The sequence below is a fragment of the Eptesicus fuscus genome, chromosome 21 (genome assembly GCF_027574615.1).
Source record: "Eptesicus fuscus isolate TK198812 chromosome 21, DD_ASM_mEF_20220401, whole genome shotgun sequence".
NCBI lineage: Eukaryota > Metazoa > Chordata > Mammalia > Chiroptera > Vespertilionidae > Eptesicus > Eptesicus fuscus.
In genome coordinates, this window is record NC_072493.1 from 19,162,362 (window position 1) to 19,284,274 (window position 121,913).

General features: G+C 45.8%; 3 protein-coding genes and 2 non-coding genes across 15 annotated transcripts; 3 read left to right on the plus strand and 2 right to left on the minus strand.

Moving 5' to 3' along the window:
- The first annotated feature begins 8,955 nt into the window (after positions 1 to 8,955).
- CNOT1 (CCR4-NOT transcription complex subunit 1) lies at positions 8,956 to 83,701 on the plus strand. 6 transcript variants are annotated; one of them, XM_054710191.1, is made up of 49 exons: positions 8,956 to 9,105; positions 20,495 to 20,769; positions 26,297 to 26,404; positions 26,994 to 27,092; positions 27,444 to 27,512; positions 27,600 to 27,654; positions 28,128 to 28,331; positions 29,202 to 29,370; positions 31,119 to 31,245; positions 31,401 to 31,511; positions 32,537 to 32,707; positions 33,832 to 33,959; positions 34,731 to 34,971; positions 35,101 to 35,220; positions 36,192 to 36,314; positions 36,517 to 36,668; positions 40,131 to 40,281; positions 41,721 to 41,922; positions 43,651 to 43,797; positions 45,083 to 45,207; positions 45,447 to 45,733; positions 46,592 to 46,670; positions 48,605 to 48,835; positions 49,367 to 49,507; positions 50,460 to 50,639; positions 53,329 to 53,445; positions 53,785 to 53,895; positions 54,235 to 54,312; positions 54,489 to 54,666; positions 55,461 to 55,591; positions 60,589 to 60,885; positions 61,533 to 61,673; positions 61,770 to 61,874; positions 62,700 to 62,819; positions 63,595 to 63,786; positions 64,350 to 64,492; positions 65,506 to 65,614; positions 65,718 to 65,887; positions 66,574 to 66,826; positions 69,066 to 69,314; positions 70,337 to 70,500; positions 70,685 to 70,802; positions 72,605 to 72,706; positions 77,516 to 77,689; positions 78,306 to 78,455; positions 79,250 to 79,430; positions 80,564 to 80,696; positions 81,816 to 81,950; positions 82,286 to 83,701. In XM_054710191.1, exons 2-49 carry the CDS (start codon positions 20,668 to 20,670, stop codon positions 82,362 to 82,364), a joined length of 7,152 nt encoding a protein of 2,383 aa, XP_054566166.1. In that variant the 5' UTR covers positions 8,956 to 9,105; positions 20,495 to 20,667; the 3' UTR covers positions 82,365 to 83,701. The 6 variants fall into 6 exon arrangements, with proteins under 6 accessions (XP_054566166.1, XP_054566169.1, XP_054566168.1 ...); XM_054710194.1 differs by having other exon boundaries at positions 66,574 to 66,805; XM_054710193.1 differs by having other exon boundaries at positions 43,651 to 43,782.
- LOC114230989 (small nucleolar RNA SNORA50) lies at positions 40,581 to 40,716 on the plus strand. The gene has a single exon (XR_003616980.1). It is a non-coding gene; the product is annotated as a small nucleolar RNA SNORA50 (small nucleolar RNA).
- On the plus strand, positions 51,260 to 51,396 carry LOC114230988 (small nucleolar RNA SNORA46). Its single transcript, XR_003616979.1, has one exon. It is a non-coding gene; the product is annotated as a small nucleolar RNA SNORA46 (small nucleolar RNA).
- A 211-nt stretch (positions 83,702 to 83,912) lies between the features above and the next one.
- Positions 83,913 to 87,200, minus strand: SETD6 (SET domain containing 6, protein lysine methyltransferase). Of its 2 annotated transcripts, none has more exons than XM_008139867.3 (9): positions 87,129 to 87,200; positions 86,788 to 86,886; positions 86,573 to 86,717; positions 86,355 to 86,496; positions 86,072 to 86,266; positions 85,838 to 85,958; positions 85,191 to 85,371; positions 84,894 to 85,036; positions 83,913 to 84,502 (listed from the first exon to the last, which is right to left on the minus strand). In XM_008139867.3, the coding sequence occupies exons 1-9, from the start codon at positions 87,153 to 87,155 to the stop codon at positions 84,200 to 84,202; spliced, it is 1,356 nt and encodes a 451-aa protein (XP_008138089.2). In that variant the 5' UTR covers positions 87,156 to 87,200; the 3' UTR covers positions 83,913 to 84,199. The 2 variants fall into 2 exon arrangements, with proteins under 2 accessions (XP_008138089.2, XP_054566172.1); XM_054710197.1 differs by having other exon boundaries at positions 84,232 to 84,401.
- A 1,031-nt stretch (positions 87,201 to 88,231) lies between these two features.
- On the minus strand, positions 88,232 to 114,720 carry NDRG4 (NDRG family member 4). 5 transcript variants are annotated; one of them, XM_054710201.1, is made up of 17 exons: positions 114,007 to 114,259; positions 106,000 to 106,094; positions 104,432 to 104,476; positions 97,520 to 97,625; positions 97,158 to 97,278; positions 97,008 to 97,070; positions 96,612 to 96,672; positions 94,869 to 94,955; positions 94,732 to 94,788; positions 94,276 to 94,379; positions 93,504 to 93,560; positions 93,359 to 93,410; positions 92,806 to 92,853; positions 92,610 to 92,645; positions 92,452 to 92,503; positions 91,042 to 91,080; positions 88,232 to 90,281 (listed from the first exon to the last, which is right to left on the minus strand). In XM_054710201.1, exons 1-17 carry the CDS (start codon positions 114,041 to 114,043, stop codon positions 90,127 to 90,129), a joined length of 1,215 nt encoding a protein of 404 aa, XP_054566176.1. In that variant the 5' UTR covers positions 114,044 to 114,259; the 3' UTR covers positions 88,232 to 90,126. The 5 variants fall into 5 exon arrangements, with proteins under 5 accessions (XP_054566176.1, XP_054566175.1, XP_054566173.1 ...); XM_054710200.1 differs by lacking the exons at positions 91,042 to 91,080; positions 114,007 to 114,259 and adding an exon at positions 114,596 to 114,720; XM_054710198.1 differs by lacking the exon at positions 91,042 to 91,080.
- Between the last annotated feature and the right edge of the window lie 7,193 nt (positions 114,721 to 121,913).

Consider the following 121,913-nt stretch of genomic DNA (forward strand, 5'->3'; position numbering starts at 1 on the left):
TGCCCTTGACTGGAATCGAACCCGGGACCCTTGAGTCCGCAGGCCGACGCTCTATCCACTGAGCTAAACCGGTTTCGGCTTTTTTTTTTTTTTTTTTGCAGTTTCTAACTTCTCCAGGAATGTACTCCTAATGTAAGGTCTTTCCAAAAATAGGGACTTTTTTAAAACGCCGTGGGACGCGGGACAAATTGTTAAAAATCGGGACTGTCCCGCCAAAAGCGGGACGATCTGGTCACCTTATCCTAATGGGTCAGCCTGGAGTTTTCTGGTCAGCATGAGGAGGTAATGTGTCAGTGGGTCCTCTCCCTCCCGGCTCCCTCTCTCCGGGAAGCTGAGGTGTAAGGGAAGGTAACCTTGCCTGAAACAATCCTTCCTTTTCTTCCTTTGAAGTTGATTTTAGAGAGAGGAAGGGAGAAGGAGAGAGGGAGAGAGAAACACTGATGGACTGCCTCCTGCACACCCCCTACTGGGGATCAAGCCTGCAACCTGGGGATGTGCCCTGACAGGGAACTGAACTGGTGACCTCTGGGGCACGGGAGGACGCTCAACCAACTGAGCCACACCTGCCAGAGCAATCCTTTCTTTTCTTTTGCTAATAACTTTCTTGTCCCACCCAGTTTCTGCCCATAATAGCCTTCCATCCTGTCCCATTGAACAGCTTCTCCAGGGCTCCTCTGTACTTGCAGGATTAGATGCTGCCCGATTCATGAATTGCTCAATGAAGCCAGTAACATCTTCCAATTTACTGGATTGATTTTTTGTTCTTTAACATCAGTATGTACAGGCAATGCTTCTTGCCACCTTTTTAAAAAATATATCTGTATTGATTTCAGAGAGGAAGGGAGAGGGAGAAGGAGATAGAAACATCAATGATGAGAAAGAATCATTGATAGGCTGCCTCCTGCACGCCCCCTCCTGAGGATCGAGCCAGCAACCCAGACATGTGCCCTTGACCGAAATTGAACTCGGGACCGTTCAGTCCGCAGGCTAACACTCTGTCCACTGAGCCAAACCAGCTATAGGGCTTCTCTCCACCTTTGCAACTAGTCCAACCCACATCATCTCTGGCCTGGACTATTACAACATCCTTCTAATGGGGAGATTCCTGCTGCCACCCTCACTCTCCTAGAGTCTCTCCTTGCAGCCTTCTTTCAAAACTAGGTCAGCTCATATCCTCAGCTCAAAATCCTTTGTGGCTGCTCTTTTTACCAGGATGAAAGACTCAGTCCTCACCACAGGGCCCCACAATTCTGGCTCCTCTGACCTCATATTCTACCCCTCTCTTCCTCTACCACTCTCTGCTTCAGACTCTTCTGCAGGCTCCCCAAACTTCAGCCTCAGGGCCTTTGCATAACCCTCTGCCACCAGATCTCTGCCTGGCTTCCTCCCTCCCTTCATTTAGGTCTCTGCTCGGGTCCTCTACCAGAGAGGTCTCCCCAAACACAGCTGCCCAACCCTCCAGCAGAGCTGCTTCTGCTTCATTACCTTTCACAGCACCTTTACTACCTAGCATTATTTATTTATTATTGATAATCCCCCCTTTAAATTCAAGATCAATTTTGAGAGAAACAGCGATTTGTTGTTCCACTTATTTATGCACTCATTGGTTCATTCTTTTTTTTTTTTTTTTTAATCCTCACCCAAGGATATTTTTTCCATTGATTTCTAGAGAGAGTGGGAGGGAGTGAGGGAAGGATATGGGAGGAGAGGGAGAGAGAGAGAGAAACATCAATGTGACAGAGACACACCAATCAGTTGGCTCCTACACATAGTCCTACCCAGGGCTGGAGAACCTGCAATAAAGGTACGTGCCCTTGACTGGAACTCGAACCTGAGACCCTTCAGTCCCTGGGCCGACATTTCAGCCATGGAGCCAAACCGGCCAGGGCTATTAATTCATTCTTTTTTTTTTTAATTTAAATTCTTTATTGTTTAAAGTATTGCATATGTCTCCTTTTGCCCCATTGACCTCTTCCTGGCCACTCCCACCCCCTTACTGTCTGTGTCCATTGGTTATGTTTATGGTTGATTCTTGCATGTGACTTGACTAGAGATCAAACCCGCAACTTTAGTGTATGTGGATGATGCTCTAACAGACTGAGTTATCCCACCAGGGCCTCAAATATTTGTTGAACAAAGAAATGGACGAGAGAGAGGCATCTATTGCAATTGGAAGCAGAGACCGGTGAGTGAGCCGGTCTCTGCTTCCAATTGCAGTACATGTGTCGGCTCACGTCTAGTAGCAACTTCTTGCTGGTTGGAAGGCAGGGTTGAAAAGGGGCCTCGGGAATTCCAGATCCCAGTGTCTCAGAACAGACCCGCCTGCCTGGACAGCCTCAGCGGCTTCTCCCTGCAGGTCCCAGGTTAGTTCTCAGGACCAGGGCCCCTTTCTACCTGGAAATGCTGCGGAACCACCCCTGTGCCCTTGTCCACAATGGGACACTGACCTGGCTTGCAAATTCCTGGGTGGAGGTGTGTGGAGGCCCTGAAGCAGCCAGTGAAGATATGTCCCCCCCACCCCCCGCCGCCCCCCCGCCCCGCCCCCGGGGAAGGGAGAACCCTGAGGAGGCCTGGGTGGGGGGGTGGGGGGTAGGAATGAGCAGCCTGGGGAAGAGTGGGTCCCAGTGCCCCTCCACGGGGGCTGGCACTGGACAGATTCTGCTTGGGAGTAGAACAGTCCAGTCCGGAGGAGGAGGGCTGGAGAGAAGATCAAAGCCCAAGTATTTCTTGAGGAAAACAAAAAAGGAGACTTTGTCCCTCCAGCTATCTAAAGCTGAGCTCCACCCAGATCACATCAAAAGAACTTTATTAGCATTTAAAAGTGATCCAATCTCTCCACCTTGAAAAAGGAGGGAAAAACCCTCCCCTCCCCTCCAGCTACTGCTTCCCTCTCTCAACTGGGAAGCCCACTCCAATCTGGCTTCTACCCCCTCCCTCCTCAAAAATGGTTCTGTCCAAAGTCACACAGCCCTATCACACAGCCCAAGGCCCTATCAATCCCCTCCTTGCTCAACTGCTCAAAAGGGCCCTGGGTTCGATTCCAGTCGAGGGCACTTACCTTGGTTGCAGGCTCATCCCCCCAGCCCTGGTTGGGGTGAGTGTGGGAGGCAACCAGTGCCTCTCTCACATGGATGTTTCTCTGTCTCTCCCCCTCCTTCCCTCCCTCCCATTCGCTCTAAAAATCAATGGGGTGAGGATTAACAAACACACTGAGCCCCTCAGTCCTCCCGGCCTCTGGTCCCCCCTACCCAGCATCCAGCAGTCCCCAGGCCTCAGGAGCTGGATGGGCTCCCAGTGAGCTGGAGACCCTTTCTTCCTTAACCAGGGGCATAGCACAGCTGTGCTCAGGGCCCAGAACTTCTGCTCTCTGAAGGCGCCCCCAGGGCCACCCGCCCACAGGGACTGCATTCTCCACCAGCAGAGCTTTGGCCTATGGAGCCAAAGGGCTAGGGTGGAGGGTGGAGGGTGGTACTCAACTTTTCCACAGGCACCTTCAACTCAAAACTGAACTCACCATCTCTGCCCCCAAACCTGCTCCTCTAGTCTCCCTGCTTCATGGTGGGGAGGCACCCAGTGGCAGACAATCTCCTTTTTCTCCATCTTTCATATTCCATCAATTGGCCAAAGCCCTACACTTTTACCTCCCGCATCTCGGGGCTCCACTCTCCTCTATTCTCAAGGCCACCACCTCTCCCAACCTCCCGACTTCCTGGTTAGTCCCCCAGCGATTTCTTCCGCTGGGCACCCAACCCTCCAAAGGCTTCCCAGAGCCCTTAGGATCAAGGGTTGACCTTGAAGGCGGGTGGGGGTGGGGAGGGGGTGGGCAGGCCGCTGGATACCTCTGGGCTCCAGCCTTCCTGGTCTTTCAATTCCTCGAAGACGCCTAAAGATACGGGGATCATAGGCTTAGCTCTATGCTGGAATGTACCACTCTCTGCCACTCTGTCAGGTTCCCGGCTGCTGCTGCTGGTCAGGGGACTGCTCTACAGAAACATAGGCCAGCAAGACAACTAGTCCGACTTTGCCTATCCCTCCTGTGCACAAGACTCAGGACCCATGGTGCGCCACACTGACCTGCTCAGGCTCCTTCTTGGGAGCTTCCTCAGCGGCTGCTAGGGTTTCCCAGAGGCTGGAGTCTCCCATTCCCCACCCCAATCTGCTCCCCTCACTTTCCTTTTCCAGGAGAGAATGTAAGAACTCAAATGTAAACTCAACTGGAAAACACCCAACCCACAGCAGTGTTTTCAGAACCTGTCTCACTAACATATAACACCCTGCTACACTGTGCAGCACATTGCGTGCTTGGAAACTATCTGGTTACTGACAAATGGGCCCTTGAACGTTACCGCTGGGAGGTCACCTGGGGGGGGGGGCGGGGGGGGCTTTCCAAAGCACAGCTTAGAGTGTGGTGTGGTGGCTGAGAACGTGAGGTGGCAAGTCAGACACTTCGCTCTGCCATTGACTGAGTATGTTGCCTAGGTCCGTGGTCGGCAAACGGCGGCTCGCGAGCCACATGCGGCTCTTTGGCCCCTTGAGTGTGGCTCTTCCACAAAATACCAGGCTCTAGCCTAGCCGGTTTGGCTCAGTGGATAGAGGATCTGCCAGCGCATTGAAGAGTCCCAGGTTCGATTCCGGTCAAGGGCACATGCCCGGGTTGCAGGCTCGATCCTAGAAGAAATACCTAGAAGAAAAAGGACATTGAGATCTGTGCAAGTTACCTTATAAAATGTAACTTTTTAAAGTGGGGGGCGTGCAGGAGGCAGCCGTAAATGATTCTCATCATTGAAGTTTCTTTCTCTCTCTTCCACTCTGAAAGATATAAATATATTTAATAATAACGATAATAATAATAATAAAAAGAGATTCAGGGAGGGGATGTGACTTTTCCAAGGTTACTCAGAGACTTAGGCCACAGCCCAGTTTAGGACTTGGGTTTCGGGATTTCTCAGCAGGCTTTTTGCAATATGCATGCCTAGATGTCCTCTCCTCAACACAGAGACATCAAAGTCATACAGAAGCCTTGGGCCCAGGGAGCCAGAAGGCTTGGCAGCAGCAATGCGCTGGGAAGAGATCAGAATTTAGATTTAGGCTGTCCATGCGTGGCTTTGGCTAGGACAGAGATCAGATGGTTGTCAAAACTACTGTAAATTGTAGTTACTGACTCATCTGATAAATGGGACTGAAAAACAGGAACACAGAATAATAAGGCCTTGTATTTCTGCTCACCCTTCTCCCCAGCACCTCCAAGCATTTTATAAGGTAACTTGCACAGATCTCAACGACTCCAAGTCCTTTTTCTTCTAGGTATTTTTACCTCCACCCCAACCCAGTTCCCTAACGCTTTTGTTTCTTAGCACCTGCGTTTCCCTCTCCAGGCTATTTAAGGAAACACTGAAAAGAGTTTATCAAGTTCTTCCAGAATCTTGGATGCACAATTAATTGAGGACTGGAAGCAGGTGAGTAATTAACAGCTGTTTCTAAATATGTTTGACCCTCAGGGCACATAACTGCTGAGTTAAAAGGTGATTCCGTGAATCCTTCGTGAAGGTCTGGCTGAGATTCCCAACTACGTCATTCAGTAAAATGACAAAAGTGCACCAGGTGATTTCCATATCCTTTCCAGTTTGTAAGCTGTCTCTTTGCTTTCCAGCAAGCGGCCATGAATTCTCTCTCTCTCTCTCTCTCTCTCTCTCTCTCCCCTCCCTCCTCCCACCCACCCCGCCATTCCTCTCTCTAAAATCAATTTGAAAAAAAATATAACCTCCGGTGAGGGGAGAGAGAGAGAGAGAGAGAGAGAGAGAGAGAGAGAGAGAGAGAGAGAACATTGATGTGACAGAAATATCAATCGTTGCCTCCAGGGGGATCAAACACACAACCTAAGTATGTGCCCTGACCAGGAATCAAACCTGCAGCCTTTTGATGTACGGGAGGAGCTCCAACCAACTGAGCCACCTGGCCAGGGCATGCCGCCATGAATTCTAAACATACAGTTGAAGGACTTTGATCTTCAGGCTACTGTGGAATCCTGCAAGTATTTGGTTAAGGCCCCAAGGCAGGTGAAATCCTGGAGTGTTGTTGGGCAGCTCTGGGGGAGGGGCTGGCAGTGGGCTCCAAGGTCTCTCAGAGCAACTTCAGTATAAAGTAGCAAAGCTCGTTCTTGGCCACGACAGGCTGAAGTGGGAAAAGGCAACTCAGCTTTATGTCGACATACCTTGTCTTAGGAGATCTACATTTGAGACCTGAACTAGTTGTAGCATGACAGAGTTGACCTTAGATAGTTGACCTTTATGGGTATCACATTCTGTGTGTTTTTAAAAAAATTTTTTTTAAATTACACAAATAAAATATGAATAGATCCTCTTTGTAAAAAGTTCAAATAGGACAATAATATGTGGAATAAAAAGCAAAAGTTCCCTTTCCCCTTCCTCATTCCACTTCCCTCCCCGGGGATAACCATTGGTGTCAATTATGGTGAGAGTGTGTGTGTGTGTGTGTGTGTGTCTTTCCAAATCTTTTTTATGCATTTAGTTATATTTAAATTTAGTTATTTTCTCCTACACAAATAATTATGCTATCTTTTTAAATCTTGGCATCATTTCATATCAGTACATATAGATTTATCTCTTCCTTTGAAAAAACTTCATAGCATTCCACTGTATGACAGTACCATACATTTATTTAACCTGTTCCCTATTGTTTCCAATCTTGTGGGGCTCCATAAACTAATGCATCAGTGAATGTCTTGATACATTCATCTCTGTACAAATTTGCAATATTCATCTGTGGAGTAAATTTCTAAGCATGGAATTACTGAGTCAGTGGGTCTGTGCATTTTCAGTTTTGATAAACTTGACCAAAATCCTGCTATCTTTAGAGGATTTATTTATTTATTTATTTATTTATTATTAATTTCAGAGAGAAAGGAGAGGGGGTGAGAGATAGAAACATCAATGATGAGAGAGAATCATTGATTGGCCGTTTCCTGCATGCCCCCTACTGGGGATCCAGCCAGTACCTGGGCATGTGCCCCCTTAATCAGAATCAAAACCCGGGCCCCTTCAGTCCACAGCTCGATAGTCTATCCACTGAGCCAAATCACTAGGGCTATCTATAGAGGTTTTAGCAATTTCACATAGCAACAATGAGTAGATGGGCTTTATTCCTCATCCTTGATCTGTTTGAGGGGCCTTTTATCAGTAACCTTATAATGTTGTAAGTCCATTTCTCCTGATTTCTCAACATTTCTTTGCTCACATGTCTACCATGTGCCAGGCACAGTGCGAGGTGCTGGGAATACAGCTAGGAATGAGATTGAAGCAATCTTTGCCCTCCCTATATGTGGGGTTCCTGGGTCTCATTCAGTTGCTGAAAACACAAGACACTCAGTAAATATTTGCTGAAAGAGTTGGCCTCTAACCAAGGAAAGACAGGTATAAAAAAAGTATATTTTGGTGAGATAAGCTAGTCACAAAAGGACAACTAGTGCACGATTCCAAAGTATCTGAAGGACTCAAACTCTATTAGAAATAGAAAGTAGAACAGGAACTGGAGGAAGGAAACAAATTTGTTTTTTTTAAACTTCTTTTTATTTATTTTTGGAGAGAGAGAAAAGAAGAGAAAGAAACATTGATTCGTTATTCCACTGATTTATGCAATTCATTGGATAAGTCCCGTATGTGCCCTGACTGGAACCAAACCCGAAACCTTGGGGTACCTGGAGGATGATCTAACTAATTGAGCTACCCAGCCAGGGATAGAGTTTTAGTTTTCCAACACGGACAAGTTCAGTTGCACACAAATATGCATGTAGTTAACACTAATGTATGGTATACTTGAAAATGGTAAATTTTATGTTTTTACCACAATTAAAGAAAAAAGATATTTTTAGGCACAAAAGGTAGTAGTGCTTCTGAGCCTAGCCTTAGAACGGGAGGTGGTGGTGGTGATGGGAGTGATGAGGAGGATAGGTTTTTTCAAAAGTTAAAAGAGTCAACCGGTCAACACTTCCTCCCCAGTGTCCCCATCCCTCCTCTGGGGATAGATGACATTAAAACCCTACCATCTGCTATATATAATACATTATAGCAAAAAATACGTTTTTGTGCTTTTCTCCTGAGAGTAAAGAGCTTAGGTATCCTTGCTGATACCGCTTACAAGTCGTAAGCCAAAAAGGGAACCTTAGCTTCCTATCACTCTGTAATGCATCCCTTCTTTAACAGGCAAAAGTAGAAGAAAAAGTTGTCTTGATGAAAGTGGCGCCTAGGAGACTACATATCCCAGCATGCAACTGCTCCCCTAGGGCGCCGTAAGTGATGGAAAAAGAGGCATAACTTTTGCGACAGGAGTCAGGCGGGCGGGGGACTGGGGGGGGCATCACTTTGTATCCCGGGATGCAGAGCGTCACCCTTTTTAGTTACAGGTTGGCTTGCTTTTTGATGGCTGGTGTTCCACGCCAAGGGGACCCGAGGGGAGGGGAATGTTTAAGCTTGGGAAGCCCCGCAGTCTACTGGACTTGACACTTCGAAAGAGGTAGGAGAGCGATGGAAGGAGGTTTCGCTCGAACTCAAAGTAGTTCCCGCGCTGAGTGGCGAGGGTTTACGGGCCCCCTCCCTTATTTATTGTTTCTCGGGGCAGGTGGGAAGTCGGAGAAGCCCCAAATCGAAGTTCTCTGCGTCTTCCCATTGGCCCTCGGTCCGGCGCAGGCGCGAAGGCTCCGATTTGGTCCCTAGGGACTGGCGAGCGGCTATTGGCCCGAGCCCGCGAAGTCGGCGTCCGGATTGGTAGTTGCTAGCAGGAGCCTGGTTTCTTCCTTGACTTCGGCCAGGAATAGTGTGCGATTGGTTGAAATCCGCGGGCACCTGACGGTGATTGGGTGGGGGCCCCGGGCGGGCTGCACTCATTGGCCGGTGCCGGGACCTTCCCTCCGCGAGCGGGCAGCAAATGATGAAATGAGAACGGGGAGGGGAAAGGCCGCGACGTGAGCGCGCGACCTCCGGCGCCATTTTGTAGAGAAACAAGCGGAGTTAACCGAAGAGGGGGGTCGAGGAGAGCCGGAGTCGGGGACCCAGGAGTTTCCTGTGTCCAGCGTCGCCGGAGCCGCTTGAGGTGAGCGGGGCTGGGGTCGAGGGCCGGGGCCGGCGGGCGGTGTCAGGTGCGGAGCGCGGGTGCCGGCGGGGGAGGCGCCGGGGGTGGTCCCGACGGGGCCATGGGGAGCGTTTCCCGGAGCCCCGCGGAGTGAGGGGCAGTCGGGACGGGGAAGTGGCGAGTCGGCCGCGGGCGGACTCTCTCCCCACGGCTCGCGGAGCTTTGGGGCCCCCTCGTAAGGCTCGCAGAGGCCGGGGCAGGGGCCCCACGAAGCGGAGGGCAGAGCGCGGGGTGAGCCCGGGTGGCCCCCGGCCCCGGGGCCTGGAGACTCCGAGGGCGGCGGGGGTGCCCATTCCGGCGGCTGGGCCTGGCTGGCTTCGCGCGGACTGCACCCTCCTCTGACTCCACGAGCTTCTCCCAACTGCCCTTTTCTCTCCGGGCTCCCGGGGGAGTGCGGCGGGCAAGTGGCCCCCGAGGCCTAGCTCCTGGGGCGAGGGAGACGTGGTTGGGAGGAGTTGCAGGTTCTCGGTTCTTCTCCCCTCCGGCGCCCCCAGCACGTTGTCAAGCCCGGGTGTTTTCGGGTGCCCGCCGGTGGGAGGGGCGGGCGGGCGGGCGGCAGCGAGCACTTCCTTGTTACTTCTTGCCACAGGTTTTGTTCCACTCGCGGGCCCGGGCGCTCGCACTTGTCCCCGGGGTCCCCCACCCCCTGAGCCCAGCGTCTGTGCTGTAGTGGCGGGTCTGCTCACCCCGTGGGAAGGGTCCCCCGAGTGAGCCGAGCCCTCGGAGGCCTCAGGGCTGGTGAGGGACCGAACTACAGGTCATGGAGGGGGTTCCCGAAGGCCAAACACAACATTGAAATTGCAAACGGAAATAGTCTTTTTTTTTTTTTTTTCCAGGACCGCCCCCCTCTGAAGAGTTCACCCAAGCGGGGTTCCCACTCATAATTACCCCCTCTAGGAGTAAGCTGTGCAGGTTAGAAAGAGAAAATGCTTGATCCTGGGAGTCTGAGACTGTGCTTAAAACAAACTCTGAGAAGTAAACTTTTGCCCTGAAGTCACTCCCATTAATCATCACATTTCTTAGGACGCTACTAAAAAAAGTCAGTTTTCTTCCCGAAGGTTGAGTAACAATACTTAATCTCCCTCCCTCCTTATTTCTCTATAAATCGATTGTCTTGGCGGGGATTTATTTTAACAGTCAAAAATTAGGTGAATGTAATTTGAGTATTTTTTTTTTTTTTTTTTTTTGCGGGGCAAAACATTCTGAACATTGCCTTTATGACAATCCATTTGATAGGAATAAGGATGGAAAAATGGTAGGACAAGTAAAAAATTAGGAAGTAGGTCAAACAGATTAAGAAGAAACTTGTTTTTGTTAGAGATATTTGGGTTTTAATATGTTAGTAATTTGTGGCCCAAGTTGACATTCCTTTCAAAGATTGGCGGCATAGTATTTTAGGTATTAATAAGGTAACAGGTTAAGTAATAATGTCTTAGGACACTGCAAATTGTTACCTTGTGTAAGGAGGAAATGGGCTGCTGGTACATACAGTTTTAGGCATCTCGTTGTGCTCTGACTAAATTGGAATTTGTTGGTAAAAATAGTTTGGAGAGTTTGTCACTTTTCAACAAGTGTGGGTCCCAAGACCTTGAGTGGAAACATAAGTTTAGAATCAAGGCACAAAACTTGACCATTAATAACTGCAAGTATATCCCTTTCTTGCCTAAAGTTTTGGCGGGGGGCGGCAGGGTTTAGCGGCAGGTGGAGCAGAACTGAAATGCTCTTGGTTCTAACTCATTCAAATGGATCCCTGGCTTAGTTTCTAGTCTCTAAATTTCTACCGGGGTTTTAAAAGTGTATCCTGTCAGGCTGTGTACTGTGACATCCTCATAACTTTGGGTTAAGTCATTAAAAAGCAAAACAAAACAAACCTGTGAGAAAAGAAAAGGAAATGCTTGCTTAGTTCTTCAAAACATGCTTAAAGACCAATCTCAAATGATTCTTGTTGCTCTTTTCTGAGTATGTTTTTGGTGAGATGCTAGTCTAGTTATGAAAAGCTTTCTTTTTAACCAGCTTAAATTTATGAATTTGAGTCTTTATTCTACAAGGTAACAAACCTTTGTCACTCAGTGCCATGGAAGGGAGTTTGTCCACAATAATTCTAATTAAATGCTTAAATATTTCAAGGCATTAATTTTGTAAGAAGTTTATGATTCTTGAATTAACAAAAATTGTAGCCTGCCATTTTGAAATGCTATATTTTATGAATGATATATATTCTTTTATTAAAAAAAAGCCCCAAAGCTAAAACTTTCTAGTCATTATAAAAAATATTAGCCAAAGCATTTCTTAAATGGCCCTTTGATCAAACTGAACTTCCTGCTGTGCAGTTTCAAAATGGCATCCCACTGAGTCTTTTTTAAGACCTTATACTGTATATAGAAAAATCCTGCAGTTCCTTTTCTGTTTGCAGTTTTTAAGAACCATGTTTCAAAGCTAACATGGGCTCAAAACCTTTTGTGCCCTATATATACACAATAGTTTATTTCAATGTACTTTTCACTCATACACTTGTAAAAATGTAGCTGAAGCAAATAAAAGACATTGTTCATTGAAAAGCATTGTTTGAGAAGTCAGTAATTAGAGGTGCAGACTTTATCTGAAACCCTGTCTTGAGATTGAAGGAAATGCAGCCTTTGGGAGTGTAGAGTGTAGATTTAAGAAATGCATTTCTGTCTTTAAGACCGGAAAGGTTAGCATAAACCTCCAGGATAACATGTCTTTTTTTTAATATATATATTTTATTGACTTCAGAGTGGAAGGGAGAGGGAGAGAGAGAGAGAGAAGTATCAATGATGAGAGAGAATCATTGATTGGCTGCCTCCTGCACGCCCCACACTGGGGATCAAGCCCACAGCCCAGGCATGTGCCTTTGACTGGAATCAAACCCTGGACCCTTCAGTCCACAAGCCGACACTCTATCCACGGAGCCAAACCGGCTAGGGCCAGGATAACATGCCTTGATTAATTTTGTTATAGCAGTTAGAAGGCAATTCCTGAAATGAATGAGAGGGCTTTTTTGAGATGTTGGACTAATTATGTGAACTATTAAGTGGAATAAAAGCATATTTTGAAACACACCGTGTTACTGTTATTAAGCTTCATGTTAAGAGAGCTCAACAGTTTCCATTTTAGATAATTTGCAAGTTTGTCACCTTGATTTATAGCTCCTAGTTTAGAAATGCAGTTACTTTTTAAATTTTATGTAGACCCATCATAAGAATAGTTACTCCTTTGTTTCAGACCCTTTGTCTTTGTTGCAGTAGCTTCCTAACTAATCTCTAGTATCTTTTCCCCATCATTTGTTTATTGGATTTCTTTATTATGTGAATGCATCCTAATTGTAAATGATTCCAAGAATACAGTTCTTTACTGCCAAATTGCCACCTAAATCATTGGTTTGAAAATAGCCAGCCTCTGCTCAAAAGTCCTTCAAGTACCTTGGCCAGGAGCTGTGTAAGTGCTGATTCCTTCCTACCTGTTGATATTTTATGCTGTATCAAGACTTGTTACAGTGGTTTCCAAGTACATCTTTGCCTCTTAACTGGAATGTCAGTGTTTGTACATACCAAAACATCCATCATAGGAGTTCAAACTTAAGTGTGCTGTCTAAATATTTTCTCTGATGTTCTTAAGCAAAATTGGTTCTTACATTCTTCTTGGCCAGTTCTACTTAGCTGTACTGTATATTGCCTTTTAAGTTCTCTGTCTCATTTTATGGGGGGTAAGGAGTTGTCCTTTCTCCCAAACACATATCCCATTGCCCTGAATGGTAATTGAATGATGCTTCATTTGTACACTCAGTGGCATTCTTGGAAAAGCGTACACCCTGAATTTTGTTCTTTGAGAGCACAGACTTTTTTTCTTGGAGCTACATATTTATAATTGTGTTGACATCTTTAAATGGTTACACTTTGAAAGCTAGTCATACAGAATTATGGTATCATTCTTCAGGCAACTGAGTCCAGGAAAGTGAGGTGGACTTCCTTAGTTTAAGGTTAGATCAGATTTTCTTCTCTAGCTCTAGTGTTCATTCTGTCTCCCACACTGTTGAATTCAATACGAGGAAAAGAAAGATCTATGAATTGGATTATTCACCAAAAAGTGAGAATAAGCAATGTGGTCAACCACTTTTTTTTTTTTTTTTTAAGACAAAGTTCATGCAATTAAAATCTCTGGAGGTCAATTTTGTAGTTCAAGATTCACTTTAATTTAGTGGATTGAATTTTTAAGAACATCATGACTGCTCTGCCAGCGTGGCTCAGTGGTTGAGTGTTGACCTATGAATCAGGAGGTCACAATTCGATTCCTAGTCAGGACACATGCCCGGTTCTCCCTCTCCCTTCCTCTCTGAAATCAATAAAAATATATTTTAAAAAAAGAACATCATGACTATCTTCATGAATAGTTCTACAGAATTAATGTTTACACACTGGCAATTTCTTGAATTACCTAGGGAGATTTTTTTCTTTACTCCTAATCTGGGGTCCCCCCCCCCCTTGTATTATCCTATATAATAAAAGCCTAATATGCAAATTGTCCCCTTGGGCCGTCATTCACTCTGGAGTTCGACCACTTGCTATGATGTGCGCTGACCACCATGGGGTGGCGTGGAACATGGTGGGCATCAGCAACACGCTATGATCTCTTGCCGGCTACCTGCGGGCAGGGGTGATGGGGATGGAAATGCGGTGACAATGCAGGGTGTCCACCGAGCTTGCTCTCACTCCCCCTGCTACCCTCCCCCAGGATGCCAGGGCTCATGCGCCAGGGAAGCCCCTTGTGCTCAGGTGCCAGGCACCCGTGAGGAGCCGCCCTGCACCCACACAGCCTCTCCCCCTGCTCGATCTCTTCTGGTTGAACCAGGCCGGTTGAGCTAGGCTCAGCTGCAGGGGCCGGTTAAGCTCCCATGGATTTGCGCAGGAGCTGGTCTGCAAAGCGGGCTGGGAGAGGGTGCGCTGCCTGCCTGGCTTCGTGCAGTGCTGCTGGGAGGCCCAGAGTCCCATGCTGCGCCCCGGCCTGCGACATCCAGCCATGCTCACCGTATCACTGCATGGGGACCCAGGTGCCGTGACTAAGGCAGAGGGGAGGGTATGGGGGGGCCGGGGCGCAGGGGCCCAGGTGCTGCCCATGGCCCGGAGGTCAGCAGGGACCTGCCTTTCCACGTCCGATGCTTGTGCTTCAATCGTTGGCCAGGCCTAGGGACCACACCTGTGCATGAATTTTGTGCACCAGGCCTCTAGTTAAAATGTAATTAACATACAGCACTGTATAAGTTTTAGATGTACAGCATAATGACTTGACAGACATCTTGTGAAACACTCCCAATGTTTTTGTTGGATAAAATTTTCTTAGTTGTGATAAAAGAAAATGCAGGGTTTTTTCCTGGCAGTTTTTTGGAGGACAAGATACAAGATTTGAGTTTTTCATTCCTGCAGTGTGACAATATAAAACTCTACCCTGACAAAAAGATGGTCTTTTCTTTTTAAAAATTTTTTTTCTATTACCATTTATCCCCTCTGTTCACTCTTTTAACTCCACCCTCACCCCCCCCCCCAAAAAAAAAAAAAAGATGGCCTTTTCTGTTTGAATTATTGTGAGTGGTCATTACTTAACTTCAGTGTAATAAGACTTGTAGCACTTCTGTTGCGAGATGTGCACTGGATGGAGGGACTTGTTTTAAAATGTTCTTCACTATAAATTGAATTTTGGCATAATTTAAGTTTTCTTTTGGCATAGGCATTTAAAAAATATATATATTTTTATTAATTTCAGAGAGGAAGGGAGAGGGGGAGAGAGAAACATAAATGATGAGAATCGTTGATCGGCTGCCTCCTGCGCTCCCCCCACCACGGATCAAGCCTGTGCCCCTGGCCGGAATTGAACCTGGGACCCCTCAGTTGCAGGCCAAGCTCTATCCACTGAGCCAAAACAGCTAGGGCTGCTGTAGTTATTTATTTATTTATTTTAAAATATATTTTATTGATTTTTTTACAGAGAGGAAGAGAGAGGGATAGAGAGTTAGAAACATCGATGAGAGAGAAACATCGATCAGCTGCCTCTTGCACACCCCCTGCTGGGGATGTGCCCGCAACCAAGGTACATGCCCTTGACCGAATCGAACCTGGGACCCTTGAGTCCGCAGGCCGACGCTCTACCCACTGAGCCAAACCGGTTTCGGCTGCCGTAGTTATTTTTAAAGTAGCTTAAGTATACTCCCCATTATTATCTTTTAGTCTTAAGTATATTATATATTGCACAGCTTTATAATTTTGCAAATACTACTGGCACCCTGCTTCTGAATATTCAGATTTCAGATCAAGAACTTGGTAACTTTCTGATTTTGGAGTAAGCATGCTTTCTGGCTCTCTTCATTTTTTTCCCTTCTTAAAAATAAGGGATTTGCCGAAACTGGTTTGGCTCAGTGGATAGAGCAACGGCCGGCGGACTCAAGGGTCCCAGGTTCGATTCCGGTCAGGGGCATGTACCTTGGTTGCGGGCACATCCCCAGTGGGGAGTGTGCAGGAGGAAGTTGATCGATGTTTCTCTCTCATCGATGTTTCTAACTGTCTCCCTCTCTCTTCCTCTCTGTAAAAAATCAATAAAATACATAAAAAAAAATAAGGGACTTATTTGCTAACACTAATAATATGTGTACTATGCTGATGTATGGGTTGGATTAATTTTTGTAAAATTTAGAAGATATCCACACAGGCTATTGCTATTAAATGTTCTTTAAAATATATTTTTATTGATTTTTTTACTGAGAGGAAGGGAGAGGGATAGAGAGTTAGAAACATCGATGAGAGAGAGGCATCTATCAGCTGCCTCCTGCACGCCTCCCACTGGGAATGTGCTTGCAACCAAGGCACATGCCCTTGACCGGAATCGAACCCGGGACCCTTCAGTCCCCAGGCTGACGCTCTATCCGCTGAGCCACACCGGCCAAGTAAATGTTCTTTAAAAGTTAGTATTGCCCATCCAGAGTGGCTCAGTCATTGAGCGTGGACCCATGAATCAAGAATTTGATTCTGGTCAGGGTACATGACCCGGTTGCAGGGTGAATCCCCCAGTAGGGGAGGTGCAGGAGGCAGCTGATCAATGTTTCTCTCTCATCGGTGTTTCTGCCTCTCTATCCCTCTCCCCCTCTCTCTCTCTAATATCAATAAAAACATTAAACATTTTAAAAGTTAGTATAAAGTTTCATTGCATTAAGTAAAATTGCTTGTTTAAAGTGGCATCCTATATAATAAAAGTGTACTATGCAAATCGACCAAATGGCCGAACAGCGGAATGACCATCCGGGACCACACTGTGGTACCCACTGGCGCCAGGCCAGCCAAGGCGGGTGCAATGCGATTGGTTGGGGGCCTGGCCATCACCCAGGGCTCCATGATTGCTCCAAAGAGGGGGAGGCTCAGGTCACCGACTGAGGCTGGGGGAAGGAAGGCCTACTCTTGCACGAATTTCATGCATTGGGTCTCTAGTAGTGACATAATGGATCAACTCTTGATCCATTTTTTATTTTTGGCAAAACTTTCATTTCAGACTGATTGACTACTTGTTGGCCATTTTACCCTTGAGTATTTTCTTACCCCTGGCCAGCTGGATTAAAAAAAACCACACGTTTTTACACTAGGCTTTTCTAAGTCCAGGAATACGTAAGTTTGGGATGCCCATGATTTGGATTATTCACACTTACGCTTTTTTTCTTTTGTTGGATAATGGAGAGGCAAGTGTACTACCATATTTTCCGGCGTATAAGACGACTAGGCGTATAAGATTTTCCTGGGTTAAAAAGTCGTCTTATACGCCGGAAAATACGGTACCTGACACTCTATTCATGAGAGAGACTTGGGCGAAAAGCCTATTTACTATTACCGTATTTTCCGGCACATAAGATGACTTTTTAACCCAGGAAAATCTTATACGTGCAGTTGTCTTATACGCCAGAAAATACGGTATGTATAGATCTACTATTTTTTTTTTAAAAAAATATATTTTATTGATTTTTCACAGAGAGGAAGAGAGAGGGACAGAGAGCCAGAAACATCGATGATAGAGAAACATCGATCAGCTGCCTCTTGCACACCCCCTACTGGGGACGTGCCCGCAACCAAGGTACACGCCCTTGACCGGAATCGAACCTGGGACCTTTCAGTCCACAGGCCGACGCTCTATCCACTGAGCCAAACCGGTTTCGGCTAGATCTACTATTAAGGTATAGATTAAAAAAAACCCACATTTTTATTGATTTTGAGCCAGAGAGAGAGAGATCAATGTGAAGGTGAAACATCGAAACATCAATCAACTGCCTGTTGCATGCCCCCCATCAGAGATCAAGCTCAAAACATGGGTATGTGCCCTGACCAGGCATCTAATTAGCAACCCTTCAGTGCATGGGATGGTGCTCAACTAATTGAGCCAGACAGGCCAGGACAGTGTCATAGATTTTTAAAGGATTTTTCTCTTCCCTTTACATACTGACATATACCAAAGATTACAGAAGTTGAGGTTGTCTGTCTGAAGGCAAAGTGTAAAAATTACTTGTATTTCAATTTGAATTTTTATTCATTCCCAATCAGTAAGTTCTCAAGCATTTTGGCAAGCATGAAACATTGATGTGATGACTTTAACATACTAACCTAGTTTTGGAATATTGTATATAGCTTATAGAGTTCTTTATTCTGTGTTTGGGTTTAAGTGACTAATTTTTATTGATTGATTGATTAAGGCATTACAAATGTATTTCTTTTTTTAAATATATATTTATTGATTTCAGAGAGGAAGAAAGAGGGAGAGAGAGATAGAAACATCAATGATGAGAGAGAATCATTGATCGGCTGCCTCCTGCACGCCCCCTACTGGGGATTGAGCCCGCAACCCGAGCATTTGCCCTTGACCAGAATCAAATCTGGTTCATAGGTTGATGTTCAACCACTGAGCCACGCTGGCTGACCTCTTCCCCATTCTTTTACACAGTTGTCTTAGTTGCATAGCATTATAATAAATTCTGTATTCTGTTAGGCACTTGAGGTGAGTGTTTACACGTGTGTGTGTGTGTGTTTTATAGCATTTAATGTACGTACAGTAGGTCCTCGGGTTATGTCGGAGATTGTTCCTGCGGCGCGGCTTAACGTGATTTTGCCGTAAGTTGGAACCCACCTACCTAAGCACCTCCGTCACTCACATGGAGCACATACACAGCAGTAACAAAGTGAAACAGTAAAAAAAATTTAAAAGAAAGGTAACAATTCCTGACCTTTATTTGTGGTAAATAAATAATAAAAAACATAAAACACATATGTACATACGTTGAAATGATGGAACTTTTTTTATTTTTATAAATAAATGGGAGATGGCGATGTAACCACGAAATGATGTACGTCAAGTCTGATGTAACCAAGCACTGTCTGTATATAGTTAGGTTGGAATGTTTGAACTGATAAGAGGGCTAACTTTAGCAGATGATGTTTATATGGTACACTGGAGTAAACTGGTGGAGGATGATTTGGGACATTTTATATAATCCTGATAAAATGAAGGATGATAATAGTAAAATTTTCCAATTAAAGTATTTTCAGCCCTAGCCAGTTTGGCTCAGTGGATAGAGTGTTGGCCTGTGGATCTAATGGTCCCGAGTTCAATTCTGGTCAAGGGCACATACCTTGGTTACAGGCTCCTCCCCGGCCGGCTCTAGTCGGGGCACCTGCAGGAGGCAACCAATTGATGTATTTCTCTCACATGGATATTTTTCTCTGTCTTTCCCTCTCTCCCACTCTCTGAAAATCAATGGGAAAAAAATTTTTTTCTCCAAAGTTTAATGAACTTGAGCTACGTTCTGTAATTAGGTTTATGTTGGTTTTATGCTTTAAAGGGCTACATACTTTTTAAAAAAAATATGCTCACCTGAGGAGTGAGGAAATTTTTTCTGTTGATTTTTAGAGTGGAAGCAGGGGTGGGGGGTGGGCAGAGAGAGAGAGCGACAGAGAGACAGAGACACATCAATTGGTTGCCTCCTGCTTGGGCACCAACCAGACTAGGGATGGAACCTGGAACTGAGGTACATGCCCAGGAATCAAACCCAAGCCCCTTATGTCCAACGGACAATTCTGTAACCACTGAGCCAAAAAACTGGTCAGGGCTACATTACTTTTTTAAATTTTTATTTTTTAAAATATATTTTATTGATTTTTTTTTTTACAGAAAGGAAGGGAGAGGGATAGAGTTAGAAACATCGATCAGCTGCCTCCTGCACACCTCCCACTGGGGATGCGCCCGCAACCAAGGTACATGCCCTTGACCGGAATCGAACCTGGGACCCTTCAGTCCGCAGGCTGACGCTCTATCCACTGAGCCAAAGCGGTCAGGGCTACATTCATTTTTAAAGAATTGATTTGAGAGGCATAAGGGCATACACACACACACACACACACACCAACTTCTTTACAACTTATTGATTCATTCATTGGTTGATTTTTTTGTTGTTGTTAATCCTCAGTGGAGGATATTTTTTCTGCTGATTTATTTTTTTAGAGGGCGGATGATAAAGGAAAGTGGGAGACAGACACACATGCACATGCACACGCATGTGAGAGGGCTCAGACACAATGACCAGGGTGGGGATTGAACCTGCAACCCAGGTATGTGCCCCTTGACCAGGAATCAGAACCGAGACATCTCTTATTGATAGCCATTCTTACAGGTGTGAGTTGATATCTCATCCTGGTTTAGATTTGCACTTCTCTGATGATTAGTGATGTTTAGTACCTTTCATGTACCTGTTTGCCATTTGGATGACTTTTTTGGAAAAACGTTTAGTTCCTTCACCCATATTTAATCTGAGTTTGCTTTTTTAATTGCATTGTGTGAGTTCTTTATAAATTTTGGATTAACCCCTTACCTGAAACATGGTTTGCAAATATTCTCTTCAATTCCATAGGCTGACTTTGCATTGTCATTGTTTCTTTCATTGTGTAGAACCTTCTACATTTGATCTAGTCCCACTTGTTGATTTTTTTTCTTTTGTTGTGCTTTTGGTGTCATATCCAAAAAATTATGTCCAGGAGTAGTTTCTTCCCTATGTTTTCTTGTAGCAGTTTTTTTTTTTTGGTGGGTGGGGAGGGGTCAAGGTGTATTTTCTTTTTATACTGGCCCCATCTAATTTTAAAACTTGGATTTTAAAATCAGTAGTGGTTGAGGCATCTTAATTCACTTTTTTCTTCTTTAGTGTTACAGGTACTAAGGTGGAGGAGAGGTGAAGGTTATTTAACCATTTCCTCCTCCCACCCCTCCCCAATAAAAATATAACTAAATATAATTAAAAATTTGAATTTTTTTTTTTAAACAGGTGCCATGTTTCAGAACAGAGTAAGACCCCTGGTAAAGAAGAACTGACGACACTGCACGACACCAGATATAGGCTAATTACAAAGAAAGCATTAACCTGCCTCTGAGGTGACTAAAGGGGAATAATGGTGATTTTGCGCCGGGCTCGGCCGCCTGCTTCCGCCCCAACCAGCAATGAATCTTGACTCGCTCTCGCTGGCCTTGTCTCAAATCAGCTACCTGGTGGACAATTTAACCAAGAAAAACTACCGAGCCAGCCAGCAGGAAATACAGCATGTAAGTAAATAGGAGTACCATTAAAGGAATGATTATACAGTAGAAAGTTGGGAATATATGTGGGTATGTTGCATGAAAAATATGTGACTTTTGCCCCTTATTTCACATGACTTCAGCTTAATACATAATCTTATTCCATTTTTTTACGGAATTCACAGATTTATTTCTGGTAAAAATTATTGCATGTGATCTAATTTGTTTTGGTCTATTCCCATTTATTTTCTTTTATATTTAAAAACGAGGTATACCTCACAAACTATAAAACTCAACCTTTTTAAAATAAAAAATTCAGTATTTTCTAGTAGATTCACATAGTTGTTCAACCATCACATCTAACTCTAGAATGTCTTCATCATCCTAAAAGGAAACACCTCAATCCATTAGCAGTTGGCTCTACTTTTCCCCTTCACTCCAGCCCCTGGCAGCCACCTATCTACTTTCTACTTCTGTGGATTTGGACATTTTTATATAAATGGAATCATTCCATATGTGGACTTCTGTGTCTCTTTCACTTTGCTTGCTTTCAAGGGTCATCTTGGAGCCTGAGGCAGTCAGTACCTCGTTCCTTTTAGTCCATTTTGTCGGTATGCCACGTTCTGTTTATCCATTAGTTTTTGTTTTAGTATTCATTTCTTCTCTTGTGGATTGAGGTATATCAATTATTTGGGAATTATCTTTTCTGTAAGATTTTTGCCTTATGTTTCCTAAGTACTGCAAGTTTGCATTCATTTTCTTGCCATCTTGTCTTTGAAACCAGTGTTACACCTTTTTGAGGACTTTACCCTTAAAAAACAGAATAGTTCTATAATTACTTTGAGAGTATGTAATACTATATGTCTGAACTCTTCCTGTTTATTTGAAATGTTGTTCTTTACCTGTCTTATTTGTTTTTCTTTGTTTTAGTTTCTTCAAATAGGTTCCATGCTCAGTGTTTGCTCATCTTTAAACCAGCTCAATTATAAAAATAAAAGTGTAATATGCTAATTAGACCGGACAGCCGAACATCCTTCCGGACAACCTTCCGGACGAAGCTGGGGCTGCGAGGGCCTCTAGTTTACACACACACACACACACACACACACACACACACACACACAGTTTTGAGGATGCTTAAATGTGGGGAAGTGTGTTGGGTTAGTCTGCCATTTCTGTTTTCATATTTGATAATAGGTGCCTCCATTTATTTTTCTTCAGCATTCTCCTTTGGCTTGGCTAGCTGGTTTGCTTATAGACTTTAAAAGAGGCAGCTTAAACCTGGTTGTTCCCTCAGCTCTGTCTCCTGTGCCATTCTGCAATTTCTGTATATTGATCTGTGTCTCTAAATGGACAATCTGTTTTTCAAGGTTCATTTGTGCCCCAGATTCATCTCTTGAACAAAGCATAATTATGTCTCTAAACATTTTTATTTCTGGATTTATTAGCCCCAAGTGGAAGTCTGCATTTGGTCTGTCATTTGAGGTGGTAAAAATGAGCTATCTGTCATACCTCATCTGGACCTCTTCTTAAAATAGAATGCTTTGTTGAAAATGGAATTTTAAAAAAAATTTGAGAGATTAAAATAGAGAGAAGTACTCTTAGTACCATCTTTTATTTACAAGTTGGGCATTTTGTCCTTAAATTAATGCTTTATGTGTTAGAAGTAATCCTTTATATTTGCTGCCAAAATTTGTTTTCATGTTCTTTTCAAAATATTATACTGTTTTGAATAGATGCACTGTTTTTTGTAAAATAGCCCAAAGTATTCATCCATGTAATACAATGAAAATCTGGAATGAATATTTTTAAGAGTTCTAATATATTTAACAAGCTTAAGAAATATGAAAATGTTTCATTATTTGTGTGGAGCACATATATATTTAAACATAGTCTATTCCAATTTCTATAATCATTGTAATGTATGTAGGAAGTTAATGTCTTCAATTTAAACTTTAACAATCTAGTACTGTATAATTATATAGATTCTTGGGACATTTTTGGCACCTTTGACATCATTTGTTAGGCTAGATTTTGTATTTTTCTTGAGCTTATGTGAAAATGCCCATATGTGTTTTGTTTTGTTTTTTAATCTGTCTTTAGGAGCTGAGGTTAAAGGCATGATTTCTCAGATAATTGCTGCTTTATCAATATACTACCTAAATAAGGATTTAAAAAATATTAAGAGGCCCTTACCGGTTTGGCTCAGTGGATAGAGCGTTGGCCTGCGGACTGAAGGGTCCCAGGTTCGATTCCAGTCAAGGGGCATGTACCTTGGTTGCAGGCACATCCCCAGTAGGGGGTGTGCAAGAGGCAGCTGATGGATGTTTCTCTCTCGTTGTTTCTGACTCTCCCTCTCCCTTCCTCTCTGTAAAACATCAATAAAATATATTAAAAAAATATTAAGAGAGCTAGGAATTATTAGAAATTTCTTTATAATGAGCTAAAATATGTGGGTTAAAAATTTTAATATTTCATACAAACACCCTTCACATAATTGTCTTTAATCTTCCCTCGTATGTGTTCTCTAGGCCAAATAGTGCCCCAGTTTCCCAACCATTCCATATGATTTTTCTGACTAGATGCACTATTTGTTATTGTTGTCCCTCTTATAATATGTGATTCCTAGGTGAGAATGTGTTACTCTTATCACAAATCAGATCACTACAGAAGTACTGTAGAATGCTTTTGATATAGTTACTTTATTTTTAATAGGGCTTAAAGATTTACTAATAGACTGTAAGGTAGTTACTTACCTAAAACTTGGAATTATTTCATTGCTTTCCCCTGCCCAATGGGTGGAATGGTGTCATTTTAAGCAAAAATGTCTAGGGCTTAATCATATGAGATCAGTAAAATCATATTTTAACATATTTGCAATTAAAGATCATGTTTTTATAATACCACTTTGGTTTTAGAAGAAAAAAACAGTTGCTCATAGTGAAGGACAATCTGCATGATATCACAGAAGGAATATTGCATTCCCCTAATAGCCATAAAGCACATCCTGTGATCCCTACCATCAGCCAGCAGGATATGTGTGGCATTTCTCTTTAGTCATTGCAACCTTGACTTAAAAACAAACACACCAACTTAATGTTTAATAACCTGGTATTGTTTGTTTATATATGTTAGGGTTGTGGTTAAGATTGAGGGGCCTAGCTGAAACCGGTTTGGCTCAGTGGATAGAGCGTCGGTCTGCGGACCGGAGGGTCCCGGGTTCGATTCCGGTCAAGGGCATGTGCATTGGTTGCGGGCGCATCCCCGGTGGGGGGTGTGCAGGAGGCAGCTGGTCGATGTTTCTCTCTCATCGATGTTTCTGGCTCTCTATCCCTCTCCCTTCCTCTCTGTGAGAAATCAATAAAATATATATTTAAAAAAAAAAAAAAGATTGAGGGGCCTGTAAAAGCTATTGTGAAATTATAAATATTACCAAAATAAATGTAAGGATAAAAAGGGATATTTGTGAAATTTTGCTGATCCTAGTTAAAACAAAAATTTCAATTTTTTTATTGGCAGACTAATGGAATGTTTCTTCCATTTTTTTTGATGATATAACAGTGCCTATAGATAAGTCAGTATACTCGTTAAGTCAGTGGCAAAGATTTTCATGATTGGTCCCCTGATTCCCTTTGGCATTCTTCTCAAATGCTATTCCTTTAGCTCTTCTGTGGTTATCACCTCAGTATTCTAAATCTCACCTTACAAGTTACGACGTCTTTAGGGAAGGTTTCTTCTGAGGTACTGCCCCTCTCCCATCAATATCACATATCCCCATTTTATTTTCTTCATATGACAGTTAATATTATTAGGAATTCTTTGCCTGTGCTTTTTTCCCCCTCGAAAATGTACTTTATTAGAGCTATGGAATCAATTGATCTCCTCTATTGCTGTATTTGCTTCTATCTTGAGTGGTGTCTAGCTTGTACTCAAATATTTGTTAAACCAGATATTTTTGCTCTTTTGAGGGTAAGGTCTGTTTGGTTGGAGCATAGGTAATTCTTTTTAATTAATTTGAATTGGCTCTTTAATGTCTTGAGCATTCCACGAGATAGGAAAAAATCTCTGCCTTTATAGAATTTAAGCAATGATAACCCACAAAACCAACATTGGGAATAGGTTCACAATAATCTTCAGAATTGCAGAGGTTCTCATTATCTGATTAAGTGGATTTAACTTTAAGATTATCTCTGGGGAAATGTAGAAATTGGTTTTACACAACTCCCACATTTTTCTGGATTGGGAAAATTGAAACTGAAATAAGTTAACTTAGCCAGCTGTCACATAATTACCATGATACAGTGGAAAAAGCATAGGCTTTGGAGTTGGACTGTGAATCCAGATTGCCCAATTCATAGACAATTGAATTTTAGGCTCATGGAGTCTGGTATAGGTGCCCACTTCTTCATCTATAAAATGGGAGTCATTGCCCTAGCCGGTTTGGCTCAGTGGATAGAGCGTCGGCTTGCGGACTGAAGGGTCCCAGGTTGGATTCTGGTCAAGGATACATGCCTGGGTTGCGGGCTTGATCCCCAGTAGGGGGCGTGCAGGAGGTAGTCGATCAATGATTCTCTCATCATTGATGTTTCTCCCTCTTCCTTCCTCTCTGAAATCAATAAAATATATATATGGAGTCATTTTTGACAGGGTTGTTGAAGATTGGACTCAGTACCAATTTAGCCCAAAGTAGGTAGTTAAATAGTTATTTATATTGTAGCATTTAATAAACAAATGATTGCTCTGCAGATACAGTGTGCTAAGCTCTTTTCCAGCTTAGATGTGAATAAGCAAACACAACTGCACAAACTCCCTGTTTTCATGCAATTTAAAAGTCTCTAGTTAGGGTCATAGAAAATAATCAGGTGGTGGTAAGGAGTGTATGGAGAAGGGTGAAGCAGGTTAAGGGGTCGTCTTGATATTTTAGGGAGGGTAATTATGAAAAGCCTCACTGAAGGAGGAGAGCAGAAACCAAAGGAAGTGAGAATGAATCCTGAAGCTATTTGGAGCTTTGCAGTTAGAGGGAATAGCAAGTACAAACAGTAAATTCGAGGAACAGCAAGAAACTAATGGAGTACAGGAGCACCATCTACTAGTAAAGTACTAAAATCAGACCAGTTCCTTTAGGCCCTTGCCTTGTAGACCATTGTAAAGAGGCACAGTTGTGTTAGATTTCAGGTTACATTTTCAAGATAAAAGTAATGCATAGAAAAAGTAATGCTCTTGTGAGTCCAGTTAAAAAATTTTGCCTTATAACCTCAAAAGTATTCTTGCTACATGTCATTTATACTACTTGATTTTTTCAGAGTAGATGTTGACCAAAGCAATGATATGGGCTATTTATTGGTAGTTTTTCTTCTGTGCTTCCTGCCAGTGACTGTAGGAAACACTTTAGAAATGTTTAATTTTAAAATATTGATAACGCCATTTCAGTAATTCCTATAACTCTTGCTCCAAAATGAACCATTAATGTAACTTGGGGATTTTTTCCTAAAGCTTGTTTTTGTTTTTAAATCTCTCTTAATGTTGAGTACAAACTCTTTTTTGGTCATTTTAGATTGTGAATCGGCACGGTCCTGAGGCAGACAGGCATTTATTACGCTGCCTATTTTCGCATGTGGATTTCAGTGGCGATGGTAAAAGCAGTGGCAAAGATTTTCATCAGGTATTTGGGACTTACCAAGTTTGTTGACTTAATCAATTGCATTTTGGGCATAGTGTATATAGAAAATCATACAAAGAGCATCCAGAAATAATCTTAGCTGAATGGCTAAAAGTTATTGGGATTCCCCCCACCTCCCCCTCCCACCCCCCCGCCCCTTGGCCTTCCTTCTTCTGCCTGGTTGCAGACCCTTACAGCACCTAGTTCAGGCTTAGAGAGCTGGAGATCAGATCTGCCTGAAGGAAAGCAGGAATGTGGGGAAATCTTGCTTGATAAGTAAATGAGGCAGAGGGGAGATCTCTTGTCCTAGATTGAGTTTCTTTGGCTTTATTTTCAGTCTGCTAACAGTTTGTCAGAACTTCCCCTTATAATTATCCTGTCAGTGTACTCTAATCTGTAGAGGTTTTGGTTTGGTTTAATACTTGTTGCTAATATACTTTTAAGTGGTTTAAAGGGGGATTTTTAAAGAGCTGCTTTTGATAATGTAGAAATAGTATATAATACTGGGTTACACTTTAATGTTTTGAGTACCTCTGCTTCTATTTGCAATATAACTTAATGCTAATGAAAATGTGTTTTTTTATTTTTAAAGACTCAGTTTCTGATTCAGGAGTGTGCTTCACTGATTACAAAGCCAAATTTTATCTCTACATTGTCCTATGCCATTGATAACCCATTGCACTATCAGAAGGTTGGTATTGTTTTTGTCTTTAGTAGTCCTAAGAATGTGATCTCTTAGTAGGCTTTCTAAAAATGCCATAAACCATGATCTCATAATGTCATACTTTAAAAATTTTAAGTTGTTACGTAGGGGTTTTTGTAGCTTTCTAACAAAGTCAAAATAGTTTGCTAGTAAATAGAAAATCTTACTAAAATCAGATCATGTGAAGTCATTCCACAGTTCTGGGGCATGGTGTATTATTTCTAGCAGCACTACAGAATTATGTGACTCCATGTAGTTTTGTAATTGGGTGAATAGGTGCTTTCATAAACTTTGAAAATTGTAAGTTCTTGTTTTAAAATAAAGTTTGGTTTGTTTCAGAGTTTAAAGCCTGCACCCCACTTATTTGCCCAGCTAAGTAAAGTTCTCAAGTTAAGCAAAGTACAAGAGGTAAGTGACTTAAGAAAAGAGATGTAGGCAAAATTAAAATTAAAAACAACTATTTTTGATTAATCTAACTAACCCTTACTGTTTCAGGTAATTTTTGGCCTTGCCCTCTTGAATTCTTCCAGCTCAGATCTCAGAGGTTTTGGTAAGTTCTCTTTTCCCTAAAGAGCCTAGATTCTTTAAAGTCCATGAGTTTTTTGAATCTTAAGGTTGCATAGTTGTAGATTTAGAGAATAAGGATAATGTACGAATTTTTTTGGTCTCGTGTATATATGTATGCATGTATGGCAAAAACTCATAAAATTTACCTTTCATAACCACTTTTAAGTGTGTAGTTCAGTAGTGTTAACAATGGTTACATTGTGGTATAACATGTTGAGAATTTCTTCATTTTGCAAAACTGAAATATAATGAGACAACTCTTCATTTCCCCCTCCCCCAGTCCCTGGCAATTGGTCTCTTATTTTAATACCTACTCTATTAGGTCTATGAAAACATTAGAGGGTGAAGGATGAGTTGGTGAATGATAATGATGTCATCTGTATTTTGATTGTATGTGACCTTTTTCCTGTTACGGTGCAAAAATAACTTGTAGGTTTTTGTTTACCTGACTTCTAGCTGCCCAGTTTATCAAACAGAAGCTCCCAGATCTTCTGCGTTCTTACATTGACGCAGACGTCAGTGGAAATCAAGAAGGTGGCTTCCAAGATATAGCAATAGAGGTCCTACATCTCCTCCTCTCCCATCTCCTCTTTGGGCAGAAGGGAGCCTTTGGAGTTGGACAGGAGCAGATAGACGCTTTTCTTAAGACGCTGCGCAGAGGTAAAGGAGTGCCTGTAGCCTGCAGAAGTTTATTTCTTTGGATGATGAGTTTAGAATATAAGTGAAGGCTGATTTACCTTTCTGTTCTTAAGGTGGTAATCTTTTAAGGAAGTGAGTATTGTATAATTTAAAATATGAAAGTGATAAAAGCCTCATAGGAAAGGTATAAAATGAACCTAACTTTATCAGTAATCTTGTTATATAAATACAGCCTCAGTTTTAAGAAGTGGTATATTTCAATATAGTCTTTTTTGTACTTTGGGGAGACAGAGACTTTATATATTGTTCTTTTTAGTTTGAAAAATTAGTCACTTTTGACATACTTTAATTCCTTGGCTACTGGTATTGTTAGGCTAAGACAACTCCTTCTATCACCATCCTTTCTTCCTCTGATTCTTCTTTTAGAGAGAAAAGTCTTTTTTAAGGCAAATCTTTGATAGTGGACCAGTCTCTATCCATTTTTACTGTTGTTTTTGTTTATATAGTTTAATATTCAAATTTTCCACTTAATTTAAATATATTCTGATATTTGAATTATTTGTTTCTGATGCCTTCCTTATATTGGAATTGATAGCTATATCATGAAAATTTAAAGTACTACTTAGGGTGTGAATTGGTCAATAGATACTGGGTCATAATAAACAAATGGAAAATACACTGATTAATTGCTGTTCTATAAAAACATTCAAATTTTGGAATTGAAGCTGAAGTCATAGCTCGGGCTAGCTGGTGTGTAAAAACTGAACAGATTTTTTATTTGAATATAAATTTGTGGAAGAGTCAGGTTTGAAGGACTAAGAGAGAGAGTGAAAGAGAATAGTTTGTTTTTTAATTAGGATAGCACTTGTAACCTTTTTTTTCCTTCCTTAGATTTTCCCCAAGAACGCTGTCCCGTGGTGCTTGCACCACTTTTATACCCTGAAAAACGGGACATTCTAATGGACAGGATCCTGCCTGATTCTGGAGGGGTAGCTAAAACCATGATGGAGAGCTCTTTGGCTGATTTCATGCAAGAAGTAGGCTATGGCTTTTGTGCAAGGTTGGTAGCAAAACACTAAATTGATTACTCTTGTGTCAGTCACAGTGTAATTCTTTAAAGCAAGCTCTTAAGATTACTTAATGTATTACCAACTTTCCTCTCAAGAATTTGCTTAAAATTTAATCTTCCACACACTAGTTTTGGTGGCAGCAATAAATATCCTGGGGGCCAAATTTCTATCTCTTTGTGCCTCCGCCTTTCCCCGTCAAATGTAGACACCACAGGTGCCTAACCTAGTTGCCAGGAGAGGTGTTTTTATGTTTTGAACGGAAGAGAGCACCGAGGCAAGTGTTTCTCCTCCCTGCCCCCACATGGAATTTCCTTACTGTACCTTCATCTTCCACCTTCTACCTCCTTCCTTTTCTGCCTTTTTTATACCCCGCTATTGCACATTTTTCTCACCTGCCGGGGGCACCAAAGGAAGTGAGTAGAACTTACAACTGTAATATTGTAGATTGCTAATATTTTTGTGAGAGTAAGTTATTAAGGGCATTAATGTACTTTGATTTGACTTTACATGTAATTTTTATAATGTTTTTAAAACTCATATAAACCACATTTCCAGTATATTTTGAAAGTATATTTGTTGTGTGTGTGTATGTGCCTGGCATGAAATTTCTGTTTAATTAAACTTCAAGATGCAAAGTGAAAAGTTAGGATGTATTTTAAGGCTTTATACATACCAGAACAGGGGTCCTCAAACTTTTTAAACAGGGGGGCCAGTTCACTGTCCCTCAGACCGAGGGCCGGACTACAGTTTAAAAAAAACTATGAACAAATTCCTATGCACACTGCACATATCTTATTTTGAAGTAAAAAAACAAAACGGCAAAAACACCCGCATGTGGCCCGCGGGCCGTAGTTTGAGGACGCCTGTACGAGAACAATTAAACTTACCTAGAATATGAGTATTTTCTTTTTTTGCTAATCCTCGCCCAAGGATATTTTTCCATTGATTTTTAGGGAGAGTGGAAGAGAGAGGGAAAGACAGAGAGAAACATCGATGTGAGAGAGAGACATAGATTGGTTGTCTCCTGAACAAGCCCCGACCAGGTAGGAGCCTACAACCAAGGTACGTGCCCTTGGTCCGCAGGCCAACGCTCTATCCACTGAGCCAAACCGGCTAGGGAAGGGGTCGGCAAACTCATTAGTCAACAGAGCCAAATAGCAACAGTACAACGATTGAAATTTCTTTTGAGAGCCAATTTTTTTTAAACTTCTTCTAATGCCACTTCTTCAAAATAGACTCGCCCAGGCCGTGGTATTTTGTGGAAGAGCCACACTCAAGGGGCCAAAGAGCTGCATGTGGCTCGAAAGCCGCAATTTGCCGACCACGGGGCTAGGGTGAATATCAGTATTTTAAAGAGGAACTTATTCAGCCCAGCTGGAGTGGCTCAGTTATTTGTGCACCGAAGGGTTGCTTGTTCAATTACTGGTGATGGCACATACCTGGGTTGTGGGTTTGATCCCGGTCCGTGCACATATGAAAGGCAACCAGTCGATGTTTTGCTCTCAACATAGATGTTTCCCTCTCTCCTCTCCCTCTCTTCCTCTCTCCCCCTCTCCTCCTCCCTTCCTCTCTCTCTCTCCCTCTCACACCTATATTAAAAGTAATAAGAAATGAAATGTTATACTCTGCCTATATCGGTAAAACTAGGGATTTCACTCAAGGGCTCATTTTATGTTAGCATTTCTTAGCCTTGATATTGATGGTGGTAGTGTTTTCTGAAGTTTAATTTCTGTTTCAGTATTGAAGAATGTCGCAATATAATCATGCAGTTTGGTGTTCGGGAGGTTACAGCTGGCCAGGTAGCAAGGGTTTTGGGAATGATGGCTCGAACTCATTCAGGATTAACAGATGGAATTCCATTGCAGGTAAGTGTAGAGATCAGCAATTTTACAACATGAATGAAGTGTACCCTTTCCCTTCCCCATTTATTAAATTACATTATGATTGGTTATTCTGCTAATCAGAGCTGAGCACATTAATAAGTAGTTGGGTTTATTTAATTCAAACTTTACTTCGACAGAGTATCTCTGCTCCTGGCAGTGGGATCTGGAGTGATGGAAAAGATAAAAGTGATGGCGCACAGGCACATACATGGAATGTAGAAGTCTTGATTGATGTTCTCAAAGAGCTGGTAAGTACATGTAATGATTTTACATTCATGCTGTTAGTATGATGTAGCCCACAGAAAGTAAATTTTAATTAATAAAATGCCAAGCTGAATGAATGCAGCAATGTATTTTATAAAACTTAAAAAAAAAAAGGTTTTTATTGATTTTTAGAGAGAGGAAGTTAGAAACATCAAGAGATAGAAACATCAATGAGAAACATTAACATTGATCAGCTGCTTCCTGCACATCCCCTACTGGGGATCAGGGCCGCAACCCCGTCATGTACCCTGATCAGGAATTGAACCCATGACCTCTTGGTGCATGGGATGAAATAAAATAGAAAAAGGAAAAAAGTTTTCATGGCTTAACAGGAATCATTTTAGGGCAAAATTAAATGGACTGTGATGCTTTAATTGGATATTTTAAATACAAAATGTGCATAGCCTTTTTTCTTTCAAGCATAAAATATACTTAGTACTTTGTGCAGAGTGTTTGGTAAATTATGTTCTATACACTTGTTTCCTTTGTGTTTCTTTAAGGAGTCTCAAGCTTTTTTTGAATTCCTTTTCATAGAAAGAACATTTTTAAACTAATTTTATGTCATTTTGATATAAATAATCTAGACTTTTCCTGATGCACACATTGGTAGGCTTTTAGGGGGAAATCCTTAGTTAATGAAGAATGGTAGTAGAATCTTGATATAAAGAGGAGACATTGAGTGAAGGGTTACTTATTTGCCATACTGGGATGGGCGTGTTCATTGGACTTAAGTAGGGAAAGAGAGTTCCATTTGTGTACTCTCATGGTCAGAAGTATGTCATGAACTGAGTGGTTAGAGTACCCTGCTAGTAGAGACAGTTTAGTTTAAATATTAAGAATTTACCTTTCTAATTCTCATTGGAAATGCCAGACAGATTTAGATGATTTTGAGTTTATAATTGCAACATCTTGATTGAACTTCAGATTCAATTTGGCTTTTTGGATAAAGCATTAAATATGCAATATGTACACTTTTGTTCATTCAAATTTGAAATTTTTTTCTATTTAGAACCCGGCTTTGAATTTTAAGGAAGTAACTTATGAACTGGATCATCCTGGATTTCAAATTCGTGACAGTAAAGGACTTCATAATGTGGTTTATGGCATTCAAAGGGGATTGGGTATGGACGTGTTCCCAGTAGACCTCATATATAGACCTTGGAAAAACGCAGAAGGCCAGGTAAATGAATGGTGTTTAGCTCTAGAAGGGGAACAAAGTAATGACGTATTTCTTTTTTTAATTTATTGATTTTTTAGAGCAAGAGGGAGTGAGGAGAGAGACAGAGACATTGATTTGTTCCCCTTATTTATGCATTCATTGGTTGATTCTTCTATATTTACATTTATTTTATTTCAGAGAGGAAAGGAGAAGGAGAGAGATAGAAACATCAATGATGAGAATCATTGATCGGCTGCCTCCTGCATGCCTCCTACTGGGGATTGAGCCTGTACCCCCAACATGTGCTCTGACCAGGAATCCAACCATGACCTTCTGATTTAGGTTGAAAATCACTGAACCACACCGGCTGGGCCATTGGTTGGTTGATTCTTGTATGTTTCTTGACTGGGGATTCTTTTTAAATATTTATTGTTGAAAGTATTACATATTTCTACCTTTTTTCCCCATTGACCCCCTCCAGCCTGACCCAGGTCCTCACTGCCCTGCCCCATTGTCTGTGTCCACAGGCCATGCATATATGCATACAAGGTTCTTGGTTGATTATCTGCCATCCACCCACCCTCCGAGATTCCACACTCTGTTCCATGCTTCCATCTCTCTGGATACACTCCGTCACTCCGTTTATCAGTTTATTTTGTTACTTAGATTCCACATGTGAGTGAGATCATGTGATACTTATCTTTCTCTGAATGACTCATTTTACTTAACATGATACTCTCCAGCTGACCAGGGATTGAACCCTCAACCTTGGTGTACTGGGAAATGACATTTCTTATATAGTGCCATCTATCCATTGGTTAAACTATGTTTTTAAAGTAGAATTTTGCATGGCTCAGAAAAGCAGAGACTCATAAATTTGAAGGAACACTATCATAGTTTAGTATTTTATACTGAGTTGAAGTTTAGCAATCAAAACTGTTAATGATGTTTATCTCCAAGGCCATTTCATCCTGCAGCTTTCATCTGTCTGAATGGTCTGTGATTTTGAAAGAGCAAATAATTTAGATTTTAAAGGGAAATTGTCATTCTAGTAACCTTATGATTAAAGGTAGTCTAATGTTTCAGATTTTTATAAGCATTCACTGTTATTAATGGTGGTTAAGGACGTTTTTCTCTTGTTGCAGCTCTCCTTTATTCAGCATTCCCTTATAAATCCAGAGATCTTCTGTTTTGCTGACTATCCCTGTCATACTGTTGTCATTGATATTCTGAAAGCACCACCGGAGGATGACAATCGAGAAATTGCCACGTGGTAAGTAATCATCTCACTTCTCTTGAAAGGGTTACTTCTACTTTTTTGAAAAATAAAATTAGTAGTGAGCAACTACATAGTTAAAAGGTTTCATTGTAACAGTATTTTTAATGAGCCTAGTTATCTTAAATTTTTATAGAGGGTGATAAATCTACTTTTAGTTTTGTATCAGGAGATAGTTACATCTCTTGTAAGGGCTGCCATTAGATATTTTCTGAAACTATTAAATATTGGAAGGAGATTTGTAAGTCTCCCTTAGTGTTAGATCCCTGTCTTGTCTGTAGATTTGCTTTCTATTAAGAGTAGCTCAAGAAGGCCAACCCATCAAATCTAATATTTTCAGCAAAAGTAGCTGTTTTCTCTGAGTTCCAATTCCAAGTTTCTGAGGGAGAATCTGCCTCTGGCCTAGTAGGTTTCTCATGGAATTCAAATCACTTCTCTTTGGGAATGTGAGGTAAGGATGGTGAAAGTACCTTCATTACTGTTGAGATCCACAAATGGCTGTATGAAGGGAGTAGGTATGGGCTGGATTGGTCCCCAAAGGCATCTACTTCATAATGTGTCATTGTTAATTTGGATTGCCTTTGAAATTAGTCTAATAGCATAACAGCATATATTTTTCAGGTGAATAGCACCAATTTAAACATTTTTAAATATTAAATGATGACAACAACTTGGTTTTATCCTGATAGCTGGTATCACTTATTTGTAAAGTGAATAATATATATATAGATTTTCATTGATGGAGTATTTTACTTCCATTTTTGTTAGGAAGAGCTTGGATTTGATTGAATCTCTACTGAGGCTCGCAGAGGTGGGACAATATGAGCAAGTCAAACAGCTCTTCAGCTTCCCTATCAAACACTGTCCAGACATGCTGGTAATGGCCTTACTACAAATCAACAGCTCCTGGCACACCTTGCGCCATGAACTCATCTCTACTCTGATGCCAATTTTCCTTGGAAACCATCCTAACTCAGCTATTATTTTGCACTATGCATGGCATGGGCAGGTGAGACATGAACATTTCTTCATTGGATGATGTTCAGTGTGAGAAATTGTCAATCTTAGCTGGGCATTTGGAATAGTGCCTGTCAATGTTCTGCAGGATTGCTATTTAACCCTCCTTTTCTTTCCTTAGGGACAGTCTCCCTCTATCCGCCAACTTATCATGCATGCAATGGCAGAATGGTACATGCGAGGAGAGCAGTATGACCAGGCCAAATTGTCTCGAATACTTGATGTGGCCCAGGACTTGAAGGTGAGCTTGGAGGGACAGAATAACACTTTTATTTATTAATTATAAAAATTAATATTTTTATGTAACATATGCCTTATGAAGAATTCATATGTAACTAGCTTTTAGCTAGAGTGAGCTGAGCTGAGATACAAATTTTGTCTTGTAAAGTAGAAAGGGATTGGAAGCCAGAGTGGTTATTTTTGTTTTTTAAATATATTTTAATTGATTTCAGAGAGGAAGGGAGAGAGATAGAAACATCAATGATGAGAGAGAATCATTGATCGGCTGCCTCCTGCACTGGGGATTGAGCCCACAACCAGGGCATGTGCCCTGACTGGGAATTGAACCATGACAATCCTGGTTCATAAGTCGATGCTCAGTTGCTGTACCGTGCCAGCTGGGTAGCAGAGTAGTTGTAATGTGAAACTGCCTAATTTAAGTGGCAAAATTAATTTATATTGGATTGAATTTTGTTTAGTCTTTCAATGATACTTGCAAATCTATTTTATTTTAAAGGAAGTCATAATTGACTTCTTTTCAGATGTAATCTGGGAGATACAATTTTCACTAGCATTGATAGGACCTTTTGAGAAATAGTCTGACTCTTGATGTCTTTTGATAACTAGGGACATAGTATTAGTTGTTATAGTTCTGCTAAGGTTCAAATAAGCCTGAGTTTAGATTTTTTAAACTGGGTTAGGGTTATTTTTCATTCTTTTGGTGGTGGTCTGCTTTAGATTTAGTTATTTAAAAAAGCACAGGGTAAAGCTTATTTTGAAGGTAAAGTCAGGTTGAAATGTTCACCTTATTTTAAGTAGGGACTAATGTTACTATTGTGGGATTAACCTATTTAAAACATTATGGCTAAGAAAATGTTAGCAGTATGTTTTATTTAGATTTGTTTGTGAAAATAAAAGCAGGCAACAGAAAATAGGACAGAGAGGTAGAAAATTAACTGTTTGACTTAAAGTTTCTAATATTCTTTTCTTTAGGCCTTGTCAATGCTGCTAAATGGTACTCCATTTGCCTTTGTTATTGACCTTGCTGCACTTGCTTCACGTCGTGAATACCTCAAACTTGACAAGTGGCTCACAGATAAAATTCGAGAGCATGGAGTAAGGATTTGTCCATTTGTTACTAATTTTAAATATCGATGGCTAAAATAGCTGAAGAAAAATAATTATTTAAATGGCAATTAAGATGTTATTCTGGATTTTAGTTAAAGTGCTTGGTCTTTATTCTGAAATCAATTTATTTTTAATCTGAAAGTAATTGAGTTCACTTTCAAATACACTGAAAGATTTTTCTCTTTCTCAGGAGCCTTTTATCCAGGCATGCATGACTTTTTTAAAGAGGCGGTGTCCTTCTATTTTGGGTGGACTTGCCCCAGAGAAAGATCAGCCCAAAAGTGCTCAACTTCCTCCGGAAACTCTGGCGACAATGTTGGCCTGTTTACAAGCTTGTGCAGGGTAAGAAGAGCGTGCTTGTAAATGACCATTTAATTTTGGGATTGGATTATATGGGTAATTGTTGATTTGGGAAGAAAGGTTGAATGATTAAGAGAAACAGCATTTCAGGTAATCCAATACTTTTAAAATTTAAAGTACTGTACTACATAAAATACATACTCCATTTTTTTTTTCATATATGGTGTGTACTAGGGTTCCAGTTACATTGTTTTACATGTGAATATTTATTTGTCACAATACCATATGTTGAAAAAGCTGGTCTTTCCCTTTTTAAAAAAATATTCTTATTGATTTCAGAGAGGAAGGGTGAGAGGGAGAGAAAGAGAATCATCAGTGATGAGAGAGAATCATTGATTGGCTGCCTCCTGCTTGCCCTTTACTGGGGATCAAGCCTGGAACCCTTCAGTCTGCCTGTCAGCGCTCTATCCACTGAGCCAAACAGGCTAGGGCTGGTCTTTCCCTTTTGAATTGTCTTAAAAAAAAAAAAAAGAAAAGAAAATCAGTTGGCCTGTAATATATATGTTTATTTCTGGATTCTTTTTTTAATTTTTATTTCTGGATTCTCATTTGAATTCCCTTGATCTATATGTCTATCCTTATGCCAATATCACAGTCTTGATTACTATAGCTTTTTAGTAATTTTTGAACTTGGGATGTATGATTCTTCCAACTTCGTTCTTTTTAAAAATTGTTTTGACTATTTTGGGCCCCTTGTTCTTTCATATGCGTTTTAGGATCAGCTTGTCAACTTTTGCAAAGAAATTGGAAAGAAGCCCATTGGTATTTTGATAATGATTGTGTCGACTGAATCTTTTGATCATGTTAAATATGTCATCTTAATATCAAGACTTCTAATTAATGAATCTGAGCTATTTATCCATTTACTTAAGTCTCTAATTTCTTTCAATGATGTTTTGTTACGTTTATTACATAAGTCTTGCACTAGTTTTTTATATGTCACGTCATCTGTGAATGGAGACAGTTTTATTCTCTTCTCATCTGGATGCCTTTTCTTTTTCTTGCCTGATTTCTCTAGCATGAACCTTCAGTCTATTGTTGATTAGAAGTAGAAAGTAGATATCCTTGTCTTTGGATTTTTAGGAGGAAAGTAGCCATTATTTCACCATTAAGTATAAAGTTATCATAGATGTCCTTCAGGTTGAGTTTTCCTTACTCTCTAGTTCTAGTTCTTTGGGTAGTTTATCATGAAAGCATTTTTATCTTATGCTTTTACCTGCATCAGTTAAGGTGATCATGTGGTTTTTGTTTTTTCATTCTATCGATGTGTTATGTTAATTAATTTTGGGATGTAACAAAAACCTTGCATTCCTGGGCTAAATCTCACTTTGTCTTTCCATGGAAATCTTCAGTAAAAGATGAAAGATTTATACACTCTAAAGCAGTGGTTGGTTCTCAACCTTTCTAATGCCGCGACCCTTTAATACAGTTCCTCATGTTGTGGTGACCCCCAACCATAAAGTCATTTTCGTAGCTACTTCATAACTATAATTTTGCTACTGTTAGTGAATCATAATGTAAATATTTGTCGCCTAAGACCATCGGAAAACACAGTTAATTTACATTACAATTCATTAACAGTAGCAAAATTACAGTTATGAAGTAGCAACGAAAATAATTTTATGGTTGGGGGTCACCACAACATGAGGAACTGTATTAAAGGGTCGTGGCATTAGAAAGGTTGAGAACCACTGCTCTAAAGAGACACCAGATCTTTATGTATGCTTTTTATATGTTGCTGAATTCAATTTGCTCTAGTATTTGGTGAGCATTTTTATTCTAGATTCCTGAGGGATATTGTTCTATAGTTTTCTTTCATCTTCTTTGTCTGATTTTGATATCAGGGTAATACTGGTCTTATACAATTACTTCATAAGTGTTCTAAAATTTGTGGGAAAGATTGATGTTCATTCTTGCAGTGTTTCATAGAATTCAGCGGTGAAGCCATCTAGTCCTGTGCTTTTTCTTGGGGTTCATTTTTTTTTTATTACCAATTCAGTATATCTACTTGGTATAGGTCTATTCAGATTTTCTATTTCTTTTGTCAGTTTTGGTAGTTTGTGTCTTTCTAGACGAATTGTCCATTTCATTTAGGTTATCTGATGTATTGGCATAAAATTGTTTTAGATTATATACCCTTATAGTCTCATTTCCGTAAGGTTCATGGTAGTGTCCTCTTAATTTTAATAATTTGTTTGTCTCTTGGTCAATTTTGTTGACTTATAAAAAAAAGCTTTTTTTTTTCCTGTTTTGGGTTAGTTTGAACTTTAAAAATTATTAAAATGGAAAGTTAGGTTCTTAAGGATTTTTTTTAATGTGCTAATTAAAAAAATATTTTTATTGATTCAGAGAGGAAGGGAGAGGGGAGAGAGAGATACAAACATCAGTGATGAAAGAATCATTTACTGGCTGCCTCCTGCATGCCCCCTACTGGGGATCAAGCCCACAACCCAGGCATGTGCCCTTGACTGGAATCAACCTGGGACCCTTCTGTCCACAGGCTCTATGAATTGACCCAAACCGTCTAGGGCAGTGGTCACCAACTGGTGGTCTGTGAGGTTTGAAAGATTGGTGAACACTGGGCTAGGGCTAGTTTTACTTCCTAAGACAGAAGTAAGATTCTGAATTTAGGAGGAAAGATCTAAGACAGTATCAAGTTTGTATAGAGTTTATGATTGCAAAGTGTTCCACAGTTTAATGAGGCAATAACGTCCTAAGACAGAAAGGTGAATTTTTCTGTTAAACATTTTTCCTGGAACTTGATATTTTCTTTTATTTTTTTTTAAAATATATTTTATTGATTTTTTGCAGAGAGGAAGGGAGAGGGATAGAGAGCTAGAAACATCAGTGAGAGAGAAACATAGATCAGCTGCCTCCTGCACACCCCCCACTGGGGATGTGCCCGCAACCAAGGTACATGCCCTTGACCAGAATCGAACCTGGAACCCTTCAGTCCGCAGGCCGACGCTCTATCCACCGAGCCAAACTGGTTTCGTCGGAACTTGATATTTTAGGAGTCAGTCAATTTTTTATGTGCTTGCCAAATGTAGTTACCGATTACGTGTATGGTATTTTTAGCTGTACTTAAATAAATGTCTTATCTTTTGACTATGAGAAACTTGTATAAAAATCATTTGCTTTGGTATTTCCAGGTTTGCGCATAATTTTTGACAGTGGTTGAGAATATGGATTGTTTCTTGGAATATTTTAACATATATTGGTTGTACTGTGTACAAGGTTTAGTTTCAGAGATGTAAAAAAGACTTGCAAGAGAAAGCCAATTGTTAGAAAATCCTAGTGATTAATGACAGGTGGAAAGACATAAGATGTAGTGGAAATTTAACCAAGTGTTCTAGCAAGTTTTTTTCATTAGAAAATCAGATCTGGTTATTTAGGTGTTCTGGGGAATAACAGGTGATCTTTTTTACTTTCTTTTCTCTTTAGGAGTGTTTCTCAGGAATTATCAGAAACCATCCTCACCATGGTAGCCAATTGCAGCAATGTCATGAATAAGGCCAGACAACCGCCACCTGGAGTTATGCCAAAAGGACGCCCTCCCAGTGCTAGCAGCTTAGATGCCATTTCTCCTGTTCAGGTAAAGGAATCTACAATTGGTATATCTGCATTTGTGTTTGTAGACTTGGAATAGAATAAACTTCTACATTGTCATTAACAATCTACTCAAAGGAAAAATTGAATTTTATCACATTTTAGATAACTGCATGTCTAGCATACACTACATTTTAAAGGAGGTCCAGAAATAGGCATTATATTCTGGAATATATTTTGATCATGAAATAGGACGTGACTCTGAGAGGAAAGATACAAAGTAACTTATGTAGGTAAATGATAAGGGCTTCTTTTTAAAATAAGAATAACTTAGACTTGAGAAATAAGCACTGCCTTTGAACCTGATGTGTCTTGTTTGTAGCTTCTCGGGCCAAGCAACAGTGCTAGAGCATAAGGACTTGTTATAACTGGGGCTCTTCAGCTCTCAACTGAACTGCTCTTTTAAAAACAAGGTACATTTAAGTTACTCCCTGACACCAACCACCCCCTTCTCTCTGGGAGCAACACATTCCGCTTCTATTTTCAGCTGCATTGAATGGCAGATTGGGGTTTAAGAAAAGGAAGAACATTTAGTGATTCTTCAGTGGCCATTTTCTGAAAGGCATTTGGTGTATCATTTTCTGTAGTCATGAAGATCTGAAATAATGCCACAAACTAAGAAGCTTGAAGTGCAGCTATAAAATATTTTTTAAAATTTTGGTGAATAGCATACCTTGTTTTTGTTATTTTGTTTGTGTTTTAAAATTAAACTAGAGCTAATCGTTTCCAACCCCCAAGATTTTCAAATTTTGGCTAGATTTGCTTGTTTTGACTGGATGATTTCTGCTTTCTAATGCTTTTATTGTGTTGCAAGTTAAATATGTTAGAGAAATTCTTTTTGTTTTAAAGGGGCTTATTGGAAAGGACTTAATGTAATAACTGTCCTGTGTCACTACTAAATGCTTACTTAGTATTACAACTACAGGGCAGTTCATCTTAAAGGTTTTTGAAGTTTTGTAGCCCTCATATTATGGCTTTGGTATTTTGTTTTTTGTTTTTTAAGAAAATCTCACTATATGTATATATATATTATTGATTTTTTTTTACAGAGAGGAAGAGGGAGGGATAGAGAGTTAGAAACATCGATCAGCTGCCTCTTGCACACCCCCTACTGGGGATGTGCCCGCAACCAAGGTACATGCCCTTGACTGGAATCGAACCTGGGACCCTTGAGTCCGCAGGCTGACGCTCTATCCACTGAGCCAAACCGGTTTCAGCGGCTTTGGTATTTTGACAGGGGCTTACTCTTTTAATGTAATAGTAAGAAAAAAGACGGGCATACTTGATTTGGGATTCAAGTATCATCACAATTGTGTGGGAAGTTTTGTGGTTTACTTATTAAGCATACAAAGAGCTGTTGCTAAAGATTGCTTTACTTGTGTCATATATTTATCATTAATATATTTTTATAATGTTTTTCTTTAGATTGACCCTCTTGCTGGAATGGCATCTCTTAGTATAGGTGGTTCAGCTGCCCCTCACACTCAGAGTATGCAGGGTTTTCCTCCAAATTTGGGTTCTGCATTCAGTACCCCTCAGTCACCAGCAAAAGCATTTCCACCCCTTTCTACTCCAAATCAAACAACTGCATTCAGTGGTATTGGAGGACTTTCATCACAGCTTCCAGGTAAGGGGGTAGGTGAGGACGCAGGGTATCTATAATATTCACTGTGCCTTAGTTTGTGGTAAGGGTTTGGAGTGACTTGTGATAAGGAAAACTGCTTAAATTAAATTATAAAAGTTGGCTTCAACACCCATAGTTGGGAAGAGGAAAAACAGCCTATTTAATAAAGAGGGAATATGCTAATTGACCACCATGCCCTCACAAGATGGTGGTGCCCACAGCCAATAAAGAGGGAATATGCTCATTGACTGCCACACCCTCACAAGATGGTGGCACCCAGTCCCCTCAGCCCCGCCTCATCCAGCCTCAGTCCCCCAGTTCCCTCAGTCCCGCAGGGGAAGGCAGTTGGGGGGGGGGGGTGATCGGGCTGGCAGGGGAGCAGTAAGGCAGCAATCAGGCTGCCAGGGGAGCGGTTAGAAGGCTGGCAGGCAGGCAGGCAGGCAAGTGGTTAGGAACCAGTGTGAGAGGGATGTCTGACTGCTGGTTTAGGCCCAATCCCTGTGGGACATCCTGCGAGGGGTCCCAGATTGGAGAGGGTGCAGGCTGGGCTGATGGACTCCCCCCCCCTCCCCCAAATTCACGAATTTCGTGCACTGGGCCTCTAGTACTATTATAATATTAATTAATTTAAATTACAATTAATATGTTTCAGTTGTAAAGTTAGTTGAATTCAGTGAGGATTCTGTATTACCAAATGATAGTATAAACAGTGACAAATGTGTTAATCACACATTTTAAAGGACTTAGGCTTAGATCAAGAACTCACAGCTCTATGAATTACTCAAGGTTGGCTTAATCAAGGTAGAAAATATTTCACACATCAGATTCAGGTGTATGTTCTGCTTTCTTTTACTTAACCTAACTTGAAAATTATAGTAAACTAGAGGCCTGATGCATGAAATTCGTGCAAGAGTAGGTCTTCCCCCGGCTACCGGCACCAGCTTCCCTCTGGCACCCAGGACCCAGGCTTCCCTTGCAACCCCGGCTTCCTCCGGAAGGTCATGAGAAATGACTTCCAGTCTAATTAACATATTACGCTTTTATTATTATAAGATTCTACAACTTTTTCAAGCTTTTAAAATTCTTTGGCTTATAACTTTATATTGAAGTATAGGTTACATTTTTTTCCCCTTTCTTAGACCCACTTGTTTCTTCTCAGCTGTCTTCACCTTTTATTTTTCAGACTATAAGTTTAGAGTATTATTAAAACCTAAGGACTGAAATGTAATGACTCTGTAACCTAGTTAACACTGCTGCTATATGGTTCTAGCCCTGATTGTTCTTTCATTTAAAGCAAATTTACTCTAGGAAGGCCTTAGCAAAGTCCTAGTTATTAGAATAATTTTGTTTGCTAGAGTTGTGGGAAATAAAGAAGTCCTGACTCATGCTAACTTAGTAGCATGAAAGTCTTCAGTTGTAATCATTGAGGAAAGCAAGTCAGTTCTTCTTATTTTGGCTACCTTATATCTCATATCACATATGAAAACGTATAGTTAAAATTTTGCATTTTAATGTTACCAAGAATATAAAGAAATGAATAATTCTAAATGCTAACTAAATTTTGGCAGTTTGTTTTTGTCTACTTTTAGTAGTTTGGATTTTCTACAAAATTAAATAGACATTGTAAGATAATTAACAAAGACCTTTTTAAATAAGAACTTTAATCTTTGATGTAATTAAAGTCAAGAACATCAGTAATGATAAGACTTCTGGCTGCTTCCTTCTTTCTAGTAGGTGGTCTTGGCACAGGCAGCCTGACTGGTATAGGAACTGGGGCACTTGGACTCCCTGCAGTGAATAACGATCCTTTTGTACAGAGGAAACTGGGCACCTCTGGACTGAACCAGCCTACATTCCAGCAGAGTAAGATGAAACCTTGTAAGTGGTAGTGTTGTCTGTGATTGTGAAGTGTGACTGAAGAACATAAACTTTTATGTCCAATTTGTTGTCTATAGTTCTGTGGACAAAAACATTGACTTAAGATAATTTGGAGCCATATGTTGATGTACTTCTTAGATCAGTAGGAGCAAATTCACAAATTGGAATTACTAAAATGAAAATTTGATGTATCATTCTACCTTTGATCTCGATTGTCAAAACAAAGTGAGGGTTAGCATCCTTAGGGGTATTATCCTTAAAGTGTGACGAATAATAAAGAGAAAATAAAATCTTATGTTTAGATTTGACTAATATACTTATCCTAAGTTTTTTTTTTTTTTTTTTTTTCTGGTTGTTTGTTTTATTGCTTTCACAGAGACGAAGGGAGAGGGAGAGAGAAAGAGAAATATCAAGGATGAAAGAGATTGATTAGCTGCCTCCTGCACAACCCTACTGGAATCGAGCCTGCCACCCAGGCATGTGCCCTGACCAGAAATCGAACCATGACCTCCTAATTCATGGGTTGATGCTCAACCACTTGAGTCATACTGGCCGGGCAAGGTGGTGGTGTTTTTTAACTAATCAAGAGCAGCCAGGAGGGTTTAATATTTCTATTTTAGCTTGGCAGTTTATAAAATAACGAATTTATTTTAAGGTTATCACTTCATGACATGTATATAACCTTAATTATATTTAATAAAATAAATATTGCCATATAATATACATGATGTAAAACCCACTTTTTAAAGTTTCGCCTCCTTATCCAAAAGTCGGAGAAGTCCTCTTTGTAAATATCCTTTTTGTGGTTAGGACTAAGTATTCACTAGGCAGAATTTGACAGTATTAGTGTGAAAGGCTTGTCTGAATGTTAATGTTTTGTAGCATGCTTTGTGTTTATATCAGTATGTCATGCACATGCATTGGAGATTCTTAATATGTTAAATATGATTTTTATTATGAAGTAGTTAAGACTTGTTAACCTCGAGTGAGGTTGTATTAAGGGTAAATTCATTGTGAATTTGAACTTAGTGGCCCTTCATGGTATAATTAAAGTCTGGATGAAGAAAATATTAAGATAGAACCATAGTTGTAAGGCAGTTTTGTTAAAATCCTTTATGTGTATCTAGAACAGCTGAATATTAAAACTTGACCACTTAATACTTTCTTCAGTTTATTTTTCCCCTTAAAATTAAAACTATATTGGTCTCTCTGGCTCTATATGTGTGTTATGGGGGAGTGAAGTAAGAGCCTAAATGCCCACTAGTTGCTTTTCTGTTTCTAACAGCGGACTTGTCTCAGGTGTGGCCAGAGGCAAATCAGCACTTTAGTAAAGAGATAGATGATGAAGCAAACAGCTATTTCCAGAGAATATATAATCACCCACCACATCCAACCATGTCTGTTGATGAGGTGAGTGTCTAGGATGATGAAAATCTTTATGGTCTAGGTAAACCTTAAATGCCCCTTGCAAAGCTTTTAGAAATCCAGCCCAAAGTATGTTGATATGTCTGTGCATCGTTTAAAATCTTAGCATTTATCTTAAGCTCAGTTTATTGTGAAATAATTCTGCTTAATCTATTAAGGGCATTTTAGGGAGGCTCTTAATAATAGTTTCCTTTGTGTGTATTGTTTTGTCTTGCCTTTTCCAGGTATTAGAAATGCTACAGAGGTTTAAAGACTCTACCATAAAGAGGGAACGAGAAGTATTTAATTGTATGCTAAGGAACTTGTTTGAAGAATATCGTTTTTTCCCCCAGTACCCTGATAAAGAGTTACATATAACAGCCTGCCTGTTTGGTGGGATAATTGAAAAAGGACTGGTCACTTACATGGCACTAGGCCTTGCCCTGCGATATGTTCTTGAAGCCTTACGCAAGCCTTTTGGATCCAAAATGTATTATTTTGGGATTGCTGCACTAGATAGATTTAAAAATAGGTAAGTGGATAGGTTTCCTTTGAAACTTACTTTTTTAAATATAAGGATGAATAATAACTGTAATTTATCAACTGATTCTTGCCAAGTCTCATTATTATACATATGTTAACTAATCTTAATGACTGAAGTAGATGAGGAAGAAGTGAAAACAATTAATTACACCTATCAAATAAGTAGTAAGAACAGTATAAAATGAAATCACGGGGGGAGTTTGTTTATTGAGGTATACTTTTTGCACAGTGAAAGTCACCATTTTAGGTGCACGGTTCTTTGAATTTTGACAAATTTTTTTGCAGTTGTGTAACTCACAATCAAGATACTGAATATATCCATCATCCCCAAGAAAGGTCTCTTGTTTCCCCATTGAAGTCCACTAATTTGATTTGGTCTAGTTTTTTTCAGATTGTTATTTGGATTGACCCAAACACAATGTGTATGGGCCTGACTTCTTGCACTTAGCATGGTACTTTTGAAATTCATCCATTTTACTGCATGGTTCAGTAGGGTTTATTTGTTGCTGACTATTATCCTGTTGTGTGGATCAACTACAAATTGTTTTCTGTTCACCTGTTGATGAACATTTGAGGTTGTTTCCAGATAGCAGTTTTAGTGGCTTATTGTAATCAATTTTAAGTAAAATATGACATTTTAAAACATTTTCTGATGTAAAAGGAGGTGAAGTTTGTCAATATTTCCCCCCTTCACTTCTGTATTCTTCCCTTTGGCATTCTCTTCAAGTAAGGTAGTTCACAGGCAGAATGAGAGAAATGGCCTAGATTAGCATTGGGAAGAAAATTTTTGTTAATTGTGCTGCCTCTGTACTTACATGAAATAGTGAATAAATGTTTTTGTTGGCAGATTGAAGGACTATCCTCAGTATTGTCAGCACTTGGCTTCTATCAGTCACTTTATGCAATTTCCACATCATTTACAGGAGGTAAGCATCTTCCATACCTGAAACCTTTCTAGTAGTTGGAGGGTTTGTATATTTTAATTTGATTTTGAATGTTAGAAATGGTATTAAGATTTCTTAATGATTTGCATAATATAGGTACACATATTATTTGTTGCTTATTTTGCAGCTTAATAGTAGATTGTGAAAAAAATGCATTCTTGATCTTTTCTAAGCAATGGTTTTGCTTGATTTAACAAAAGGCTTTTACTAGTCTTTTAGCCTGATTATCAAAGAATAGACAACTTTTACTATATTACTAAGAGAAACTTTGTTGGGTTTTAAAAAGGATTTGGAATTGGAATCTTGGATAAAAATATGTAAAGTTGTTTATCTGATTTAAAGTATGATTCAAAGCTGTTTCATATAGGACTTAGACCAGTATTTCTTCAAAATACAGCCTTCTTACCACCTGCTTTGATTCCTTTGAGGTACTTAAAAAGGAGGCAGTCCCTGAGGAAAAGGACCTAGAGAATATACATTTTAAGCCACCTTATGTGACTTGTTGTTTTAGTGATTGATTTTAGGCTTACTGGTAAACATTCATACCTTTGTCTTGCCTTTCATCACAGTCAGATCATAGAGCACAAGAAGTTGATTCATGTTTATTTTACACAAAGCAGGTGTAAATGACTTTATAAGATTATATTTTAAGGAATCAGAAAGATCAGAATTTGAACCTACTATTATTTCTATACTAGAAGCCTGATGCATGAAATTCGTGCCTGGGTAGGGTCCCTAGGCCTGGCTGGAGATCAGGGCCAATCTGTCGGGCGACCAGCGGGGCGATTGGGAGGACCCTGCTGGCACCCACCTTGGCTGGCCAGGGGCCTGTGGGCTGTTCCTGCATTGAACATCTGTCCCCTGGTGGTCAGTGTGCGTCATAGCGACTGTGTTTTGCCGTTCAGTTGATTTGCATATTAGGCTTTTATTATATAGGAAGGATTATAATTTAATCCAGTAGTCTAGTCCCATCTGCCAAACTCATCCCCATGGGTTGGTTTGTAGGAGGGCAGGATTGTTGTGATGGCTTAACCTAGGAGATTCATGGAGAGCGGAAGGCAGGAGTGTATTTATTCACAGGAGATTGGGTGGGAATGCCAAAACTAGAGTACTGAAAAATGTATAGGACAGCGGTTTTGAAAAGCAAGGATGTGAGATCAGAGGATTACCACAGTCAAATGTGTTTGGAATTAAGAGCCAGGAATATGGATCTTGGAAGACTGGAGCTCAAGAGAGGTGGCATAAAAGTGATCACACAGAAGAGTGGTTTCTGGTACCCACTGTAGCAAGAGAGCCAGAGGAGGGGGAGAGGTCATTGTTCATATTTCTGTACTTTTCAAATATGTAGATAGTAGTTTTTGTTTTGCCAGAAATAGATTGTTGAAAATAGTATCAAGAACCCTATGTCAGTCCTCTAAATGAAGGGGAGCAGGGAACCACCAAACCAGTCCTGGGACGTCCATCCAGTATCATTGCTTACCTTCTAGTCGGCTTGGCAGTATGTAGTGTGTTTTTGTTTTGTAGTTATAGCTTTACAGAATGGTAACTCACAATGCAGTGTGTATTTTAGGCCTTAGGTTTCTCATTAGCATCTAATAAAAAGATCAGTCTATTACATAAATTTAAATAAATGTTATAGGGATTTAAAGAAATTTATATGCAGGTGCCTGTGGATGCTTTTTTGAAAATTATTTTGCTAGGCTAATTCTTTCATAAATACTAATATTTTACCCACAGAGTCTGGTATATACACATAAATATTATATATTTGAGAATATGGTTCAAGGAGTAAGGGGAATAGATGAACCAAAAGAATACTCTAATGACTTCTAGCCTCTCAGAAATAAGGGGAGTGTAATTTAAAAAAAATTTTAAGAACTCTTTCAAAATGTGTTTTTCTCTCCCTACCCCTATAGTATATCGAGTATGGACAGCAATCTAGAGATCCTCCTGTGAAAATGCAGGGCTCTATCACAACCCCTGGAAGTATTGCACTGGCTCAGGCCCAGGCTCAGGCCCAGGTTCCCACAAAAGCACCTCTTGCTGGGCAGGTTAGCACTATGGTAACGACCTCAACAACCACCACTGTTGCAAAAACGGTTACAGTCACCAGGCCTACCGGAGTCAGCTTTAAGAAAGATGTGCCAGTAAGTAGGTCTATCTTTTTTCTCTTCCAAGATTTATATTGTAATATATGCATTAATGAGCATGTATTTTAATATTATATAAACACATGCCTACTAAAAAAGTTGAAAAGACCAGCATTTCTCCCTTTGTATCTCACCCAGATTTCCCAGAGGCAGCCACTATTAATAAATTAACATATATTCTTGCCAACTTCAGTGCACAGTCATATACCATGTGTACTTTTAAAAAAATATTTTTATTGATTTCAGAGAAGAAGAGAGAGAAAGAGAAACATCAATGATGAGAGGGAATTATTATTAATTGGCTGCCTCCCACACACCTCCTACTGGGGACCAAGCCCACAACCTGGGCATGTGCCCTTGACCAGAATCAAACCTGGGACCTCTGAGTCCACAGGCCGACGCTCTATCCTCTGAGCCAAACTGGCTAGGGCCCATGTGTACTTTTTATACTAAAGGAATTTGTGTACATTTTTTCCTGGATATGTCAACTAAGCATTTTAATCTGTTTATGTACTTTTATTTCTTTAGCCTTCTATTAATACTACAAATATAGATACGTTGCTTGTGGCCACAGATCAAACTGAAAGAATTGTAGAGCCCCCCGAAAATATCCAAGAGAAAATTGCTTTTATCTTCAACAATCTCTCACAGTCGAATATGACACAAAAGGTGAGCATGATGTAATATTTTACATATCACTTACAGATGCTCTCTAGTGGTATCCCTAATAGTTTGGGGGGTTTACATTCTACATCCTTTTAAATACTCACTTAACTTTAAAGGTAGAGGTAATAGAATCAAAACAAAGGGGAGGTGGATATATAACTAATGTGTGTGGTTTTGTAGACGTTAAATAGAATTAGTTTCAAATGTATTGTTTTGCAGTGAGTTACAGGCATTTTAAAATAAACTTCATGATCTCATGATGGTGGAAGTTTTTTTGTACTTCTAGTCACAACTCCTGTTCCTCCCAGAGACCATTCAGAGCATTTATTAGGAGTCTAATAACAGGTAGCCCTTGTGAAAAGCATAAGGAATGATGCTTCCCTTGCAAGATTATATGCTAAGATAATACTTAGAAATGCCTCTTTTAGCCAGTAGGATTAGACTAGACAAGTGGGTTTGCGATATATGCAAGTACTATCTTTTAAAATCTCACCATAATTGGGTTGGGGTTGAGGGGTGGGGAGGAACTAAAGCTTTTTTACTATCCTTTTTGGAAAAGAAGTATCAAATTTTACAGATGATTCCTGGAGATGGAAATACAGGAAAACATAGTTCTGGGGTTAGGTCTTTTAATGGCAGGTTGTAGATTAGTAATTTATCCTATTTTGGTCAAATGGTGAGTTGGGTAAGATGTGGATGAGGGACTACATGTTTTATAATTTTAAAGTTGAAAGCTACCATAGATGTTTGTACTAATCACCCACAGTTTATGGAATTGAACACACTATATATCATGGCATCTGTCTGATGTGGGGGAGAGATGTAGTATAGTGATTTGATTTAGCACATAATTTTGCAAGGAGCCATATGCTATAGTACTATTCTCAGAAACAAAACACATAACCGTATTTTATCATCTTTTAATTATATATTTTCTGTGTCATTGGTTGGCTAGGTTGAAGAACTAAAGGAAACAGTGAAGGAAGAATTCATGCCTTGGGTTTCACAATACCTGGTTATGAAGAGAGTCAGTATTGAGCCAAACTTTCACAGCCTGTATTCAAACTTCCTTGACACACTGAAGAATCCTGAATTTAATAAGATGGTTCTAACTGAGACCTACAGAAATATCAAAGTAAGTTAGTTCTTGTACTTCTTTTCTGTTCTGATTATGCAAATAATTGATTGTATAGGCAGAATTTGGAGGGGGGGAGTGTTGCTGTTTTTTGTACATGTCTATAAAACTGCTCTAGCATTTGTTTCAAATATATATCTAAATTTCATGAAGAATTTAGACATACTATGTGTACTTTGGAAGTAACTACTATTCTGAATTGTTTTCTTTATCCTCTGAATGTTTTTAACTTGCTCCCTTGCCCCCCTATATTTGCAATATGCTCTTAGCTGTAGTCCCTTTGTTTTGTTTTTTAATAGTCTTAATAGAAATTCATTGTATGAATATATAGATATTTAGGTTATTAACTTTCACTATTACAGAAAGTGTTGCAGTGAATGTTTTCTTTTATGTCTTAAGTGCCAGATATCTCTCAACTCTAGACCTGTTTGTATACTATCTGCTGTTTAGGATTCTCAGCAGTTTATTTTAAGGTCAAACTCTTCCCGAGTGAATGCTTGTTCCATAAAATTCAAGTATTTCATTTCTTAGGGGGAATAACTTTTCGAGTACACAGCATGAACCAGCATACAGCTATGATCATTCTTTGCTGAATAACTTGGGACATTAGCTGAGGAGTGGGCACTATATTTAAACCTGTGTATGGGAATTCTCCCCATTCTAGGTTACGCTGTAGTGCAAAAGAATTCCTGGCTCTTTTCTGTTGCACAGCTGACATTGCCATTCTGCTGTTGCTGGATGGAGTTAAGGAACATAACTATATTTAGCCTTTATTATCTGACTAGAGGACCGGTGCATGAAATTCACTGGTATCCATCTATGTTAAAAATATCCCCCTAGGGCAGTGATGGGCAACATTTTTTTTTTTTTTAAATATATTTTATTGATTTCTTTACAGAGAGAAAGGAGAGGGATAGAAAGCTAGAAACATCGATGAGAGAGAAACATCGACCAGCTGCCTCCTGCACACCCGCTACCGGGGATGTGCCCGCAACCAATGTACATGCCCCCGACCAGAATCGAACCCGGGACCCCTCAGTCCGCAGACCGACGCTCTATCCACTGAGCCAAACCGGTTTTTTTGGCTGATGGGCAACCTTTTGAGCTTGGTGTGTCAAACTTCGTCAAAAAACTGAGCATAACTCGGGTAGTGTGTCACTTTGAGGAAAAAACATTATTTCGTAAATGTTTCATCCTTAGGAGCAGCAAATGTTTCATCCTCGGCATGCGGCTGCCTCAGCGGCCGCGTGTCATCAGAAATGGCTGCGAGTGTCAGTGCTGACACGTGTGTCATAGGTTCGCCATCACTGCCCTAGGGGGATGTCTGACTGACGGCTTAGGACAGTTCCCTGCGGGAAGCGGGCCTAAGCCGGCAGTCGGACATCCTTAGTGCTGCTGCGGAGGAGGCAAGAGAGACTCACTAGCCATGAGCCTGGCTCAGGGATTCTGGCTGAGCGGCACTCTTCCTGTGGGAGTGCACTGACCACCAGGGGGCAGCTCCTGCATTGAGCGTCTGCCCCCTGGTGGTCAGTGTGTGTCATAGTGACCAATCGTTCCACCCTTCAGTCGATTTGCATATTAGCCTTTTACTACATAGGATTATATAGGATAGTAAGAATGGTTGGGATATATGAAAACTTCCACACACTTGAAAGCAAAATCTCAAGATACTTTCAAACAGAATTTTAAATTATAAATTTTAATTTATGTGATGGTTCTGTTCCCCTTATGAGAGAAAGTACTAGAAAATCAATGGAATGGATTTGAGTTTTCTAGAAATTTGCAAAGAAGTGTTTATGCTATATTATACTGTATTTCAGAGTTATCTTGTTTCCAGAGATATACAGCGATCTGGAAAGTCCTACAATTTGCAGTAGAGATTGTGATCTTGGTTACATTTCTCCATATGTCTGTCATCTTGAAGGACTTAGAAGCATGGATCGACTTTTTTTCTTTTTTTTTTTTAGTGTTTTCATTTGAATTGCAGTTGGGTCTCTGCTTCAAGCTACCTAACATTTTCAGAGTTTTCAGATACTTTTCTGTGGGAGCATACATCACACTTTTAACCTTGTGTATACTTGTATTTTGTGTGATGTAGTTATATTACCTATTGAAAATAAAATGTAAAGAAAGGCATGAATAGGTAAAAAGGTCACTGAACACACAAAATAGTGCTATGATAGTATGAAATAGATCTACTTGGGGGGCATGTTTTCATAATTATTGACTTGGGTTTTTTATTATTGTTTTTTCCCCATCACCATTTATGCCCTCTTTCACCTCCTTCTTACCCTCCTCCCCCATCACCATACTGTTGTCCATGTCCATTATTGATGGCTTGTTTTTAACATAGGATAATGGAATTCTCAAACATTTATTTAAGTTGTTTTTTTCCCCCATAAGCCCATTTTCATATCTTTTTTTTTTAAATATATTTTATTGATTTTTTTACAGAGAGGAAAGGAGAGGGACAGAGAGCTAGAAACATCGATGAGAGAGAAACATGGACCAGCTGCCTCCTGCACACCCCCTACTGGGGATCTGCCCACAACCAATGTACATGCCCTTGACCGGAATCGAACCTGGGACCTTTCAGTCCGAAGACCGACGCTCTATCCACTGAGCCAAACTGGTTTTGGCTATTTTCATATCTTTCTTAATCCTGCTTTTTTTTTTTTTCCCCTCTTAGGTGCTCTTGACCTCTGACAAAGCTGCAGCCAATTTTTCAGATCGTTCTTTGCTGAAGAACTTGGGACACTGGCTAGGAATGATCACACTAGCTAAAAATAAACCCATCCTACATACTGTGAGTTCCAGCTAAAAGTTTATATAAAATTTAAGAATGTTCATATAGCATATTATGTCTAAAAGTCTTTATTTGGGGCTATTTTAAGAAATGGGTATTTGTAAGAGTTTGGTTTATGTTTTGAATCCCTAATTGCCTGCTCATGACCCCACATCATTTATGAGGATGCACAAAAGCCAGTAAGTTATGATTGTCACTACTTTTTTTGGTAAGGCAAAAGTCAGATATTACTTTGATTTCTCTTTTGAGGATAAGTTTGGCACAGTGTTCTTTGTGTACTTTGTGAAGAGTTTTGAAGTATATTCCTAGCTTTTAAAAATACTATTTCTCCCCCCCTAGGACTTGGATGTAAAATCTTTGCTGCTAGAGGCTTATGTTAAAGGACAGCAAGAATTGCTCTATGTGGTGCCCTTTGTTGCCAAAGTTTTAGAGTCTAGCATTCGTAGCGTGGTGAGTAGATTTTAATATTTTATTAATGGCTAAATTGAAAGAGTTAATTTCAGCACAAGGTCAAGAAATTATGTCCTTAGTTCTTATGAATAGCTCTAGTTCAATCAGTATTTCTCGGATAAAGTTATATTTCTAATGTGAGAGGCTAAGTAAATTAAAGGACTAATATCTAATAGGTGGCTTTGAGTTTTGGTGTTTTTCTGAAATTTTATATACAAGGCTAGGGGTTTTGTGGGAGCACTTATACTTATAGCCACATAAATATATATGCTTAACTATTTTAAATAATACAAGTTGAAGTGATGTGGGGTCCAGTTTAACATAATAGATTTTCTTTAGGTTTTTAGGCCACCCAACCCCTGGACAATGGCAATTATGAATGTATTAGCTGAGCTACATCAGGAACACGACTTAAAGGTAAATTTGTTGCTTCTTAATCCTTTGGAACATTCTCTGTTTTCATGTTATTAAAATTTATAGGAGAGGTAGAGTATTGGGGGAAGGGCATTGTAACAATCCGGTAAATCATTTATGTTATAAATAAAGCTAAAATTTTATTTTAAAAATTCTAATCGAATATTGGAATTATGCAGTTAAACTTGAAGTTTGAGATTGAGGTCCTCTGCAAGAACCTTGCATTAGACATCAACGAGCTAAAACCTGGAAACCTCCTAAAGGATAAAGATCGCCTAAAGAACTTAGATGAGCAGCTCTCTGCTCCAAAGAAAGATGTGAAGCAACCAGAAGAACTTCCTCCCATCACAACCACAAGTAAGTATAATAGTTAGCTGCCCTTTACTTACCAGAATGTTCTCTTAAATGGTACATTTTCATGCATATAGCAAGTTATAATTATTGAATGTTGTGCTGCTGAAACTTTTGTATACTTTTTGGTGGGCATTCTAATTATTAAGGAAATGTTAGCAATGTCTACACATTGTCATGTCATATTAGAATATATCTGAGTAATTCATATGGCATTCTTAATTAAATAGGTTATTTATCTTGTGTGAGGTCTCAGAAAGAATTCAGTGGCATGACAGCCTGTGTTATTCCTCAAATCTAGGGATGACCAGACCAGGTAGACCTCCTAGGGGATTGGATTATTTTATGAAGGCCAAGATGATTATAAGTGCTGGGGCAACAGAGATGATTGGGAGGTGTGGTTAGAATAAACAAGCTTTTTTTTTTTCTCTCTCTCAGCCCTCAGTAGCTAAAAATTCCCAGGTGAAACCAGGGAACAGCCTAGGTTGAAAATAGACATCTATAATACGGAATAATCCAAGGTTTAGGCCTGCTAATGCTGCATAACCTCTTAACTGATTTCTGTGCTATGGGCACTGGCACTGACATAGTTTTACATACTTGGTTCAAATCTCTGTTAAAATGACAGAATTTTTATGATAATTCAGGGTAGGGAAGATGTGGCCTTTGTCATTTTCCTATACTGCCATCCTCTAATCCAGTTTAATGAAATAAAAGCTACTTCGTGCCCTGCTAATTTTATAGTGAAGTCAAGAAACATGCTATTTTTATTAGCTCTTATTTTGTCTCTTTACTTTTAGCAACTTCTACAACACCAGCTACTAGTACCACCTGTACAGCCACTGTTCCACCACAGCCACAGTACAGCTATCATGACATCAATGTCTATTCCCTTGCAGGCCTGGCTCCACATATTACTCTAAATCCAACAGTAAGTAAACACCATCCCATCCCCAAACTTCTACTTTGTGACACTGGTTACCTTCCCTTTTCCCCTTCTTCCTGGATTCCTAGGTTGTAGATTTTTGTGCAGAGAGCAGGGATTGGGCACTGCTGTGTAGTACAGCTGGGATGTTTTCTACTCTAAAAGTCATTGTGACTAGGTATCATTTACATTGGTTTAGCATATCCAAATCCATGATTAAAATCAATACAGCTGGCTCCCTATACAAACCAGAGAGGCACCCCCTGCCCTATTAGGATGGTAAAAATTTGTAACCATCCATGACCCTCAACCCAATGTATGAGTTTTTATTTTGACAAAGAGACTGATGGAAAAGTGAGTACTAATGAAGATCTGGCCTTTGATATTTTTCTTTCACTGACATCTAGCCTATCTCAAATGGAAGGAAGTTGTGAATGTTTGTAGTGACTACAGCTTGTTTACTAAGTTCCTGTGAAATGCACTTAGATGCTATTAAAACAAAACAAGACCGCAAGACAGCTGTGCCCGACTGGTGTTGCTCAGTGGTTGAGCGTCAGCCTATGAACTAGGAGGTCACAGTTCGATTCTTGTCGGGGCACATGCCTGGGTTTCGGACTTGATCCCTGGTAGGGGGTGTGGAGGAGGCAGCCGATCAATGATTCTCATCATTGATGTCTCCCCTTCCTCTCTGAAATCAATAAAAATATGTTGTTGGTTGGTTTTTTTTTTAAAAAAAAGCTGGCAATACAGGGTGGGGCAAGCATAGGTTTCTAGTTGTGAGTACATAAAACAATTTATTATTAATTTATTATTTTCCATATAAACATACTTTTGCCCCACCCTGTACAATCACAATCTGTAAGAATTCCTTGGCTCAGGTCAGAAGAGTCAGTGTATACTATAGCTTTTTGCTCTTTATTTTCATTAGCATGTCACCTTACCTTTGCATTAAGCCATTTTTAGTCAGGAGCTGAAACTGACCTGATTCATTTGTGTGTATAAATCTCTAGGTTAAGGCCTAGAAGTAACTTCATTCTTTGTTTCTGTGCCCTGGTTCTGGGAGGCAGTCTGGACTAACTATTTTTTTTTTATTATTTAAAAAATATATATTTTATTGATTTTTTACAGAGAGGGATAGAGAGTTAGAAACATCGATGAGAGAGAATCACCGATCAGCTGCCTCCTGCACATCCCTACTGGGGATGTGCCCGCAACCAAGGTACATGCCCTTGACCGGAATCGAACCTGGGACCCTTCAGTCCCCAGGCCAACGCTCTATCCACTGAGCCAAACCAGTTAGGGCATGGACTAACTTTATAAATAATTTCCCATTGATCCTTTATTTAAAGGTTTTGTTTTACTGTCTATATTCAGAGTGATAATTTATTATCCTCTACCTTTTATTATGCTTAACATTTGTTTAGTTTATAATCAGATTCTTGGAGTTTTTATGGTCTTTGCTTTTTAGAAAATGTTCACAAATACAGGAGTAACATAATTAATCCATTGACCATTTGGATTTAAAGGACTTGAAAACATTTTAGAGAGATCATTTTAACCTGGTATTTCTTGTTTTGTATAGATGTGCACTTAGTTTTTTGTTTTTTTTAATCTTTATTGTTCAGGTTATTACAATTGCTTCTCCTTTTTTCTCCCCATATTTCCCCACCCCCCTCCCCTCTGCCCTTAACCCCCGCCCCCCCCCCCCCCGTTGTCCTTATCCATAGGTGTATGATTTTTGTCCATTCTCTTCCCGTACCCCCCACACAGACACCCCTTTCCCCCTGAGAATTATCAATCCACTCCCATTCAATGCCTCTGATTCTATTATGTTCACCAGTTTATTCTGTTCCTCGGATTTTTAATTCACTTGATTTTTAGGATCACTTGTTGATAGATACGTATTTGTTGTTCATAATTTTTATCTTTACCTTTTTCTTCTTTTTCCTCTTTTTAAAGAATACCTTTCAGCATTTCATATAATACTGGTTTGGTGGTGATGAACTCCTTTAGCTTTTTCTTATCTGTGAAGCTCTTTATCTGCCCTTCAATTCTGAATGATAACTTTGCTGGGTAGAGTAATCTTGGTTGTAGGTTCTTGCTATTCATCACTTTGGATATTTCTTGCCACTCCCTTCTGGCCTGCATAGTTTCTGTTGAGAAATCAGCTGACAGTCGTATGGGTGCTCCCTTGTAGGTAACTGTTTTTCTCTTGCTGCTTTTAAGATTCTCTTTGTCTTTTGCCCTTGGCATTTTAATTGTGATGTGTCTTGGTGTGGTCCTCTTTGGATTCCTCTTGTTTGGGGTTCTGTGCGCTTCCTGAACTTGTAAGTCTATTTCTTTCACCAGGTGGGGTAAGTTTTCTGTCATTATTTCTTCAAATAGGTTTTCAGTATCTTGCTCTCTCTCTTCTTCTGGCACCCCAAAAATTTGGATATTGGTACGCTTAAAGCCATCCCAGAGGCTCCTTACGCTATCCTCACACTTTTGGATTCTTCTTTCTTTCCGCCTCTCTGGTTGGGTGTTTTTTTCTTCCTCATATTCCAGATCTTTGGTTTGACTCTTCTGATACGGTGGTCTACAGTTGAGTGTCTGTATATTCTTTATTTCAGACAGTGTATGCATAATTTCTGACTGGTCCTTTTCCATTTTTTTTGGTATTCTCATTAAGGTCCTTGAAGGTCTCTTCAAGTTTCTCAGCGGTTTTTAGAAGATTCTTGAGTAACCTTATAAATGTGGTTCTGAACACTATGTCGTCCATTAGTTTGCTTTCCTCCATCTCTCCTACTCGTGACATACTTTGGTGTCTCCGCATTTTGGCTGCCTCCCTGTGTTGATGGAGTGGCTATGTGTGGTCAGTGACCTATAGGGGCCAGTAGCTCAGCTTCCCCAATCACTCTAGGTGGACGCTCTTGGTACACCCCTTTGTGGGCTGAGTGGAAAGTCTTGGTGTAGTTAAAATTAAAAGCCTTGATTGCTGTTGGTACACTGGGAGGAATTGACCTCCAGGCCAATTGGCTGTGAGGACCTGCTGTGTCTATAACGGAAGAATTGCTGTGCTGGAGACACAGTAGGGCTTTGGTGCTCACTGAGTCTGCCTGTTGAATGTGTCCCTTATGAGAGTGGTTGAAATCTGGTGTCGTCCACACCGACCACTAGATACCCTAGTGCAGTGATGGCGAACCTATGACACGCGTGTCAGCACTGACACGCGTAGCCATTTCTGATGACACGCGGCTGCTAAGGCGGCCGCATGCCGAGGATGAAACATTTGCTGCTCCTGAGGATGAAACATTTGTGAAATAATGTTTTTTCCGCAAAGTGGCACACTACCTGAGTTATGCTGAGTTTTTTCGCGAAGTTTCACACACCAAGCTCAAAAGGTTGCCCATCACTGCCCTAGTGTCTGGATCTCCAATGGGGTGCAGGTCTGAGGCCTCCCAGTAAGAGCTACAGTTTTCTCCTCTTTGCTTGGGCGGTTTTGGAGCAGTCTGACTGGAGCTGCAGTTAATTTGGTTGAGCTGCCACAGAACAGTCCATTTATATGTAAAAGCCGCTGTGTGGAGCCTGGGCGGGTTTGTAGAATGTGTGGGGCGGGGTCTCAGGGTGTCACTAGGCTGGGGTGTGGCCAACGGCCATGGCTGCCTTCAGCCGTCTCTGCCTTTCCGCGTTTCCAAGTCCCCGTGTCCCGCGCTCCAGCGCAGCAAACCCTGATTGCTGGGCGCACCTCTGCAGAAAAGTCATTCTCACTCTCCGACCGATGGCCGAGAGTCTAGCTTCTCCCCGTAGTGTCTGGGTCCCCCGCGTGTCCCCAGAAACTGGAGTTCAGAGTGATCGGGAGTTTGTCTCCCTTCGGTTTGAAGAAAAGGCGCGCCCAGTCGCCCGCTGCCAGCCCGCTTTGAGCGTGTCTCCGTACCTCAGCTCTCCAGCGTTTGCGCTCCCTTCTCTTCTTAGTTGTAAATCTACCACTCAGCCAGCTTTCCCGTGGTTCTGGGTGGTAGACGTTTTGTTTTTAGTTGTATTTTTGAAATTGTTGTGCGAGGCGGCAGTTTAGTTGTTTAACTTCCCGCCATCTTGGTTCCTCTGCACTTAGTTTTTGAAAGAAAAATCTAGATCTAGAAATTGTGATTCCTCTTTATATTATTCCCAGTAATCCGAATACTTTTGTGTTCATGAATATTTTTAAGATTTCTTAAAAATTCAGTAAGAATGAACAACATAGACTGATGAACAAGAACAGACCCAGAAACAAGGAGGCACGGATCAGACTGTCGGGCCTCAGAGGGAGGGTAGGGGAGGGTGGGGGTAAAGGGGAGAGATCAACCAAAGGACTTGGGTGCAAGCATATGCGCCTAACCAGCGGTTGGGGACAACAGGGGGGTGGGGGGATGTGTGGGGAGGGGTGTGGGATGGGAATGGGGGCATGAGGACAAATATGTGATACCTTAATCAATAAAGAAATTAAAAAAAAAATTCAGTAAGGTAAAGAGACCAAGTGAGTATTAGGGCATAGTTTCTACCAGAGAAAGGATTGGAAAATCTTTCGAGCAGAGGCTTCAGTGTATGATTATACAAAAATTCTTGCTATTCTGAGGAATTATTTGTAGCAATAAAAAATTTTGTAGAAAGCATTTTCTCTGTAAATTTGTTTCTTTTTCCATTTCCCCAACTAAAGGAGTTACTATTTAAAAGAGTACTTGGGTCACATATTTTAACTAAACAAGTAGTGTGTCTTTGAGTAGGTAATGTATCTTGTAATGAACAGTAGAACTTTTAAAAAATCAAAAAACATGTATTACCTTGCATCACAAGGTATGCTGAATGCTACTTCCTCTTTGTAGCCCAACTTTTGATCCTGGGCTTTTTATTGATTAATTTAAAGTAGAAATTGGTAGTTATGGTTAACCTTGAAGTAATTCTAAAATAAAATCATGGGTGTGATTACTGATAGAAATTGGGTTGTCTTATTTAAACAAGCTGTTGACTTGTTTTTCCCTTCCTAGATTCCCTTGTTTCAGGCCCATCCACAGTTGAAGCAGTGTGTGCGTCAAGCAATTGAACGGGCTGTTCAGGAGTTGGTCCATCCTGTGGTGGATCGATCAATTAAGATTGCCATGACTACTTGTGAACAAATAGTCAGGAAGGACTTTGCCCTGGATTCTGAGGAATCTCGGATGCGAATAGCAGCTCATCACATGATGCGTAACTTGACAGCTGGAATGGCTATGATTACCTGCAGGGAACCTTTGCTCATGAGCATATCCACCAACCTGAAAAACAGTTTTGCCTCAGCCCTTCGTGTAAGTTGATTATTTCTGTGCTGTAGTACAAAACTGATTGCTGCTTGTCTGAGTTTCTTTTCTTTGCATTTGTACTAATTCTGATAGTTGCCATATTTATTTGATGTCTTCCTTTCTCGTAGATTAAATTCTGTGAGGTGAAGCATCATGTCTTTTTGTTCACTACTGTATCTTCAATACAATGTTTGGCAGATAGTAGATACCCAAATATTTATTCTTTAAAGAAATAAAAAAAATTTTTAATGCAACTTGATTCAGTTTACCATGAAGAATTTAAATTAAAGCACTTGGAGTAGAACAGCACAAAATATTTAAAGAAATGTCGTATGTACCTACATACAGCACAAGTAACTTAGTTATTAACTTTGGGTCTCAGATGTTATGGTTGTACTGCTTTTGTTTACTGTTTTTCTGTTTTCATATTTTTTACCATCGTCACAACAACCTGGTAAAATGTTTTGGGTGAGTGGTATTTTCATCTTATAGATGAAGAGGAGTGTTAGATTATTTCATGCTCATAGCTAATGGGTCATAAGTAAAGTCAGAACTTTCAAATTCATATGTCTAAGCACTGAATTTCCTATTACCTATCTGCCTTGTCCACAGAAAACTTGAAATCTTTTTTCTTTCATCTTTCCTCCCAATAGACTGCGTCCCCACAACAAAGGGAAATGATGGATCAGGCAGCTGCTCAGTTAGCTCAGGACAATTGTGAATTAGCTTGCTGTTTTATTCAGAAGACTGCAGTGGAAAAAGCAGGCCCTGAGATGGACAAGAGATTAGCAACTGTAAGTGTTTAGCATTTGCCTCTTAAGGATTTTTTTTTTTAATGTTTAAGAGAGTGCCTCATAACAAGAACCTCAGTGACTTTGTTTTATTTGCAGGAATTTGAGCTGAGAAAACATGCTAGGCAAGAAGGGCGCAGGTACTGTGATCCTGTTGTGTTAACATACCAAGCTGAGCGGATGCCAGAACAAATAAGATTAAAAGTGAGAACCGGGGGCTCTGTTTCTCCCTTTGTTTTCTTTTTGTTCTTGTTGCTTAAACGCCTCACCAGGACTAGGGCAGTGGGGTTAGGGTTAGGGCAGTGGTCGGCAAACTGCAGCTCGCGAGCCACATGCGGCTCTTTGGCCCCTTGAGTGTGGTTCTTCCACAAAATACCACGTGCGGGCGTGCACGTACGGTGTGATTGAAACTTCGTGGCCCTTGCGCAGAAGTCGGTTTTCGGCTCTCAAAAGAAATTTCAATCGTTGTACTGTTGATATTTGGCTCAGTTGACTAATGAGTTTGCCGACCACTGGGTTAGGGTTTTAGAGAAAGTATCTCACCTCAGTAGAATTTTACTTAAAGGGAACCTGTGGAGAAGGTATAGGCATAGCTTTATTGTGTGCCCCCAGTTGTTGAAATACTACTGTAAAGTGTTCATATGCCTGTTAGTTTTTGTGTCCCAACTTGGTCTTCCTTTTGGGTACTTGTGTTTTTATTGCTAGTTGCTTATGCTTATTGGTGACAAGATGATGGTGAAAAATCTGATCTTTTTAAAACCAGCTCCATTGGAAAATTGGCAGTGGTGTGCTCCTATTTGAGGCATGTTCTAGTGGAAAAACTCTTAATGAATTTATAAATGAGGGTGACTGACAGGATTGTGACATGGTAAACACTGTATGTGCGCACATGCACTCATGCACATGCATACTCAGTTATGCTATTACATACTGTACTCCTTTGCTTACTTCATGCAAATTTGCCACTTTCAAAAAAATTTCCTTTGATTATAAAGAGGATCCTGTCAAACTAGGTTTTTTTCTTCCAAGGTCGGTGGTGTGGACCCAAAGCAGTTGGCTGTTTATGAAGAATTTGCACGCAATGTGCCTGGTTTCTTGCCTACGAATGATTTAAGTCAGCCCACAGGATTTTTAGCTCAACCCATGAAGGTAAATAGTTGCCTTGGATTAAGTTGGAGTTTTACAGTTTAATTTGAGTGTTTTTATCTAATTTTTAACTTGCTTCTTAGGAACTTAAATTAAAGGGGGAAAAAAATACACAGTTTTTGTTGAGTATAAGTATTCTCTATCAGATCAACATGGCATACAGGGGATTTTTTCCCTCTAATATCCATGAGGTTGATTTTTTTTCTTTCATGTTTAGGAAGAATTTATATAGCTTCCCTGTTAATTTTTTGAAAAATTTTAAACCATTACTTACAGAAAAGTAAAAATTTAGGGGGTAATGTTTTCCTCCTGGACCATTTAAACATAGGTTGCTGACCTTGATGTTCTAATCACTCTTACACAGAAAGAGTGTGACCATAGTACAGCCATTAAAATCAGAAAGGTAATGCTGATACATTACTATGTAATCCTTAGACTTCGTTCAGGTTTTACAAATTGTGTCTTGATTTTTTTTTTAATGTTTCCATTGATTTTAGAGAGAGGGAAAGGGAGAGAAACACCGATGTGAGAGAGAAACATTGATCAGTTGCCTCCAATATGCACCCTGACCAGGGATCAAACCTACAAGCTGGGTATGTGTCCTGAATGGAAATTGATCCTGCCACCTTTCAGTACACAGGATAGAATCAGCTCACTGAGCCATCCCTCCATGGTTTGGTGGGGGCAGGGTCGAGGGGAGACTCCAGTTGGTACATGTGCCAGTGAAAAATCTTTAAAATGTTTATTTCTTTTTTGGTAATTTTCTTCTCTAAAACAGCAAGCTTGGGCAACGGATGATGTAGCTCAAATTTATGACAAGTGCATTACAGAACTAGAGCAGCACCTACATGCCATCCCACCAACTTTGGCCATGAACCCTCAAGCTCAAGCTCTTAGAAGTCTTTTGGAGGTTGTAGTATTATCTCGAAACTCTCGGGATGCCATAGCTGCTCTTGGATTGCTCCAGAAGGTTAGTTCTTAAACTATAACTTTCAGAAGAAACTAGGCTTGTAAATATCCAGAGACCTGCACTATTATCTATTTAAGTTACATTTAAGATTTTAAAAGTTAATAAAAAGCAAGGTCTGTTCTGCACCATGCATGTGATTTTTCTCCAGAATAGAATATAGTCATGGCAGTTAAAAACAGTAAAGTGGAGCATCTCTTTTGGCATGATTTTTTTGGAAATAAGATTATTCAAGAAACTTTAAGATAGCCCTTTAGATCTTGAGGGACACATTGATCCAAGTATTTGAGTAATAGGGTACGGGGTAGGTCAAGAGCATTGGATTTTGACTGAAGGGACAGTGGAGTCTTAGATGATAGTGAAGAACCTAAAGTGAGCATAAACCAGTTAGAATTTAGATAGTATGTGTGTTAGGTAAGTAAAAAGGACTTTGGTGAGTGGAGAGATTGTTAACTCTGGGCCCTAGAAGGTATTTTGTAGTTTGCATTCAGGTTTGGTTTTTGGCTTTGATAGTTGTGCTGCGTACTATATTTTCCATGGTCCTGAACCCTTTTTTTCTCTCATAGGCCGTAGAGGGCTTACTAGATGCCACAAGTGGTGCTGATGCTGACCTGCTGCTGCGCTACAGGGAATGCCACCTCTTGGTCTTGAAGGCTCTTCAAGATGGCCGGGCGTATGGGTCTCCGTGGTGTAACAAACAGATCACAAGGTCAGTAGCTATCTCAGAAGAGTAATGTTTATTGGACTGCCTTCTAATATACATGGCCCAGTCTAGGTCTAGAGGTTTCTCTTTAATCTGGAGGCTAAATGGGACATTTGGAATTTCTAATTCTAAGTAGTGAGAATTATTGAATGGTTGTCCTTTTCCCATCTGCTGCCCATGACGGATACAGAAAACCAGTACTTTGCTTTGGGAAATAAGTTGTACGTCGTTGGTTTTATTAAAAGGCTTCATTGATTTTATAGCAGTGGTGTTGATATATAAGTATTTTAATGTCTTAAATGCTTTTTTTAATGTTTTTATTGATTTTTTTTTAAGAGAGTGAGAGAGAGGAAGGAAGGAAGGGGGAGAGAGGAACATTTATCAGCTGCTTCGTACACATCCCTTACTAGGGATGGAGCCCGAAATCCAGGCATGTGCCCTGACTAGGAATCAAACATTCGACCTTTTAGTGCACAGGACGACCCAGCCAACTGAACCACACTGGCCAGGGCTGGAATACTTTGTTTTCTATGTTTTGAAAGCAAAGCTTGTGTTTTAACACTGTATCTGTGGTCAGACAGTTATCTCCATGACTCACGTAAACCGAAAATATCATCATCATTTACCTGTCTCTTCTACTTCATTACTGGCTATTTTGAATCTTGGATATTGATTTGCAGTTGGATCGCAAGACATCCTTAATTTGGAATAAATTATCATTGAATAAAATGGACTGTTTTGCTCTAGCTGTTTTGGCTCTGGATAGAGCGTCGGCCTGTGGACTGAAGGGTCCGTGTGATTCCGGCCAAGGGCACATGCCTGGGTTGCGGGCTCGATCCCCAGTAGAGGGCATGCAGGAGGCAGCCGATCAGTGATTCTCTCTCATCATTGATGTTTCTCTCTATCCCTCTCCCTTCCTCTCTAAAATCAGTAAAAATGTATATTTTTAAAAATGGGCTGTTTTATCTGATACAATTTAGTTAAGCCTATATAAATAAAGAAATACTGACTTTTTCTAGGTGCCTAATTGAATGTCGGGATGAATATAAATATAATGTGGAGGCAGTGGAGTTGCTAATTCGCAATCATTTGGTTAATATGCAGCAGTATGATCTTCACCTAGCTCAGGTATGGAAGGAGTTTTCTTAAACAGGAGAAGGGGCTCTGATAGTAGGGAAGTGTGTTTACGGTAACTGTTGTTTTTCTTACATTGTGCTTTCTGTGTTGCCAGTCAATGGAGAATGGTTTAAACTACATGGCTGTTGCATTTGCTATGCAATTGGTAAAAATCTTGCTGGTGGATGAAAGGAGTGTTGCCCATATTACTGAGGCTGATCTGTTCCACACCATTGAAACCCTCATGAGAATTAATGCTCACTCCAGAGGCAATGCTCCAGAAGGGTGAGGATGAAATGCTTGGGATTTGTGGATTCAGCATTCTAAAAAAGCTTTGGAAATGAATGTGCAGACTTACTAACATTACCTATAATAACTGCTTTACCTACAACATATAGGAAGTTTTAGAGAGGCCTAATACTGTCCCTTGAAGTAGGAAAGCTTAACTAACTGCCCAGCCTTCTTGCTGTACAGCAGTACATGCAGTATTATTATTAGACTTGGTGTCAGAGTCCTATGTTTAAGTCCTGGCTCTGCCACTTAAAATCTGTTTGGTTTTAGGCAAGTTGATTTACCCTCCCTTAAGCCTGTTTCTTGTATAAGATGGAAATAATATTTCAAAGAGCTGTTGAGAATTAAGAGAAATAACAAATCATGTCATAGTAGGTACACTGTACTGATATCATATACTAGGTATGCAGTGAATACTTGTTGACAACATCAGCTCCATTTCAGTGGGCACTGGTTGTTTTTTTGTGTGTTTTTTTTTTTTTTTGTAAAGTCAGTCATTTGCATATTGTGTCCTCATGAGTAAATAGAAAGGAAGAGACCAAGGATAGTTTTGTTTAAATATAGAAATAGTAAAGTGATCATCACTCTTGTGGTTTCTAAATGAGCAAATTGTCCAACTGTATGTCTGTGAAATCACAACCCTGAGTAGACTGATTTTCACTCTGGATTTATTGTACTAGATTGCCCCAGCTGATGGAAGTAGTGCGATCCAACTATGAAGCAATGATTGATCGTGCTCATGGAGGCCCTAACTTTATGATGCATTCTGGGATCTCTCAAGCCTCAGAGTACGATGATCCTCCAGGCCTGAGGGAGAAGGCAGAGTATCTTCTGAGGGAATGGGTGAATCTCTACCATTCAGCAGCAGCTGGCCGTGACAGTACCAAAGCTTTCTCTGCGTTTGTTGGACAGGTAGAGCTTTTGGAAAGAAAGGTGCTTTTTATTCAACATAAGTAGGATGTGATACCTCCAATATTAAAACTCAGTATTATGTACCTGTGGTCAGACAGTTACCTCCATACTCATGTAAACCGAAAATATCATCATTTACCGTTAAATTGATACAGCTTATTTGTTTCATCATCGATCACTAAACACTAAAGTCAACATTCCTACTTGTCCCCTTTAATTCTATTTATCTTATTTCAATTGTCATAGCTACAAAGTAAAATGGGCCAAATAATGAATCCTGAAATTGTCAGGTGTGTATATAGTAATTTTACTAGCTTGAGAATCATCAGTGATGAGATTATGAGCTAATAAGTAAAGTCCTCATAGCAACCCATGTTTTAAAATAAAATAAGAGCAAGTGCCCGGCTAGCTCAGTCAGTAGAGCATGAGACTCTTAAAATAAAATAAGAAAATACAACAGAACAGAACTTAAATATTTTAAATGGTAGCACTTTTTATTGTATTTTCTAAAGTAAGTAGCTGATCTAACTAAAACTGATTAACGTGTTCTTTTTGGGAAATAATTTCCAGTATTTATATTCGTTCACTCAATTTGATCTAAACTGAACTTTGAGTTCAAGTGTTAGGAAAGAAGTCTGTAGCTAAAGACTAGGTTTGGCAGGAATATTTGTGAAGAGGATGAACAGGAAAAAATGTAGGAGGAGAGCCATAGTATCGTTTAGCATTCTGTTTTTTATCTCACTGGCTGTTTTCAGCCGTTATGGAGGGATTCAGACCCAGTAGTCAGTGTGTCCTAATGGTTACTTGGCTGGCAAGAGTGGAATCTTTTTCCTGAACTGGCCTTAGAATTCCTTTAGTCGAACTCTTCTAATGTTTGTTTGGAAAATAGATCTGCTTATTTCTGTGGACTAGCCATTATATTTCTTCAGACTGAGACCAAAGCTTATGTGTGCAGCAAAGAAAGATTACAGATTAGATCTATTAATAAATGACAATTGAATGTGGAAGAGCTGATTTGAATTTTAGAAGAAATTGGATTTACTTTTCAAGAATGAGCGTTACTTAGTAAGTCATACTAAGTAACTTTCTCCCCTTAAAGAATCCAGGGAATTAGAAAAAACATATCTATTGAGAAGCTGTTACTGCATGTTTATAGTTTGATTTCTGATTTGGATGGAAGAATTTTGAATCAATTGGCTTTTGAGATTGTCGGTATTTCATGGGTATGGATATGGCACCTGTCTCAGCTCTTCCTGCTGGCTTATTAGCTCTCATTTCTTATCTCCATTTGTAAAAGATAATGTATTATACTTTTCTCTTTTGCATCCTTTTGAGAATTCTTATGCTCCATCTTGATTATAGCAGTCTGTCTTTATTTTCTCTCCCCTGTTAATTTTTCAAATTTCAATGTACACAAGTCCCTTTGCTGGCCTTCTGTCTTGGCTAGGGTACATGATTGTCAATTCAGCTGTTTCATTGCTTATCAAGAGACAGTTAAGGTTTCCAAGATAACAGTCAAGTGTTTCTTCTGGGCGTGGTTTCTTTGTTTAGTAAGCACTGACCTCTTCCCTCTGCTGCCTTAATGCTGTTACACTGTCTTCTTTCCTACTAGCCAAATAACTTTTCTGCTGCTTCACTTGCAGATCATATGTCATAAAATTTGTACTTTATCCTTTTTGAAAAAATAAACTTGTCCTTTTCACTTTACTTTAACTTTATTTTATATTAAAATGGCTTAATGTACATTAAAATAACTGGGTATGATCTAAAGGTATTTTCATTGGGTTCCTACTTATACAGATTATTCCTTGATTTTCCTGGTGAAGCCAGTTGGAATTTTAAAAACTTTGGTTAAGTCAATTGGAAGAAATTATCTTCTGTAGAAAATAAAATACATATAATTTCATCTCCTTTGGGGGAAAAACATATCTTGGACAGAATGTCTTATTACTTTTAGTGAGCTATTGAAAGTTGGTTTAATTTGCATAGTTAATTTTTCAAATTATTTGGCTATGGACTACAGTTCAAAATTGCCATATTATTATCTTTCTCAGTTTCCACCTTCTCTGTTTTCCATTAAACTTAAAACTGGAACGATTCTGTCATGGGACCTAAAAGCTGTCATTTTCATGGCAGCTTTTTTACAAAGTAAAAATTATAAATGTGACAATAGGAATAAGTGAGATATTTTTTTTAAATGAAGATGAAAAGTTTGTGTGTATTATCTCATTGTGTCTTTATATTTTTGTACCCTTGGTAGATGCACCAGCAAGGAATCCTGAAGACTGATGACCTCATAACAAGGTTCTTCCGTCTGTGTACTGAAATGTGTGTTGAAATCAGTTATCGTGCCCAGGCAGAGCAGCAGCACAACCCTGCTGCTAATCCCACCATGATCCGAGCCAAGTGCTATCACAACCTGGATGCCTTTGTCCGACTCATTGCCCTGTTAGTGAAGCACTCAGGGGAGGCCACCAACACTGTCACAAAGATTAACCTGCTGAACAAGGTCTGAAATCCTTCCTTGCCTTATCCTTGGTACACTGGAAGCCTACATCGGTGGTTCTAAAATCTAGGGGCCCAGCTCTTTTCCAAAACATTTTGTAATATCCCCTTTTCTGTATTGAAATTGAATTTATAGATAATATGTAACAATCACCAAATTTTAAGGGTATGATGCTTTAACTGAAAGAACCCGGAAAAAAAAATCATAATGTATTTCAAATGCTAACTAAAAGGTATTTATTAGTATGAGATTTTATTTTATATGCAGAATCGTTGAACAAGATGGTCTATACATGTTCACTGATTATACTGATTACACTCAAATACCACAAGTGACATTGCAAGATCATTGTCTGATTTTTCTGCAAAGGAACAAAGTACTGTTTTCTTTTGATTTATACAGTGGAATTCTTAGGAATTTGCATACTATAAGAGTGCAAAAAGAGAGTGTGGTCTTGGGTTATCATAATCAAATTAGGTTATCATAATCTTTACTGTTAAGTGAGAAAATTAAGTGGAGCACAGGGCAGTTCTTTGTATAAGAAATGCAGGACATTTCTGACTAGAAACATTAGGTTGTTAGATTGTAAAATGTGATAAAATATGTACCATGCTAGTTTTAGAGCTTTTGGAAAATCATTGGGCATCTGTGGAAAATGTACTTGTCTGGTCGAAGGGTATTGAAATTCAAAGAAAACACAAAACTGGAGGCCAAATCAAATCAATGTATGGTCCCTTTGGCTGTCAGTATATAATTTTATATTCAAACTAGAGGCCCCGGGCAAGAAATTCGTGCACAGGTAAGGTCCCTAGGTCTGGCCAGCCATCAGGACTGCCGGCTGGCCCATCCTTCGTTCTGTGCCGCCCCCTGGTGGTCAGCGCACATCATAGTGAGCCATCGAACTCCCAAGGGGACACTTTGCATATTTGCCTTTTATATATAGAGAAGATAGATGGTATATGACCATAGAGAGTGGTAAGTGAGTTATCTTCATGATTTAAAGCTCTGATCTTTGTGCTCTACAGGTCCTTGGTATAGTAGTGGGAGTTCTCCTACAGGATCATGATGTCCGGCAAAGTGAATTTCAGCAGCTTCCCTACCATCGCATTTTTATCATGCTGCTCTTGGAACTCAATGCACCTGAGCATGTATTGGAAACCATTAATTTCCAGACACTTACAGCTTTCTGGTGAGTAGTGTGCAGTTTAATAGAGATTTCCTGGTAAAGATCGCTGTTTTAGTATACTAAAATTCGAGAAGTAGAATAAGCTTATGGATTTCAGGCATGCTTTATTCATAATACAATTTATCTACTTCTATTTGTGTGTTCATTGTAAGGTAGACTGCTTCTGACAAAGATTTTCTTTTTTCAGCAATACATTCCACATCTTGAGGCCTACCAAAGCTCCTGGCTTTGTGTATGCGTGGCTTGAATTGATCTCCCATCGGATATTTATTGCAAGAATGCTGGCACATACGCCACAGCAGAAGGTGTGGCTGCAGTTTATCTCCTACAGATGAAGACTGTAACTACCTGGGGCTTATTAGCACTATTAGTCATTTATTAGTAGCAGTTACACTTCTTCCAGGCTTAGTTGGGAATTATTCTATTTAATGTGGAGTCAGGTCATGGAGATTACCTGACTGCCTCTGCCTGAGTCACATTTCTCAGTGATTATGTATGGTATTGCAGCTCCCAGTCTGTTGTGAGCTACCTATGTCAATTTCTTACAGGCTTTTTAAAAAAAGTTGAAAGTTTGGACCACCTCTGTTAGACAACATTATAAAATTCTGGGTAATGGAGCTATGGAATTTGCCTATTTTACAGGTTCACACTATAAATGGAAAGGCCCTCATACTCAGGTTTGAAGACCACTGGTCACTGTATTTGAAGAAATTAGGATCAAGTTTTAGTAAAGAGCTTTTAATGTAATTGTGAATAAACCCAGTTAACATGAAAAGTTTCTCCGATCTTACAGTAAATGATAAATGACTATTTTAAATTTGTTTTCATTGATTTTTATTTTTTAAATATATTTTAATGATTTCAGAGAGGAAGAGAGATAGAAACATCATGATGAGAGAGAATTAATGATTGGCTGCCTCCTGCACTCCCCCTACTGGGGATCAAGCCCAAAACCTGGGCATGTGCCCTTGACTGGAATCAAACACAGGACCCTTTATTCCACAGGCCCACGCTCTATCCATTAAGCCAAACCTAGGCCCGTGGTCAGTAAAACTGTGGCTCGTGAGCCACATGCGGCTCTTTGGCCCCTTGAGTGTGGCTCTTCCACAAAATACCACGGCCTGGGCGAGTCTATTTTGAAGAAGTGGTAGTAGAAGAAGTTTAAGTTTTAAAAATTTGGCTCTCAAAAGAAATTTCAATTGTACTATTGATATTTGGCTCTGTTGACTAATGAGTTTGCTGACCACTGTTCTAGAGCATATATGACTTCCCTTGATTGGCCTTTCAGGTCAGAGGAAAATGTGACTACTTATGTATACGTTTGGCAAAAAAGAGAGTGAAATAATTCTTAAATGGAGTTAGTTTTATTTGGTGGGGAAATGCTTTCCAGGAGGAGGAATATAATATATTGACTAAAATTACCCCAAGAATGAACATAATTGGTAGAATTGGGGGGTGATGAGCAAGCCAAGTTTGGCTAATAGAGGGAATTCATGTAAATTGGGTAACATTTGCCAAAAGTTGAGGAGCTGGCTATGGGCAAAGAAATGGTCCAGACCCAGTACTTAATTAAAAGAAGGAATTAAGAGACATAACTGTCAGTTTCTCAGTTGGCTAAGTGTTTTGTGTCTGTCTGAAATTTAACTCATGTTCCTCTTTTTTTTTAATGGTTTTTATTTATTTTAGAAAGAGGAAGGGAGAGAGGGATAGAAACATCAACGATGAGAGAGAGTCATTGATTGGCTGCCTCCTGCACACCCCACACTGGGGATCAAGCTGGCAACCTGGGAATGGAACCGTGGCCTCTTGGTTCATGGGTTGAAGCTCAACCACTGAGCAACACCGGCTGGGCTCTCTCCTGTTCTTTACATTTTGCTACAGGCACAAGGACCTACATGTCCTAGAATTTCTGGAGTCAGCTTGTTTGTCACTATCAACATAATTACGCTTATTCCTTTTAATGCCAATCAGTCTTTAAGAGAGTTACTTAGGTCAGTATTCTATAGTTAAATGAGTATGAAGAAGAAATCACAGTATAGCTGATTCAGCATTTTTTTGATTGCAGAATAGCAGCTGAGTAAGACTCATGTACACTTTTTTCTTTCAGGGATGGCCTATGTATGCACAGCTACTGATTGATTTATTCAAATATTTAGCACCTTTCCTTAGAAATGTGGAACTCACCAAACCTATGCAAATCCTCTACAAGGTAATTAATTTGGAGTTATAGATTTAAAATAATGAAAATGTAACACTTAAAAACTAATAAAAACACAACTGGAAATATGAGGCCTAATATTTGTTTTGTTAAGCTTTAAAGTGTGACGTATATTCAGAAAAGTGCAAAACTCAAACATATTTGCATAACCAGCACTGGATCATAAGGTATTCCTATGTTCAACTTTGGTAGATACTACCAGTTTTATAAACTTTGTACCAGTTAACTCTTCAGCAACATTAGAGTTACTGTTGACATTATTTTCATTCCTGGTATATTGTCTGGTTTTCATTCTAGCCATTTTTGGCAGTTATGCAGTAGGATTGCATAACTCATTGTGGATTTAATTTGCATTTCCTTGAATTCTTAATGAGGTTTTTATGTGTAAATTGGCCATTTGGATAGTCTCCTTTTGTGATGTTCCTTTTACAATCTTGTGCTCAAGATTTCTAGTGGATTATCTGCATTTTTCTTAAGTTTTATAGGAGTTCTTAATACATTCTGGATGTAAGCCCTTGGTTAGTATATATTAGACATCTTACACTCACTTGTCTTATAGCTTGTCTTTTCACATCACTCCCTTAAAGTAAGGTGTCTTAAGGAATAGACGTTTTAAATTTAGTGTAGTCAAAATTAGCAATTTTTTACTTTCATTAAATTGTTTTTTTGTATGTCTTGTCTAAGAAATATTTGCCAATCCCAAATTGCATTCTATTATATGTGTGCCTTGTGCCATGCCAGCACAGCCAAGGGTTCGGCGAGCCTGAGGGGGAGGTGGTGAAGGATGGAGAAAAGAGACAGACAAGAGAATAAGCTGGGTCTCTAGGTGGATCTTTCTGTACCTGGCTGAGGCCACAGAACAGATCCAGACTGCAAAGCTGGTGCTTTATTTATAATCAGGGACAAACAAAGCAATTGACAACGTTCTTGTAAGTTTCACTTGTTTTGGCAGCATTTGCTGCCCCTCCCACAGCCCACTAGCTACCCAGGAAAGATCTAGGGAGCAGTCACAAGATCAAGCTGGGACTTGTTTGTGACTTTGCCAGCAGGTCAGTCTGAGGCTTAACCCTATAACCGCTCCCAACAGTGCCTGCCCAAGTTTAGGTCTGTGCTGTATCTCAAATTTATATAAGTCCTTCACTTTCTATTGAATTGATTTGGCACTTAGGTCAAAAGAATTGACTACATTTTAAAACATATATTTTTATTGACTTAGAGAGAAACATAGATGTGAGAGAGACATCAATCGGTTGCTTCCCATATGCGTCCTGACCAGAAATAGCACCACGATTTTTTGGTGTACAGGACAAAGTTGCAACTGACTGAGTCACCTGGCCAGGGTGACTGTCTTCTCTTTTAACATTGTTTTGGTTGTTCTGTACCATTATTCAGCTCCTTAAAAACGTTACAATCAGTTTCACTTCTAGAAACACCTTTCTTCCCCTTCCTCCCCCCCCCCCCCATTTTTTAATTATTATTAAGGTATTACGTATGTGTCCTTAATGCATTACAAGTCCTTTGGTTGGTCTCTCTCCCTTCCCCCCACCCTCCCCTGCCTTCCCTCTGAGGCTTGAAGGGTCTGATCGATGATTCTCTGTCTCTGGATCTGTTTTTGTTCATCAGTTTATGTTGTTCATTGTATTCCACCAATGAGTGAGATCATGTGATATTTCTTTCTCCAACTGGCTTATTTCGCTTAGCATAATGCTCTCCAGGTCCATCCATGCTGTTGCAAATGGTATGAGTTCCTTCCTTTTTAACAGCAGTGTGGTATTCCATTGTGTAGATGTTACTACAGTTTTTTAATCCACTCATCTGCTGATGGGCACTTAGGCTGTTTCCAAATCTTAGTTATTGTAAATTGTGCTGCTATGAACATAGGGGTGCATATATCCTTTCTGATTGGTGTTTCTGGTTTCTTGGGATATATTCCTTGAAGTGGGATCACTGGGTCAAATGGGAGTTCCATTCCATACTGTTCTCCACAGTGGCTGCACCAGTCTGCATTCCCACCAGCAGTGCACAAGGGTTCCTTTTTCTCTGCATCCTCGCCAGCAATTGTCATTTGTTGATGATAGCCATTCTGACAGGTGTGAGATGGCACCTCATTGTCGTTTAGATTTGCATCTCTTGGATAATTAGTTACTTTGAGCATGTTTTCATATGTCTCTTGGCCTTCTGTATGTCTTCTTTCGAAAAGTATCTATTTAGGTCTGTTGCCCATTTTTTGACTGGGTCATCTTCCTTTTGTTAAGTTGTATGAGTTTCCTGTAAATGTTGGAGATTAAACCCTTACCAGAGACAACATTGGCAAATATGTTCTCCCGTGCAGTGGGCTTTCTTTTTTTGTTGATGGTTTCTTTTACTGTGCAGAATCTTTTTATTTTGATGTAGTCCCATTTGTTTATTTTCTCTTTAGTTTCCATTGCCCTAGGAGCTGTATCGGTGAAGATATTGCTTCGGCATGTCTGAGATTTTGCTGCCTGTGGATTCCTCTTAATATTTTTATAGTTTCCTGTCTGCGTTTAAGTCCTTTGTCTATTTCGAGTTTATTTTTGTGTATGGTGTAAGTTGTGTTGAGCTTTTCAACCCATGAAAGTATATATCACCATTTAGTTAGGCTTTTAATTTTACTCTGCAGTGCTTTGTAGTTTTCAGCACAGATGTTTTAAATATCTTTCCTTAAACTTATTCCTACATATTTTATGTTTTTTGTCAAATTGTAAGAGAGATCTTTTAAAATTTTTTTATTTATTTTTTGTTAGTGGTCTATAGAAATAAAATTGATTTTCAATATCTGCCTTGTATCTAGCCACCTCGCTAAATTTACTTTTTCTAGGATATATTCTGAGTACAAAAATCATTTCATCTACCTGTAAACAATGGGTTTTTATTTTTCTTGCACTGACCAGTAACTGCAGAACATTGTTAAATAGAAGACAGCAATAATTGCATAATTGTTTCATTAGTAATCTTGGGGAAAGCTCTCCGTAATTCACCATTAAGTATGTTTTTGTAAATCTGGAGTTTTGTTTTATAGATAACCACTAGAGGCCCAGTGCATACAAATTCATGCACTGGAGGGGGGTCCCTCAGCCTGGCCTGCCCCTTCTCACAGTCCGGGGGCCCTCAGAGGCAGGAGGCAACTGGCGATCATCACACCTCTGCTGCTGCCACTGCTGGCAACGCAAGCCTTGGCCAGCCCTGGTTACCTGAGCCTCGGGCGGCCCTGGGCAGCTGGGCAGCCGACACCCGAGGCTTGCCTGTGCCTTGGGTCGGCCCTGGGCGGCTGGGGGGCTGAGTGGATTGGGTGACTCTGGAGGCAGGCACGTAGAGTGGCCAGGCCCACCTGGGGGTGGGCCTGGCTTTGCCGTGTGCCTGCCACCCAGCGGGGCTGAGGGGACTTGGTGCCACCATCTTTGAAGGCGTGACAGTCAATTAGCATATTCACTCCTTATTGGCTGTGGGCACCGCCATCTTTGTGACGGCATGAGTATCAATTAGCATATTCTTTCTTTATTAGATAGGATTATCTGATTAAGGAAATACCCTTCTATTTATAATTTGCTAAGAGTTTCTAAATCATTAAATGGGTATTAATTTTATTGAATGATTTTTTTTTTTTGCATACATGACCCTGTAAATTTTTTTTCTGTTAATGTAATTCCATTAATTTTCAAGTGGTTAAACCACCATTGCATTTCTGAACTACTTGGTCATGATATATCACTGATTTCTATTTCGAACATTTAAGATTTTTGAATAATTTTCATGTCAGGTTTTGGTATCAGCGAAATGCTAGTGCAATTGAGAGTGGAAAGTGTTCTCTATGTTCATAATATTTTGAAAATAGTGTTAATTTTTTCCTAAATACTAGATTTGTAAGGATTTGCCAGTAAAGCCACCTAGGCCATGAGTTTATGGGAAGGGTTTTAACATTTTAAAAAATATATATATTTTATTGATTTTAGAGAGGAAGGGAGAGGGAGAGAGAGATAGAAACATCAATGATGAGAGAGAATCATTGACTGGCTGCTTCCTGCATGCCCCCTCCTGGCGATCAAGCCCGAAACCCAGGCATGTGCCCTTGGCTGGAATCAAACCCAGGACCCTTCAGTCCGCAGGCTGATGCTCTATCCATTAAGCCAAACCAGCTAGGGTGGTTTTAACATTTTAAACTTCATTATAAAGGACTATTCAGATTTTCATTTTTGGTTTGGTTTAAGAAATCGAATTTTTAAATTTTATGTATTTTACCTGAATTGTCAAATTAGCATATAATCAAAATTCTCTTAAACTGTTTTTCATGTCTGTAGTGATTGTCCTTTTTCATTCCTGATATTAGTATTGTTTTTTCTGTCAGTCTTGGTAGGCTTTACCTTTATTAATCTTTTCAAAGAACCAACTTCTAACCTCAGTTGCCACTTCCATCCCCCCCGCCCCCCAGTCCCTGTTTCAGTGCTTTTTTAAAAAAATTTTTGTTTTTTTTTTCTTTGTTTTTAATTAGCTGTTCTTTTTCCAACTTCTGAAGATAGCAGCTTACTTACATCATTGTTTTCATTTATTTTGTCCAGCCTCTTCTAGCATATGTATTTAAGGTTATAAACTCCTGACACATAGCTTTTCATAATTTACAAATGTAAATATTTTGATAATTTGTTGATGTTATTGTTAAAGCTTGTAACTGTTATTGAAGTATACTTCTGCCTTTTTGAGTTAAAAATCATGATAGTAAAACTATTACTCCCATTTTTTTATTTAGTGTGGAATCAGCAAATGCTTTTCCTTTTTTTTAAATAGGGCACTTTAAGAGTGCTGCTGGTTCTTCTGCATGATTTCCCGGAGTTCCTTTGTGATTACCATTATGGATTCTGTGATGTGATCCCACCCAATTGTATTCAGCTAAGAAACCTGATCCTGAGTGCCTTCCCAAGAAACATGAGGCTCCCAGACCCATTCACTCCTAATCTGAAGGTAAAGTTTCAAACAGTTCGAGGAAAAGAAAATTATGTCTTAATAGTTCTTGTTCTGGTAAGTAGGTGTCAGGCCAATCATTTGCTAGGTGGCCCCACGGCACAGAATTGCAAAACAAACACCCTTTTTCATGCCCACATTTCACAGGTGTTTTGTTTAGATTGTTGATATAAGGGAGAAAAGGCCCGTGTAAAAGCACACCACCATGGTGTGGGTACTGTCATTTTTATTTATTTTCTACCCTCCCTTCACATAAATGTTTTTAAAAGTAGCAAGTATGACGTCTATTCTGCTGGGGTGTCTTTTCCAAGACTAGAGCTTTTGGTGAGGGAGTAAATCTGATTTTGTACTCTGATTTTGAAGTCCATGTCCAGGGGGTGGGAAACAATTATACAAGTTAGACCTCTCCACAAAAGGTAGCTAACCTGCTTTATTACTAGAGAGATAATTTCTGTAATTTTGCATTTCAGTTCTTATATGCATTGATAAAAAGCAGCTCTACTCTTTTAAGATATTTATAATGTGTATAGTTTTAGAAAAACATTTCTACCACTTTGTAGCATAGATATAAGTAACTCTTACAAATACTCTGGTTTTGATTGTATTTGTCTGGCAGGTGGATATGTTGAGTGAAATTAACATCGCACCCCGGATTCTCACCAATTTTACTGGAGTGATGCCACCTCAGTTCAAAAAGGATTTGGATTCCTATCTTAAAACTCGGTCACCAGTCACTTTTCTATCTGATCTGCGCAGCAACCTACAGGTTAATTGCTTTGGCTTAATTCTTAGCTATATGTCTTTCATAAAAAGCACTGCAGTCCTTATGGGTGGCCTGATTAGGAGTCAGTCTTTTCAACTTGATTAAATACATTCTATCATTTTAATACATCCTATCATTTTTTTTCTTTTAATATTTATTGAATTTATTGGGGTGACTGGTTAATAAAATGATACAGATTTCAAATGTACAATTCTATAATATATCATCTGTATGTTCTATTATGTGTTCACCACACCAAGTCATTTCTAATGGTTGGGTGAGAGTAACTAGATTATACATTTTACTAATTCATCTTAGCGACAAAAAAAACTATAACCTTAGAAGAGGCAATCAGGGAATGGACTGATTTTCTGTAAGAATAGACTGCTAATAACTATTCCCGGCCAGTACTCCAAGATTTTTCTAAAGAAATGGTTTCATTTGCTATATATAGAAAATCACTTGAAGTTGTATTATTTTTCCACACCAAGGAGGAAGCCTTTTCCCTCTCCAAATCTTCTTTGTAAGTGAGGTGTAATGCATATTTTCACTTTATAAACTTCACTTTTATGCTGGTACCTGTTAAAGCTTTGGTTTCCTAAGGGAAATGTTTGTTTTTGACACAACCAACATGGGCAGCTGTGTATTTGTTAAATACTCTCAACAAACTCAAGGAAATTTATCTAAAATTTAAATGACAAAGAATATTGAAAGCAGTTCAGCTTTTCTTTGAAGGCCTAAAAAGGCATGAACCAGCCCTCTGAGAATAAGTCAGGTGCTTTGTTTTATTCATTTAGGTATCCAATGAGCCTGGCAATCGCTATAACCTGCAGCTCATCAATGCACTGGTGCTCTATGTCGGGACTCAGGCCATTGCACACATCCATAACAAGGGCAGCACACCTTCGATGAGCACCATCACCCACTCGGCTCACATGGACATATTCCAGAACCTGGCTGTAGACTTGGACACTGAAGGTGAGTGAAGCCAGCCAGTTCTCAGAGTCAAGTTTTCTGCACATTAAGCTACAGTCAAGTCAAAAATATATTAGAGAAATAATGTTTTGTCAGTGTTTATGGCTCTGTCTGGCTATTTTTAATTGGATAGTACCTGCTCAATGCAGAAAACTATAAAGGAAAGAATCATCCAGAATTCTTCCCACATCAGTTAATATTTCAGTGTATGACTGCAGTATTCTTTGTGTGAAAAGTAAACATGTTCCTTTTATTAGCCTCTTTAAATAAAAATAGGCTTTTCACATTGTTTTGTTAACCTGCCTTTTCCCTGCACCTACTGGTGCCCATTTGGTAGGTAGCATTTTAATGTTAGGTGTATAAACTTCAATGAATGGGACTTCCCCCTCCTTGCTCTGCAAAAAGCTCACAGTATAATTCCTACTACAGGTTGCATTTTGCCTGGTTGAACTGCATTTCTTTTGTTTTCTATATTCTAGTAGGTGCTAACCAAGGGATGTCTGCCTACTGTTAACTTCGCGATGGATTCTTGAGAGGCTCATCTTGATTAAGCATATACTGCTGGCCTATTTGTAGAAGGGTTTTGAGGCAGCTTAAAATCAAGACTTAACAAAATTGGTTATCATCATGTTCAGAGCCCAGCAAAAAGAGGGTAGCCTTTAGGGACATCTTAAAACTGTGATAGCCTTATGAGTAATATCAAACAGAGGCAGACAACCAAACCTAGTTAATATTTATTACAATATAGTTTAAACTAGTGGTTCCTAAAGTGTGGTCTGAGAATCTCTGATGGAGTTCAAGACCCTTTTAGAAGGGCTGTGAGGTCATAACTATTTTCATAATAATATCTTGAGTTTTTTTGTACTCATTTTGTAATGAGGGTACAGTGGAGTTTCCCAGAGGTTACATGAAATGTAACACTGGAACAGAGGGGACACAGGCAAAAATGAGAATCCAGTCGTCATCTATTAAAAGACATTAAAGAGATTATGTAATGTAAAACAGTGGCATATTTCACTAAGTTTTTTTGGGGAAATACTTTAAGAATTCCAAATCCTAGTCAGTCAGAATGACTTTGTCATCTTATTTTGGTCTTAAAAGAGCAAGTCCTCACTAAGGTGAGTTTTGATTTTTAGGTCGGTATCTCTTCTTAAATGCAATTGCAAACCAGCTGCGGTACCCAAATAGCCACACTCACTACTTCAGCTGCACCATGCTGTACCTTTTTGCAGAGGCCAACACTGAAGCTATCCAAGAACAGATCACAAGGTAAGAGAGAAGTTTGTTTTCCAGGTGCTTCTAAGTTGTGCCTCTTCCCCTTTATTGTGAATTCTCTTGAGTGTTTTTCCTGTGCATTGAGTATCTTTTACATGTGTTAAATCTGGGATGTAGCTGTGAACAAAATGGACACGGTTCCTGCCTAGTCTGAATCACAAGCAATCACAGGTCATCATCATTGCTGAAGTAAAAAGTAGTTTTCAATAAAAGACACCAGCATTTTGATTTAAGGTCATGTGGTGGTGGTGCAATTTTTAACCAGAGTCCCGAGTTACACGGGCCAGTCCATGTTAAAGCACACGGACTAATCACCTATAGTTTAGGTTTTTTAAGCAGGAGAAATAGGATCATACTTGTATTTTCCTGACAATAGCTAAGAATCTCATATGCTAGGGCTATGTATAACATTGGATATTGGGAAATGGGTAGATTCTAGTGAGAGGCCTATACGTATACTTTAAAACAGCGGTCGCCAACCGGTGGTCTGTGGACCACTGGTGGTGGTCCGAAAGGTTGGCAACTGCTGCTTTAAAAACTGGGCCAGACTTTAAAAAGTTGCCTCCTCCCCTAATAGTAGTTTGTGGGTATTAGACAATAGTATTCCTTAGATTTATATACCAAAAATTAACGTGATAATGTCCTTCCTTGTGACTATTTATAAAGCGGTAGTCAACTTCCTTGTACTTAAGTCTGTATTCTTGTGCTTTATTATTTTCTCAGTAAATTTACAAGTACAGTTGGTTAGGTAAAAAATGAATATTTTAGTCAATACTAACTGCCATTCAGTATTAGAATTTGCTTCCTATTTCCTTTCATTTAGTGCATCCTTTTAAGTGATTACTTTTTTGCACCATGTAATCTGATCTTTACTTCACCTTAACTTAGTCTTCTAGGCTCAGTCTTCTAGGCTCAGTAATGAGAATAGGTGGGATTCAAACCCAGATTTCCTAATTCAAGAAACCACCTGGGTTATTAACCATGCTATATATAGAGAGTACAGAGATTAATCCACTTGTCTTTAGTTAAAGCTAATAACTTTTAGTTTATTAATCAGGGAGAAGAGTTAAGGGTCCTGAATTCTGTGTATTAACTCACTCTCCCCTTCTCCAGGGTTCTCTTGGAACGGTTGATTGTAAATAGGCCACATCCTTGGGGTCTACTTATTACCTTCATTGAACTGATTAAAAATCCAGCATTTAAGTTCTGGAACCATGAATTTGTACACTGTGCCCCAGAAATTGAAAAGTAAGTTAAAAGTGACTTTTTAATTGAGAATGAGAATCATTTGATGGCTTCAGCCTGGGTGGGTGGTTAAGGCTGCAGTTAATTGCCAAAGCTACACACAGTATTGCCAGGCCTGAACTTTGGGGGGTGGGAGGGTGTCAATCCTCACCTGAGGATATCTTTTTCCCATTGTTTTTCAGAGAGATTCACGTGAGAGACATATTGACTGGCTGCCTCCCACACAGATCCAGGTGGGGGTGGGATGTGAACCTGAGACCCTTTGGTGCAGTGTGCAGGTTGATGCTCTATCCATTGAACCATACTGCCAGGCCTGAACTTTAATTCTTTCCCTTCAGGTTATTCCAGTCCGTCGCACAGTGCTGCATGGGACAGAAGCAGGCTCAGCAAGTAATGGAAGGGACAGGTGCCAGTTAGAACTGCGTTTCTGTTGTAAATGTGTCAGCCTGGATGTCCCACCGCACCAAGTCCATGAACTGGCTGAGGAATCCTTTCAGCTCTTCCTAACTTTCCCAGCCCTTTGGTTCTCAGGAATCTGCCCCAATTACTGTTTGGGCCAGCTTCCTGTCTATGTGGGCACGTTCCAAAGTTTAAATGCATTTTTTTGACTCTTGGCCAAAATTTAGAAAATGCTGTGAATATCATTTTGAACTTGTGTAAATACATGAAAGAGAAAACCTTTGTCTGGAACTTCTTGGGTTTGTGCAAAAAGTATCAAAGGCACGTTCATAAACTGGTAACTGCTCATCATCTTATGTGAAGAGGTTGCTGCTGCCATGTACTTGCCTGGGGGCATAGCTCCAAGTGTTGACATTCTTGTTGTCCCAAAGAAGAAGCAAAAATCCAATTTAAACATTAACATTTTTTGTGTGTGGACCTTGAAAATCACAAGTTGTTTAAAAAAGGTGAGTATGACAGAATTTAGTATGCCAGGGAACAGCTCACAATTACAATTTGCTTTGTCCCTGCCCCAGATCTAAAGTTGACTGCTAGAAGAACATGCTCTTTTTACAAAGGGAAAACCAGGCCTAAAGCGAGCACTGCGCCCCCGCCCCCCTCCTCTCTCCTGATGCTTGTAAACCGAGGAAAGGGAACCAGAATAGTATCAGTTGCCCCTCTCCCTTTATCCCAGGCTAAGTTGAATAACAACAAAAGGTCAAAAGGGACCAACCCAACCTCTTTTGTAAGGATTTTGAGTGTTTTGTAAATGTATTGGTCCAGTGTTGTACTCTAGCCTTTCCAGTCCTGGCCATTAGCTCCCCTACTTCTTGTGTGCACATCCTGTAGTCAGTGCAACATTAAAGTCATGACACATGTGCCAGTCCACTGTGCCTTTTCTCAGGAGCAGCAGCCAGTGCTGACAGTCCACCTTTCAAAGCCTGGGGCCTTTGGGAACCAGCTTTTTGCTAAATGGCAGATCTTTGCCACTAGTTTGGAGCCTGTTAGGCCTGTTAAGCAAGAAAGTGATGTTTTTGTTTACAGTGCCTCTTCCTGCTCCTTTTCAATAGAAAATGGTTAAAGCAGGTTTCCATGGTTAAACAATTACAAAATGCCCTTTAATTTTAAAAGGAGTAGATGTATATGTGAAAACTTATCCCACTTATACCTTACACCTTTAATGGCTGTCAAGTTTATGGCCAGAGAGGACAAAAAGGTCCAAAATTAAATAAAAATCTTACATGAAGCAGGCTTGAATGTCATTGGCATCTCAGGGTTTCTTCCCTGAGGGTGAGTTGTCCCATCTAGAGCAGACTTCGAACTGCTGAGGAGTTAAAACAAATGCTCTGAGTGCCAGTGACATAACTTATTAAATCCTCATAAAAAAGGTAAAAGCAATTTCCAAATAGACTCAATTTTAATCAGGTCTACTTTCAAAGTTCATGTTATTAAACACTAGACTATAACAAAACCTTTTATTATCACAATCAAATTTCTGCTAACTTTGGTTCAAACAGTTATAGGACAAAACAGCTATAAAGTGTTTTGGTCTTAAAAATTAAAAAAGGGGGGGAGGGAGAGGGTAATTGGTCTTGGTGACAATTAGCAGAGCTTTCCAAGTCTGCTGTTCCCAACCCTTAAACATGTCCCCTTACCTCTGGAGTTCATCCTAGCACACCTTTGCTCCTTTGGCTTTTCTTATTAAACACCAAAAGGACAGATCCAAATTTTCCTCCTTTTCAAGCATCAATGAGTATCAGCTTAGAAAAGTCCTCATGGGATGTTCCTTCAGGCAGCAGGGAACCTGCTTAGCATTAACCCGTCAGTTCCAACAGCTGGTGTAAGATCATCTTCTGCCCGTAACGAACCTGTAAGGCCTGCTGCTCCCTCCAGCTGAGGTTGCTGTAGACCTCCTTGTTACTGAGTACATCTTGCTCAGCTTTTAAGTCTGTGGCATAGGCTTGCAGGGTCAACAGAACACTGTCCCGAAGAAGCTGTCTCCATGATTCCTTGAGCCTGGGGATATTTGTGATCGTCAGGCTGTGCTCTTCCCTTTTATCTCCCCATCCATCCAGTTCTTTCAACTCTCTGAACTCCTCAGCAGACATGCACAGGACCTAGAAGCAACCACGGGCCCTTTAATTATAATTTGCCACTTGTGTGTTTCTGAAATTGATGTAGAGATGCCAACCTATCTTGGTGGCATTCAAATATCCTCTTCCCTTCACCCTCACCTGGCTCTATAGCTCTTAAATACGATGGCTGCTTTGAGCATTAAATAGCCTAGCGCAGTGGTCGGCAAACTCAGTCAACAGAATCAAATATCAACAGTACGATTGAAATTGCTTTTGAGAGTGAATTTTTTTAAACTAACGCCACTTCTTCAAAATAGACTCCCCCAGGCCGTGGTATTTTGTGGAAGAGCCACACTCAAGGGGCCAAAGAGCCGCATGTGGCTCGTGAGCTGCAGTTTGCCGACCACGGGCCTAGCCGTTTAGGGCCCTCTACCTTGAGTGTGGTGGTCAGTTCCTCTTCAGTCAGTACCTCTTCACGCCCAATCACAAAGGCTCCCTCCTCCCCTACCATCTCTAGTTTGCATAAGTAATCCCAGCGTTCGAGCAGCTGGAGCCTTTCAGCTTCAACTTTTGCTCCTGTAGATAGAAAAGTAGTGTGAAGCCTTAGTATATCAAAGCTCATTTCTTAGTCTGCCCCCAGGTCTGCAAAAAGCAACTGTTATTAGCAAAGCACCTGGGAGGGGGATAGAGGCACATCCACTGTCCAGGATTGAGTCAGTCAGGCACTCACCCTGTAACGCTGCCTCTCGCACTGTCACCATCTGAATGTCGGCTGTGTCATCTGTGTTGTCAGGGTATGGCTCAACAAAGCCATACATGTGAATCAGCTGCCAATTAGCCATTTGCCCGTAAGTGTTGAAAATCTCGTGGCCTTTAGGAATGGGCTGAGTAGCCACCATCCGAAGACAGTTCTGGAGTGGAAGGGGGAAGCTGGGACCAAGCCCTTCCCTTCCCCGCCCCATGATTACTCCCCACTTAGGAAGACTCTCCAGCAGGCCTAGTTCAGCGATGGGACTGGTGCTATACTCACCAACAGTAACTTCCAAACAGTAAACAATTTAATCAGCACCGGTAACATCTTACACTGACCTGTCCACACCCTGGCATTGTGCAGAGCAGCCCACCTCCAGCATCAAAGAAACGATGGCAATCAAGTTCATCAGAGGATTAACCACACGAGAAGTTCTGTGCTCAAACTATTCCACTGGGATACCCAAATACAGGAGGAGCTAACTTCACTTACTCCTTTCCTTTTCAGGACCAGGAAAGTGTAGCCCATTTAGTTTAATGGCCAAGCAGCCATAAATGACAGGCACTGGTCTGAATCATGCCCAGTCATCAACACACCTACGAACGCACTGGGAGGGGTCCACTCACTGGAGAGTATTCTAGATTGGCATTGTGATTGGCTACGTGATTTAGTATGTCTGCAGCAGGCACCATCAATGGGGGGTTTGGCTCCTTTTCATCATCATCTTCCTCCAGGGGTTCCTGAAAGCTACCAGAGAGAACTTGGCTAAAGCCAAGAGCAGGGAGGGGTTCACTGTTCTCTCCCCTCCTGTCCCTCAATAGCGTTCTAAAGAAATGCAGCCTCCGAGGCTGCTCACTGACCTATAGGCCATCACGAGAGCAACGAGCTGGTGGTAGAGTTCCAGGGAGCGAACCCTGGGGCTGAAAAGGTCGGGGTGGGCTTCCATGAAGGGCAGCACGACGGAATGGAACTCGCTGCGGATGTTGGCCAAATCCTTCTCCACGGCCTCGGGGACCCCTGTTCCCTGCAACAACCGCCGGCGCTCCCCCTCCGGCCTGCAGGGAAACCTTCGTTCCCTTCAGACGCCCTACCGAGACCAGTGCTCGGGAGGCGGCCTGCTCCCAACCCCTCCACGGCTCTCACCAGAACATCGGGTGCTCCAAGCGGCCCAGCTCGGGCCAGAGCGCAAAGTAGGGGCTCCAGGGTGAGGCCGGGGCCTGCAGCTCGTGGAGGAGCGCCAGCAGCAGCGGCACCCAGCCCGACTGGCTCTGCAGCGCGCCTCGCTCTGCGGGAGACAGAGGTGAGGGCCCGGGCGCGGCCCGCGGGCCCTCCTCCCGTCCCAACCCCGCCGGCGTGCGCACCTCGCTCCAGCAGGCCGCTGATGGAGCAGGTGTGCTGCGACAGGAGCGCGGCCCGCGGCACCGCGAACAGCAGCTCCCCGGCCTGCACGCTCTCCCGGGCCACCATGCCGTAGCCGGCCACCGTGCCCTGCCGGCTCACCGCCACCTAAAGGGAAACAGCGGGTCAGAGCAGGCCCGCGCCCAGCCGGCCCGCGTCTCCGCCCCACCCCACTCACCTTGGGGCTCAGCTCCAGCCCCACGCGCCCGCACCAGCTCAGGAAGCCGGCCACTGGGTCCAGGTCGTGGTCGCCGCCACAGCCCACAGGCCCGGTCACCTAAGACAACGGAGCGCACTGGCGAGGCCCCGCCCCGGACAGCTCGCGGGCGGGGGGGGGGGGGGGGGGGGAGGGACGGAGACGGCGGCGCCGCACGGAGGGAGGGCTGAGTGGGGGAGGGGACCGAAAGTGACCGCGGGAGCGAGGGAGTGGAGGACACCCCCGCGCGGGACGGATGTAGGTGGAGCAGCGCGAGGCGCGGTGGGGAGAGGTGGGCCCCACGCCGGCCGCCCGCGACTTACCCGCCGGCGCTTCGCCCGAGTTGCCATGGTCCGCGAGCGAGCGACCCCGCCAGTTCGTGGAGCCCGCCGCGCTTCCGGCGCCCCTGGCCACGCCCCCTGCGTCCCTGGCCACGCCTCCCGGCGGGGCTTTGAGGGCGGGGCCACGTGCCCGACCCGCCGCGCGGACCACTTGAGGCTAGTGCTCGTGCGGTTAGGGATTTGCACCTGGTACAGTCAGTCCTGAGAGCATCCTTCTGGGAGGGTGTCCCCATTTGGGTTTAGAAAACGTGCGGTCGGGTGCGGGAAGACGTGTCCCCGTGCCACCTCGAGCCTGGTTCTGAGCCGGGCACAACCCTCCCCTCTGATCTCTGACTGCCGAGACCTCGGGGTGCACGTCCAGGTGAGGGACAAAATCTATTTTCTGGATGCGAAGCTGAGGGCCTCGCGGCTGCGGCTGTCAGCGCACCAGGCGGGCGCCGGCCTGCCTTCATCTCGACCACTCGTTAGCTGTGGTCATCACCGGTTTTATTTGCTCAATTAGAGCAGTTTGCATGCCGGCGTGGGAAGGGCTCACAGAATTAGAATAGACTCCTCCTGTCACACTCGCTAGTATGTTCCTGTTTTCATTTTCTGCATGGCACATAGTGGGTTTAATTTTTATTTACTTGCTTTGTTAGCTGACACACAGCAGGAACTCAATGTCTATTTGGGTAAATGGCTGAGTGAATCATAAGTGGCTAAGCATGGGGAAGGAGCCTGCTGTTAAATTTAAGAAAACGAGGCAACGAATGAATATAGAGGTTACACGCTTGTGTTTTGAAGTCAAACGACGCCAGTGCCAGCTCCCCACTTGGCTTTATTACAGCAAATCCCTTATTCTGAGTCTCAGTGTCCTCCGCTGTGACACTAAGATAATGGACATCTATCCTGTAGAGTTAATGTAAAGCTTCGCAGGGTAATGTATGGGACAAGAAGTGGGAACATGGAGGTGGATGAAAGTGCCCACCCTTACCCTGCACACTCCACCCCCCCTTAACCCCACAAGCATCAGCTTTGCCAGCCTAAACTTGGTCTCTTCCAAGGATCCCCACGGTGGGCGTGACATCACCATACCCGAATTCTTTTTAGTTTCTTTATTAGTTTTCAGCACAGTTAACTCTTTCTATGTTGACAAGGGTTTTTACTTGTTTTACATGTTGTCATTTCCAAGTCTCATGACATTAGCCACTAGAATACACAAAATTAGGCTCTCCACCCTGTACAGAGAGGAAAATAATAAACTCCATTAAAAGTTCACTTTGACCAAAGAGACAACCTCCGATGGAAAACCACACAGGAGGACCCAATATACATACATATATATATAATGTATAGATATTTATAGATATCTCATCTGAAAGAACACAGCAAAACAAGAGAAATCCAACTTGCAGCACTATCTACAGTAAGAGGGATTAATTCTACCAGCTTTTCAAACGGTCACATTCGATATTCAAAGGAAGCACGTGAGTGAATAGAACTGGGGACAGACTAACACTCCACCAGGCTCTAGAGAAGTCTAGCAATGGCTTAAGATTATTGGGGGGGGGGGGGAGCATGTGTGCAGAGGAAACATGGATATGGGTATCCTCCCAGCCTCAGAGCACACCCTCCTCCCCAACATACTGGTACACACCCCGGCCCTCCGTTTTTCATAGCTCTCTCCCCTTTCCTTTTACTCGTTGGGGGGGGGGAGGTTTGTGGCAATTGATTCAGGCTCTGAGACCAATGGCTTCTGGTTTCTGGGCCCAGAGATTCTACCTGATAAGGTGGTGGATGAGAAATATATGGCCCAGTCCTGGGCTTTAGGTGGCAGGAGGGGGCAGGGTGTGTGGGGAGCCTCTCTCCTCTGCCTGGTCCTTGTTCACTGCAGGAACCTTCCCCTCCTGCCCCAGGATCTAGCAAAGCCCCAGCCCAAGCCACTCCACAGGCTGACATGGGATGGGGCCTGCGCAAGTCTTGATACCCTGGACCAGTTCTACAGACACTCTCTCTCCTTACTTAGGGATGCCTAGGTGAAATGCTGGCATAACTCTACCAGAACTCTTCCAAGAAATAACCATGTTTCTGGCGGCCTTGGCCACACTGTCCTTCATGGAACCTGGGGGCCAAAAGGGGATCTATTGGGACTTCCAGCCACTGCCACCTGTGGCCACATGCTGGCTCCCAAAGGCAGGCAGGGGTCCACGCAGTCCTCACTGGCTATCCCAGCCTTTAACCTCAGCCCCAAGTCAGGTCCCCATGGAGGTGGAAGACCAGGAGACTTCCTGTTTTGGGGCCCTGGCGCAGGCATGGGCCAGGGCCAGGGCCAGGCGGTGACGGGGTGTGTGAGCTGGAAGAGACAGCCTGTGGGGTTCCTGCCCTCAAGGTCCTTTGTTTTGTTTTCCTTGGACAGAGAAATCCCCTTCAGCCCATGCTTGCCTGGCCCCTGCCTGCCTGGCCCTGCAGTACCAGCAAGAGGCCTGTAGGAGCGCCCCCTTGTGGCTACTGTTCAGATGATTGTCATATGTGCTATGAGACAGAATCAGATGTGCTTGGTGGGAGCTGGGGCGGGGGTGGGGGTGGGGGTGTTCCAGGGCTCCCTGCTGCCTCTCCTGGTTCTCATGCCAGTGCCTGAGCTGCACCCATCACCTCACAACTCCGTCCCACCTTCAAACCTGCCTGCCCGAGGGGTCATCCCATGCTCTTTCTTTAACCCCGGATATTATCCTGGATCCCGGCCCGAGAGGGACTCAGCCTTCCTTGGCTGGCGGGACTTGGCCGAAAGGGCCCAAGTTAGCCAGGTCACCAAGGTTAGTGAGGTGGGGCCTGGGGACCCCCTGGAGACCGTTCTGCTGTAGCATCTGAGAGCTGTAACCCCATTTCCTCCCTCCGCCCTCACAGAAAGAAACAAAACAGAAAAGGAGCCGGTGGGCGCGAGGGTGGCAGTGGGACCTCGATGCGGGTGGGGGCACGTGGGCGTCTTCAGGGGACCAGGGCTTCAACAGGACACCTCCATGGTGTGGTTGACCTGGCCCAGCCCATCGCTGCTCTCCGAGTGGGTGCAGGCCTGCGGGCGGCCGCCCTCCACCGAGCTGGCACTGGTGAGGGATGCGGTCCGAGAGCGGGCGAGCCGGGTCATGCTGGCCGAGGGCACTGTGGACAGAGGTGGAGCCGGGCATGAGGGCCAGCGGGCAGGGCCGGGCACCACAGGCGGGAGAAGGACTCACGCAAGCAAAGCGGCCAGCGAGACCCGTTCTTCCGATGGCACAGAGGCCCGTCCCAAGCCGGGGCTCCGGCGTCGGCTCTGCCAGCCTGAGGCATGCAGCCAGCCACAGTGAGCGGGCCGGGGCCGGGGCCACAGGTGCCAGCAGGACCCTCTCCCCCAGCTGGCCAGAGACAAGGCCAGGATGGGTGGGAGTTGGCCAGCTCTCCCTGAGCTGGGGGAAGGGAGGGGCATTATTTCAGCGTGGCCTGCCTTGAGAGGGTGGTGGGGCCGGGAGAGTGGGGTGATTCTGCAAAGGAGGACAAACTGCCCTAAATCCCATTTCTGCCTCATTGAGTTTCACAAGCAAGACTCAGCCCTCCTCACTTATCTGGCCACCGGTTCCGCTGGGGCCGGGCCGGGCCGGGCCGCCCTCGGGAGGGTCTGGCTCCAGCTGCCGAAGCTCCGGAAGGCACACCGCCCACGGCTCCGCGGGAGCAAGACTGCTCTAGAGCCCAGCCAATCCAGAGCCCTAAAAAGGGGCAAAGCCCAGGCCACCCAGGATCTGCGCACGAGCGGGTCGCGAGAAGGTTCCAAACCACAGCGAGAAGGTTCCAAACCACAGCGAGATGCGCTGGCTCAGCGCAGCCAGAGGGAGGAGCAGGGGAGCCCGGGCGGGCCATGCATGGGGGCGGGGGGCTCCGGGGCTACCTGCTCCTCCACTCAGCCTCCGGTCCTTCAAGTACGCAACTAAGAGAGAAGACAGAGCCGGGAGGGGCGGGGAGGGGAGACAGAGCACGGTGAGGAGCGAGGTCCGAGAGGCACGGGGTGAGATGGACCCAAGAGGAGACGGAAGGACAGGCTGAGGGCTGGAAGCAGGGCCAGGGCCTCAGGGAGCCCGCTCCTGCCCACCCACCACGCAGCAGCCACGGAAGGAACCACACAGCACAGGCTGACCTCGGCCTGGCCCTGGGAGCGCCGTCAGCAGGGGGGCACTTCTCACCGCCCCCCCCCCCCCCGCCCCCAGCCTCTCCAGCACTGAGGGGCTCCTGTCTGTCCGAGCGCCCTCACCTTTCTGCTGGGCCTCTGTCCCCCAGGGACAGAAGTGGGAGGCTTGCACGACCTCCCAAGTCCCGCCCAGCTCTTGGCTGCCTGGTGGCATTTCTCCCGGGGCCCTGAGAGGCGTTGCCCATCCCCCCATCCCACAGATGCTGACTGGATGCTCCGTGCTCCAGGCTCCACTCGGAGTCCTGCTGTCTCCCTGCCCGGCCTCCCTGCCTACTTCTCACAGAGGCGAGGCCCCTGCATGGGGCTCCTGCCTCCCCTCCCCACACAGGCCTGTCCCCCCTCCCCTCCCCCTCCCCAGGCCCAGAGGAACAAAACTTCAGGGAGAGGAAGTTTGCTTTCACCAGGAGCCAGGTGTGTGCAGCAGGGGTGGAGCGTGCGTGTGTGTATGTGTGTGTGCATGTGCGTGTGTATGTATGTGTGTGTGTGTGCGTGTTGGGGGCTCACAAGTGCAGTCTGAATCTGAGCACAGGGGGAGTTTGGAGACAGAAGGGGGGAGGGGTGTGTCGGGGGCCAGTGCTGCCCGCAACCCCTATGCCCCAGGATGTTCAGAATGCCACCCAGGCCCAGCTGCCTACGGGGAGAGGCGCTCTTCTCCCAGCCCTGGGGGCCCAGACCCAGGCCGGGTGCTGCTGGGAAGCTCTCCCGACACCCACATGGCCCGTGTGCCTTCCCCGGCCCAGACTCCAAGCCCGCTCTTCCGTGCCCATCTCCCAGCGGTGACAAAGCCCTGGGTGGTGGGTGTGTGGCACCTTCAGGCAGGCCTCCCCGGCCCAGGAGAGTGGGCACGGAGGTGAAGGCCATACCACGGTGCCCAAAGCCTCCCCGGCCCAGGAGAGCTGGGCACGGAGGTGAAGGCCATACCCCGGTGCCCAAAGCCTCCCCGGCCCAGGAGAGCTGGGCACGGAGGTGAAGACGCCCTGGCAGCAGGGGGGCGTGTGGAGAGAGAGACCCAGCACCCAGGCCCCCACCCAGGGTGCCCTGCCCACAGGCTGCTCAGCACCCCTGACAGGTGCGGCCTGTGGGTCGCTGGGAGGCGGGGTGCCGGGTACTTACTGTAGCCCATGCCTTGCAGGAAGTACTTGAAGGCTTCAGTCAGCTTCCCGGGCTGCAGGGGGACAGGCACATGCTTGACTGGCTGTCCAGGATTGGGGGTGGGAGGAGCCCCCCCGCCCCCCCCCAGCCTAGGCAAGGGAGGGAGGGCTGAGTCTCACCTGTGTGACCTGCGGGAGCCCCCCGGAGTCTGCCATCTGCAGGGAGAGAGGAGAGTGAGCGGAGCAGGGCCACCCCAAGCCTCGCCTGGCCCCCACACACCTGGACAGGCTCGGCTGACCAGATAGACCGGCCGGCCGGGACGCCAGGCAGGCCTCTCCCCGAGGCTGGGCCCAGGGCTGGGGAGGAGGGTCTCACCTTCAGGAAGGTCGTGGTGGTGGGGTCCAGTTTGGAGTTGCACTCAACCTAAGGGCGAGGAGCCAGATGCAGTGGAGTGAAGGGACCCAGCCCCTGGGGGGCCTGGGGAGCCCCCGGCCCCAAGTGCCAATGCAAATTCTCTCCCCAGAGCTTGGAGCCCCCAGGCTGCCCGCTCCCAGGGTTCCCACAGGAGAGGCCACCCGGTCCCCACACACAGTGGTGCAGTTGTGGTCAGGAATGACTTGTTCCCTCAAGAAGGGGCCGCATTTTAGAGCAAAGAGAGGTCTTAGTCTCTGGCCTGAAGTGGGTGGAGACGGAGGTGGGGTCACACTGCTGGGGGTGGGGAGGTGGCCTGGCCCTGGCCCAGCTCCCCTAGGCCTCCAGGCCTCCCTCAGCTGAAGGAGGGGGTGTGGCAGGCGGGGAGGCCTGGCATGTGGGGGGAGGGTGAGAACCCACCACCCCCGTCTCTGAGGTGTCCCTGGGCTGGGTCAAGGACTGGCCGCTGACCGGAGCCCAGCGGCCCCCTCACTCCTGTCCCCGCCCCCTCACTCACCACCCCATCCTCAGCAGGCGCATTGTCCCCGACCACCAGCATCACGGGGCAGCTGCGGACACAGAGGGGAAGGGTTGTCTGGCCTGGGAAGGCTGGGGGGGAGGCGGGGGCGGCAGGGGCAGGCTGGAGGGCGAGGGGCACTCACCGGAGGGTCCTGGCATTAGGCACAGTCCCAGGCCGGTTAATGTCCAGGTCTCTGCGGCTGCCGGGAGAGGGAGAGGCAGAATGGTCACTCCAGGACCGGATGGGGGTGTTCCCCAGCCTCTCCCATCCCATCCCATCCCATCTCACCCCATTCCCCAACCGTGGCAATTAGGGCCCCACATCCCTGGAGGCCTGGGCTTCGCTGCATAAATCGGGGCCTCAGGGCTCCCTTCATGTGTGACCCCCAAACTTCTTCCCAGACACCCACACTCATGCCAGGGGGCTCTCAAATTGCCCCCCCCCCCACCCCACTAAGTGCCACCTGTGCGGTGGGATGCGGGCCTCCCATTCTCCACGGATCCTCCCCGCCCCGCACGCAGCTGGGCTTAGCAAGTCCGTGTAGGACGAAGAGAAGGGAAGGTGGTGAGTAGGGGGCCTGGCCACTTCCCTGCCGGGCAACCCCGCAAAGGGGCTCCAAGGAGCACAGCATGAAGACCATCCAACCTCCTCCCATGTACACGCCAGGCTCAGGTGTGGGGGTCGGGATGTCCCCACATCCTCATGGCTCCCGCCGGCCATGCCTGGGGAGGAGGAGGCATGAAGTCCTGCTCCCTCTGCCCTTCACGGGGGTGACCCTGGGCAAGCAGTGACTCCTCTCGGAGGCTGACTCTGCTCCTCTGCATCCTGGGGACGGTGTGGCCCGTCTGCCTGCGCCTCGTGGGGGGGGGCGGGGCTGAACTGAGGGGTCCCGGGCCTGAGCCCCGCGCCCACACCTGTTGTACATGTTCCAGAAGAGCTGCAGGTTGGCCTGGTTCACCACGTTCCCGATCTGCTGCCGGTAGCTCTGCACCAGCTCCGAGTTGTTCATCAGCTCCTCCTGGGCCAGAGAGGACGGGACAGACAGAGCGAGGATGGGGACGCGGGCTCCGAGGGGGCCGCTCCTGGCAGGGTGGGGGCAGGGGGAGACCCCCCAAGGTGGGAGGTGGGACCCAAGGAGGGGAGGCTCCACGGAGCTGTGGGAGGTCTCCCCACACCTGTCTCTCAGGGGCCCCAGCCTCATGGCCAACAGCAGAGGATAGAGCGAGGTAAGCCCGATGCCGCATAACCCCCGGCCCTCCTCCTGCCTGGCTGGGAGGGCAGAACCGGGCCCTTCAGCAGCCGTGAGGCCCCCCGAGACCCCCAGCCCGCCCGGCCAGCCCCACTCCTGTGAGGTGGTCCCACGTCCTTACCTGGCTGAAGAGGTGGGATAGCACCGTGTCGGGTAAAGTGCTGGTGAGGCCGGAGAGCTGCAGGCCAAGGTGGGGTCAGTGTGAGCCCGCCCCTCACCGCCCGCCCCGCCCCGCCCCGCCAGGGGGACCACACTCACCTTGGTGGCGGCCCAGTCGATCCAGCCCTTGCCGTTGGGGTCAATGTTCATCAGCACCAGCCCCTCCACCAGGTCGGGGAAGATAAGCTGCCGGGAAAGGAAGACGGGACTTGGGGGCGCGGGGACAGGGGCAGGGAGCCCCGAACTTCCCACCCACTAGTCAGGCTGTGAAATCCTGGCCCTGCCTCTCTCACAGCGGGAGGGGAGGGTCTGAGGAGGAGGACGCGCTCTGTAACAGCTTCTAGATGCCACTGATGACCCAACCCTGACCGCTGGGGACCTGCGTGGCTCCACTTCCAGCTGCCCGGCTCAGCCTGCCCTCCTGGGAGCTTTCAAAATTCGTGGATTTATTTTGAATCTATGCCTATATCACTTTTTTAAAAAAGTATATTTTTATTGATTTCAGAGAGGAAGGGAGGGGGAGGGAGGGGAGAGAGAGAGAGAGAGAGAGAGAGAGAAACCAATGATGACAGAGAATCATGGATTGGCCCCCTCCTGCACGCCCCCTACTGGGAATCAGGTCCATAACAGAGGCAGGTGCCCTGACGGGGGAATCAAACTGTGACCTCCTGGTTCATAGGTCAAGGACACTCAGCCACTGAGCCACGCCAGCCGGGCTGTATCACTGTTTTTCACCCCTTTCAATATATCGTTGGAAAGGCTGCTGTGATAGAACTGAGGATGAAACATCTTCAATAAAATATCTCTTTTCTTTGCGGTTACAGACAAGGAGGCCCTAGTGATGTTGATTATGGAACCGGAGCCGGTTTGGTTAGACGCGGGACCCACATTTTCTGTCCCGCCATTTGCCCGTGTTTAGGGGGCCATCTGCATCCAGTACTCATGTGATGTCCAGTGTGGGGTGGCAGGGCCTGGCCTACAGTTAACAAAACGTGTAAGTGTTGGAACGGAAACGAGAGTTGAAAATACTCGGTCATTTCTTTGGAAGAAAGAAATCCTTTGGATCCTGAAAACGAAGTTTTTGTTTTTAGGGATGAAAAGCTTGTGGCTCCTACCCGACACGATGTTTTTGAAATGTGACTTTCAATAAAACCTCGCAAACTGAACGTAAGTGTAATTTCTGATTGAAACAGGACTGGTTTAAATGTTTAAATATTACCCTAATTGGTAGATGAGTGATTAGGATACCCTTATCTTGTGGCTAGAGCAATTAGTTGTGTAGTTTGCTGATAACAGAAATTTTGGCTTTAGATAATAGTTAAGCAAGTTATGGTTTATACTCTTGAGGAAATGTATGGAAAAAGCAACCTTTTTTTAAAAAAAATTCTCACCCCAGGATATTTTTTTCCATTGATTTCTGGAGAGAGTGGAAGAGAGGGGTAGGGAGAGAGAGAGAGAGAGAGAGAGAGAGAGAGAGAGAGAGAGAGGGAGAGAGAGAGGAGAGAGAGGAGAGAGATTGGTTGCCTCCCTGCACGAGCCCCGACCAGGGCCAGGGATTGAAGCTGCAATGGAGGTATGTGCCCTTGACTGGGAATCAAACCAAAGACCCTCAGTCCGAGGGCTGATGCTCTAACCACTGAGGAACCCAGCCAGGGTGAAAAAGTAATCTTAAAAAAACAGTTTCCTTAGGGACGAAGGGGAAGAAAAGGCTTTTCCAAGTGAAGAGGAAGTGGGGAGAGGCGGAGTAGACGGAAGGAAGAGCAGGGAAGTCACTGTGGCTGAAGGGCCGCCCCGCAAAGACCAGCCCTGGGGTGGGGGGTGGGGGGTGCAGGGGCAACTCACTGCAAACTTGGCCAGCACATAGGCTCCGGCTCCCACTCCGATGCCAATCACGTACTTGAACCTGCAGGAGAGCGAGGATGCTCACGCGGGCCAGCCTGTCAAACTCTCGGCCCACGGGCCGCATGCCTCGTCTATTCGGCCTGCGTTAGCCTTTGCGTTTGACATGCTTGCTCTAGGGCCAGCGGTGCCATTTCCCCTAAATGTCATCTGAGCAGGCCCCACCCATAGCCCTCGGACCCCAGCCAGAGCCTGGTGCCATGTGGCGGCGGTGGGCACCCCTCGGACCCCAGCCAGAGCCTGGTGCCGTGTGGCGGCAGTGGGCACCCCTCGGACCCCAGCCAGAGCCTGGTGCCGTGTGGCGGCGGTGGGCACAGGGCCGGGGCGGGCAGGACTCACCCGAAGTGCTGCACCACACTGGGGAGCATGGCGGCCAGCTGCTCCATGGACGGGTACTGGTACCTGTGGGAGGGGCAGGAGGTCAGGCCCAGGTGTGGCCCGGGGCGCGGAGCTGGGGAGAGTTGCGGGGGGGAGGGCTCGGGTACCTACCCCTGAGGAAACTGGGACGCCCCCACCTGCTGGCCGGGCGCATCCACGTGGCACACCACGAAGTGCTTGGTGATCTCCTGCATGTCCTCAAAGTTGAAGAAGGTGTTGAAGCACAGCTTGTCTGCAAAGACACACCTGTGGCTGAGCGGAGGGGTGGGGAGGCCCCGGCTCCAAGGGGGAGGGCAAGGCGGAAGGGGTCAGCCTCGGGGTCCAGTGGGGAAACCAAGGCCCAAGTGGCTAAGGACACCGAGCTGAGTGGCCGGGGACCTCAGGGGGGAGGAGGGCAGGCCTCGCTCCCCTGGCACATTTGAGGTGGGGAACGACCAGGTGAGGCCGGGAGGGGGGGTCGGGGGGACACTTACGATTGAGGCCCACATCGTGGTAGGTGAGGATGGCCGGGCGGTTCCCCTTGGGGGAGCCCCGGATCACCACGTGCAGAAGGCCGTAGGGCGTCTCAATGTCATGTTCCTGGAGAGGGAGAGAGCCAAGATGCTCTGGGCGGTCCCCGCTCCTGGCTCTTCTGGGGGAAGGGCTGGGGGGCAGCCTGGAGCTTCTGGGCCTGCGGGGCGGCCTCCAGGCCCCATGGGCGGGACGTCACATTCTCACCACAGAGGCAGAGAGGACGGAGCGGACGGAGCACCCTTCCCGGGGCAGGGGGTCCGGCACAGGGACAATGGATGGGAAAGGCCTGGTCCCCTTCGCAAACCAGCCCGTGGGGGAGCTGTCGGGGCCCAGGCCCTGCTGCACGCAGCCTCCGGGGTCCAGGGAGGCCCCTTTGCCCATCTCCCTAGGACAGCTCTGCCCCCCCCCCACAGTCCCTGCCCAAGGCCCACCCTCACCTGTTCCTCCCCCACTAGGAGCCTTGAAGAGCTGCTGCTCTGGAAATTACCCTCAGTCCCCTGTCCTCTGTAACCACCCAAGCCGACCAGGCCCCGCCTCCAACGCCCACACCTGCAGGCTCCTGCCTTCCACGTGAAGCCCCTCCCTGCGAGCCCCAAGGCCTTCCTTCGGGAAGAGCCCAGTTAGACACCCTCCCCTCCCCCTGCCTTCGGCTGTGGCTGCTCCCGTGTTCACGCCCTTGGTTTTGCTCAGTTGTCTTTCAGGAGCAGGAGCTGGGCGCTGTGTTCGAGACCTGCTCTGCCCCTTACTGTGTGACTCGGCCAGGCTCACCCCGTCTCTGTGCCTCGGCCCAGCCCTCTGGGAGGGACTCTGAGAACTAAAGGAGCGCACGTCTGCGGGTGTTCAGCACTTGGAGAACGCCCAGAAAGGGGGCTGCTGGGCTGGGCTGTCCGGGGCCTGGGAGGAGCCCTGCTGGCTGGTCCCTCTGCAAGCCGGTCACTCCTGGCCCTTCGAGGGGGAGACTCCCCAGGGGCCAGCGGAGCTGGACACACAGCCCTGCCCGGCCACGGGAGTCCTGGAGCTGGCCACTGAGCTGGAGGTGGGGTTAGGGTCAGGGCAGGAAGGAAACAGCACATGACTGAGCACCTACTGTGTGCCAGGGGTCTGCACGTGGTGGGCCCTTAGGTTCAAAGAGAACGAAAGCTCCCTCCCCCGACAGGAAAGGGACAGACTCGGGAGGGAGGAGACAGCTTCTTGGGGACTGGCCTTTCGGGCCTGAGCTCAGCGGGGAGTGACAAGGTGGTGCCAGCCCGTCGGCCAAAGGCCACACCCTGGGAGCCACCCTTCTGCTGTGAGGTCCTGTGAGAGACACCCTGTCACCCTCAGGGGGGGGGGGGGGCCAGGCTCACCACAGCCTCCCCCGTCCCAGGCCTGTCCTCCCTCAGGGCCACCAACAAGCCACACTTCCTGCTCACTGACCACTGACTGGACACTCTGCACGCCCACAGGGACCTAAGCCACAGAGGAGCACACCAAGGCTGCAAAGGGGAAATGCCGTGCCCAAGGTCAAGGCCGAAGAGGGGGGGCAGGCCTTGCCAGGTGCAGACCTCGGGTAAGCCGGAGACTGCCTTTTCTGAGATCCAGTGTGAGCGGAGAGACTCCGCCATACTGGACCCCCAATTCCCCACCCCTCAGCTCTAGAGGGCGGGCTGGGGGGCAGGAGGGTTGGGAGGCAGGAGGGGTGGAGGGCAGGAGGGGTGTGCCCCCCTATGGAGAGGGGGCTGGGGCAGGAGGGGTGCCCCCCATGCAGGGCGGGGCTAGGAGCAGGAGGCGAGTCCATTGAACAGGAGCTGCAATGCGCTTGCGGCATGAAGGGCAGTTCCTGAGCGCACGGGTCACTGTCGCCCTTCCAGGCACAAGTCGGGGTGCGGGGCGGCAGTTTTCACACCCAGGCAGTCCGTGGGTGCAAGTGAGGGGGCGCCTGTCCCCTCCCAGCCCCGGTGTGGCCTCCCCATCACTATCCCGGGGCAGCTGGACGCGGCCCGCTGCAGAGCCTGCCCCACTGAGGCCCAGCTCCCCAGGGACAGGGACGCCGTCGGGGCCTCGGCTCATGGAGGGGGAGGGGGGGCAGGGGAGCTCCCGCACAGCCCGGTACCCTTGGCTGCCCCCTCCCGCCCGCCCAGGAGCTCAGACCCAGCCGAGCTCCCAGCCTGGCGGGGAGAGAGGGGAGCTGCACACAGCGGGCGCCCCAAAGGCTGCAGCCGGACACCCTTGGAGCCCCCAACCCAGGGTTGAGCTCCCCCATTGGCTCCTGGTGACGTCACCGCCCCGCCCCCAGGTGGGCGCCGCGGGAGGCGCTGCGGCAGCCGGTACCCCTCAGCCTGCGCGGCTCCCCTCGCCCTTGACCTTGAAGGCTGCGGCCCTGGGAGCTGCATTTCAGCGCGCGGGGTTTCGGGGTGGTGGGAGCGCTCCTGCGATTGATTCCCAGTCTCCCGCATCCATCGCTCCGCAGACCCGGCCGTGCTGCGTCTTGTCTGGGTGCGAGCGAGCGGTGGTCCAAGGACCAGGCAAGGCCAGCCGGGCCGGCGGTGGAGGAGCCGGTGCGCCCGTCTCCCCTCACTGAGGAAGACCAGTACCCTGGGCATTGCTGCCAGGGGGGAGGAGGCGCCCTGGAGCCCACTTGGGGACGCCCGTTGCCTCCCCCCAGCCCCAAAATAAGGCACTATACCACCCCTCTGACCTCTCCGCGTCCCCCCGCCCCTGCAGGGACCCGGCCTCAAGGCCCGGCTAGCACTCGCCCCAGACCTCCCTGCAGCGCCCTGGGGGCCGCGGAGGGGCAGCGTGCGCCTCCTAAGAAAGGAAGAGGCTGCGGTTTGCGGGTGCAGCCACCCAAACAAGACAGCCCGCAGGGCCGGGAGTGCAGACGCCTGCGCGCACACACACCTGCGCGCACGGACCCCGCACACGCGCGGGGACTCAGCCTTCCCCAGGGCTGAGGAGGCCCCAGGAGCCGGGCCGCCACCAGCCGGGCACGTGCCAGGCGCAGGGCGCATGCAGGGAGAGGTACACTCGCTGGCACGCGTCCGCATGGACTTGCAGCCAAGTCCCAGCCCAGTGCGTTTTCTGCAAATGCCAGCCCTCCCCCCACACCCTGACTGGCAGCTGCCCCCTCCCTTCCCGTCGCTCCGCAGGCCGGGGTCAGCGCGAGACCAGCACCCGCTGGCCTTGCCTGGTTCTCCCCGAGGCGAGGCGGCTGGAGGCAGAGCTGACACCAGACCGCGGCCGGGGAGGCGCCGTCCTCGGACTCCCTGCCCGCCCCGCAGCCCTCACTCACCCCATCCCAGCACTCGGGCATCTCTCCGAGGGAGGTGACAGCCTCGCAAGGAAGAGCAAACAAAGGCCTGAGTCACTGAGTCCGGAGGCAGGGCGGCTCCAGCGGGAAACCAGCAGCGCGGTGAGCGGGCGCCGCGCCGGCACCATTTATACGCGGAGCCGCCCGCCCTAGGCCGGTCCCTCCTCCCCACGGGGTTTCGGATCAGCCACTCGCTGGCCCGCTGCCCCCGCTTCCAGATTGGCTGTCGGGAGACAAACCTGGCTCCCATTGGCTCCTGAGGTCCTCGCTCACCCAGCCCTGCGCCTGTTTCACCCCCACCCCCAGCAACGCAGCATCCTGGATGGTCCCCAGCCTCTGCATCCCCACGCCCCCAGCAACACAGACACGCACGGAGGGCTGCAGCCCGCTGCACACGGGGTCCTGGGAAGGTGGGCCCTGTGTCGGGTACCCGCGAGCCTCTCATGGACCGCACAGGTGTGCCCTTGGCCTATAGCCTGGGGAGCCGCGGGGGGAGGGGGGGCGCTGAGGGGCCCCAAACTCAGCCTTCACATCAGGAGGGCCTGGACCACAGCCTTGAGGGTATGTGGGAAGTCACTCAGGTCTTCTCCCCCTCCTCCCCCCCAGGGTCTCCCCTAGGGCAGCCCCCATGCTGCCCCCATGCATACCCAGTGCCTGTCCACACTGCAGAATGGGGGTTCTGAACACAGGGGCCTGGGTAGATTGCAGGACCAAGAGTCTGGTGGGGCACACACCAGCTCTGCCCTCCCCACCCCCATCCTGCAGCCAGGACTGAGGTCCTGCCCACCTCCCAAAGGCCCACCCAGCAGGGGCCTGGCTCCCAGATCTCAGGGGGGGCAGCACACAGGAGCCACCGCAGGTCCCATGCCCTGACCCCACCCCAGAAACAAGGCTTTGGGTGGGGCGCTGGCCAGGGACGGGCAGGTAGAGAAACAGAGGAGACGGGGAGCAAAGGAGAGCAGAGGACGAGAGGAAATAGGCCAGCGAGGGGGTAGAGGAGGGAGCCCAAGGACAAGAAGGAGCAGCGGAGAAGGGAGGGGTGCTGGGCGCTGTGCCCCCATTCTGTCTCTTTGCTGAAGGACCGCGCCACTCGCTCCAGCCTGCACACTGGCTGGCTGCTTGGGGGTGGGGGTGGGGGGGGTGGGCAGTTACCTCCCTTCTCGGGTGCCTAGTGGCCTGTCAACACCTGCCAGGCATGCCTGTGCCTGGGGAGGGGGGGGACACTGAGAACTTTCCCTGCCCCCTCTCTGACCTCTGACCGCTCGCTCGGAGGCCTGGCCCAGAGGGCTGGGCCCTGCGTTTGCCCAGGGCAGCCAGGGTGTGGAACGGGGTGTCCCGGGCCCCTCACATCCTGGCTATTCTCCCTGTTCCCTGCAGCCACTTGGACACAGGAAGAGGCTCCAGCCACTGAGGCAGCTGCAAAGGCACAGCCCACAAGATCCTCCCAGCTGCTTCGCAAAGTGGGGACAGGCAGCCTTCCACCCTCTCTGCCACCAAACCCTGCTCCTCCGTGGTCCCCATCCAATCGTATGCCCGCTCCAACCTCTGACCGCTGAGTGGCCTTCCCGCCCTTGGACTCAGGTGAGAAGCTGACCTCGGACACGGCCCGCTCCCAGCTGTGGCCCCGTTTCTGCTCAGCCACTTGCTTCACATCCACAGCCCTGAGTTGAAGTCCCAGCTCCCCACCCACGAGCTGGGAGACCTTGGGCAAGGGTTCACTTCCCTGTGCCCCAGGCTCCTCCACTGAACAACAGGAAGTGTGCCTTCCACACAGAGATGCTATGAGAATGAGAAAAAGTTGCAAACATCACTCTGGACCTGACCCCACTCCTGCCCGGGCCCTGGCCATGTCTGGAAGACATGGGACAGTCCATGTGCCTTCCCAAACTGCTGGCCCCTTCCCTGGAGGCTGTGCAGTTGTGGCTGCACAAGGCAGGCTCTGGACCTGCTACCTGAACCCAGTCCTGCCACAGAGCTCTGCCACATCTCTGCTGTGTGACCTTGGGCAGGTCAGTCAACCTCTCTGAGCCTCCACGTCTGTAAGTGGGAAAACAGCAGTGCCTGTGCACAGGTAGCTGCTCGGATAACACACGATGCTCACAAACCTAAGAGGAAGGATCCGGAAGCTGAAGCTTACGAACACGATTTCAGTTTTCACTGGGAATCTGAGCATCATTAAGAGGAGCAAATGCGCCCGGCTGGCGTGCTTAGTGGTTGAGCATCGACCTGTGAACCGCAAGGTCAGGGTTCGATTCCCGGTCAGGGCACACGCCCAGGTTGCTGGTTTGATCCGAAAGACCCTCCTGGGGCTTGCAGGAGGCAGGCAATCAACGATTCTCTCTCATCGTTGATGTGTCTATCTCTCTCTCCCTCTCCCTTCTTCTCTGAAATCAATCAAAGAAATAATTTTTTAAAAAAAGAGTAGCAAATTCGTATTGGAATATCTCCACGTGCCAGGATCTACTCAAATGCTTTACACGTGTTCCTTTTATCTCCTTAACTCCCACTTTACAGATGAGGAAGATGAGGCAGGGACTGGCTGCTCTGGGGTTTGATGTCACCGGCGCCCTCCTGGGGAGGGGTCCACACATTCCCGCCCTCTCCCGGGGGCAGGAGGACCAAGAGGACATGCCTGCCCAGACCTCTGGCTGGGCCTCTCTATCTCATGGCCACATCCCTCCCCTCTCTCCCTCCCAGGTCTCCTGCTTGTTCCCTCCTTCCCAAGCCCTTCCTGTCCTTCCCAGCTCCAGGGCCTTTGTATTTGGAGCCGGAACTCCTGGGGGACTGGAGCGCCAGCACGCTCTGGCGTCCTTGAAGGGGCTCGTGACCCAGGCCGGGCTCACAGATGCGGAGCCTGGCTGCAGAGCTGCTGTCTGGGGAGGAGCCAGCACGTCGCCCCACCGCCACGTCACCCTTGCAGACCACGAGGCTGGGGCTGTCCTGGGGCTTGGACACTGACCCACATTGAAGTCAGGCCCAGGCCTGGGGGGCCAGTTCCATCGAGCCAGGAGGAAGGGCCCAGAAGGGTCTGAGCTGGTTCAGTGTGTGTCGGGCCCAGAACTGGAGAGGCTCCCACTGTCTGCTGCCAGGCGGTTCCGAGACCCGGGAATAAATGGCCACTACGGACCTCAGCGGGGAGGAATGACTGGCTGAGTGAGTGAAATCACGGTGAGAAGGAATAAAAACAAAGGGCGATTTCAGTTTTCACTGGGAATCTGGCATCACGCTAAAGAGGACATGGTTGTCCCGGCAACAGCTGCCATGGAAACAGGGAGCTATTTTGGAGCATCAGCCTGGCTTTCATTGGAGGAAAATGCTGATTCAGATGACAGCATCCCTCCCTCCTGTCTCCATCCTCACTCCCCCAGGCCTCCCTTCCCCCTTCTGTTCAGGACGGGGGGGGGGGGGGAAGGAGGGCAGGGGACAGAGCCACTGTAGACAGTAAGGGTGGCCCTGGAGGCTTCAGTGCCGAGCCCCTGTCCCTTGAAGCACATGGAAGGGTGTGGTCCTCCTCAGGGACCAGGCTGGGTGGTCCAGGGGCCAGCCAGCTGTCGGCCCCCCAGATCAGGTAGCTGAGTCCTACCTTCCAGTCTGTGTCCTCGGCCAAGAGGAAGGCGTCAGAGTTCTCCTGTGGGAGCAAACAGAGGGGGTGGGCGTTAGGTGCTGGCTGGCCAGGGGCCCACATGGGCTTGGCTTTGAGCAGACTAGCTTCCTGTTCCCCATTCCTTTTTTTTTTTTTTTTTTTTAAGGGAGGGAGGAAAGGAGATAGAGAGAAACATCAATGTGGGAGAGACACATGGATCTGTTGCTTCCTGCACACACCAGAGCAGGACTGAATCCGAAACTTAGGCATTTGCCCTGACAGGGAATCGAACCCGAGACCTTCTGGTCCATGGGACGACACTCCAACCAACTGAGCCACCTGGGCCAGGACCCCATTCATCTTAATCTTAACAAAGGTGACCCAGGGCTTCCCAGAGGCCGGGCGCCGGGCTATAAGTGCCTGGCGGGGGAGCCCATGAGCAGCTGCTCACATCGATTTCCCTGTTGATGGAAAATGTGAAGATGTCCCTTGACAGGAGGGAAGGGTGAGGCTCAGAGAGGCCGAGCCACAGGCCACAAGGTGTGGAATCTATGAGTGTGGACCCACAGCTTTTCCCTGCAGGGAGGGAGAGCGTGCCAGGCGTCACCACAACAAGAAAGTAGCGGGGAGCCCTCGCCGGTTTGGCTCAGTGGACAGAGTGTCGGCCTGTGGACCAAAAGATCCCGGGTTCGATTCCGGTCACGTACTTTGGTTGCAGGCTCCTCCTTGGCCCGGGCCCTGGTCAGGGCTCATGCAGGAGGCAACCAATGGATGTGTTTCTCTCACATTGATGCTTCTCTTTGTCTTTCCCTCTCTCTTCTACTCTCCCTAAAGGGGGCGGGGGAGGAACCAATGGAAGTAAAGGGTAGAAATAACTCTGGAATCTAACCCTAGGGCCTCATGGGACAAAATAACCACCTCAAGTGCTTCGGTCCCACTGCCCCTGGAGGCACTCTGTTGGTGACACTTGCCCTCAAACCTCAGAGCTTGCGCAGAAAAGACAGAGAAGCTGGGGAGCGGGAAAGGCCCAGCAGCTGGGGAAGCACTGTGCCCTGCTAGACACAGCACTGCCCAGCGGGTACCCTCCTGGGCCTCCCAGAACCAAGGGTTAAATTCAGCCTCATCCCCTGATTGCTGTGCGGCCTTGGCCAAGTGAATTAGCCTTTCTGGGCCTCGGTGTTCTTCTCATTATTGAAACGGGGATAACACTTCTCAAGAGCCTCCCAGGCAGCCGATGGGTGTTTGGCTTTCACATCATTGCTGCGCTCTCTCTTCCTCTCCCTCTCTCTCTCTCTCTCTCTCTCTCAAAATCAATAAAAACATATTTAAAATGTTTAAAAAGAGCCCCCAGCCGCAAAGACAGCCAGAGCCGCAGCGAGGTTGGCTGGGTGTCAGTCGCGCCGGACACTCCCCAGGAGGGGACTAGGCTCCCAGGTGGCCTGAGTGTTCCTGGCCTGCGGATGGCCCCGGGGAGGATCTCGGGGGCAAGACCGGAAGAAAGCCACGCGGTTCCCTTCTTGGCCACGAGGGGGCGCTCTCCGCCCCAGGACCGCGAGAGGGCGACTCACCAGCTCGGTGGCGTCCAGGCCCCGGAGCAGCGGCTTCTCCTCGGGGAACCTCAGCTCCTGCAGCCCGGCCATGGTCACGTCGTGGAGCAGCAGCCCTGGGAGCGGGGAGGACGAGGTTGGGGTTGCTGTGGCGGGGCGCCCGGTCCCTGCCCTGGCGCTCCCAGCACGAGCCCGGGAGCTGCACTTCGCAGGGCAGCAAGGCTCGGTCCGCAGGGCTCCCTGCTTGGCTCTGGATGTCACGGTAGTATTTGTTTTCTTAAAGTTCAAGCATGTTTCGCCCTAGCCGGTTTGGCTCAGTGGATAGAGCATCGGCCTGTGGACTGAAAGGTGCGGGTTCAATTTCCGTCAAGGGCACATACCTCGGTTGCAAACTCCTCCCTGGCCCAAGCCCTAGACATAAACTAGAAATTCTTAAAAAACTAACATTGCCCCGGCGGCATGGTTGAGCGTCCACCTATGAACCAGGAGGTCATGGATCAATTCCTGGTCAGGGCACATGCCCGGGGTGGCAGCCCGATTCCGGGGACGGCGGGGGTTGGGGGGTGTTGGAGGCAGCCGATCAATGATTCTCTCTCATCATTACTGTTTTTTTTTTTATTTTATTATATTGATTCTTTACATAGAGGAAGGGAGAGGGATAGAGAGTTAGAAACATCCATGAGAGAGAAACATCGATCAGCTGCCTCCTGCACACCTCCTACTGGGGATGTGCCCGCAACCAAGGTACATGCCCTTGACCGGAATCGAACCTGGGACCCTTCAGTCCGCAGGCCGACACTCTATCCACTGAGCCAAACCGGTTAGGGCATCATTGCTGTTTTTATCTTCATCTCTGAAATCAATAAACATGTATTTTAAAAAATTAACATTGGCCAATAAATACGTGAGAAAACATAAAAGCTCACTTGAAGTTAAAGAAATGCAGATGAGAAATAGACCCCTTATTTTGGCCAATGGAGCTGGCAGACCGCAGTGCTGGCTAAGAGGTTCTGAAGCCGGCACTTTCCTTATGTTGCTTGTGGGTGTGTAAATGGCTACATCTTGCCGGAGGGCAGCTTTGCAGGTTGAATTAAAATTATTTAAAAGATTCATACTCTTGGACTCAGCAATCCTCTCCCTGGGAGAAATTTCTTAAGGGACCGAGAGGGCAGCTAACGATTTGATCTGTAGGAAGGCTCACCAGAGCACCATTTATAAAACGAGAGGAAAACGGGACGACGCTAGGTGTCCATGAATAGGGCATTAGCACCGACGATGGGTCGGTGACTTATCAAAGATTTCTACCAACATGGGAAAACGCGCGTGTCACAATAAACAGAAAAGCAATTATAAAACATACAATATTATCCAAATGATGAGAAATACAAACAGCCCCACAGAAAAGCCTGGGAGGATGTATATCCTCAAGTTCACAGGCATTATTTCCGGTGGAAGACTAAAACCTGCAGCCTGGAATCTGAACTCAGGGGAAAACAACATTAAAAAAAATAGCAAGACCTAGTCAGTTTGGCTCAATGGTTAGAGCGTTGGCCCGAGGACTGAAGGGTAACGGGTTCGATTCCAGTCAAGAGCACATATTTCTGTTGCAGGCCTGGTGGGTCCAAAGACGCACCCCGCACCCTGCTCCCCCCAACATCCCACCCCTGCCCACCCCGCTGCGCTGGCGTCTCCCTGTGGGAGGCCCAGTGACTGGGCAGCAGGCCCAGGGGTTGCCTGGGGCCCAGGGAGGGGACCGGTTTCTGTGGCAGGGCTGTCCCGAGACCAGGCTGCAGCTCGAGGCCCTCCCTGGGCTTCCTCCCCTCCGCCAGGAGCTCGGAGTCTCAGCTCTCCGGAGCGGTGCAAAGATGACGCCTCAATGCCTCAACCCCAAGAGTCCAGTTTGGGGTTGGGGTATGCGGACGCTGGGCTGGGAGCTGCTGGTCACCCAGCCTCCTGGAAGGAGAAGAGCGGGGGGGGGGGGGGGGGAGCCCCTGGGAGAGCCTCGTCCCCAGAGGCCAGGCAGGGAGGCCCGTGCCCACCCAGGGCCCCTGGGTCCCTGCATCGCCACGCCATGCCCCAGCGTTTGGTTCCCAGTGGTTTCCTGGGAAACCAGTTAACACAATCCAGATGGGCGGTATTTTTAGCAAGGCATCCTCTCTCCCCTCGCCCCCACCCCTTTCTCTCCCATCCTTTCTGAGGGCTGCTCACTCAGCCAGCCATCTGGGTGGGGGGCTAACAGAAGGGTCCGCCCTGGAAAACACTTCCCCATTAGGACTTTTTTAGCCACCAGCCTCCCCGAGCACCCCATTCCACTAACTGCCGGCAGCACTGGGGTGTCCCTGTCCTCACCCAGGGGTGTCCCGTCCTCACCCAGGCCTGTTCTGAAACCACCCAGGAGACCAGGCCTCCAAGGACGGCGCTATGTAAAGGGCTGAGAGAGGGCAGTGCAGGGACAGGTGGCCAGTGATGGAGGGTGCAGGGGAAGAGGGCTGGAGAGAAACCTCAGGATCCAGAGAACTGGGACTGTCTCAGCCCATGGAAAACAGGCAGCCGGGGCCCAGCAGGTGGGGAAGTGGGGCTCTCATACGTGGGCCTCACGGGAACAGAGGCCAGGGCAGACATTCCCACGGGGGAGGGGCAGAGAAGTTTCTCCCTAGGAAAGTTATGATTTAAAAAGAGTCACTATGGCCTGCCGGCACCATGTGGCTCAGTGGTTGAGCATCGACCTATGAACCAGGAGGTCACGCTTTGATTCCCGGGGTCAGGACACATGCCCGGGTTGTGGGCTTGATCCCCCATGGGACGAGTGCAGGAGGCAGCCAATCCATGATTCTCTCTCATCATCGCTGATTCAATCTCTCTCTCCCTCTCCCTTCCTCTCTGAAATCAATAAGAATATATTTTTAAAAAGAAGAGATATATGAGCATACTAACACACACACACGTCTATATCTATCCATTTGTATGGATTATAAAATCAGGAATTTATACTGATCCTTTTTTTTTTTTTGCAGGTTTATAACTTTGACCATCAGCAGTTAGTTCTCATCCACACGAGCTGCCTGTAGATTTTTGGAAGTGGTGGCAGGTACCCAGGTAACCAATATGCAGAGCTTGTTCGGGGAATCTTCATCCTCATCACGTTTTCTGGACGACGGCACTTAGAGACCGAGTGGGGCCTTTCTTATTCCTTTGGCCCAGACAGCTTTGTGGAGTCCGGTGGCAATGCGCACACCTGGGGTTCCCGTCTCCTTCAGGGCAAATCCGGGTTCTCTGAGTCCCGCTGGGCACGCTTCCTGACCCCCACTCCCTGGATGCGCTTGTGGTGATGGCGTGTCCTGTGCTCACCACCTCGCTGATGGCACAGCAGCCCTTCTCCCTCTCGCCACGCTGCCTTGCGGGAGCCACTCTGCCGGGCCCGGGTTGGAAAGAAACAAGCCGGACTGATACTTTTCATTCCATTCCACACCACCCTGTGGAGTCTAACTTCCCCTCTTTCCTTATTTGTAATTTTTTCCTCCCAGGATGAGAAACGTGGCTCTCAGTCTCCGTAATGCTTTTGCTGAATTGTTCATCCCTTGTAGACACACAAAGCCATTTCGGAACTTGTCACTCGCAGAATGAGTGATTCAGAACTTTTGGGGACTCTCCGTTTCGTTTGTACTTGACCCTTTCAGCCGTAGACCTAGATTTTTAAAAGCATTGACCACTCTTGTGAATTCTTTAAAAGGAAAATAGGACGTTGTTTAAGGTATCCTAAAGCCTCCTCACACAGTGGCGGTGGGGGGGCGAGGGGGGGGGCTCTGAATTCCTCCGTCCGGAGGTCGCTGCTGCCTGTGTTTTCCACGCAGTTGCAATCCCGGCTCCTCTAACACCAAGACCTTTGGCCGCGAAGCATTTCCCGAGAGTGTGCTCCTCCTCAGAGTTCCCACGGAGTGGCTTCATCAGAACCCCGGCACTGACCACTTCCCCTGCCCATCCGTTACTTTTCGGTTTTAAAAAATAAAACTTGGCCCTAACTGGTTTGGCTCAGTGGATAGAGCGTCGGCCTGCGGACTGAGGGGTCCCAGGTTTGAGTCCAGTCAAGGGCATGTACCTTGGTTGTGGGCACATCCCCAGTGGGGGGTGTGTAGGAGGCAACTGATCGATGTTTCTCTTTCATTGATGTTTCTAACTCTCTATCCCTCTCCCTTCCTCTCTGTAAAAAAAAAAAATCAACAAAATATATATTTAAAAAAATAAAACTTGAATTTCATGTAATACATGCTCACTGGAAAAAGTCAGAAAAACCGAAGAGCAAAAAGAAGTGAAAAGCACATAGAATCCTATGAACCAGAGAAAACCACTGTTAACATTTTTTTATTATCTCCTTTGACTCCTTTTCCAGTGCTAATCTAGACACTGAAAAAGATGAAAAACAAACAAAAAAACACAAAAAAACAAAAAAAGATGAAAAACAAAACACAGTTTTGTTTTGTTTTTATTTTTATTTATTTATTTTTTATATATATTTTATTGATTTTTTACAGAGAGGAAGGTAGAGGGATAGAGAGCTAGAAACATCAATGAGAGAGAAACATCGACCAGCTGCCTCCTGCACACCCCCCACTGGGGATGTGCCCGCAACCAAGGTACATGCCCTTGACCGGAATCGAACCTGGGACCTTTCAGTCTGCAGGCTGACGCTCTATCCACTGAGCCAAACCGGTCTTGGCTGTTTTGTTTTTAAATATATTTTTATTTGATTTTTACAGAAAGGAAGGGAGAGGGATAGAGAGTTAGAAACATCGATCAGCTGCCTTCTGCACACCCCCTACTGGGGATCAAGCCTGCAACCAAGGCACATGCCCTTGATGGGTATTGAACTCAGGACCCTTCAGTTTGTGGGCTGACACTCTATCCACTGAGCCAAACCCGTTAGGGCAACAAAACACTGTTTGGAAACATCTTTTAGACCCAGGTTCAAATTCCAGCCAGCTGCTTACCATCCGTGTGACTTTTAGCCAGTTACCTAACCTCTCTGTGCCTCATCTTCCTTATCTGTAAAAAGGAGGAAATAATAGCACACACCTCACAGGTTGTTATGATGGTGAGTGAATATATAGAAAGCACTCCGGACTGTGCCTGGCACATAGCAAATGCCATGTAAGCGTGAGCTGTCATCACCATTATTATGACATTATAATTACATAAGGGGACATCTGTTCAGGTGAATAAATAACTTTGGCAGCAAAATTCGCAGCTGCCTGGGGTTCCCTGATGTGAATGCACTGGAATCTACAGGGTGTCCCAAAAAACGTATACTCACTGTAACAGCTGCTAGCTCAATTTTGAAAATGAAATGTATTTAAAAAAACACTGCCTTTATAATTACTCAAAGTGTGTGTATACATTTTGGGGGGGATACCCTATATTTAACCTCCTCTAGGAGGTTATTATTTCCAGTTTTTCTTTTTCTTCATTAACTACAGGATAGCCATCCTTGAACAAATACCTCTATACACACCTAAATATATATTTTTTATTGACTGCAGAGAGGAAGGGAAAGGGAGAGAGAGAGATAGAAACATCAATGATGAGACAGAATCATTGATCAGTTGCCTCCTGCTTGCCCCCTACTGGGAATGGAGTCCACAACCGGGGCATGTGCCCTGACCAGGAACTGAACCGTGACCTCCTGGTTCCTAGGTCGACGCTCAACCATCTTGATTTGTTCCTAAAAATCTAACTGCTGAGACACAGACCACACATTTGTAAAGAGGGGAGACGAAGCCCGAGGGGTGCCCACCCGCCTCAGCCCCAGCCAGGTGTGTCACCTGTGCTATCTCAGCGAGGGCGGGGTCAACAGTTCCACCTCGAAGACCGGAAAACTGAAGTCAGAGAGGTGAAGCCACCTGTCTGAAGTCACACAGGTGGCCGGCGGTGGGCTGGGGCTTGAACCCAGATCTGTGGGACAGGGAAGGGGACAGGTGGGAGCTGAAGAGGTGGGGGAGGGGGGGGGGGAGGAAGCTGCAAAAACCACAGACGGGACTGAGGAGATGCCCTGTCTCCCAGGGCAACTGTGGCCAATGACAGTGGTGCCTCCTTTTCCTTATCTGTGAAAAGGAGGAAATAATGGCACACACCTCGCAGGTTGTTAGGAGGGCGTGGAGAGTCTGCTAGGACCTGTCTGATGAGGGAGGAAGGGCCCTGAGCCCTGGACCCAGAAGATGAGGGTCCCCACACTGAAAGGGGACCCCAAAGCCTGGCGCTCCACTGGAGCCCTGCACAGCCTCCTGAGAGCACTCCTCCCGCAGCCCTCTGCAGCTGGGAGAGCAGGAGGGGGACCCAGGAGTTCAGTCCTGCATGCAAGGCTCCCCAAACCCATGCGGTTGGAAACACTTCCCCTCCGGGATTAGCAAGTTCGGCAGCCACGGCTGCACCCCCTCCCCACCCCCACTTTTAAAAGATATTTTTATTGATTTCAGAGAGGCAGGGAGAGGGTGAGGGAGATGGAAACATCAATGATGACAGAGAATCATTGATCGATTGCCTCCTGCACGCCCCCTACTGGGGATCTAACAGAGACCTCCTGTTTCATAGGTTGATGCTCAACCACTGAGCCATGCTGGCCGGGCCCGGCGCTCCCTTTGAAATCAGGTGGGCAGGCCTGCCTCAGGGGAGCTCTACAAGGAAAATTGGCAAGGGATTGGAGGGGGTGCCCGCCCCATGGCTAACTGGGCTCAGATGGGGCACCTCTGAGGACCTGGCCAGAGTTTCCGGAACAGCCCCCCACCGCCCCCTGTCTGTGAGCCTGCGGCGGACAGGAGCACCAGTCGCTGTTACTCAACAGGCATTCGCGGCCCCTGCAGTCCGCGGGCCGAAGCTCTAACCACTGAGCAAAACCGGCCAGGGCGGCACTCACCGCCTGAAACCTCCCCCCACCTCCCCCGCCCTCGCTCCCCTGGCCCTCCAGCCTCACTTCACTCCCCATCCCTCCCAGGCCCAGCCTCTCTCACACCCCCGGCCTCTGCATCCGCTTTTCCCTCCACCCCCAGCCTGCACTGCCACCCCCCTCTCCAGGAACAGCAAGCCTGTCTTTTAGGGTCCAGTTCAAACCCTGCCACGTGCTCAAATCTCTCTCCTCCTCTCGCCCCCACGCGGACTCCATTCTGCTTCCCGAGCGCACCCCACGCCCCACGCCGCGGCCCCTGCCCTCCCCCAGCAGGGCCCTTCGCTCCGCTCTCCTGCGCCGGCGAGGACGCGACCAGACTCCCAGGGGGCAGAGGAATTTGCTGGAATCCTCTGTCCGTCCGGAGGCAGTGATGGGGCGCCTCCACAGCCAGGACGGCGGGGTCCGCACCGGCTCCCTTTCCACCCCCTCCCCCTGCCCCGTCTCTCCGCAGCCCCGCCACAGAGGCCGCCTGTGCCCGGGAGAGTGTGTCCCCCCCTTGGCCCCCGGGCCCCCGGGCCTCGCCTTTCCTGCCTCCCCCTCCGGGCACACCCAGTGTCCTCTGGGGACCTCCGGCCACAGCGCCCTGCATGTGGCTCCCAGCCTCCAGAAGGGCTCCCGGCTGAGGGTCCCCAGCCACGGGGTCCACCTGGCTCCCCACTTCCCAGGCGCTGGGCTCTCCTCCCGGCAGAAAACTCCGCGAGGAGCACAGGCTGTCACCGGGAGCAGGAACCAGAGGCCGCGGTCGGGAGCCCCTGTCTCAGGGGACCGAGCCACACTGACTGGAGGGCAGGGGCCCTGAGCTCCCTTCCCCTTCGGGGACCCGACTCGAGCTCGGCCACTCGGGAGACTCGAGGAGGCCGCCCCCGATCCGCGCTCCGGCCGTGCGCTCCACCCGCCGGAGGCCGGGGACCCAGAGCAGAGTCGGGCGGGGCCGGGCTCGGCGCAGGACCGTGCAGCGCGCGGGCTGGGACTCGGCTGGCTCCGCTCCCCGGCCTCCAGCTCCAACCAGAGCCGCCCAAGCCCGGGCGCCGCGCCCCTCTCCAACCGGACGGCAGCGGGCGGAGGCCGGCGGAGGGCGGCGAGGGCCGGGGTACCTGTCAGCAGTTCGATCCTGTGTCCCAGCAGCTTCATCGCGGCGCCCGGCGCTGCCGGCTCAGGGGAGAGGATCGCGGGCGGCGCGGAGCCCGGTAGCCCGAGAGCGCGAGCGCCGCGGGAGCAGCAGCCGAGCCAGGAGCGCTCTCGCCGCCCCCTGCGCCGCGCTCCCCCCTCCAAAACGCTTTTGAAAATCCACCAATGGGGCGACCGCGCACCCCTCCGAGGCGCCCGCCGCCACCTGGCCGGGGTGAAGTCCGGGAGGCGGGGGGAGCGCGCGGGGTGGGTGCGCCGACACTCGGGCGGCGACAGGAGGGGCCCGTGCGCCCGCCGCGGAACAAAGAGGCCCCGCCACCCGGGTGTGGAGGTGGGGGAGGCGCGGGCGGCGGCCGGATCGTGGCCCCGCGGGCCCCCGCGTCTGGCTGGGCAGAGAGGAGGGAGAGCCCGGTGCGGAGGAGAGGGTGCGGCCCTCGCGTCGGCGACGGGGCGCCCGGCTCGCCGGGATGGGTCGCGCGCGGAGGCTCGGCCGCGGCCGCAATGACAGGGCGACCAGGGGACCAGGGAAAAGGGCCGAGGGCGGCGCCAACTCACCGAGGGCGATGCGAGCGAGACAGACGCCCAGGCGGGGACAGGACCTCGCCGCCGCCGCCGACGCGCGGGTGCAGGTGTCCGCGCCCGGGGTCCCTCCCCGCGCGCCGCAGCTGGTGGCGGAGGCCGGGCGGGGGGCGGAGGCCGGCGGGGGCGGTGCGGCGCGGGGGGCGTGCCACGTGGGTGTGGTGGGCGTGGGCGCTCCGCCCGCGGGCGTGGGTTGGTCCCGGGAGGCGGTCCCGGGCGCTCCGCACTGCCTCCCGCCGCGGTAGGAGTGTCCCCGGGTGGATGCGCTGGCGGGCGGCCGAGACCCCGCGACGTGGAATCCTAGCGGAGCCCCTCGGTGGATGCCCGCCCCCCCTCCCGCTCCTCACCCCCCGCAGGCGCCGAGAGGAAGGGTCCCCGCCTCTGGGACTCCGCCGGGTGCGGAGGGAGGCCCCGCCCGCCCCTCGGATCTTCTTGCAGCAGCGCGGCGTGGGGGTCCCGGGGGAGGGGGGCGACCTCTGCCTCAGTCTTTGTTTAGGTGACCGGGGGAGCCCCAAGCCCCAGCTCAGAGGAGGCAGCACCCCTCCCCACCCGTTCCGCCAGGGCACCGCTGGGAAAGGACCTGGAGGGGGGTGGGGAGCGGTCAGGAAGAACCGGGTGCTCGGGGGGACCTTGGGTCTTCAGAGCCCGAGGTTCCCTGGGGAACCTGCAGACAGAGATGTCTGGGCTCTCAGCCTCCCCCACCGTGTGACAAGGTCACTTCCACCTTCTGGGAGACCCCTGTCTTCCTCAGGCTCACTCTGGTCTGTTCCCACCTGTCACCCCGAAGGAGGAAGCGCCCAAGTCCCTGGGTAAAGCCTACTGTAGGCAGAATGGAAATCATGACCTGAAAACATTTCCTTGGGCAAGACAACTCCCCAGGAGGGCTCCTGGGGCCGGTTCTATTCAGGCCCTGACAATGACCTTGGGCGGGGCTCTTCCCCCCCCCCCCCCCCAGATTCCAGCCTTTTGGTGTAGATTGAATGTATTAGACCAGGTCGTCTGGGGGGGCGGGGGGGCGGGTCCTGATAGCAGTGGGGTGGGAGCTCAAGAGAATTCTGCAGTGCCTCCCCTGACCCCCTCTACCTGGGCTGGTTTGTGGTGAAGCCACGAAAGCTGCTCTGAATGATCGGAATCACCAGTGCTGACTGAGGAAGCTGCTGGGTTTGGTGGCCTCAGCTGGGGTGCACATTCCTGCTTGAAGTGCAGAACATAAACTATAGGAGGCAGCACGCTGGGGTTCTCCTTACACCCCTGGAGGCTCACCTTGGGGATAGCCTTGCCTCTCCATTTCCTCTTTTGTAAAAGCGGGTGTGAGAGGGTCAGTGGGGACAGAGTGAACTCCAACGTCCAAAACATCCAGGAGACTGTGTGTGTATGTATATACACAAGTCTGGAGCCAGCCCTTGAGAACACAGGCTGATTCTACAGTTTCCTGGCTGTGTGATGCCCAGGAAGTTCCTTAGCCTCTCTGAGCCTCCACGGCACACTGGGTGAAACTAGGATGATGCTGACCTCAGAGGGCTCCTCTGAGAATGGAATGATGGCACATAAAATGCTTAGTACCAGTGCCAGGCACAAGGTTGAAATGTTCGGTAAACAGTCATCTTTATTATTATTATTTTAAAATATATTTTATTGCTTTTTTACAGAGAGGAAGGGAGAGGATAGAGAGTTAGAAACATCGATGAGAGAGAAACATCGATCAGCTGCTTCCCGCATACCTCCTACTGGGGATGTGCCCGCAACCAAGGTACATGCCCTTGACCTGGAATCGAACCTGGGACCTTTCAGTCCGCAGGCCAACGCTCTATCCACTGAGCCAAACCGGTTAGGGCCATCTTTATTATTTTTTAAAATATTTTTATTGATTGATTTGAGAAATTTGTTGTCACTTATTTATGCATTCGTTGGTTGCCCTGACCGGAGACCGAACCTGTGACCATGGTGTAGTGGGATTGCCTTTATTATTGAACATGAAACTGTTATTATTGCATTAGAGATTCTGTCAGGCTTTCCTCAGTTCTACCCTTGTCAATAACTTCAGACCTAGTCACTGAACAAAGCAAATTATTGATGTTCTAGTGACATAATCCACGAGGCCCAGCCTGTTCTGAACTCCTCAGAGGAATCCAGGCCCCAGGAGGGTGTCTGAAGCTGCCTAACAAGAGCTTTGAAACCATGACTCATCTGTCCACGTGTGGGATGGCGTCTGCCATGGCCTTGAACTAGTGTAGACAATCCACTTGGCTCAGATAATCCGTGAATCCAAGGGAGCGTTCAGGTGGGTTAGGTTGTAGATTTGCACCCTCAAAGTGGAGACAATAGGTGATGGAGAAATGTGGTTGTAAGGACACCCCGCTTCCGGGGGCTACTGCTGCAAAGAAAGGTGCTCAGGGGAGAGGCAGGGGAGGGGCAATGGCCCCTTGTGGAGGATCAGTCATGCCTGGCAATGAGGGGCCCCCTAGGAATGATGGAAGGGCAAGCTCTCAGCCCCTCCTGCTGTGGGCGCCTCACCCCTGTGATGGGGCATGGTGTTTGGGGACAGGCTGGAGGGCAGGGTTTTTAACAGAGGGAAGCAGAGCGCGACCCAGGGTCAAGCTGTTGGCTGGGGTTGGGGGCCACTCAGAGGTGCCCTCCAGCCTTGCTCCTAAGGACCTGAAAGATGCTGCCTAGGTCGCTGCCCCCTCTGTACTTGCCTTGTCCCATCTGTGAAATGGGCAGATGGGCCTGTATGTCAGCTGGAGAGGAGACTCTGCCTTTCTGAAGGTCTCTCGGAACCTCCATTTCCTCATGGGGAAACTCGGGCTAATTTACCACCAGTCTGGAGCGGTGCAGGAAACAGTGGACCCACGCTGGCTAGTTTAGGCAGAAAAGGGCTTCGTTAAAAGAGGGTGCAGCTCTTGGGACCTCAGGAGTCACGCCCAACGCTGCGGCGTTGGCCTGGTGTCAAAACTACTGCCGTGCTTGGGCACAGACGCTGCAGCCGCCACCACCCCTGGGCCAGGACACAGGGCACCGCCATCAAGGACCACGGCTACCTCTGGACCCCGAGGGGGTGTGGCTGCCACCGCTGCAACCTCACCACAATGGATTCTACGTGGCTTTGTGTCACCAGTTTCCAATTCACCGTCAAAAATGGGTGTGTCTGCATCTGAGACAACTTGGATGGATCTTGAGAGTATTATGCTAAGTCAGCGGTCGGCAAACTCATTCGTCAACAGAGCCAAATATCGACAGTACAACGATTGAAATTTCTGTTGAGAGCCAAATTTTTTTAACTTAAACTTCTTCTAACGCCACTTCTTCAAAATAGACTCGCCCAGGGCCGTGGTATTTTGTGGAAGAGCCACACTCAAGGGGCCAAAGAGCCGCATGTGGCTCGCGAGCCGCAGTTTGCCGACCACGGTGCTAAGTGAACTTAATCAGACGGGAAAGGGCGAGAACCCTATGATTTCACTCCTATGTGGGCGACATCACAAAAACAACACATGAACAAACAAAAAAACAAACTCATAGATACAGACAACAGAGTGGTGGGTACCGGAGGGGAGGGTGGAGGGGGAGGGAGGAAGGGGAAGGTACAAAGGGGGTCACATATATGGTGACAGAAGGAGGCTAGGCTTCGGGCGGGGAGCACCCAGTTGAGTAACAGATGTTGTACTGGAAAGTCATACACCTGAAATTTATGTTATTAACCAATGTTACACCAATAAATGTAATAATAATAAAAAGAATGGGTGTGTCTGATTGGAGACACCCAGATCAGGCACTCTGCCAAAGCTGCAAGGGAGGCAGGGCAAGGGTGTTCTCAGCTCCTCGTGGGAGGCGGGCTCTGCCCCGGGAAGGGCCTATCAGATGCTGGTGGCCAAGAGAGTGACCAGCACCCCCCTCAGAAAGCAATGGGCTTGGGAAACTGCTGTGAGATTTCACACATGGGCACTCAACTCGGGGCCTGGCGCGGAGGAGGAACACATGATCACTGGTCGCCAAGGTTCATGCCGCCCACGAATCCAGCGTCAGCCGGCTGTGCTGCTTCATACTTCAGTCTGTGTGGTGTTTTTTGTTTTTTTTCCCCAGCAGGTGAAAGACAAAAGGACCTTGAAAACAGTGTGGCAGGCTGCCCTTCCAGATGCAGAGGGCTCCGGTCCCAGCGCCAGGAGGACAGGTGACTGGGTTTTTCCATTGGGCTGATGAATTGGCTGAGTCACCCTCCCTCCCCAGGCCCCGCGTGACCATGACTGAGAGCAAATAAAAAAGGACTCGCAGGTGGGGTCGAGGTGCAGATGAGCCTGGAGCCGTGGAAGCTTCCTCTCGTTGCAGGGGAGGGGAGGGGAGGGCAGGCACTGTCCCCCTCCCCAGTAACACTCCCCACTCACTAATCGTGAGTCACAGGGCCCCGGGGAGAGAAGAGCGGATCCTTCCTCATCTTTCATAGGAGCCGGCTGAGTGCCTCTGGGGTGTCAAGCCCTGCCTGTGCTGTGGGGTGCGCTGGAGAACTGGAGCTGACCAGGGCATGACCTTGGCGTTAAGGTTTACGCCTGGATGAAGGAAACCAGCTTAGAGTCCCATAATGCAGGTGCGGGGCAGGCTCTGCTAACACGTGTAATTGAGGTTCTGGTGGGGGTCTGGGGGGGGGTCAGCAAGGACTTCCTGGAGGAAGACCTCACAGAGAGGGGTGGAACGTCAATAAAGTCAGTATAGGGAGATGGCAAAGGGATGATTGGGGGAGAGTACCATCCGTCAATACATCTGTCCGTCCGTCCATCCATCCATCCATCCATCCATCCATCCATCCATCCATCCATCCATCCATCATGCATTGGGTCAGCCAGACCCTGTGCTGAGCTCAGGGAGGCGCAGAGCTGAGCCGCTGCAGCCCTGCCGGGGGCTCCCGGATGGAGGTGGAGCAGATGGTGAGGAAGCTGGAATGAGGGAGTGAGCAGGGCGGAGTGCCTGGCCTCAGCCTGGCTCTGGAATCTCACCAGCCACCATGTCATCTGCACCGGCTTGTGGGCCACCTGGACCATTTGCGGGTTATGTCCCCACCCCCTTTCTCCCACAACATGTAGGATCGTCCTCCTGCAGGGCCGGCTCTTTGTGCTCCAGTAACTCCAGACCCTTCACCAGCTCCTCCGGAGTCTCAGGGGACAGCAGAAGCACCGCTAGCTCCTGTTGGAAAAGCTCCTTTACGCCTGGCCTGCGTGGCCGGTGTGGCTCAGCGGTTGAGCATCGACCCAAGCACCGAGAGGTCACCAGTTTGATTCCCGGTCAGGGCACGTGCCAGGCCAGCCAATCAATGTTGATGCTTCTCTCTCTCTCTCCCTCCCCCTTCCTCTCTTTCTAAAATCCATAAAAACCATATTTAATAAAATGAAAAAGCCCCTTCACTTGTCCTGGGAACTTTACCGGACACACGGAGCCCCAGTTTATACCGAGTCAAGGCAACTGGTGGATCTGACAATATTTTTTAAAAATTCCAATAGTCATACACGCTCAATGCAGGAAAATCGTAAGATGCAGAGGGGAAAAGAAAAATCTCTCATAATTCCGTTACATAAAAATAACCAGCGTTAACATGGTAACATTTGGGGGGGTTATGTCCTTCAGCCATATATGCACTTGTGTGTGTTTTCCCCAAAGGAATCATACTGCACGTACTCACCTCCTCCGACCACTGCGGCCCAAGGGGCCCATGAAGCCCTGGGGTGGGGGTGAGGGGGGCCCTCTGTTCTCAGGCCCCGTGGAGAAGGCACAGGGCCAGGAGCACGGGAGGCCGCTTGCCTTCCCAGGCGGGACTTGCAGCCAGCCGGGGCTTTCCCCAGGGGCTGCCCTCCCAGTCTCTCTCCGCGGGCAATGCTGTCGCTTTTCCTGCAGAGAGACCATGACCTCCGCACAGCACACCCCGCTGGGGGAAGAGGGGGGAGGTGGTGGCGGCTATTTTTAGCCACTCCAGCCCCTGGAGCCTTTGATTCCCAAGTCTGAGCGAGGCCATCCTGTTCCAAGTCATAGCACCAAGGAGGCGGGAAGCGGTGAGGCATCCGGGCTACACTTCGAAATGCCAGCTGTGCACAGACCAGCCGTGGGAGACCCTCAACCTGTCACGTGACCTGCCGGAGCCTTGGTCTTTCTCATCTGTAAAATGGGGATGACACCACCACCAACTTCTCCAAAAGCACGTGGAGTTGAAATGGCAACAAAGACTTAGCCAGTAGCTTGCTGTTGACAGAGTCCAGCCCCAAGGTCAAAAACAAACCAATGACTCAAGAACAGGACCGAAGAGAGGTGACAGGAGATTTAGGTGTTCATTTCTGGCTTAATGTGAGATTCCCAAACATGCTGATCAAATCTGGTTTAGTGTTCAAAAAACATATAGAACTTCTAAAAGTCAACAACAACAAAATCTGATTTTAAAATAGGTGAAAGAATTGAATAGGCAGTTTTCCAAAGAGGACATAATATGGCCAATGAGCACAAAGAGATGGTCAGTGTCACTAACCATTGGGAAAATTCTAATGGAAACGACAAGGAGATACCACCTCACACCCATTAGCATGGCTACTATCAAAAACACAAAGACGCCCCAGCTGGTTTGGTTCAGTGGCTAGAGTGTCAGACTGGGGACGGAAGGGTCCCCGAGTTCGATTCCCGGTCAAGGTCACGTACCTGGGTTGCCGGCTCGATCCCCAGTAGGGGACGTGCAGGAGGCAGCTAATCAATGATTCTTTCTCATCATTGATGTTTCCCTCTCTCTCCTTCTCTCTTCCTCTCTGAAATCAATAAAAATATATTTAAAAAACAAAACAAAAACAAAAACCACCCAAAGAACAAAAAGTGTTGGCGAGGATGTGGAGAAATTGGAAGCCTCGTGCACTGCGGATGGGAATGTAAAATGGTATAGCCATTCTTGAAAACAGTCTGAAGATTCCTCCAAAACTTTAAAATAGAATTACCATATGATCCAGCAAGTCCTCTTCTGGATATATTCCCAAAAGAATGGAAAGCAGGGTCTTAAAGAGACAGTTGTACACTCATGGTCATAGTAACCAGCGGGCTAGGGCTTAGCTTATAAAAATCAAGCTCAGCCGGTGTGGTTCAGTGGTTGAGCATCAACCTATAAACTAGGAGGTTACGGTTTGATTCCCGATCAGGGCACATGCCCAGGTTTCAGGCTTGATCCCCAGCGTGGGGGCGTGCAGGAGGCAGCCGATTAATGGTTTTCTCTCAACATTGATGTTTCTCTCTCTCTCTCTCTCTCTCTCTCTCTCTCCCCAACTCTCAGAAATCAATAGAGATA

Bases quoted from the DNA above. Each gene is read 5' to 3' on its own strand.
- NDRG4 (XM_054710201.1), bottom strand. From the start codon at position 114,043: ATGAAGCTGCTGGGACACAGGATCGAACTGCTGACAG. The intron at 93,411-93,503 runs GTGAGTGCCCCT...CTGTGTCCGCAG, and splicing joins CCTAATGCCAGGACCCTCCG to CTGCCCCGTGATGCTGGTGG. The intron at 91,081-92,451 runs GTAAGTACCCGG...CTTCTCTCTTAG, and splicing joins CCTGCAAGGCATGGGCTACA to TTGCGTACTTGAAGGACCGG.
- CNOT1 (XM_054710191.1), top strand. From the start codon at position 20,668: ATGAATCTTGACTCGCTCTCGCTGGCCTTGTCTCAAATCAGCTACCTG. The intron at 20,770-26,296 runs GTAAGTAAATAG...TGGTCATTTTAG, and splicing joins GCCAGCAGGAAATACAGCAT to ATTGTGAATCGGCACGGTCC. The intron at 63,787-64,349 runs GTTAGTTCTTAA...TTTCTCTCATAG, and splicing joins CTCTTGGATTGCTCCAGAAG to GCCGTAGAGGGCTTACTAGA.
- SETD6 (XM_008139867.3), bottom strand. From the start codon at position 87,155: ATGGCAACTCGGGCGAAGCGCCGGCGG. The intron at 86,718-86,787 runs GTGAGTGGGGTG...GTTTCCCTTTAG, and splicing joins GGCTGGAGCTGAGCCCCAAG to GTGGCGGTGAGCCGGCAGGG. The intron at 86,497-86,572 runs GTGCGCACGCCG...TGTCTCCCGCAG, and splicing joins CAGCGGCCTGCTGGAGCGAG to AGCGAGGCGCGCTGCAGAGC.